Source organism: Hippopotamus amphibius, chromosome 1 (assembly GCF_030028045.1).
Source record: "Hippopotamus amphibius kiboko isolate mHipAmp2 chromosome 1, mHipAmp2.hap2, whole genome shotgun sequence".
Taxonomy (NCBI): domain Eukaryota; kingdom Metazoa; phylum Chordata; class Mammalia; order Artiodactyla; family Hippopotamidae; genus Hippopotamus; species Hippopotamus amphibius.
The window spans coordinates 151540094-151684272 of NC_080186.1; the positions used below are offsets into that span (position 1 = coordinate 151540094).

At 38.2% G+C, this 144179-nt stretch overlaps 2 protein-coding genes across 2 annotated transcripts; one reads left to right on the forward strand and one right to left on the reverse strand.

The window, feature by feature from the left end:
* Positions 1 to 18806: 18806 nt before the first annotated feature.
* On the reverse strand, positions 18807 to 21583 carry LOC130841721 (zinc finger protein 182-like). The gene is made up of 3 exons (XM_057718101.1): positions 21523 to 21583; positions 19111 to 19622; positions 18807 to 19055 (listed from the first exon to the last, which is right to left on the reverse strand). The coding sequence occupies exons 1-3, from the start codon at positions 21581 to 21583 to the stop codon at positions 18807 to 18809; spliced, it is 822 nt and encodes a 273-aa protein (XP_057574084.1).
* A 5500-nt stretch (positions 21584 to 27083) lies between these two features.
* Positions 27084 to 97280, forward strand: ZNF300 (zinc finger protein 300). Its single transcript, XM_057730828.1, has 9 exons — positions 27084 to 27390; positions 35531 to 35656; positions 37080 to 37206; positions 37428 to 37523; positions 78635 to 78762; positions 79413 to 79456; positions 90008 to 90134; positions 90362 to 90488; positions 91628 to 97280. The coding sequence occupies exons 2-9, from the start codon at positions 35623 to 35625 to the stop codon at positions 93171 to 93173; spliced, it is 2229 nt and encodes a 742-aa protein (XP_057586811.1). The 5' UTR covers positions 27084 to 27390; positions 35531 to 35622; the 3' UTR covers positions 93174 to 97280.
* Positions 97281 to 144179: the final 46899 nt, after the last annotated feature.

The window sequence follows — 144179 nt, forward strand, 5'->3', positions numbered from 1 at the left end:
ATTTGAGAGGCTAAGGCTCCAAGAGGCTGAGTGATTTGTCCAGGGTCCCACAGCAAACATAGGCATCTCCAAGTCACACCTAGGCTGGGTACAGTTGCAAGTTTTCAGGTGAAATGTCCCTTCCCTTCTCTTAGAAGTTCTCATATGTTGATGGAACCTAAAACGTGTACCTTCTCCCCCAGTTCTTAGTAGTAGGGAGCCCCACCTATGTCTCTGCTGGCCTCATTCCTCCCACCTTCCATCCTCTCTTATGTTATTGTTTGGCTGGGAGACTACTGTACTAAAATAGCAATAATGACCTTCATAAACAGTCACTAAACAGTGGACAACCCATATCCTACTTCCTCTGGTTAAGTGACGGCGCACAAAACCAATGGGGACTAGTGGGAACCCATAAACTCTAGAGTAGGACAACCAGATGGAGTGGGTAGCCCATCACCTCTCTTCTCCCAACGTGACCACAGCTAACAAATGGCCAGGCTGGGTCCACATCAGTGTCACCCTTTCCCCAGCTCAGAGGTTCACGTCAAGGGTATACTCAATAAAGTTTTGAACTGCGAGTCTGGAGTCCTGATTCTCTCTCCATGGGTGCCATAGACTAGACCCATCTCTCTGAGCCCTGACTCCCCCAACTCTGAAACGAAGACGTTAGAACTCTAAGGTTTTGTCCATCCTAGTCAGTCTCTGCCTATGCAGGGTCTCATGAACCGACCCCAGGGAGGAGCCCCTGAGGACAAATGGAGTGGTGGCCTGAAGAGTCTGCCTAGTCGGGGTTGGGTTACAGGGTGAGGGTGGACTCTGGGTGAATCACGTTGTCTCCTCCTTTGTGGCTGCCATCACAGTCACCCTCAAGCAGTTATTCTGAGTTTTAGATGAGCCAGGACACTTAGTTCAGAGCCTGCCTGTTACCAGCTCCATCCACATTCCCTGCATGACGAAGAGGTTGGGTCTGATGTCTCTGGGGCCCTAACCTTATTCAGATGCACCCTACCTCCACCTGGCTGGGTAACTGCTGCTAAAGTAGATTCACCCTTCTGTGGCACGACCTTCCCTAGCTGTTAAGTGGGGTCAATAAGTTCTGCCCTGCCTACTCTGTAAGCCTCTTTAGGAGGCTCTGGTGGAGTATTAGAGCTGAAAGACACTGGAATATGAACTCCAGAAAGGACTGAAGAATTGTAATTTTTTTCTTCCAATTAATTCTTTGTCTCCAAAGCCATGCCTTTTCCTCATATTACTTGGCTCTTAAACTTACTAAACTGTTAATTAACTCAACAGGTGTTTGTTAAGCATCTACTATGTACTATGCACTGTGCCAACTGTTGAGGATTCTATGATTCAGGGAGAACAAGACATGATTCCTGCCCTCCAGGAGCTCACGGTCTGGTGTGGAGACAACAGCAAACTGGCTACACAGGGTGATGGATGCTCTTGAAGTAGAAAGTGCTGCACAAAGAGAGGCACCTCACCTGGATCTGTGGGAGCGGGGCTGGCTTCCAGGTGGAAGTAATTAGTAAGCTGAGAAGGAGCAGGAGTTAGCTGGGTGAGAGACATGAAAGAGGCAGCAAAAAAGACAGTGTTTGGGGCTAAAAAACCACTAGATCAAGGGACTAGTTGGCCCCTTCCAACTTTGATATGCAGGTTCTTGGTGGCTGAAGCAGATAGTTCATGAAAAGTGACAAGTTGTAAGGCTGGAGAGGTAAATAAGGGCAGCTGGAGATGGGCTTTGGCAGCCTTGGACTTTATTTTGAGGACAGGAGACAGAAGAAAGCTCCCCCTCCATCATCTTATTTTGCTCTTCTTTTATTACTTTTCACAATTTTAAATGCTCTCATTCATGTATTCATCTACCTACTTATGGTCCATCCCATTCTCCTCCCACCTAGAATGTAAACAGCATGATGTCAGAGACTATGTCTTTATTTATTTATTATTTATTTATTGACTGCATTGGGTCTTTGTTGCTGCGCGCAGGCTTTCTCTAGTTGTGGTGAGCGGAGGCTTCTCTTCGTTGTGGTGCATGGGCTGCTCATTGCAGTGGTTTCTCTTGTTGCAGAGCATGGGCTCTAGGCACTCGGGCTTCAGTAGTTGTGACACGCAGGCTCAGTAGTTGTGGTGCATGGGCAGCATGTGGGATCTTCCTGGACCAGGGATCAAACCTGTGTCCCTTGCACTGGCAGGTGGATTCTTAACCAGTGTGCCACCAAGGAAGTCCCAGAGACTATGTCTTCTCTGCTATAACTCCAGCCCTAGAAAAGTACCAGGCACATGCAGAGGGTATTTAATAGTTATTTAAGAATGAATGAATGAATGAATGAATGAGAAATAGGAAAGGGAGACATAGATTTGGGAGTGTACCTTAATCCTTGTACTTTGCTTTTATTTAGGAAGAATCTTGTGTACAAAATTCTGACCTGTTCTTATCCAGAGGTCAACAAAGAGGAGGAATGTGAGATTTCAGGACTTTGGAATACCCTGAGAGGATGTCCTGCTCTCTCCACGTGCACAACCCCCTGTTTTTTTTTTGTTGTTGTTTTTTTTGTTTTGTTTTTAACATACTAAAGCTTTTTTTTAAAAAGTGAAATGTACTTGACATACAACGTTGTACCCACCCTGGTTCCACCTCCGCATTTACATAGAATAGCTAAGATTAACTTGAGTGCCTTCTGTGGGCTAGGCTCTCTTCTAAGTGCTTTAAACAGACTAATTTATTTAATCTTCATAATGACCCTATAAAATACATATAATATAAATTCCATTTTAAAGATGAGGAAACTGGAGGATAGAGAGGTTAATAATCCAAGCTAGTAAGTGGTGGAGATGAGGTTTCAGCTCAGACAATCCGGCTCCAGAGCCTGATCCTCTCCAATTTTATCCCACACTGTGCTGAGTCCAGAGAGTGAAGGGAACTTGCCCAAAGTCACACAGCAACTTTCTCAATGATCTCTGACCATTAAGCCACTGGAAGAGTCATGTTGAGGGCAACAAGAAGCCAAAGAGTAAAATAACTTGGGCTCTCCCTTTCTAAATCCTCCCTCCACCCCCAAATCCTCTTGGCTATTTACTAAAAGCAGAGAGTCTAGGGTGTGGCCTTGTGGGTAAGCGCCAAGGCTGGCCTGGCTGGGCTAGCCCTATAGTGGTCAGCCCTCCCCAGGGCTAAGCCTGGCTGCCTCTCCCATCTGCCCAGGCAGCACACGCACAGTAGGAGGGGGCGGAAGTGCCCGGGGTGGAGGTGGGGGCAGGACAGGAGCAAGAAAATAGAAAGAGAAAGGGCAAGGGCCAGGATTAGGGAGAAGGGATGTGGTGGAGGGGGAAAAGGGAAAGACAAATGTGTTTTAAATACCCACTGTGTGTGCCAAACGCAGTGCTAGGGACCTTCCCGTACCTCCTGCAGGGAGGGCCCTGTCATTACCCCCCATTTTTTTTTAATAAATTTATTTTTTTATTTATTTTATTGGCTGTGTTGGGTCTTCATTGCTGCACACGGGCTTTCTCTAGTTGCGGCAAGCGGGGGCTACTCTTCCTTGTGGTGCGTGGGCTTCTCATTGTGGTGGCCTTTCTTGTTGTGGAGTATGGGCTCTAGGCGCATGGGCTTCAGTAGTTGTGGCACATGGGCTCAGTAGTTGTGGCTCACGGGCTCTAGAGCGCAGGCTCAATAGTTGTGGTGCACGGGCTTAGTTGCTCCGCAGCATGTGGTATCTTCCTGGAGCAGGGCACGAACCCGTATCCCCTGCATTGGCAGGCGGATTCTTACCCACTGCGCCACCTAGGAAGTCCTCATTACCCCCATATTATAAGGGAGGAAACTCGGACTCAGAGGGATGGATTACCTGCTCAAAGTTATGGGGTATGTCTATGGTGAAAATGTATCCTCCTCTTTCCATTATAGAAGAAAGGAAAGGAGTGATAGGAGAAAGGAAAGAGGAGGAGTGTGGGAAGAAAGGAGGGGAAAGTGAGGTGCAGGGGCCTTGACACTCTGCCCCAGCCAGGGCAATGGGCCCAGAGTTGTCCTTGTACTCCGAAGGCTCACTGGGAGAATGTTTATGAGAAACTTCAACATTGAGGAGTGTGACCTCCCAGCCTGTCTGTTCCTGCCCCGTGACGGCTTCTGCCTATAAACAGCCTGTTTATTAACCCCAGGAAACTGGCTCCTTTGCCACTTCGCGTTATCTCCTGGGATGGGCGGGCTTGGAGAGCAGGGGGTGCCTGGCCAAGATTTTCCAGACTGGGAGGAGTGGCTGCTAGGAACTTGATGATCCTTAGGGAGCTGTGCCAAAATAAGCCACAGAGCGCACCCGTTCTGTCTGCATCCACCCCCTCGCAGACTTGCTCAAGGCAGCGTGGTGGGTTAATAGCTCCGAAAAGCCCGGGACCCAGTGGCTGCTACTATAAGGGAATTAAATCTTGACTCACCTCATTATTTTCCCTAATGATCCCCACCATTAGATCAATGCAGTGACACTAAATGAAATCATGGCTATAAAGGCACTTGGCAAATTGAACTCCCCCAACGCCCACTCCAGCACCTGCGAAGTCGTCCCACGCCCAGTCCCTTACTCCTCACCTCCCCTATCTCTGTGCCTCCCATTTAATCGCTTAGGACAAACTCACCCATCACATGCTTACCACCATACACTAAGTCTCAGCTGTGAAATGAGGGATATAATAGTATTGACCTACTAGGTTGTTGGAGGAATTAAATGAGATACTTTCTATGAAGTTCAGCACTGTGCCTGGCACCTCTATGTGCTCAGTGTTAGCTACATCTATTGCCAGATGTTTTTTGAGACATTCCATAAAAGGCCTCCCACAGTGTTCTTGTAAGTAACCCGGAGTGGGAATATTTTTGAATGGGGGACAAGAGATGAGGCAGGAACTGGCTGGATTGCAACAGGAGGAAGTCCTTTACAGGCAGCTCGAAGGACTGGAAAGAGAACACCAAGAACACTGGAATTTCTGGGAAAGGGAGGGCATGGGCAAACACAAGATTGGATGAAAAGTCATAGGATATTTACAACTCCGGAAAGAACAGAACAAACACTGTCTCATTCCAAGGCTAGTGGTGGGACATGGTGACCTTTCAAGGACACAGGAGCTTGTGGCTATAATTGAAAGGTGTTGAAAACTAGCTGAGCTCACAGGGCTCATCCTGCTGGTCACCTCTGCAGAGTCGGTGAGTGCTGTGATGCCCTCTCCACTTTGCACTTCCAGAAATTTCTCCCGGTCTTCCCAGTAATATCACCCTACCCAGAGCCCTGGAATATGTCCCCATATCTTCCGTTCTCTCTTATTCCCATTGAATCGATATATTTTTTAATAGTTTGAGAATTTCTATTCACATAAGTAATTGGGATTGCATTCTTCTTGTATATTTAAAACTTGGCTAATATTTTAGCTAAGGCTAAAATCCCATTTCACCCTCCTTGCTCTTCATTTTTTAAATTTTTATTGGAGTATAGTTGCTTTACAATGTTGGGTTAGTTTCTGCTGTACAGCAAAGTGAATCAGATATACATATACATATATCCCCTCTTTTTTGGATTTCCTTCCCATTTAGGTCCCCTCTTGCTCTTCATTTTTGTCACAACTCTTCTTGTACAGCATAATTAACAGTATGTTCATCCTTCCAGAATTTTCTCTGTGTACACACACACCCACACACACCATTTAAAATATATGTGACAACATTTTTTTTTTTTTTGGTTTGGCTTCTTTTCTTTTTTCATAAATAGCATTACACATTAGTACTGTGCTACAACTTCTTTACTCTCTCACTGTATGTTTTGGAGATCTGGCCATGTTAGCATTTTTTAGCTACTTAATTTTTAACCACTGCACAATGTGGCTCTTTTATATTTATTTACTCCTCCCCTCAGCCCACCTTTCACTGCTACAAACAATGCTGCTGTGAACATTCTTCATACACTTTCTTGTGCATGTGTGATTTTATGTCTCTTTGACAGAAATCTGACAGTGAAATTACAGGCTATCAGGGTACGAATAGCCCCTGCTGAATTGAATTGTTTTTTAAAAGATTTTTTGATGTGGACTATTTTTAAAGTCTTTATTGAATTTGTTACAATATTGCTTCTATTTTATGTTTTGGTTTTTTAGCTGTGTTTTTTTTTTTTTTTGGCCGCAAGGCATGTGCAATCTTAGCTCCCCAATCAGGGATAGAACCCACACCCCCTGGAAGGCGAAGTCTTAACTACTGGACTGCCAGGGAAGTTCCTTCCTCCCTTCCTTCCTTCCTTCCTCCCTTCCTTCCTTCCTTCCTTGCTTTCTTCCTTCCCTCCCCCCACTACCAGTTGAATCTTAAGTATAGATTCTCCCTGGCCAGCTCCCAGTCATTTCTTCTGATTCTTGGGTATCACATCTAAATCACTAACTTCCTGCTCCTAACTCCCCACTGAACATGTCTACCCAGAGGTCCCTCAGGTTCCTCAATCCTATACAGGAAGAGACTTTCTCTCCCCACAGCCCCCTCCTGGTGTACACGCTTACATTCTCCCAGTGGCCCAAACACATAAACCGTAATCATGGCTCTCTCCTCTCTACCCATCATCTAATGAGATGTCAAATCTTGTGGATTTTATCTCAGTAATGTCCTTTGGGTCTCATTTCTTCTCTGGTTACCCTTGGCCAGAATTATTTTAACAATCCCCTGATAGTCTCCTTGTTCCCTTATGCAATGCACCAAATTTATCTTCATAAAGGACAGGTGATGTCATTCTCTTTGGTTGGTTCCCCCCAGTATAAAACACAGTAGGATCTCCTTGGCTTGCTCTTCACAGATTTCTCCAATCTGGCTCAGTTTTATCCCTCTAGTTTTTATCTCTTCAGATCCCTCCCCTTTCACACTCCAAGAACACTGATCCCCTTGCATTCCTAAATGTGCCCCTATTTCTCACCTCCAAGACTTTGTTTCTCTGTTCCCTCTTCTAGAAGTCTCTCTCCTAGCTCTGCCTATTGAGCACCTACATTTCCTTCTAGGAAGGATGTGGGTTCCAGGGCTCTGACACAAGTAGCCACTTTCTTAACCTCTCTAATCCCCTATTTCTTCCCTATAAAAAGGACATTAATACCTTCCAGATCTATGGGGAAGTTTTAGTTAGATTATGCATGTAAAGCACTTAGCCCAGTGCCTCCTACAGAGTAAATGTTAAATAAACCTTAGCTCTTATTGGCATCATGCTTCTTTTATAAAGCCCTGCTCAGTCTCACCAGCAAAGGGCCTTTCCTGCCCTCCCAGGCTCTCTCTATTCTAGTGGGCATTTAGTCATTCTTATGTCTAAGTCTGTCCTCATGTATGATAACGATCCCCTGAGGGTCAGGATCCTCTAATCCATTTCCACATGCCTCAGAGTGTCCCCAGCACAGTGCCTAGAACTGAACTGAATGCAAGGAGAATGCCACACTGCTGTCAATTTGGAAGTGCTGTGAAGGAAAGAGAGCCGGCTGTATGGAACCAGAAGACAGCTTTGAATTCCACCTTGGCACGCACTGGTTGGTGAGAATCCATACACATCACCCAGTTTCCTTATCCGTAAAATGAGGAAAATACTACTACCAGCCTCACAAGGTCAGGGTGAGCTTCTGTGTGCCAAAGAACACAGAAGCTTCCTTCCTTTCTTTCTCTCACTTCTCCCCGCTTCTCTCTTTCTTTCTTCCTTTCTTCCTTCTTCTCTTTCTTTCTTTTTCTCCTTCCTTCCTTCCCTCCTTTCCTCCTTCCTTCCTTCCTTTTTCTTTCTTTCTTTTTCTTTCTTTCCTGAAAGCAAAAGAGTAAGAGCTTTCTAGTTGTTTTTGTTTTTTGCATCTTAGTTTGCCTTCTCACAGTAGCCTGCTTCCCCCTTGTGGAAAACATTCAAATTGCATGTTTAAATCAGTCAATATAGATAATCTGGGAGCCAGGCGTTTACCTCAACATTGTTTATATCACTGAGAAACTGAAAACAAACCAGGCTTTCAAATAGGAGCTTGGTTACATATACGCGCACACACAGGGAAATTATCTAGCCATTTGAATATAATGAAATGGATGTCTAGGGTGTACTTCTGAGTGAAACCCTAATTATAAACATATAAACTTTGCACAGTTTTGTTAAGTGTCCACACACATGTAAAAGGATGATACATTCGATGTTAATAGTGCTTATGTTGGGTAGTGAAATTCCGTTGCTTTTCACCTTCTCTATAGTCGTATGTCTGAGTTGTTAACAATGAGCTTATTGCTATTAGAACATTTTAATTGTGGGGGAAGCTGTCTGTAAAACAAGAAACCCCTTAGTGACCTGTCATGACAGGCCAATCCAAGTCAGGGTGGAGTCTGAGTCATGGATTCTAAAAATACTTCATGCTCCAAATGCAATGCACGCTCAGACACAGCAAACGCATGCTGAAGTCAACCCCAGAAACACGGAGCCGGCTGAGGGGCAGCATCAACAGTCAAATGATAAGAGATGCATATGTGTTCCTTGGGCCTGCTGCATGCAGAGCGCCCCCGCAGGAGAAGGTGGGAACAGCAAGCCAAGCGGAATAAAGGATCTTGGGCAGGAGTTCTGGAAGCCTCGCAGATGTGGGCCGATGGGAGCTGTGTAGCCACTGTTCTCTGCTGGGCTGATCTGAAGTCCTGAATCTGACCCTTTGTTCCCAGCCCCCGCCAGACATGCAGCCTAGACAAAATCCCAGAACCATCCAGGCCTTGCTGGAGACGCTGACCCACGGGGAGCACTAGTGCGTGAAGATGACAAATGCTGTATTAGAGACTAGGAGCACCACTGGAGCTCAGGGGATAGAAAGAACCTCCCGGTGGGTCAGGGAAAAAGTTCCTGGAGGAGGTTGAAAGTAAGTTGGATACACATTTGTTCAGCATTTTATCCAGCATTTTTCAAAGATTCAGCACCAAAGGGCCACCTAATGGATAGCCAGAGCATGTGAAGACTATACATTTTAAGTTTTTTGTTAGTCACTATTTAAAACAAAATTTAAATTATATAAAAGTACTACTCTTATATCAGTGAGGGGGACGATACTACTTTTAGCCTTTAACTGAAGTGTATGTATCTGGCTCCAGGAGGGAAGGTCAAGTTTATTTCTGTTGTTTTCTTTTCTTTTTCTTTCTGCTATATTACAAAAATCTGAACTTAAAACTGTAGGTCATCAGTCACTGTGGAAAACAGTATGATGGTTCCTCAAAAAATTAAACACAGGATTACCATATGATCCAGTAATTCCACTTCTAGGTATATACCTAAAAGAATTGGTTGCAGGGGCTCAAACTTGTGCTGTTAACCACTGAGCCATACTACCTTCCCAGCTGTCCAGGGAGCTTTTAAAACTTGAATGACAAAAGCTGATTCCAATAGTACCAGAGGGCAAGTGAATGAAAATCTTAATTATGAAGAAATTTCAAGGGAAAAGATGAAGGAAGTAGCTGTCTTGATCTCCCCACCCCCACCTCATTCACCTTTAATTCTCTCCTTTCAGCACTTCTAAACCCTGATAGAGTAAATGCTTGTGACTCTCATGATCAAATAATTTTCCTTTTCCCTTGTAAATTCTGGTTTGTCAGGGTTTCAAAGAAGATAAGCATCCAAAGAAGATATTCCCATTCTTTCATCATGCAACCAAAGAAGATATTCCCATTCCAGTCCTGTGTATTCAAGTTCAAACAAACAAACAATCTCTGTGGGTAAAAACTTCTAATCAGTAAATAAGGATTTTTGTTGTTGTTAAGGTGTTAGATTATGTGAGCTTTCTACTGTCCCCCAGATCCAAAATTCTGTGATTCTGTTTCCATGGTGCTATGATTTTTAAAATTCTAATCCATTGGTGGTTTAGTTGTCAAGGCAGTTATAGGCAGTCTCACCCTGTTCTCTCTTATGTCTGGAATTTCAGACGTGTTGGCTGGTATTCCCAAACCAAGTGACATCTTCTTAGAGAAAGTGAACACAGCTCACTTGTAGGTCAATGTGACCTACTGCATAGGGAGAAGACCACAAAAACCACTTTGTGCTCCCCACAAGGCAGGCACATTCCAGTGAGAAGGACGGACATGAAAAAAGTACCCTGGGTAAGATTTTTTTTTGAAAGAGAAATAGTCTACTGGCCACTAGACTCAGATGCCTTTGTGGAGAGAGATGCAAGTATGAATGGAGTGGTCAACATGGTCTTACCCATATTAGAATATATGGGACCCATATTATAATACAAGATGGTGACTCTTTCCAAGGGCCAAGGCTGCATGATGGTATAACTCCCTGGAAGGGGAGAAGACCCAGTAGAATTCTGCCCTGCAGCTGACCAGGGCCAGAAAGAAAACTGGTCACCTAGGAGAGAAAGAGATGGAGGTCTGGGTCTTTCATCAAGGTTTGTCTTACCCCAAGGGGTTTTTCTGTTCTATGAGGTGAACAGAGGGTAAGACCCTGGGCTTCAAATTGTTTCTATTAAAATTAATCCCAGACTCATGCACCCACCCTGCCACATGCTTCCCCTGCCTCTCCCTTCATGTGTGCATTCCACCTGCTAACCTAACAGAAATATATCACAGAAATATAACCTTTCCCACTCATGTGTCTCACCTAGACACATCAACCCACCCTTTGGACATTCCTCCTTCAGGATGTTACCCAGACTTCATGCCATTCTCATACCATCTTCTCCAGGTGTATCAGGCTTTAATCTTCAGACAGTTAGGTCCCCCCAATCCTGCCAACCCTCTTTTTCCATCATGCCCTGTGTATGGGGAGGCATCAGGATGCTTCTCAAGTAACTTCTGTTAAAGGAAAAAGGAAGGGGCCCAGCACCCTCCTACTCTGCCTCTTTTGTTCCACTCTACAGAGCTTTCTTCACAACGTCTAGAGAATGATTCCATTTGTGGGTTCTCTCACATGTAGATAGAAAGTCAAGACTTTATATACCGTTGATTCCATTATTTGAAGTAGTTTCCCTACTATTAACAATATTACATTACTAGGGTATGTTTGCTGCAATAAATGAACCAATGGTGATACATCATTATTAACCAAAGTCCACACTTTATTCATATTTCCTTAGTTTTTATCTGATGTCCTTTTTCCGTTCTGGGATTCCATCTAGGATAGTGCATTATATTCAGCCATCATGTCTCCTTAGGCTCTTCTTGGCTGAAGGTGTTTCTCTGACTTTCCTTGTTTTCATAGTCTTGACAGTTTTGAGAAGTACTGGTTGGGGATTTTGTGGAATGTCCTCCTATTGGGATTTTCTTGATGTTTTTCTCATGCTTAGACTGCAGTTATGTGCTTGGGTAAAGAGGTAAAGCACCATTTCATTATATGAAGAGTTCATGCTATCAACATGACTTCTCAGTATTGATACTGACATTGGTCACCTGTCTGAGGTAGTATCGGTCCATGTTTCTCCACTCTAACGTTACTATTTCCCCATCTCTTTCCATATTATTCACTTTGAAAGTCACTATGCATAGCATATACCCTTAAGGACTAAGAAGTTATGTCCTCCATTTTTGAGGACTCAGTATCTATTGATTTTTAAACTATTTATTATTTGTTACATTGCTGTAGGGTTTAGACAATCTCTAATGTAATTTCCTTCAGATTGATACTAACCTAATTTCAGTGAAATATAGCAAATTTGCTCCACTCCACCCACCTTTGTGCTATTGTTGTCATTATATTATGTCTATGTATGTTAAAACCCAACAATATAGTATTATAATTGTTGCTTTATATAATTTCATTGTCTTTTGAAGAAACTAAGAGAAGAAAGGATACACACAAATTTTTTAAAAAAATTTATTTCTGGCACTCTTCAGTTTTTCCTGGGCTTTTGAGTTACCATCTGATGTCACATCCTCACTCCCCTAGAACTTCTTTCTTTCTCCCCTCCTTTGCACTGTAAAATAATTTATACCTCTATGTGTTATAAGCCCAACACTTCAACAGGTTTATGGAGATATAGCTCACATACCATACAATTCACCCATTTAAAGTATGCAATTCCGTGGTTTTGGTATATTTACAGATGTGCAGTCATCTCCGCAGTCAATATTAGAACATCTTTATCACCTCAGAAGGACATTCGATACCCTTTACCCATCATGCGCTTATCTCCTCATCCCCTCCTCCAGCCGTAAGCAACAGCTAGTCTACTCTTTGTCACTGGAGAATTGAACTGGATCATATGATATGTAGTCTTTTGTGACTGATTTCATTCACTTAGCATAATGTTCAAGCTTCATCTATGTTGTATTGTGTATTTCATTTTCTTTTATAGCCAAATAATATTCCATTATACAGATATACCACATTTTGCTTATTCATTCATCATTTGGTGGACATTTAGGTGGTTTATACCTTTTAGTTATTGTGAATAGTGGTGCTCTGAACATTTGTGTACAAGGTTTTGCATGAACAGATGTTTTCATTCCTCCTGGGTATATACGTAGGAGTAGAGTTGCTGGGTCTTATGGTAACTCTATGGTCATTTGAGGAACTTGCAGAGTGTTTTCCAAAGTGGCTGTATTATTTTACATTCCCACCAGTAGTGCATGTTGTCTACAAGAAACTCACTAAAAGACACAGTTTAAAAGATAATTCCTCTCTCCCATCCCTATGACATTGCTGTCATTCCTTTCACTGACCCATAGGCTATAACCAACCAATATACTGCCATTATTATTTTGAACAAACTTATTAGATCAATTAAGACTAAGGAAAATAAAAGGTTGTATTTGCCTTAATTTATTCCTTCTCCAACATGCTTCCTTCCCTTATGGAGATCTTGAGTTTCTGACCTATATCATTTTCCTTCGTTCTGTGAAGTATTTATTTATTTATTTATTGGCACACGGGCTTAGTTGCTCTGCGGCATGTGGGATCTTCCTGGAGCTGGGATCGAACCCGTGACCTCTGCATTGGCAGGTGAAGTCTTAACCACTGTGCCACCTAGGAAGCCCTGTTCTGTGAAGATATTTTAACCTTTTTTGCAAGGCAGGTCAAGTTTCTGCAAGGCAGGTCAACTTGCAAGGCAACAAATTCCCTAAATTTTTGTTTGAGAGGGCATTTCTCCTTAAACTTTTGAAGGGTCCAGCATCTTTTTTCTGACACTACTCCTGACACCAAATGTGCAGGTTTTTTCTACACCAATTTGCCAACACCCAATTTTATGTTTACCTGGCTAGCAGTTTGGCTTATTTTTTTGTTTGCTGTAGCTGTAGATGTGAGAGGCTAAAATTTTCTCCAGTGTCCTTATTTTTGTCTCCTGTGTTATCTTTAGTTTTCTCTAAAAAATCCTGCTGAAATAGCATCTGAGCTTTGCAGTTATGTTAGCTGTAACCCACTGTTATTACACAGGTTGATTGATTTGATGGTAAGATGTGAAGGGAGGGGAACATTCTATAATACTGTGATTAGGCGCCAGTCTTTTATTGAGGCTGTGATTTTAGGCTGTGACTTTTACAAGTGCTCTTAGCTTCTCCTGCCCCCCACCCCCAGATGAGACATGAGGTTAAAGGGGGCTGGTGTTAGATATTTCTTTTTCTCCATGTCAAAGACTAGAGAGGGGCGAGTTGAATATTTTCCTTCCTTCAAGTTAAAATAGTTTCTTTGGATGCAAGCCCTCTCTTAAAAATAGTTCTTCCCTTAGGCTCTGGTTAAAATAGTTTCTTTGGAGGCAAGCCCTATCTTAAAAAGAACAGAATCCTCTGGGTATATTTCAAAATGGTTACTTTTCTGCTCCCTCTGTCAGAAGCAGGAGGGAACTGTTCTCTGATGGTTACTTTAAGAACTTAGTGGGGTTTCTGGAGATAAGACTCATGAAAGTGTGGGGGTCCCCCTAAAACTGAACCCTTAGAGTTCTTAACTCTCAGGCTAGTTCACACTGAGTGTCCAGCAATTCATCAATTACAAGCTAAGTGTTCCTACCAATACTGGCTCCTCTGATGAGCTTGTTCTGTGTAACCTCTCAGTATCTGCCTTTTTCTCTAGTTTTCAGGGAAGCAGTTTGTCCTGTAACTTAAATTCTCTGCAGGAAACAAGGATTGTTGATTTCTAAGTTGCTCAAATTTTTTTTCTTGTTGTGAAGATAAGAGTGACAAATTCTAAGATTTGTCTGTCAGGTAAGAAAGCAGAAGTCTGCTCAGTTTATTTTACTTCATTCTTTTTTTCTCTCTGTTCTCAGACTGTATCTTCTCTAATGAACTATTTTCAAATTCATTGATTTCTCTGCCAACTTAAATCTACTGTCGGTCCCCTATAGTGAATCTTTATTTCAGGTATTGTACTTTTCTGCTCCAGAATTCATTTGGTTCTTTCAAATAACTTTATCTATTGACATTCTTAATTTGATGAGTTACCTTCATGAACATAGTTTCCTTTAGCTTTTGAACATATTTCTAATAGATTTTTTTGGAGTGTTTGCCTTAAAAGTTCAACATCTGAACCTCCTCAAAGGTAGTTTCCAATGTCACTGTTTTTCCTGTGCAAGGGTTTTACTATTTTGTTTCTTTGCATCTCTCATAATTTTTGAGATACTATATTGTAGTGACTTTGGGTTCTGATACATTCCCTTCAGGGCTTGTGATGTTGCTCTGTTTTATTAATTTTTTTTAGTTTTTAAAGTAGCTTGCCTGATATAATTTTATGAAGTCTATTTTCCCCACAATGCATAGCCTCTGATGTTACTGCTCAGTTCCCTATTCCCCACCCCAAGCCTGACTTCCGAGAAGTCACCCCTGCATCAAAATGATCTTAATGTTCAGCCAGTGATTGGTCAGAGGTGTGCTTAAGTCCCTTGAGCCAGTAACGCTTTCACTCTTTGTTAATGGATCTGTGCGTGACTTGGAAAATTCTTTCAAGTCCTATCTATGTTCAGTTAGTGACTAGCTTTCAAGTGCCTGCTCTGGTTAGTTCTGAACATGAAACCTAGATGTGTGCACAACCTTTCAGACAGGGATAATTGTGATATTCCAGGGCACCTTTTAGCTATTTTCCTGGTTCTCTCTGTTAAATTTTCGGGTGGCCTGCTATTTCGTGTGTTGCTGCTTGTTTTCTGGAACTAATGGCCACTAAGATCTCTGTTTTCAACAATGTCTGAAGTCAAGCATTCCTCCACACTGTGTACTAAATAAAGTCAGGTCCCTCTGTGGAGCTCTGGAGCTTCCAGTCTTGCTTTCTTGCCTTCCTCCAAGATAGATGTCTACACTATTGCATTGGAGCTCAGTAAGCTTCTTGGCTTCTCCTCTTGGCATGGAAACTCATCCCTACAAGTGGGATTTTGGAGGAGAAATGGAAGCCCGAGGTCTTTTTGCTTTACCCCTCCTAGTATGGAACCTCTGCTCTATAGAGTGGGAGCTGGGAAAATGGTAGCCTGCTGTCCTTTCAGCTTTCACTCCCCCCTCCCCTGGTGTGGAATATCTGCCCTACAAACAAAAGCAGAGAGGGAGGTGGATCAGGGCTCCAGTATTCTTGGCCTACTTTGCCTTGGTAGGCCTGACTAAAATTGAACTCCTTTAACATGGAGCTGGGGTGGGCAGATAAGACACTTTGAGGATATCAGGCTTTAACAAGATCTTTCTTCTGAGTCACTTTATTTCACTGAAAAGGTTTATCGGGTTATTGATTCTCAAAGCCTTTTAAGCCATTCTTTTAACTATTTGAAGACTAGAAATAATTTTTAAAAATTCAGTAGGGCCCCACATTTCTGGACTATTTGCTTTTATTTTGGCTTGTCAATCACTAATTTTTCCTAGTTTATCTCTTTCTTATAAAAGCTTGCCAAATGTAGCTAATATCAGTGAGCAAATATTACCAATATTCTGTTCTCTAATATCTTCTAGAGCTGTCAGTGCTGTAGATGTATGTTGAGGAGACACTTTTACCAAATGTTTTGCCAGTTTGTCACCATCTTTTCAGCCTTTGATATATTTTCTCGCTGCCCAAGTGCTAGGCCAGCATTGCCTATTTTATTTTCTGTTACACTTCTAGGAACAGCCCCTAAATCAGTGACTTAATATAGGGGCAATGCAGGGCAGGCTCATACCCTTGTGAGAATGAAACAGAATGATGCATGTGACTGCCCCACCCTCCCCCCCGACCGTACTTTCTTTCTTTCTTTTTTTTTAAAGCTCTTTATTGGAATATAATTGCTTTACATTTTTGTGCCAGTTTTTGCTGTACAACAAAGTGAATCAGCTGTATTTATACATATATTCCCATATCCCCTCCCTCCCGCGACTCCCTCTCACCCTCCCTATCCCAGCCCTCTAAGTCACCACCCATCATCAAGTTGATCTCCCTGTGTTATGCAGAAGCTTCCCACTAGCTATATATTTTACATTTGGTAGTATATATATGTCAATGCCACTCTCACTTCATCCCAGCTTCCCCTTCACCCCCCACCCCCTGTGTCCTCAAGTTCATTCTCCACATGTGCATCTTTATTCTTGCCCTGTCACTGGGTTCATCAGTACCATTTTTTTAGATTCCATATATATGAGTTAGCATACAGTATTTGTTTTTCTCTTTCTGGCTTATTTCACTCTGTATGACAGACTCTAGGTCCATCCATTTCACTACAAATAACTCAATTTCATTCCTTTTTATGGCTGAGTAATATTCCATTGTAATATATGCCACATCTTCTTTATCCATTCATCTGTCAATGGGCATTTAGGTTGCTTACATGTTGGTACAGCCACTATGGAAAACAGTATGGAGGTTCCTTAAAAAACTAAAAATAGAACTACCATATGAGCCAGCAATTCCACTACTGGGCATAAACCCTGAGAAAACCATAATCCGAAAAGAAACATGTACCAAAATGTTCACTGCAGCACTATTTACAACACCCACAATACTTTCTATTTCCCTTGTCACAGCCCTGATTACAGTGAATTGTTTCCTTGTCTATCTTTGTAATTAGAATGCAAGTTCCAATCGTATCCTTGAAAAACATAAAAATAGCTAACATCTTATGAATACCGTATATTTTATTATCTTGTATAATCTTTTCAATAACCCAACAAATTATGGCCCTATTATCTCTAATTCACAGAAGAGGAAAAAAAGGGCTCAAAGTAGATTGAGAATCTGGCTGCCTCCAGAACAAGAGCTCTTATACCACCTCTTGTACATTTTCCCCTGTATGCATAATTCTCTGTTAAAACTCACTTTAGGAAAAAATGAGGTTGCATTTAAAATTAATAAATAAGGGACAAGTTGATTTCTAATGCCATGGATATTTACATGGAAATTTATAGGATATCTACCCTCCACCATTGAATGGATTTTATTTTTTTAAATGAATAATTGTCTCTGGAAAACATCCCTATATTTCTGAACTGTAAAATCCTTATGAAAGTATTTCATACTAATCTATCACAGGTGAATTAGGAAATGCCAAATAGATAGAAATGGTGCATAGTACAACAAGCCCTCAATCATACTGTTAAGATTATGTAGTACTTATAGTTTGTATACTCAAACTTATGAAGTGATCCAGTGAAAAAGAATAGTAGTATGTGTATTAATATGCTAGGGCTGCCATAAAAACATGCCACAGACTTGTTGGCTTAAAAACTAGAAATCTATTTTCTTACAGTTCTGAAGGTTGAAAGTTCAAGATCAAGGGGCAGGCAGGGTTGGTTTCCTGTGAGGCCACCCTCCTGCTGTTTCTTCACATGGCCTTTCCGCATCCCTGGTGTCTTAATCCCTTCTTATAAGGACACCAGTCAGATTGATTAGAGCCCACTTAATGGCTTCATTTTAATCTAATTACTATTTACTCTCCAAATACAGTCACATTATGAGGCACTGGGGGTTAGGGCTTCAACATATGAATTTGGGTGGACAATAACAGTATATAAGAAGGGGGTAATTTAGCTACCAAAAACAACTATTTAAATTGTAGTGAGTGTTGTAAGAGGCCATGGCTATTTTCTTTTGCTTACTCTCATATGATATCTGTCTCATACTTACAAACTTTATGTAAATAACAATACACTTACATACTCTATCACTGATCAAGAAGTAGCAGAAGTCTTTTATATATGCCAACAAACAACAGGAAAAAAAGTTTATTTTATACTTTGGAATTTTTATTTAGGATGCCCCATGTTTTGTTACAATTCATACTTTGTTAAAAGAAGAAAAAATATGGAATTCCCTGGTGGTCCATTGGTTAGGACTCAGCACTTTCACTGCCATGGCCTGTGTTCAACCCCTGGTCAGGGAGCTAAGATCCTGCAAGCCATGCAGCACAGACAAAAAAAAATTTTAAAAATAAATAACTTTTTTAAAAAAGAAGAAAAATAGTATTATTTAATGTGGAAAATATGTGGTAATGGCATTTACATATATAATACTTCTTTTATATTCATAATCATTAGCATCACATATGCAATTCCAATACCTATATGATTTACATTCTGTGGTGCATAACATAAAGTAGTACAGTTTGGAATATAATGCTTTCATATTTTGCAGATTGTCCATATATGATTTTCTAGTTTTGTTTTAACTAGCCCACTTATTAATATTTCAAAAGTCTTTGTAGTCCACAGTAAACATTTATCCTTTAACAAGGAGGTGTACTTTCTGTAATATATTCTAGAAATACTTTGGCATCATGTCTGAAATATGATTTCTACAGAAACATAGCTACATACTTTCCTAAATTTGTTGAATTAATAGGCTCCTTCTTAGTAACACTTCTTAATACATAATAAGGTATGTATTAGGCTTTCTGTCACTAATTTTTAGTTGAAGATATTCCCACATTAATTTATCTTTTAAGAAACTTTGTGAGTCCTCTTAAGACGACAAAGGGCTGAGCTGTCTGAAGGCTCTCCCACATTGACTGCATTCATAGGGTTTTTCTCCTGTGTGAGTTCTGTGATGTATAATGAAGTCAGACTTCTCAGAGAAGGCTTTTTTACATTCATTACATTCATAAGGTTTCTCTCCAGTATGGATTTTCTTATGTCTAATAAGGCAGGTCACTTCACTGAAATCTCTCTCACACTTGGTACACACATAAGGTTTCTCTCCTGTGTGTATTCTCTAATGTACAAAGAGGTGTGATTTCATGCTGAAGGCTCTCCCACATTCATCACACACTGTAGGGTTTCTCCCCAGTATGAGTTCTCTGGTGAATACTGAGGTATGATTTTTGGAAAAAGGCCTTCCCACACTCATTACACTCATAGGGTTTCGCCCCAGTGCGAATTCTCTGATGTTCAGTGAGGTGTGACTTATGGGAGAAAGCTTTTCTACATTCAGTACACTCATAAGGTTTCTCTAGAGTATGGATTCTCAGATGTATAACAAGATTAGATTTCTTGCTGAAGCCTTTTCCACACTCAGTATATACAAAAGGCTTTTCTCCTGTATGAGTTCTCTTATGTATTACGAGGTCTGACTTCTGGAAGAAGGCTTTCCCACATTCACTACATTCATTCTTTCCTGCATATCTTCTATTACCACTATATAAGTCTAAATAGTTAAATCTCCTATCATAATAAGAGTCTTGTCTTTGGAGTCTTTGTTTTGAAGAAACAAAGTCTGTGCTCAGATGACAACTATTTTCAAATGCATTACAATTGTTACCCTCTTCCTCAGTCACAGTTTCTGGTCAATGAATGCAACATGCCTCAAAAGTGTTTCTTGGTTCTCTTGGTGCCTTTCCATGTGGTCATCAACTTGCCAGACTTCTTCTAGAAGGAAGCATAACAAACTATATGTTGGTGAATATTTCTGCTAATGTATTATGGCTTATAACTTTCTGCCCTATTGTGATATTGAATCTTTACTTGCAGGCCCAATATCCATATCTAAAAGAAATACCAAGGCTAAATGAAATCTATACCCCTGAGCTTTGCAGGAAAGCCACAATTAAAAAAAAAAAACTGTAGTAGTAGAAAAAGAGCTAGATAATATGACAATGAACACAAATATATTTGACTATATACAAACAAGACTTTGCAAACTGGGGAGAAAAATGGAAATAATGCCAAGGAGTAGTAAAAAGGAACAAAGAGGAACAGCTGCTACAGGGTCAATGGGAAGAGCCCATCTAGGAGAAATAAAAGTGACTAGGGTAAAATGGTGATTAAAGGAAATAAAGGAAAGACTGGATGAGGAACAGAGAGATTTGAGCTAGTGTCTCATCAACTCATTGTTGGTTTGCTGTAGTTTAATCTTCACTTGTCTCTTTGCTTCCAGTGTCTTTGAGCTCTAGCCTATTCATCCACAGCATGAAACTGATTTTACAAAGCCATCAATTCTGCTTGCAAACAAGAACACTTTTGTAGCCAGTATAATGGTAATTCATTCTTGTACAGGTGTGAGGGCCCAGGGATTCATATGTCCAGTAAGAGGAAAACAGGCCATAGGATAAGCCAAACTTGCCTCAGGGTTAGAGTCATTGCTAAATTCTGATTGCTGAGTGTATCATGTTATCCTATAATAGTTTATAGATACTGAATCAATCCTGACTTTTAAATGCTTTCTCCACCTTGCTCTCTACCTACCACACATGGAAAATGAATTGTAGTCAAGCATGTGGGCTCTGAATCCAGATTACAATCTTAGTCCCACTACTAATTAGATGTGTGGCACAGGTCAAATTAATCTCTTTGGGCCTCAATTTCCCCTCCTGTAAAAACAGATAATAACAGCACCTACCTTGTAGTATTTTGTAAGGATTAAATTAGTCAATTGATATAAAGTACTCAGAATACTGCCTAGCACATAAATTTCATTAGATATTATTATTATATTTATTATTAGTGATCCTCAGACAACTATGTGCTTGCCACTTTCTGCTTTATATCATGTTTTCCAAGTTTCTAGATTCTATAAATGTAATCTTAAGCAGTAGACTTCTCACCCTGTTATCTAAATTCCTATCAATCTTGATTTTCATCTATCGATATATAATAAACCTCTGAGAGCACCTGACTACTGTTACACTTAAGCTACCTATATCCAGAGCAATAAAGTCACTCCTGGGCTCAGAATCTGGCAATCCTACTGAGCTTTCTGACCCAGTTCCCAACATGTAAGTCATCAGTCTTTAAACAAAATGAGTATATTTCTATTCTATATCCAACATTGGAACCCCAGAGGCTTCAACACAACTTTTATCCCAGTGATACTGTGATTTACAATAAGAAGTATATATTTCATCTTTGTCCCTGTTTCTGGCACAGAGCTCCAAAAACCCTTGGAATTTCCTAAGTGACAAGAGTCATAAAGGTGTCTTTCGTTATGTTAATGAAGCAACTTATAGGAAGCATCTAAGGATGGGGGCTGGTTGCCAGTGGATCCAACATGTGATTAGATGGTTGGAACTTTCAGTTCCATGCCTCAACTTCCAGGGAGGGAAGAGGTGCTAGAGGTTGAAGTAATCTCCAGTGACCAATGATTTAATCAATCATGCCTATGTAATGGAACCTCCATAAAATCCCCAAAGGAGGGGGTTCATAAAGTTTCCATGTTGGGGAACCAGAATGCTTTCATGTAGCACCATGCTGAGGCCCAAACTCTATGAGGCCAGAAGCTCCTTGAGTTCGACTTTTGGGCTCCATAACTGTGAGACAATTAATTTCTGTTGTTTTAAGCCCAGTTTGTGGTAATTTTTAAGTTGCAGCCCTAGGAAATTAATACTGCGTTAAAAAAACAAAGTCACTATGACAGTGCAAGGGTAACGGTGGGGAGGCTAGAATGCTAGAGAAATGAAGATCAAAAACTCTAAGTCCAACCCCGGTGACTTGTTTTGCAGAAATAGAAAAATCCATCTTAAAATTCACATGGAATCTCAAGGGACTCCAAGTAGCCAAAGACTCTAGAAAAAGAACAAAGTTGGATAACTAACACTTGCTGATCTGAAAACATGCTACAAAGCTACAGTGATAAAACACTGTTGTACTGACATAAAGACAGACAGATAGACCAATGGAATAGAATAGAGAGCCCAGAAATAAACCCTCATGTATACGGTTAAAAGATTTCCTATAAGAGTACCAAGATCATTCGATGGAGAAAGGACAGTCTTTTCAATAAATGGTGCCAGGAAAACTAGACACCCACATGAAAAGAATGAAACTGGATCCTTATCTTATGTCATATACAAAAATTAATTGAAAATGGATCAAAGACCTAAAGAGCTAAAATGATAAAAAACACTCATTTGGGACTTCGTTGGTAGTCCAGCAGTTAAGACTCTGTGCTTCCACTTCAGGGGGTGGGAGTTTGATCCCTGGTTGGGGAACTAAGATTCCTCACACCCATGGCATGGCCAAAAAAAAAAAAAAAAGATAAAACACTTAGAAGAAAATATAGAAAAAAGCCTCATGGCATTGGATTTGGCAATGATTTCTTGTATATAATACCAAAAGCACAGGCAACAAAAGAAAAAGTAGGTAAACTGGATTTCATCAAAATTAAAACCTTTTGTGTGTCAAAGGACACTATTAAGAAAATGAAAAGGCAACCCACAGAATGGGAGAAAATATTTGCAAATCATATATTCTGAAAGGATTAATATCCAGAATATATAAAGAACTCTTACAACTCAGCAACAAGAAAAGAAACAACCCAATTTTAAAATAGGCAAAGAGGGACTTCTCTGGTAGTCTAATGGTAAAGAATCCATCCTGCAATGCAGGGGACACAGGTTTGATCCCTGGTTGGGGAACTAAGATCCCACATGCTGTGGCGCAACTAAGCCACGTGCCAACTAAGCCTGCGCACCACAACTACAGAGCTCACAGGCCCTGGAGCCCGCATGCCACGATTAGAGAAGAGGAAAAACCTGCACGCCACAACTAGAGAGAAGCCCAAGCTCAGCAACAAAGGATTCCACATACCACAACGAAGATCCCCCGCACTGCAATGAAGACCCCATGCAGCCATAAATAAATAAATATATAAAAAATAAAATAGGCAAAGAACTTGAATAGATACTTCTTCAAAGAAGATATACAAATGGCCAATAAGCACACGAAAAGATGTTCAACATCACTAATCATTAGGGAAATGCAAATCAACACCTTGATGAGATACCACTTCATACCAATTAGTATGACTATTTAAAAAAACTAGAAAATAACAAGTGTTGGGGAGGATGTGGAGAAATTGGAACCCTTGTGCATTGTGGTGCAAATGTAAAATTACATAGAAGCTGTGGAAATTTCATGGCAATTCCTTAAAAATGTAAATATAGAATTATCACATGATCCAGCAATTTCACTTCTGGGTATACACCTGAAAGAATTGAAAGCAGGGACTCAAACAGATATTTGTACACCAATTTCACAGAAGCATTATTCACAATAACCAAAAAGTGGTAACAACTCAAAATGTTCACTGGTAGATGAATGGATAAATAAAATGTGGTATATACTGCAATGAAATATTATTCAGCCATAAAAAGGAATGAAATTCTGACACATGCTACAACACAGATAAACTGAGATATTATGCTAAGTGAAATAAATCAGGCACAAGAGGACAAATATTGTAAGATTCCACTTATATAAGGTATCCAGAGTAGTCAAATTCATAGCTATACAAAGTAAAATAGTGGGTACCAGTGGCTGGGGGAAGTGGAATAGAGAGTTATTGTTTAATGGTTTCAGTTTGTGATGATGAAAGAGTTCTGGAGATGGTGGTGATGGTTGCATAACAATATACTTAATACCACTAAACTGTACACTTAAAAATGGTTTAAATGGTAAATTTTTTGTTTATATTTTTCTACAATTGTGAAAAAATAGAAAACTATCTCCTCAAAGTCCTAACTGAAGCTGATAGAGATCACAGGCAGAATACACCTGAAGGGGAAAATGTAACTCTCTAACAGCCATGAAAAAAAAAAAAAGCATATTATTACGGGAAGGTGGTACATAGAAATGGTGTTCATGTAGATATGAAACTTAAGTTAGTTGTCCCCAGTTATTTCCAAAGGTCCGAGGCCTTTAAGAAGATAACCTGAAGCATATTTCTCAAAGATGCTAGCCCTCGCTGACCAACTGTGAACTTCATTTCATTCACTTCCATCCACACAACTCTTCACCTAACTCCCTTGGGTATCTCCAACTTGAGATTTCTCTCTCTACCACCCATGGTGGTTCTCCTTGTGCCAACTTGTGGGTCACAGCAGGCTTGGTGGTTTGATAACCTGTCAATGAGAAGTGAAAAGGGATTTGGACCTAGCTATTTGGGCTTCAGGGCCTTTGAACTCTCAACTTCATCATGGACTGCCTGACAAAGGTGCCCATTTGTACCTGAAAAAGAGGTTTTTTTTTTAAATAAACATGTAGCCATATCTCCCAAAAGATTGTCAGCTGTCATCTGCTAAGACTCAGAGCCACACTAGTAAAAGCATTTCAGAGGGCCGGCAATTTGGAGCAACTGAGAAAGGAAAAGCAGTCAACCAGGCACGTGCCAATCAACACTGGGAAATGGTCCTCATCCACCAAGATGAGGTTGATATAGCTCTCCAGCATCACGTCCCTGTACAGATCCCTCTGGGGAAGGTCCAGATACTGCCACATCCTTGAATGAAACTGGTGCCTGTAACAACACATTCCTATTCAAACTGAAATGATCTATAATGCATAAAATGGAAAAAAATGCATGGCAACTTGTTCCTAATCATGTTCATTAGTTGACAGTGCTTCCCAAAATTCAGTCCCACTTCATTTTTGGGGATATTATACTAAACTGGTCTCATTCTGTTTCTCCCGCACTGTGCTTGTTTGTCTAGTTTTATGTTCCATCTTGTGCATGAAAGAAAACGCATGTTTGAAACACTTTATACTTGTGAAATAATTACCCATTAGGCCATTCATTTAATAAGTGATTAAACAAATATTTACTAAGTACTCACTACATGTCCAGAACTGTCCTAGATGCAAAGCATCAAATACTGGAAGCTGATTCAATTTGCCAATATGTCAAACCATAGAAAAAATGCTTACTCGGTGTCAAAAGTTATACAATGAGAAGGCACTGTTCAAACTGCTCTTGATAAGCTTTTTAGCAAAGCATAAAACATTTTAATTCTCAATGTTTCAAATTACAGTGTACTAAATATTTGTTTTTATTATTTTTCTTTTCCTTATACTTATATAACCAAGAGAGGATTCAATGTTTTGACAAAAAAGAGTTTAAGGTCACAGAATAATCGTAACCAATGGGAAAAAATCCCATTGATTGTTAAGATTGCTTTGAAGTATTTCAGCTCACGTGGTCATTGTTAAAATCCTGCACTACTGTTCCTGTATAGCAAAACCAATAAACTCACCTAGGACTTGGTCATTTTCTGTAACCCTTGGGTAAAGGCAGAGATCTGTGAAGACAGATGGGTTTAAGAGAATGAGCCATGTGAGACCAGGTATGACTCAAAGATTCCAGGATCACTGGTGTGATAAACCCTGACACAGGTGACCATAACAACCCATACACAGCTGCCTCGATAGTTGGGTTGCAGAAGCCACTGTGGGAGAATGTCCCCTGAGTCCTCCAGAATTCATTGAGAGAAAACCACAGATATGCACTACAATTTAGCTGCAAGGATGTCTGTTGCAGTACTTTTTAACATACTGAAAGTTGGAACAAATTAAAGAACTGGTAAATGAATATTTATATCCCCCCAATAAATTTGTAATTATCAAAAATGATGTTGCCATACATTTATCAAAATGTAAATGGTAGTTGATGTACACCCTTCTCTGACCCTCTAGTCATGCCTTCTGTGGGCTGTAACCAGGGCTGTAGGACTAGAGACAGGCTAGAGTTTGAAAGTAGGATGCACCAGCATTGGGTTCTCAGTGGGACCCAGGAATTAGGCAGAGACATCAGTAGATGGAAATATAGTGTCTGCATGGTGAGATTCAACAGTCTCTCTGAAATCTCCCTCAGGGGAAATGAGGTGCTGGTCCCTGCGATTTAAGCTGAGTAGGAGCAGAGTTCAGTCAAATGCCATGTTTTAGGCTGGGAGACATGTTGTAAAGGAGTAGAAGAGTTGGAAACAAATAGCTGGGCTTGAATCTACCTGCTAGTTATTTGACCTTGGGCAAGTCACTTCACCTTACTGAGCCTCAGTAAAATTGGAAATAATACCTGTGTTGTACCAGTGCCTGTACCCCTTCCCCCTTTTTAGATTAAGGTAACAAATACATTTTACAAAACAACCTAATGTTAATGTAGGGGTGTGTGTGTGTGCGCGCGCACGCATGTGTGCACGCACGCGTGCACAGGCGCATATCCATGCTATTTTTTTTAAGTGTTCACATACAAGAGTACATACTATAGGATTCTATTTATATGACGTTCTAGAAAGGCAAAATTAACCTACAGAGATAGAAACTGGAAAACTGGTTGTTTCTCAGCATGTGGGGGGGAAGGATTGACTGGAAAGGGGCAGAACTTTCTGGGGGATTAAAATGTCTTGTATTTTGATGTGGTAATTAAATGGATGTATACAACAAATTTTACATTTTTACTCTGTAAATTATGTGCAAATAATTCTATGTAAATTATAACCCAACTTTTAAAAAAGCATTGACAAATAAAAATACTAGTCTTGTCTAACTGAACAGACTGCATCACCCATATTCACTACCGTGCTGGGTTTCAGCCTATAGTTTGAAAAACTGACTTACAAGGTTGCTGTGGGGTTAAAGTTAGACACCTTTGGAAAAGCAGGTAGCACTCCACCGGCAATATTTCAGACCTTCAGTAAAGCTTGGTTCTTTCTACACCCCGGAGGGCGCTCCGGGTGCCAACCCTTGTGCACTCCGACCACCGCTGGATGAGCTCCGGGGCGCGCTACATCTGCAGAGCCCCAGCATCGCCCGATCCCCGGATCCGCAAGAACGCAGTCCCGGGAGCCCGCCCATCCAGGGCTCACGGACTCAGGTTGGGAAGGAGTCACTGCAGCTTTTGACACACGCCGGTACACGCCTCTACCCCAAAGTCCCGGCTGAGCTCTGTTTTTCTCCACCCTCCTCCTACCCGAGCCATCTTCCTCCTCACGCTGCACCTCCAGCCTCGACCAAGGCCAGCCAGGTGAAGGACTTAACCCCTCCGGACTCACCCGGGCACAGGTGCACCGCCGTGAGGACTTGGTGGGCACACAGGCGCAGAAGAAGCCGCCGTGAGTGGGGCTAGCCGGAGCGTGTTCCCTCCGACTGCAAACTACATCTCCCAGAATGCCTGCGCTGCGGCGCCGCACATGCGCATTGGGAGGCCAGGCGCCTGTGAGATGCGGTCCAGGAGCATTTCACGTGATTCCTGTGCTGCGTTACTGCCCTGGTCCCCAACCCTCTTCCTGGCAAAAGGCCTGCTGGGAGATGAGGCACAAGCGCACTGCGCCAGCGACCTTGAGGTAGCGTTAGTACCTACTCCGTTTTAAGAATTCTCTGGGCAGGGTCGCATTTCACTAGAAATTTGAGGACTTAACTCTGGAATTTTGAGTTTGAGCCCAAGGCCTTTCGTTGTGGGTCTGTGAGTATGAAGTTCCGACAAAAATGGGAAATACATCTTAGAGACTTCATTAAAATAAAATGCCTGCAGGTCGAAGCTAACTATGGTTGAAGTTAGTACTGACCGAGTGGGGTAATTCCTAAGAACACAGACAAATTTGGGTTGATTACACAAATATAATGACCGATAGCTAACTCATCTGGGTCATATTTAAAGAGAAAAACTTGAAAAAGCTTGGAGACAGTTTTCCTCCTCAGGGAAGTTCAATAGGAAGATGTGTTACCAACCCTTTGGAGTGAGGCCCCCTGAGAAGGGTCCACCTCAGGAGCAAAGGAGAGCTTTATTCTTTGGTAAAAGAATGGAGAGGTGCAACCACGTTCTCCCTGCAGACGTACCATTAGCGGGGCTGCTTTATAGGGTTCTTGTCAGCGGCAGGAGGGGCGGCGTTTTCCTGGGTTAGGTGCAGGCGTGTAGCCCATGCACCCACCTCACACTGAAGTGCGGGGCGCAGCATCTGCACACGACCGGGCCGGCGCCACCATCTTGGATTGAATGTCCTGCACGGGGGTCTGCTCACCTTAGGCCAAGTTGGGGTGTCCAGCACAGCGCTTCTGCTCTGGGAGCTCGAATGCAATGAGCACACTGGGCTCTACAGGCAAGTGAAACTAGACTAAGTGCAAAAGGAGAGGTTAGACCTTATCACTTAGATTCCATCTTACTTTTCCCAGGGACCCCAGGGCCTTTGCGGGTGGCAAATCCCTCCTCTGTCATTTGACCTGCTCCTAATTCTTGAGGGTGTTGAAGGGGTGATGGTCTGTCTTCTGTAAGTGCTTCCTGCTGAGTTTGGGTGGAGGAGCACAACTTCTCCCCGGCTGCCTTGGGATGAGTTTGATTGTTAACAGGCCTCAGCCCTGACTTCGTATTCCTGAGCAACCACCATTTGAAGTTTTATAGAGTCTAATCTTTTGGAGACAAAGGACACCAGATAATTGAAACTACATGGCCCAAATATCAGCAAGAGGACAGGGGCTCTTAAGGGGCCCAGGGAATGTAGAAACCGAGGATGCTGGGGAGGACATGTTCTACCCACTCCAAATTTGTTCAGCCAGATTAGGCTGGCTGGCTTCTGTTAGCCGGGTTGGTTTTTCTAGTAGCCTGTCTGCACTTTCTTCCGTCAGGCCACTTGTACTTTTGCCGCAGTAACAGCTACTCTGTGCATCGAGGCTGAAAAGAAATACAGAGACAGAGATTTTGGAGGAAGAGAGAGATGGCTTTATTTTTCTGCCAGGCAGAAGGGAAGACATAGCAGGCTAGTGCCTCAAGAACTGTGCCGCCCCTCCTTGGGAGTTGGGGAAGATTTTATACGTGGGGCTTATATACCGGGGTATATGATAAGGATCAAACTAGTGAAGGTTTTGCATTCTCTTTTTCCTTTGCATTGGTGCAAAACAGTCATAGCTGGCGTCAGGCCACCCGGTAATTGGGGTTCAGCAGTCTGGCAGTTGAGTCCGTTTGCCTCTGGTTTATCAGGTGGCGACCTTCTTTCTGAAATGCAAAAACTACAGGGGTTAATTTGTTGCAAGGGGCATAATAAGGCTAGGGAGTGAGAAGCAGGATGTAAATCACACAGAGCTAGGAGTGATAGGTGCCTGGAGTGAGGTGAGCTTTGTGAAGGACAAATCTAGTTACTACAGATAAGTGACAGTTAAACAAGGAGTGGTTAACTCTTTCAGGCCAGGTTATGTTTTTCCTTTAGCTTGTTTGCTGCTCCCATTGTTTTCCTTGCTCTCAAGAGAAGAAAAAACCTCCCACTTCTGTTTGCATTGCAACAGTATTAATGTAAAAGCAACATGACCTATGGATGTGCATAGACCCCCCGCCTGGTCAACTAACAGATAATCTAGGGCAATCCAGTTATCCTAAAATCCTTACTGCTTGGCATATACAGTTACTTATCTTTCACCATTTTTCGGCAAAGGAGTTTTAGGTCAGAGAGAGGTTCACAAGAGAAGTGTGGGGAGGTGGAGTGTGTATGTATGTGTGTCTGTTGTCTTGGGTTATTTCTCCAGAGATGGGGGCTTGGGAGCACTCTTAATTTTAGTGTGAGGTACCCACGGAGTGATCTTCTGCACCTTCAGGGCAGAAAATGAGTGGTTAGGAACCCTAAGTGGGGTCCGTTCCACTTGGGAGTGAGCTGATCTTGTGGAATGCCTATTTTCCATGTTTTTAGGTACACCCAGTCTCCTGGCCAGAAGGGGTGTAGGGCCGGGTGAGTGTGTGCGGGCCACTCTTGGTTATCATATTCTGTGAGAACTTTCTTGGTTTCTCCTACCTGGAGAGCTTGAGTTATTTCATTCCAAGGGGGTTAAGGTGTCCTTTCTTGGGCTTGGGGAGTGGGTCTACCATATGTGAATTCAGATGCATTTAAGTTTAACTTATCCCCACCTGGGACTAGCTGCATGTGGAGCAGAGCAATCAGAAGCACCTTAATCCAGTTTTCTTGAGTTTCCTGACATAACATGCTTGGCTAAGGTCCATTTCAAAGTCTGATTGGATCTCTCTGTTTTCCCTGATGACTGGGGACTCCAGGCCAAGTGTAAGTTCCATTTTGTGCCCAGGGCACTCACTATATCCCCTTCGTCACTTGAGACACAAATGCTGGATCATTATTGTTTTGTAGGGCTATTGGGAGCCTAAACCTGGGGACTATTTCTTTTAGTAATGCTTTTGTCACTTCAGCTGCCCTTTCAGTTCTAGAGGGGAATGCTTATATCTGAAATTGTCCAGTACTCTCAGCGTGACAGTGAAGTCAGTCTGCCAGTGTTCTCCAGGGTCTGTCCCTCTGGTTTGAATGGGTCTTATCTTGGGGTCTCTGGGGGCTCTGGTATTGGGGTTATTTATTGCACCAATGGGGCAGGTCTCAACTACCCAACTGATTATGTTTTTCATGCCGGGGGTCACTGTGATCTCAACCAGCTAATTTATATAGGACTTCCATCCCATAGTGAGATCCTTAATGGTCCTCCCTGATGGCTTGGCAAGCTACAGTTTGGGGCATTCATGGCTCCTCAAATCCCTATTGAAGCCTCATTTTGAGGCTTTGTCTAATTCTTGTTTTGTGTTGATTGGGGAATAATTGGATGGATCTGACCTTCAAAGTATGAGGGGTAATGGCCGAGTTACTTGTTCTCGGGCCACCCTTTTGGCAATTGCACTCACCATGTTGTTTGCTATTATTACCTCTGCATCCTCCTTTTGGTGACCCCCAACAATGAATCATTGCTGCCTTCTTTGGAAGCTGTACTGCTTCTAAGAGTTTCAGTATGCTTAAGCCATGTACCACCTGTTTATTCTCTGCAGTAAGCATAACTCTTTCCCTCCAAATAGCCCCGTGTCCGTGTAGGATGGCATATGCATACCAAGAATCTGCGTAAATATTTAAAGCCTTCCCTGTCCTGAGCTCTAAGGCTTGGGTGAAGGCCATCAGCTCCACCTTTTGGGCTGAAGGCCCCTGGGGTAGGCCTCTTGGTTCTATGACTTGGATCTGGGAGGTTATCACACATCCTACCAGCCTTTTTCCCTCCCTCATAAAAGTATTCCCATCCTTTTCAGCATTCCGCAGAGGCCCACTTCCTAGGTCGGGGCAACTGGGATAGACTGTGTTACTGTTTCTATGCATTCATGTTCCAAGAGCCCTGTTTCTGTAGGTAGTAAGATGGCAGGATTTAATGTACGACGGGTTTGACCGGTGTTTTGTTTTGTTTTGTTTTTGGCCGCACTGCACCCCAGTGAAAGCGCTGAGTCCTAACCACTGGACTGCCAGGGAATTCCCAGTGTACAACAGATTTTTATTTTTTGGACACCGAGCTGTCCAAAAGTGTAGCCTGAACTTGAATTGACCTTCTGGGGGATAGCAATTCTGTTCCCTTAGAGCTTACTAATGCTTGAAACTGGTGTGGAGTTCGTATGGTGATCGGCTGTCCAGACGTTAACTTCTCAACCTCCTTTAGCAGGGTTGCAGTAGCTGCTATTGCCTGTAGGCAAGGAGACCATCCCTTAGCAGTTTGATCCAATTGTTTAGATCTGTCCAGGGACGTTTGTCCTCAGCCATTAACATTATCATCCTGTGCCCCCGTCTGGGGGAATGCCAGTCTCCAGTTTGTCTCCCATTAGGTGGATAGTAGCTCCTAATTTATGTAAGAGAGCCCTTCCTATCAGGGATCTAGAACATTTGGGAATGTATAGGAAGGAATGGGTGAGAGTGTGTTTGTCCAATTTGCATTTTAATGGTGCTATGAATGCCCCTTCTTGGGCCTTCCCTGATACTCCCATAATTTTACAACTCTTGTGACTGAGTTTGCCTGATCTGGTGTTCAGAACTGAGAAAGTGGCACCAATGTTGACTAAGAATTCAACAGACTTTCCCCCAATGTGCAGTCTCAGATGGGGCTCCTCAGGGCATCAGTTGGAGTGCTGGCTTAGGAGCCCCTGGCCCCATCATTCTTCATCTATTTGGACCATCTGCCTTCGAGTGTTGTGGCTGGGATCTGCCATTTCCATCACCCTTCAGCAGCACTGAGGGCATTCTCCCTTCCAGTGTCCCTCTTATTTACACATGGCACACTGATTGGGTACTAATTTCCTTGACTTGCTGTCCCTTGGTGGGGGCTGGGGGTCACTCACCGTGCCGAGAGTCTCCGTGGGTGGTTAGTCCAAATTCCTGTGCCATCTGGTTGACACTGAATGGCAAACCAGTAGGTGAGCTTGCCTCTGGGCCTTTTTATCCTCTATATTTTGGTAATTAAACACCCAGTAGGCAACCGCAACCAGGTGAGAGGTACGCCTAAGGTAGGGGGCACTTTGGGCCAGTTGACAGGTTTCTTTTCTGCTGCCTAGACTCCATTTAGGAGTGGTCTGTCCAGTTGAATTCAATGGCCACTATTTTCAACTCAGCATTGGTGTCTTTTTGAGAGACCCCCCCCCCCAACCAAAACCAAAACCAAAAAAACCCAAAACCCTTTTATATACTTAGAAGTATTTGCCTGTCTCATCCTTGACTTTTAAGTTTAATTCTCCATATGTGCTTTCATTCCCCTTCTCCACCATGCCCAATCCCAAATTCTTTTTTTCATCTCATGCAGTTTGCACTGTTTTAGTTGTTTACTTCCCTAATCCAGATGTAGGTATGTCTTCACATCTGTTACTAAAATAAGAGTTTTTTGGTGATGTCTGGGTCATGCTGTCATTGATGTTATAAATGCTCTCATTTTCATGATCTGAATTCTTAGAGAACATGGTTATAATATTCACAGTGTTAGAAATTAAACTAGTACTATATCAGTACAAAGCACAACAGTTAATCCACAGACAAGGCCATAGACTGATTATTAAAGCTTATGATTGCAGTGCACTTAAATTGTACATTTAAATCGTGTCACTCTGGAGTGATGCGACAGTAGATAAACCATTTTTGTAAACTGCAAATCATGGCTGCCAGCATCAACAGCCAAGGGAAAAAAACAGCAATAGTAAAGACCAGGAAAGGCAAATCTCTGCTTATCCACTTGAGAGGAAAACAGTGTTGCTTACAGCTTTACTTTTGGGGCCACCTTATGGGTTTTATACTTGTTCTCCAACTTTCCTCAGCCATCCTCCCAAAGCAGAACTTTTGAAGTTCCTGGGAGGGATTTCCTGGGACAGTTCCAGGCAAACCTTTATGGTTGGTCACTCCACCTCGGTTTCCCCTTTCATTCCTCCTTTTTTCTGTCTGTCAGTACCCCCTTGTCATTCATTCTCCTCTTGCCTCTCTCCTTAGTCTGTCATTCTCAGTTCCTCAGTCTCCCCCCTTTTGTCCTCTAATCTCCATTCTCTGTTCTTATGCCTAACGTCCTCTTGTCCCTTAGTCCTCCTTTCTCTTTTCCTCAGTTTCTCCTTTATCTTGTGTCTGTCTCCTCTTCCTTGTCTCAATTTTCCTTTTTTTTAAAATTAATTTTATTTAAGTATATTTGATTTATAATGTGTTAGTTTGCACTGTACAGCAAAGTGATTCAGTTTTTTATATATATACACACACATATTATTTTTCCTATTCTTTTCCATTATGGCTTATTACAGGATATTGAATATAGTTCCCTGTGCTATACAGTAGAACCTTGTTGTTTAACCATCAATTTTCCCTTTTTTCATCAGTCCGCCCCTGCAATTTATTACCATAGTTGTAATTTCCCCAGGAGGTTTCCTAATAACTGTTATCAGCATAAGTAACTCTTCATGCCCCTCTTCGCTTCCCAACTCTCCCATCACTTTTGCCCCTTTCCCACAGTGCAATCTCCTGGATTGTTTCCGGAACTTTTCAGTAGACTCTCCTACGAAAGGATTGTACCATTCCAAATTACTCTTACACCAGTTACAGTCTTCCAATAAAGTGCAGTACAACTGCAGATTCTTGCCCAATCCTGTAAAGTCTCTCTGCAATAGTTTGTACCTTACTCATTTGTATAGTTCTCCTTTATGTCATCTTATCCCCCTGCCCTCACTGCTACGGTGGTACAGCCCAGCCTCAGGTTCTGAATAAATCGAATTCCTCTGCTTGTACGGAACTGGCCGGCCTCTCAAGATGGCGGCTCCTACTGGGACACAGCACCTGGGAGCGGCCATATTGCCTCCTGAACAAAGCCGCCCAGGTTGCGGAGTGGGCAAAACTACCCGGTATGAAACAGCGCAGGCCTGGGAGTCCTGCGCTTTGCTCACCCAGACAGGGAGCAAGAGAGTTCGCCGCTATGGATGGTGACAGTCGTAGAGGGTTAAGCTGTGGCATGCGTTTTGGGACCTGATAATCGAGCTAGGGATAAGAAGGGGGATTTATGGGTTGAGACCTGAGGAAGACTGAAATTATTATTGGGGTGGGGGTCCGTGAGGGTCAGTAATTAAAAGTCTCTGGGATGAGTGTTGGGTATGTATGGGGATCAGTCCTAGGGAGAGCTGTGTTATTTGTGGGTCTGGGATGGCGGGCCTGTGCGCTGTTGGGGTATCCGGGTGGCCAGTGATTTGTGGACCTGTGTGGCCAGTGCTGTTTGGAGTGGGGGTGGAGGTGCTCTTTGAGATTTCTGAGTGATTTTTAGGGGTTATTAATGGGGCCCAGAGCTGATAAAGGTTAGTCTCAGTTTACAGCGAAATGCCTCACTTTACAGTCTGTGTAGTTCAGGGACTGCTCTCAAGTTGAAGCCCCCTCCTCAGATGTTTTTTCAAACCATCATCTCCTTCCATCATTCACGTCTTCACAGAAGAAAACATCCTTTGAGTGTAAGACCAAACAAATCTAAAGGGATAGGATTATTATTGTCAATTCACTCAAGCCAAAGACTACCAGGAACATCCTGTAGTTGCATAAGTTGGATTTATTGCTCTTGCATCTAGTTAGGAACACCATGGGGAGCCTTAAGGGCGTCTCAGTAAGAGGGTGTTAGAAAGCACTTCTTACAGGATTTGACCTTGTGTTAGGTGATTTTGAGGAGAGTGTAGGGAATGGGCCTTGCTCTGAGTTGGATGTTGTCAGGAAGTGGGGTAATTCAGTGAGTGGGAATTTTAATAAATCTTATCCAGAGAGAGCAAAGATTAGATTGAAGCTAAAGCTGTGATAGGCAGAAAAGTAGCAATCCTTCATGTTAGCTGGGAGAGGGAGATGTTTGGTATTTTGTGAATTGGAGAAGGTTGATATTTTGTCTGTGTTCAGACGTGATTTCAGAGAGGTGTTGTTTTTGTCTTGATCTGTCTTGGTCAGCGAGTGGCCTTGTCTGATGGAGGTGTTGCATTTAATTGTTCGTGTTAAATAGGAGAGTTGTGAGTGCCAGGCTAGTTCTCAGATAGGAAGAACTGCTTTTTGTCTTTCTCATATAAAATTTGATTTCAGCCCCATCTCTTCCTCAGTTTATTGCAATCCTTCTGCATTCTGTTCAGCAAACATTTATTAAATGCCTGCTGTTTACTTGTTGCAGAGCTGGGTGTTCAGAGTTAAGCATGACTATTTGATTATTTTCTTCCAGATTTATTTTGACAAAGCCTGGGATACCCTGTATGCAACAGTCTTCCTATCACAGAGCACTCACTTCCTCTAAATGAGTTCAGCCCTGTCTTCATGACCCATCCTGGGACTGAGAAGAATTTACCAGGTAACTATCTTGCTGCATTATGGTATGTTCCTATTTACTATTCTTTTTAATATAGACAACTGCACTATTAAAATTAGCAATAAAAATTTAAACCAAAAACATCTTAAAATTAACAAAGTCAATAATTTTAATCCATGAATACTGACTTGGCAAGAGAACTTGTAAAGTTAGGGGAAAATATGAAAGAGCTGTTAGGATTTTGCTGACTGTTTCTGTCTAGGGAATATGGGAATGCATTCCTCAGTTTTCTACTTTTTCATTCCCATTCTTATTGCCAGGGATCTGCTCCATCTTCAGTTAATCTTTACGTATACATCCATGATTATTGTCTTATGGTAGTTCTGCATATAGAAAAACAAATAGTATTGCTGGTTCAAAGGGGAACAATAAGGTGTTAGTAAATCAACAGAAAACATGTCTGCATTCACCCAATTTAAGATACACCTCATCCAAGTTCTATGTGATCATATTATGATCACAAGAGGAGTTCCTTCACATGGTACTTCTTTAAGGACTCTTCAGTAAGAACCAAATGACCTTCTTCTACAGGGTGGCCTGTTATCCACCTGACTTCTGGTGGTAGTGTTTCTACTACCAGAGAGGTAGAAACACTGGTGCATGTCAGTTCTGGCTCCAGAAGGCTCCATCCTATCTCCTAGTCCTGATTCCTTAGACCTTTGCCCTTTTGGAAGAGAAGCAGAAAATGACCAAGTCTCAGGTGAGTTGCTTGCTTCCTTTGTACTTGATTTCCATACAGTGAAATGGAAAAGAGCTGAAAGTCAAAAACCAGGATTAGGGAAAATGTAGAGAAAACAAAAGATAAAGACTTGAAAAGAGTTATGTAATATGTAGATTATGTATTTTGAAACCACATGAAACCATTAAACTATAGTTCAAATATATATACATTTGTTATATATAAATTATATGTAAATATAACACAGTATATTTGTATTGTACTTATTTTATATAAGTATATAAATTAAAGTGCAAGTTTGTCCGATCTTTTCTAGCAGACACACTGGAAAGGCAGAGGATATCATATGCATGATTTGCATTCTCTACAGAGGGAAATCCGTTGAATTTTCAATGAAAAGAAAATATTTCCTGGCACTAGGACTAAAATAAACTTTTTTGGCAGGGTCTTCCTAGAGGTGATGTCCTGACCTATACTCCTGTCTAAATGTACCATTTGTTAAATAATCCACTTACTTGAAATGCTGCCTTGATTAAATTTCCATCTGCAATTAGGTCTCTTTTGCTTTCCTCTTCTCCTCATGTGTTTGACTCTTTTTGCTGAAGATAGAATTTTACATCATTTTCCTCAATAGGCATGATGTAGAACTGGACATGTAGTTTTGTGTACTATGGTAAAAATGGTGAGAATGATCAACTCAGACTGAACAGGAGCATGCTGTTATAGGGTCCAGTGTCATTCGAGGATGTGGCTGTAGATTTCACCCAGGAGGAGTGGCAGCAACTGGATCTTGCTCAGAGGACCCTGTACAGGGATGTGATGCTAGAGAACTACAGCCACCTGGTCTCAGTGGGTAAGGATGGCTTCCCAGCATAACTCAGAGTTAGCCAATCCAGTGCCTCTCCCTGGAATTTAATTGAGTCGGGTGGATTCCTGACCTGTATGTGACTTTTTGCTCTCTTTCTTCTCTCTAGTGGAAGGTAATTACACAGGTTCATTGTAGGGCTCCTAAAACTGCACCTTCTCTTCTTTCTTCAGTGTAATTACCCCAGTTCCTCTATTTTTCTATAATAGGGTATGCAGTTTCCAAACCAGATGTCATATCCAAGTTGGAACAAGGAGAAGAGCCATGGATCATAAAGACAGACATATCAAATTGGATCTATCCAGGTGAAAATCTGGCAGATGGGAGACAAAGGAAGTGAAATATCAGTTTGTTTGTTTTAATTGTTTGGCAGCTGAGACTTACATTTCCACCCAGATAACTCCTCTTCCTTCTTGCTCCTGTGCTGTGTGTGTAGCAGGTCTTCAACAACTAGTGAATTCAGTAGCAGTGAGCCATGTATGGAAATTTCTTACTGATCCACTCAACAATCATATCTTTAGTACTTTTCTAAAAGAGATTCAAAGACAAATGCTTTTCAGGAACATAGGTTATACATAGAAAGACAAGACATCAAGATTTACAACTATATAAAATTGCATGTCTAATATAGTTACTGCTTTAGGGGTTCAGTGGAAATTATAGTCTAAAGAGATGTGGCATAATTTAAGAAGGCATTTTTCAAAGCATGAGCCAGCTACTTTGAAGTATATCTGAAATATATCTGCTTAGGCAGAAGGAGGAAGGTGAAGGAAAGCTCTAGGAAAGGACATGTACAAATCCTTGGAGTTAGGAATCAACATGGCTTTTCTAATAGAAATTTGCTAGGCTTACTTGACTTTAATAAAAGATATTTACTGGTGAATATAAAGTTGGATAGATAGTGTGAATACAGTTATGTTTCACTAGCTGTACCCTGAAATTTTCTGTTATTATTTTTTTAAGCAACTTTGAGATATAACCCATATGCCATACAGTTCACCCATTTAAAGTCAGCAGTGGTTTTTACGATATTCACAGATCTGTGCAGCTGTCACCACAGTCAATTTTAAAGCATTTTTGTCACCCCCCAAAGGAAACCCTATACCCTTTAGCTATCACACCCCTGCTTCCCATCTCCCCAGCCCTAAACAATCACTAATCTACTTTCCATCTATATTGATTTGCCTTATTCTTGATATTTCATATAAATGTATTCACATAATATGTGGTCTTTTGTGACTGACTTCTTTCACTTAGCATGATGTTTTCAAGGTTCATCCACATTATAGCGTGTATCAGTACTTCATTCCTTTTTCGGCTGAATAATATTCCATTGTATTGATGTACTACATTTTGTTTATCCTTTCATCAGTTGTTGGATATTTGGCTTGTTTCCACCTTTTGGCTATATGAATAATGCTTCTATTAACATTCATGTACAGGTTTTGGTATAGACATATCTTTTATTTTTTTCTTTGGTGTGTACCTAGGAGTAGAATTGTTGGGTAATATAGCAACTCTATGTTGAACCACAATGGTCCCTGAAGACTAATTAGGTTGAGCATTTTTTCATGTGCTTATTGGTACACAATTTATGTATTTTCTTTGAAGACATGTCTATTCAGATCACCTGTCTTTTTTTTTGAAGTATGGTTAACTTACAATATTATCTTAGTTTCAGGTGTACAGCATAGTGATTCAACATTTTAATAGATTATACTCCATTTAAAGTTATTACAAATAATAACTATATTTTCATGTGGTGTACAGTATATTCTTGTTGTTTATTTATTTTATACATAGTATTTTGTATCTCATAATCCCCATCCCTGTCTTGCCCCCCCACCCATTTTTGAATTGAATTGTCTTTTATTATCAAACTATGAGTTCTTTATATAAAGTTCCTATATAGAACTTTTATATAAAGTTTGTTATATAGATATAATTCTCTGTATACAATTCTTCTTTGATATAAATCTCTTATCAGATAAATGATTTGCAAATACTTCCTCCTATTCTTGTGGGTTTTCTTTTTACTTTCTTGATTGCATCCTTTGAAGCACAAGAGGTTTTAATTTGTTTATTTTTTTAAATATTTATATATTTGGTTGCTTTGGGTCTTAGTTGTGGCAGGTGGGATCCTTAGTTGTGGCATGCTAACTCTTAGTTGTGACACACATGTGGGATCTAGTTCCCTGACCAGGGATCAAACCTGGTCCCCCCCAGGCATTGGGAGCTTGGAGTCTTAGCCACTGCACCACCAGGGAAGTACCAAGAGTTTTTAATTTTGATGAAGTACAGTTTATCTGTTTGTCTTTTGTTGTGTGTGCTTTGGTGTCATATCCAAGAATCCATTGCCAAATCTAAGGTCGTGAAGATTTACCCCTATGTTTTTTTCCTAAGAGTTTTGTACTTTTACCTCTCACATTTAGGTCTTTGATGTTTTGAGTTAATTTTTGCATATGGTGTGAGGTAAGGGTCCAACTTCATTCTTTTGCCTGTGGTAATCCAGTTGTTCCATCGTCATTTATTCAAAAGACTATTCTTTTCCCACTGAATGGTCTTGGTACCCCTGCCAAAAATCAACTGGCCATAAATGAAAGGGTTTGTTTCTGGACTGTCTATACTATTCTATTGATCTATATATCTGTCCTTATGCCAACATCACACTTTCTTGATTATTGTTGTTTGTGGTAAGTTCTGAAATTGGGAAGTATTTTTCCAACATTGTTTTTCTTTTTCAGCATTGTTTTGGCTCTTCTGGGTCCATATGAATTTTAGAATCAGAGAATCAGTTTCTACAAATAAACCTCTTCAGATTCTGATAGGGACTGATTGAATTTGTAGATTGATTTGAGGAGTATTGCCGTGTTAACAGTATTAAGTCTTCTGATCCCTGGAACATGAAATGTTTTTCCATTTATTTAGATCTTCTTTAATTTCTATCAACAGTGTTTTATCATTTTCAGAGTATAAGTTGTGCACATCTTTGTTAAACCTACTTCTTAGTACTTTATTTGATACTATTGTAAATGAAATTGTTTCATTAACTTTATTTTTGGATTGTAAATCTATAGAAATACAAATGATTTTTGTATATTGGTCTGGGATCCTGCAAACTTGCAGAGTTTATTAGTTTTAATAGTTTTTTTTAAGCTAATTCTTTAGGATTTCTATATAAATGAATTTGTCATCTGTAAATAGAGATCATTTTAAATATTCCTTTCCACATTGGATGATTTTTATTTCTTTTCTCGCTTAACTGCCCTGGCTAGAACCTCTAGTACAATGTTGAATAGAGTGGAGAGTGGACATCCTTGTCTTGTTCCTGATCTTATGGGGAAAATCTAGTCTTTTACCATTAAGTATGTTAGCTGTAGGTTGTCATGCCCTTTGCCAGGTTGTGGAAGTTCCTTTCTGTTCCTAGTTTGTTGAGTGTTTTTATCATGAAAATATGTTGGATTTTGACAAATGCTCTTTCTGCATCTGTTGAAATGACCTATTTATGTGATGTGTTAATGAATTTTAATTAATAGATTTTTGGACAGCAAACCAACCTTACATTTCTGGACAAATTCCATGTGGTGGTGATGGTGTATAATTCTTCTTACATGCTTCTGGATTTGATTTGATAGTTATGTTGGGGGTCTGCAAGACCACTTTCAGGTTTGCTGATTTGCTAGAAGGACTCACAGACCGAGAAATGGTGTTATCTTCATGGTTATGGTTTATTACAGTGATAGAATTTACCAGTCTAGGTCTGGACATTTCTTTGTGGGAAGATTTTTATTTACTAAGTTTCTTTCCTTGATGTGGATCTATGTAGATGATTTACTTTTTCTGGAATCAGTTTTGGTAGTTTGTTTTTTTAAAGGAATTTTTCTGGTTCATCTAAATTGTCATATTTATTGGTATAAATTTTTTTCATAATATTCCCTTTCTGTCTTTTATGTGTATAGGATCTCTAGAGATGTTCTGTCTTCCATTCCTGACACTGATACTTTGTGTTTTCTTCTTTCCTCATTGCTAGCTAAAACATAACAATTTCATTAATTTTTTTCAAATCATGTTTTGATTTCATGTATTTTTCTTTATTGTTTGTTTTCTATTGATTTCCACTCTGATTTTTATTGTTTCCTGTCTTCTACCTATTTTAGGTTTAATTTGCTATTTTTCTAGCTTCTTAATGTAGAAGCTTAGATCATTAATTTGAAACCTTTTTTGTTTTCGTAGTATGAGCATTTAAATATAGATAGTCCTTACTTTGTATGGTAGTGAGGGGCCATAAAAGTTACCATGGAAGCCAGAACTTTGCCAAGTACTTTTTATTGTTGATGGAAAAATTGTAATTGTTTTTGGCCTTTAAACATTTTTCATCAAAACATTAAAAACTATCTTGCTGTTGGTTATAACTGTTTATAGAGATGGCAATGTAGTAAAACTAATATTTATTTACCACCTTGCAATTTAAAACATTGGAAGCATTGAAAGTTATTTTATTTCTTTTCAAAAACTCTATGTAGAGTAGTTTGAACAGTGCTTGCCTTCTTATTGCTGTGTAACCTATGATAAGGAGTTAGCATGTTCTCTGTGCCTTAGTGAATTGTCATACTCCTTTCTAAGGTTGGATCAGCTTCCAACATTTTCTCCTTTGTGCTTGTAATGCTGTGAAATATTATCGAAGGTAATGTGAAAATTTTGGTATCACTTTCTTTGAAATATTTTTATCCTTTCCATCACAACCCAAGAATTTATGTTGATAAGTTTGCCTTCACTAAGTTCCTCTGCCTGCATATCTAAAGTCTCATAAATAGTGGCAATGCCAACATGGTCAGCTATCTTCTAATCAAATCCAGTGTTGTTAGTGTGGTTTCTTTGCTGCATTTAGATCTTTGTTGGCCAATTCCCTCTTTCAGTTATGCATTTTTGGATAATTAGGATAATTTGGATAATGTCATATGGCTTTATCAGTGGGATACAAGGAGGAAACAAACTACACACTTTGCTCTCTGTATATATATTAGACAACAGATGTGAAGTTATTAATCACTGACAGACTTTGAAAGAAGTGAAATCATTGAGTACTGATCATGATGCTTATCTGTTATTTATTTAGTGATTCATGGACTGAAGAGCTAGCAGTGAAGTTTGTACTTTATGTTATTAGATAGCATACTGTGGTCATTAAAGTGTGAACTATATTGTTGATAGACTGGTGTTATTTAATTAAACTATGGTAACTAAATTTCATACTTGTTGAAATCATGTAAAATGAGGATCACCTGCTTATAATTTGTCCTCTAAACACTAAGCTGTGTCCCACAAATTTTGATATTTTGTGTTTTAATTTTCATTCTACTCATTATTTTCTAATTTCTCTTTTGACTTTTTGACACATAGCTTATTTGCAAATATGTTATTTAATTCCCAAATATTTGGGGACATTTCTGAGATTTCTTTTTGTCATTTATTTCTAATTTAGTTCCATTGTGGTTGGAAAATATACTCTGTATGATTTCCATTCTTATAAAATTATTGTGGCTTGTTTTGAAGCCCAGTATATGGTCTATTCTGATGTTTGATTCATGTGTCCTTAAAATGAATGTGTATTCTGTTGCTGGATGGGGTTTCTATAGGTGTCAATTAAGTCAAGTTTATTGATACTTATTGATTTTCTTGGTCTACTTGTCTTATTAATCATTGTGAGAGGGGTGTTGAAATCTCTAGTTGTAATTGTTAGTCTATTTTTTTTTCTTTTTTGTCAGTTTTGGTTCATGTTTTGTGGGATTCTGTTGTTAGGTGCATATATATTTATAATTTTTTAAAAAATTAGTTTATTTATTGGCTGCATTAGATCTTCGTTGCTGTGTGCAGGCTTTCTCTAGTTGTGGCGAGTGGAGACTACTCTTCGTTGTGGTGTGCAGGCTTCTCATTGTGGTGGCCTCTCTTGTTATAGAGCCTGGGCTCTAGGTGTGCAGGCTTCAGTAGTTGTGGCACACGGGCTCAATAGTTGAGGCTTGCGGGATCTACAGCACAGGCTCAGTAGTTGTGGTGCATGGGCTTAGTTGCTTTGTGGCATGTGTGATCTTCCCAGACCAGGGATCGAACCTGTGTCCCCTGCATTGGCAGGCAGATTCTTAACCACTGAGCAACCAGGGAAGTCCCTATAATTGTTATATCTTTTTGTTATATCGATCCTTTTGCAATTTTGAAATATACCTAATTTCTAATATATTTGTTATCTTGAAATTTCTATTGTCTGATTTAATATAGCTACTACAACTCTCTTACACTTAAAATTTTTTTCCATCCTTTTATTTCCAACCTATTTATTTATCTTTGAATTGAAATTAAATCTCTTTTAGACAATGTATAATTAGTTTTACCCAGTCTGACAATTTCTGATTGGAAAATTATTCCATTTGTAAATCAGTGTAATTACTGATTTGGTATGATTTATGTTTGCCATTTTGCTATTGGGTTTTCTATTTGTTTAATCTCTTTTTTGGTCCCTGTTATTCTGCTATCTTCTTTTGTATTAAAAGAATATTTTTAATACACCATTTTAATTCCCCTGTTGAATTTTTAGTTGTAGTTCTGTGTGTGTGTGTGTGTGTGTGTGTGTGTGTGTGTGTGTGTGATGTTGCTGTAGGGATTATAATATGATATTTACCTTCTTATAACCCACTTTGTGTTGATACTGCTTTTTTTTCTCTGACAAATTATAGAAACTTTGCACTAGCATAGCTCCATTTTCTGCCCTCCTCAACCACCCTGTGCTGTTTTGTTTAGTCATGTATGCTACATTTGTATATGTCATAAATTTGACAGTATACTGTTATTGTTTTTGCTTTAAAAAGTCTTTTGAAGAAATTACAAGGAAATATTTTAAAACATACATATTTATATACTTTACATTTACCCACATACTTTAAAATTTTTCTGCTGTCCTGTGGATTTGAGTTATCATCTGGTATATTTCTCCAGCAAGAGATATTCTTTAGTATTTCTTATAGATCAGTTCTATTAGTAAATTTTTTTTTTGTTTATCTGGTATCTGAAAATGTCATCATTTTGCCATTATTAAAGTTTCACTGAATGTAGAATTCTTGGTTGACAGGTTGCTTTTTTTTAGTACTTTGAGTATGTGTCATTCCAGTATTTTCTGATCTCAGTTTTTAAGTGTCTGTGGTGGAAATTCAACCAACAATACTGCTGTTCTTTGATACATGATGTGTCATTTTTTTCCTTGCTGCTTTGAAGATTTTTTGCTTTGCCTTTATTTTTTTTAGAAATTTAATTTTGATTTGGCTGGTTGGCTTGTATTCTTCCTATGGTCTATTGAGCTTCTTGTATGTGTAAACTAATGTTTTCCACCAAATTTGGTAATTTTAAAGACATTTCTTCAGATTTCTTTTGGCTTCCCCTGCCCCCAGACTCCAATTACACGTGTACTGGAATGCCTAACTGCTCCACAGATCTTGAGATTCTGTTTTCTTAAATAATTTTCTTTTTGTTCTTTGGGCTGGATAATCTCTAAAGATATATCTTCAAGTTTACTGATTCTGACTTTGCCTTCTGCTGTCTCAGATCCACTAATGAGCCCATCTGGTGAAATTTTCATTTCAACTTTAGAATTTTCATTTGGTTCTTTTATTTTTTAATTTACATAAAATAAATGTTACTCTTTCTTTAAATTTTGGAAAAGGCATAGAGTAAGTTAACTGCCATCACAGGCATGATAGAGAAAAGTTCCATTACTCTGAAAAATCCTTCCTGCCTTTTTATAGTCAAACTAGTTCTTTTATATTCTTCTCTCCTCTTTTGAAATTGTCATTTTATTCACTCATTCCTTAGAATATTTTCCCTTAATTTTTTGAATATATAATGGCTTTTTTAAAGTCTTTACTAAATCCAACATTGGCACCCATTTGGAGTCCGTTTCTGTTGACTGATTTTGTTCCTTAGTGTAGGTCACGTTTTTTTTCCTTATATATCTAGTAATTTTTGGTTGAAAGCTCTACACTATAGACAATAGGTTATAACGTCTTTGGATCCTTTTGTTCCTTCTGAGGGTTTTGGTTTTTGTTTTACAGTCACTTGCTTGGGCTTAAACTGTTATATCTTTCTCTCCTGTAGAGTGTCATCACTAATATCTCTGCTTAGTTTCGTTTTTTTGATTAAGCCTGGCTATAGATGTGAACTAGCGATTTGGACAGAGGATTATTAGACACCTAAAGCCAGTATGGCTTCTTACTCTTTGCCACCTGGATTCTGCATGTCTCAGAACACTTTAAAAGCATAGGAAATTTGCAAGTTTCCTCCGCCTTTCAATCACTGCTGGGCTCACTAGGGTATCTCTTCACAAATATTTTAGCAGTCAGGTGGGAATGTATGGTGAGTTCATTAACTTGACCTGTCTGTGATTCTTTTGTTTGCAAATTATCCTTGTTAAATTCCTAGCTGCTCTACTATCAGCATAAAACTGTATCCTGTGGATTTGTGTTATTTCTCAATGTGCCATAAACTGGGGGGTGTGAGACAGGAAAGCCACAGGAAAGAATGCCACAAACTCCCCGTTCTTACTTAATGAAGTAGAAGTTTTAGACAAGTAAACAATTTTCACCTCATGACCTGCCTTTGGTAGTTTTCCAGTGCCCTGAAATGCTTTTTTTTAAAAAATTATTTTATTCAGCTTTATACTTGTTTTCTGAGGAGGGAAATTCCGTGACTACCTCACACCACCACTATCAGAATTAAAGTCCATCTTTAGTTACTCACCCAATAAATTTACATGTTTTATTGTGTTTTAAATGGCTGTTGCCCTCCCAATTTTCTGTCTTCACGGACCATCCTGGATCATCCATTTGTTTCACCTCTTCTGTCCTCTACTCAACCTTTATATCTGTTTGATTTTATCTCTACACTTTTATTCTTTCAGACAGGGAGACTAGATTTGACACACATCAATTGGATACACTTGGAGATGTTTACTTTCATAAGGAGATACTGGAAAGTGTCACAAGGGATCATTCATGGTACTCTGTTTTAACGGTCTGGCAAGATGACCAGCTGAAGAGAGATCAGGAAAATCAAGACAGACTTCTCAGGCAAATCACAATCATCAACAACAAAACAGTTATTGAAGAGTCAAACTATACATATAATGCATTTGGAAAAATATTTCATGACTGCACAGACCTAGATACTTCAAGACAAAGACTGTGTAAGTGTGATTCATTTGAAAAGAGTTTGGAACCTGCTATAAACCTATTCAGTTGTAATAGGGGTTATGCAAGAAAAAACACAAATGAGAATTTTGGATGTGGGAGAACACCTAGTTCTACCTATTCTAAGCATGAAAAAATTTGTAATGGAGTGAAACACTGTGACGATAATCAGTGTGGAAAAATCATCAGTGATAAACGATCTCTTATTCAATATGTGAATGTTAAAACTGGGGAGAAGAACTGTATATGTATTGAATGTGGAAAATCTTTTCTCAAGAAGTCACAGCTCATTATACATCAAAGAATTCATACTGGAGAGAAACCTTATGGTTGTAGTGCTTGTGGGAAAGCCTTCAGTGAGAAATCACATCTCATTGTACATCAGAGGACTCATACTGGGGAGAAACCGTATGAATGTTCTGAATGTGGAAAAGGCTTCTCTCAAAAATCATCCCTCATTATCCATCAGAGAGTTCATTCTGGTGAAAAACCATATGAATGTAGTGACTGTGGGAAAGCTTTCTCGCAGAAATCACCCCTCATTATACATCAGAGAATACATACTGGTGAAAAGCCATATGAATGTAATCAGTGTGGGAAGGCCTTCTCCCAAAAGTCACAGCTGATTATACATCATAGAGCTCATACTGGAGAGAAACCCTATGAGTGTACTGAATGTGGGAAAGCCTTTTGTGAGAAGTCCCATCTCATTATACATAAAAGGATTCACACTGGGGAGAAACCCTACAAATGTGCTCAGTGTGAGGACAGCTTCAGCAGGAAGTCAGAACTCATTATACATCAGATAATTCATACTGGGGAGAAGCCTTATGAATGCACTGCATGTGGGAAGACCTTCTCCCGGAAGTCACAGCTCATTATACATCAGAGAACGCATACTGGAGAAAAACCCTGTAAATGTAGTAAATGTGGAAAATCCTTCTGTCAGCAGTCACATCTCATTGGACATCAGAGAATTCACACAGGTGAAAAACCTTATGTTTGTACTGAATGTGGGAAAGCCTTCTCTCAAAAGTCTCACCTCCCAGGTCATCAGCGAATTCATACAGGAGAGAAACCTTATATGTGTACTGCATGTGGAAAAGCCTTTTCCCAGAAGTCAGACCTTGTTGTACATCGGAGAATTCATACTGGGGAGAAACCTTATCAGTGTGCTGTATGTGGGAAAGCCTTCATCCAGAAATCACAACTCACTGTACATCAGAGAATTCATGTAGTGGTAAAATCATAAGAATGGACTAAGCATAGAAAACCCTTTAGTATCTCTGCAAGCTTTAATTAATACCACAAAACTCACAGATTTAATGTGTTTCTAGGCATCTTTGTTAGTAATATTTTACAAGTGAAATATTTCTAATGTATTCTAATTTTTATCAAAGATAATACAGGACAATAAAAAAGTTTTATTTATATAAATTTTCACTTTGGTATGTAAAACTTAAGATTTGGAACTGAATGATTAGCATAACAGAACAAGTTACATATAGTTGATTTTGAAGTTACATGTTGCTGATTATACTACATAATAAGAGTTAGGCATGTGATACTATTGTTAATGTTAGCCTCTTGTAATTAAGGCCATGCAGTAATTCCATGAAGAAAGAGTGAGTCAGAAAATGCCGAGACCTAGAAACTGCACTTGGTGCAGGAGACTTGACCATCAGAACCTAAAGGTATATGTAAAATTTTTCTTGTAGAATGATGGAAAAATGGGTTGAAAAGGTTCAATAAATATGGTCTTTTTGTGTTTTTTCATTTTGATAATATAAGTTGATTTGTGTCTGTGGGTGGACCCAGGACCTTGGAATTGACACTGCTTGCTCATTTCTTCCTTTTACCCCACCCTTCTAGGAGCTGGTGTGGTGGAAAGACATTGGTTTTAAAGTCAGATGGCCATGAGTTTTAATCCTTGTTCCCTTATTAATAGATTGTGTGACATCTATGAAGACCTGTTTAACCCTCAGAGTCTGTTTGCTCATCTATATGTGAAATCCGGGCAGAGAGCACATTCTTAGCAAATATTTGTCTCTCTCTATTCTCTTGCAATAGGCTACTAATTCCAATATGTACACATTTCAGTTTGATTTGCATTTAAGACACTCTGCTTTGGATATCAGCTTTCTTGTCCTCTTCTCTGTCCATTTCACTGCCTTTGTGCCTGGTGATCTAAGTCATGCCATGTTAAAGAGACCTCAATTTCTTTTCCTTTATTTTATTTTCCAAACACATACAAATTGCGATATATCTATTTGTGTACCCAGTTGATTTTAATATATATATGTGGAACTACTGAAGGACAAGAATAGGCAAGTCACTCATTAAGAACAAATATTAGAGTTTATCAGACTGTTTCCCACAAAGCTGTAGTAATTTAGGCAATATAGTATTGACACAAGAATGACAAAAATAGATGAATGAAATGAGAGTCTGAGAATTAAAAAAATTGTATATGAGTAACTTTAAGCCAAAAGTGGTATTGTGATCAGTAGAGGAAAAATTGTCTTTTTAATAAATGGTTCTGGGTCAAGTAATCTAGGTAGAAATATGAAATGCAAAATGGCAACATTTCCAGATAATTGTATAGGAGACTCTTCATAGCCTTAGGGTGGGGAAGAATGTTTAACACGGAGCATAAAGAAAAGATTGATAAAATGGCTTATATTAATATTAAAATTTCTTTTGTATTAAAAGAAAAGATTACTTTGAAATAAACTTGAATGTATCTAACAAAAGTATATATGTAATTTCTGAGCATTTTTAGGAATCTAAAGATATGCTGGGGAAGAGATGCATGCTTAGGACTTCCCTGGTGGTCCAGTGGTTAAGACTTTGCCTTCTAATGCAGGGGGTACAGGTTCAACCCATGATCAGGGAGCTAAGATCTCACATATCACAGGGCCAAAAAATCAAAACCTAAAACAGAAGCAATATTGTAATAAATTCAATGAAGACTTTAAAAATGGTCCACATCAAAAAAATCTTTAAAAAAAGAGATTCATGCTTATGTTTATTTATCATAGCACTAGTCACAAAAGAAAAAAAGATAGGAAACAGCCTAAATGATAATTGAGAGAGATTGTTTATCTACACATTGGGGACTGTGCAGCTATAAACAGGAACAAGATACATCTTTCTTTTTTTTTAAGCTTTATTTATTTATTTAATTTTTTAACTTTTTATTTTTTTATTTTTTACAATAAACTGCATATATTTAGAGTGTACAATTTGGTATCCCTATCTCCCAATTCATTCCCCCCCCCAACCCTCCCCGCTTTCCCCACTTGGTGTACATACGTTTCTTCTCTACATCTGTGACTCTATTTCTGCCTTGCAAACCAGTTGATTTGTACCATTTTTCTATAGTCCACATATATGTGTTAATATACAATATTTGTTTTTCTCTTTCTGACTCACTTCACTCTGTATGACAGTCTCTAGGTCCATCCATGTCTCTACAAATGTCCCAGTTTCATTGCTTTTTACAGCTGAGTAATATTCCATTGTATGTATGTACCACATCTTCTTTATCCATTCATCTGTTGATGGACATTTAGGTTGCTTCCATGTCCTGGCTATTGTAAATAGTGCTGCAGTGAACATTGGAGTGCATGTGTCTTTTAGAACTATGGTGTTCTCTGGGTATATGCCCAGTAGTGGGATTGCTGGGTCATATGGTAGTTCTATTTTTAGTTTTGCAAGGAACCTCCATACTGTTTTCCATAGTGGCTGTATCAATTTACATTCCCACCAGCAATGCAAGAGCGTTCCTTTTTCTCCACATCCTCTCCAGCATTTCCTGTTGGTCGATTTTCTGATGATGCCCATTCTAACCAGTGTGAGGTGATACCTCATTATAGTTTTGATTTGCATTTCTCTAATAATTAGTGATGTTGAGCAACTTTTCATGTGCCTCTTGGCGATCCATATGTCTTTTTGGAGAAATGCCTCTTTAGGTCTTCTGCCCATTTTTTGATTGGGTTGTTTGTTTTTTTGATATTGAGCTGGATAAACTGTTTATATATTTTGGAGATTAATCCTTTGTCTGTTGATTCATTTGCAAATATTTTTTCCCATTCTGAGGGTTGTCTTTTCGTCTTGCTTATAGTTTCCTTTGCTGTGCAGAAGCTTTGAAGTTTCATTAGGTCCCACTTATTTATTTTTGTTTTTATTTCCATTATTCTAGGGGGTGGATCAAAAAAAGATCTTGCTGTTATTTACGTTGAAGAGTGTTCTTCCTATGTTTTCCTCTAGAAGTTTTATAGTGTCTGGCCTTACATTCAGGTCTTTTATTCATTTTGAGTTTATTTTTGTGTATGGTGTTACGAAGTGTTCTAATTTCATTCTTTTCCATGTAGCTGTCCAGTTTTCACAGCACCATTTATTGAAGAGGCTGCCTTTTCTCCATTGTATATCCTTGCCTCCTTTGTCATAGATTAGTGGACCGTAGTTTGTCTCTGGGCTTTCTATCCTGTTCCATTGATCTATATTTCTGTTTTTGTGCCAGTACCATACTGCCTTGATCACTGTAGCCTTGTAGTATAGCCTGAAGTCGGGAAGCCTGATTCCACCAACTCTGTCTTTCCTTCTCAAGATTGCTTTGGCTATTCGGGGTCTTTTGCGTTTCCATACAAATTGTAAAATTTCTTATTCTAGTTCTGTGAGAAATGCCATTGGTAATTTGATGGGGATTGCATTGAGTCTGTAAATTGCTTTCGGTAATATAGTCATTTTCACAATGTTGATTCTTCCAGTCCAAGAACATGGTATGTCCCTCCATCTGTTTGTGTCTTCCTTGATTTCTTTCATTAATGTCTTATAGTTTTCTGAGTACAGGTCTTTTACCTCCTTGGTTAGGTTTATTCCTAGGTATTTTATTCTTTTTGTTGCAATGGTGAATGGGATTGTTTCCTTAATTTCTCTTTCTGACTTTTCATTGTTGGTGTATAGAAATGCAAGAGACTTCTGTGTGTTAATTTTGTATCCTGCAACTTTACCAAATTCATTGGTTAGCTCAAGTAGTTTTCTGGTGGCATCTTTAGGATTTTCTATGTATAGTATCATGTCATCTGCAAACAGTGACAGTTTTACTTCTTCTTTTCCTATTTGGATTCCTTTGATTTCTTTTTCTTCTCTGATTGCTGTGGCAAGGACTTCGAAAACTATGTTGAATAGTAGTGGTGAGAGTGGACATCCTTGTCTTGTTCCTGATCTTAGAGGGAATGCTTGCAGTTTTTCACCATTGAGAATGATGTTTGCTGTGGGTTTGTCATATATGGCCTTTATTATGTTGAGGTAGGTTCCCTCTATGCCCACCTTCTGGAGAGTTTTTATCATAAATGGGTGTTGAATGTTGTCAAAAGCTTTTTCTGCATCTATTGAGATGATCATGTGGTTTTTATCCTTCAGTTTGTTAATGTGGTGTATCACATTGATTGATTTGCGTATATTGAAGAATCCTTGCATTCCAGGGAGAAACCCCACTTGATCATGGTGTATGATCCTTTTAATGTGGTGTTGGATTCTGTTGGCTAGTATTTTGTTGAGGATTTTTGCCTCCAAATTCATCAGTGATATTGGTCTGTAATTTTTTTTTTTTTGTAGTATCTTTGTCTGGTTTTGGTATCAGAGTGATAGTGGCATCATAAAATGAGTTTTGGAATGTTCCTTCCTCTGCAATGTTTTGGAAGAGTTTGAAAAGGATGGGTGTTAGCTCTTCTCTAAATGTTTGATAAAATTCACCTGTGAATCCATCTGGTCCTGGACTTTTATTTGTTGGGAACTTTTTAATCACAGTTTCAAATTCATTACTTGTGATTGGTCTGTTCATATTTTCTATGTCTTCCTGATTCAGTCTTGGAAGATTATACCTTTCTAAGAATCTGTCCATTTCATCCAGGTTGTCCATTTTATTGGCATATAGTTGCTTGTAGTAATCTCTTATGGTGCCTTTTATTTCTGTGGTGTCTGTTGTAACTTCTCCTGTTTCATTTCTAATTTTATTGATTTGAATCCTCTCCCTCTTTTTCTTGATGAATCTTGCTAGAGGTTTATCAATTTTATTTATCTTCTCAAAGAACCAGTTTTTATTTTTATTGATTTTTGCTATTGTTTTCTTTGTCTCTATTTCATTTATTTCTGCTCTGATCTTGATGATTTCTCTCCATCTACTAACTTTGGGTTTTGTTTGCTCTTCTTTCTCTAGTTTCTTTAGGTGTAAGGTTAGATTGTTTATTTGGGATGTTTCTTGTTTCTTGAGGTAGGATTGTATTGCTATAAACTTCCCTCTTAGAACTGCCTTTGCTGCAGTTGTGGATCGTTGTGTTTTCATTGTCATTTGTCTCTAGGTATTTTTTGATTTCCTCTTTGATTTCTTCAGTGATCTCTTGGTTATTTAGTAGAGTATTGTTTAGCCTCCGTTTGTTTGTGTTTTTTTCAATTTTTTTCCCCTGTAATTGATTTCTAATCTCATAGCATTGTGGTCAGAAGAGATGCTTGATACGATTTCAATTTTCTTGAATTTACCAAGGCTTGATTTATGACCCAAAATGTGATCTATCCTGGAGAATGTTCCATGTGCACTTGAGAAGAATGTGTAATCTGCTGTTTTTGGATGTAATATCCTATAGATATGTATTAAATCCAGTTGGTTTATTGTGTCATTTACAGCTTTTGTTTCCTTATTAATGTTCTGTGTGGATGATCTGTCCATTGGTGTAAGTGGGGTGTTAAAGTCCCCCACTATGATTGTGTTACTGTCGATTTCCTCTTTCATAGTTGTTAGCATTTGCCTTATGTATTGAAGTGATCCTATATTGGGTGCATATATATTTATAATTGTTATCTCTTCTTCTTGGATTGATCCCTTGATCTTTATGTAGTGTTCTTTCATGTCTCATGTAACATTTTTTATTTTAAAGTCTATTTTCTCTCATATGAGTATCGCTACTCCAGCTTTCTTTTGATTTCCATTTGCATGAAATATCTTTTTCCATCCCCTCACTTTCAGTCTGTATGTGTCCCTGGGTCTGAAGTGGGTCTCTTGTAGGCAGCATATATATGGGTCTTGTTTTTGTATCCATTCAGTCAGTCTGTGTCTTCTGGTTGGTGCATTTAGTCCATTTACATTCAAGGTAATTATCGATATGGATGTTCCTATTACCATTTTCTTAATTGTTTTGTTTTTGTTTCTGTAGGTCCTTTTCTTCTCTTATGCTTCCTGCTTAGAGAAGTTCCTTTAGCATTTGTTATAAGGCTGGTTTGGTGGCACTGAATTCTCTTAGCTGTTGCTTGTCTGTAAAGCTTTTGATTTCTCCATCGAATCTGAATGAGATCCTTGCTGGGTAGAGTATTCTTGGTTGTAGGTTCTTCCCTGTCATCACTTTAATTATATCATGCCACTCCCTTCTGGCTTGCAGTTTCTGCTGAGAAATCAGCTGTTAACCTAATGGGAATTCCCTTGTATGTTATTTGTCATTTTTCCCTTGTTGCTTTTAATAACTTTTCTCTGTCTTTAATTTTTGTCAGTTTGACTACTGTATGTCTTGGTGTGTTTCTCCTTGGATTTATCCTGCCTGCAACTCTCTGCACTTCCTGGACTTGGGTAGCTATTTCCTTTCCCATGTTAGGGAAGTTTTCAACTCTAATCTCTTCCAGTATTTTCTCAGGTCCTCTCTCTCTCGTCTCCTTCTGGGACCCCTATAATGCGAATGTTGGTGTGTTTAACGTTGTCCCAGAGGTCTCTTAGGCTGTCTTCAGTTCTTTTCATTCTTTTTTCTTTATTCTTTTCCACATCAGTGATTACCACCATTCTGTCTTCCAGGTCACTTATTTGCCCTTCTGCCTCAGTTAATCTGCTATTGGTTCCTTCTAGTGTATTTTTCATTTCAGTTATTGTGTTCATATCTCTGTTTTTTCTTTAATTCTTCTAGGTCTTCGGTAAACTTTTCTTGCAACTTTTCAATCTTTGCATCCAGTCTTTTTTCAAAGTCCTGTATCATCTTCACCATTATTATTCTGAATTCTTTTTCTGGAAGAGTGCCTTTCTCCTCTTCATTTAGTTGTTTTTCTGGTGTTTTATCTTGTCCCTTCATCTGGTACAAAGTCTCTTGCCTTTTCCTTTTCTGTGTCTTTCTGTGGCTGTGATTTTCAGTTCCACAAGATGAAATACTGCTGATACTGCTTAATTCTGCTGTCTGCCCTCTTGTGGAGGAAGCTGTCTAGGAGGCTCGTGGTGCTTCCTGATGGGAGGGACTGATTGTAAGTTGCGCTGAGTGGATGGAGCTCAGTGACACTTTAATCTGCTTGTCTGCCAATGGGTGGGGCTGTGTTCCCACCCTGCTGGTCGTTTGCCCTGAGGCGACCCAGCAGTGGAGCTTACAGGCTCTTTGGTGGAGCTAATGGTGGACTCTGGAAGGGCTCACGCCAATGAGCACTTCTCAGAACCCCTGCTGCCAGTGTCCCTGTCTCCTCGGTGATCCACAGCTGCCCCCCACCTCTGCAGGCAACCCTCCAACACCAGCAGATAGGTCTGGTTCAGTCTCCTATGGGGTCACTGCTCCTTCCCCCTGGGTCCTGGTGAGCACACTTTTTTGTGTGCCCTCCAAGAGTGGAGTCTCTGTTTTCCCCAGTCCTGTGGAGGTCCTGCAATCAAATCCCACTGGCTTTCAAAGTCTGATTCTCTGGGGATTCCTCCTCCCGTTGCTGGACCTCCAGGTTAGGAAGCCTGATGTGGGGCTCAGAACCCTCAGGATTTCTGTGGTATAACTGTTCTCCAGCTTGTGAGTCACCCACCCAGCATTTATGGGATTTGATTTTAATGCGATTGTGCCCCTCCTACCGTCTCATTGTGGCTTCTCTTTTGTCTGTGGATGTGGGGTCGTTTTTTTTGGTGAATTCCAGTGTCTTTCTGTCGATGGTTGTTCAGCAGTTAGTTGTAATTCTGGTGCTCTTGCAAGAGGGAGTGAGTGCATGTCCTCCTACTCTGCCATCTTGATTGCCATAAGATACATCTTTTTATACTGCTATTCATTACTCTCCAGTTATGTTTTTAATTAATTAATTTATGGCTGCATTGGGTCTTAGCTGCAGCACATGGGTTCTTCATCGAGGCATGCAGGATTGCCCATTGCAGCATGTGGACTCTTCACTGAAGCACACGGGCTTCTTTCTAGTTGTGATGTGTGGGTTTTCTCTTCTCTAGTTGTAGCGTGTTGTCTCTAGGGTGCGTGGGCTTTTTAGTTTGTGGCATACAGGCTCTCTAGTTGTGGCATTCAGACTTAGTTGCTCAGTAGTTGTGGCATTCAGACTTAGTTGCTCTGTGGCATGCAGGATCTTAGTTCCCTGACCAGGGATCAAACCTGCATCCCCTGCATTGCAAGGAAGATTCTTTACAACTGGACCACCAGGGAAGTCCCCAGTTATGTTCTTAAATAAAACAAGATACAGAAGAATTACAGTACACTGTTTTCTATCTAAGAAAGATGGGTGGTGGTGGGAACACATATACATATTTTCTTATATATAAGTATAAATGATGAAAGGAAAAACTCAAATATTAATTAAAATGTTTTGCTCTAAGGTGACAGAACATGGTGGAGAGGTTAGTGATATATGTTATTCCTTTCATGAATGTGCCTTTGTTTTGTGTTACTGACTTTGGAACCATGTAAATAGTATAAATATTAATAAAACAATTAAAGCCAAAGTGAAGTAACACTTAAAAATTTAGCAAAATGAAGCCAAACATGTATAGCATCGGTAGTTAACCATACAAAGAAATAATTTCAAGTGCCTTTAAAATAAAAGTATTTGTCTGTTTTCCTCTGGTGGGCTATATTACAAGGATAAAGGAACTGCAAAGAAGATTTTTTTTTTCAGTAACCATTCTGTTACTGATAATACTGGTATTGATAATAATATAGGATACATACACATACAGAGAGAAGAGGAAAAAATGAAAGAACGGGTCAAATAAATACAGTAGTCTCCCCTCATCAGCGTTTCGCTTTCTTTGTTTTCAGTTACCTTCTGTCAACCTCCATCCAAAAATGTTAAATGGAAAATTCTATAAATAAATAATTCATGAGTTTTAAATTGCACATCATACTGAGTAGTGTGAAGAAGTCTCTTACTGTCCTACTCCCTGGGACATGAATCATCCTTTAGTCCAGTGCATCTTGCCTGTGAAGTCGCTTAGTAGTTGTTTTGTTTATCAGATGAACTGTCATGGTATCACAGTGCTTGTGTTTAAGTAACCCTTATTTTACTTAGTAATGGCCCTAAAGCACAATAGTAGTGATGCTGGCAATTCAGATGTGCCAAAGAGAAGCTGTGAAGTGTTTTCTTAAAGTGAAAAGGTGAAAGTTTTTGAGTTAGTGAGGGGGGAGAATTGTATGCTGAGATAGCTAAGACCTATGGTAAGAACACATCTGTGAAATTCTGAAGAAGGAAAAATAATTCATGCTGGCTTTGCTGGCACATCTCAGACTGCAAAAGTTATGGCCACAGTGCATGATAAATGCTTAAGCTGGAAAAGGCATTAAATTTGTACAATAATTGAAGTCACATTCACATAACTTTAATTACAGTATATTGTTATAATTGCTTAATTATTAGCTATTGTCTCTTATTGTGCCTAATTTATAAGTTAAACTTTATCATAGATATGTATGTATAGGAAAAACAGAGCTCGGTTTCAGGCATCCACTGGGGTCTTGAAACATATCCCTTGTGGTCAAGGGGGAACTACTATAGTTATGAATGTCTTTAGGAACCAGAAGTTTCAGGTGTAACATAAAAAATTATATCAAAGATGTTAAGTAAAAACCTTATAATCCTAAATTTGTTTTTTCTCCCTAGAGTTATTGAGATATAGTTGACATAGCATTGTGTAAGTTTAAGGTGTACAACGTGATAATTTGATACATGCAATATATATATATATGTATATATATATATGATGCTACATTTACCACAATATGGTTGGTTAGTCAATACCTTCATCACCTCACATAATTATCATTTTATTTTTGTGGTGAAATCATTTCAGATCTATTCTCAGCAACTTTCAGTATATAATACAGTATTGTTAGCTGTTATGTCACCATACTATACATCAGATCCCTGGAACTTATTTACCACATAGCTGGAAATGTGTGCCATTTGACCAATATCTCATTTTCCCTGACCCTCAGCGCCTGTCAGCTACCAAACTACTCTTAGTTTCTATGAGTTTAGTGTATTTAGTTCCATATTTTATATATGTGGGGTCATAGAGTATTTACATTTCTGTATCTGACTTAGCATAATGCCCTTAGGGTCTATCCATGTTGCCACAAGTGGCAGGATTTCCTTTTTTCTCCCCAGTTTTATTGAGATATAACTGACACATAACATTGTATATGTTTAAGGTATACAACATAATGATATGCATACATTGTGAAATGATTGCCACTATAAATTTAGCTAATATCCATCACTGCATAGATTTACAGGTATTTTCTTGTGCTGAGAACTTTCAACATTTACTCTCTTAGCCACTTGCAAACATATGATGCAGTATTGTTGACTATAGTCACCATTCTGTCCAGGAACTCCTTTTTTTAATTAATTAATTTTTTTAATTAATTAATTCAGCTATAAATGTATTATATACATGCATACATATTTACACACACACATATATTTAGTTATATGTTATGTAGTTATATATACATGTAAATATATATACACACACACATATATTTAGTTATATGTTATGTAGTTATAAAAATGGCTGTTGTCATTAATGCTGCAGTGAACGTGGGGGTGTAGATGTCCAGAAGCAGGATTTTTTTAGGCACCTCCATATGTTTTCCATAATAGCTATACTGATTTACATTCATACCAGTAGTGTACAGAGTTCCCCTCTCTACATCCTTGCCAACATGTTATCTGTCTTTTTGATGATAGACAGTCTAACATCTAACAGGTATGACGTTAGAATTTTTTAAATTAATTTATTTGTCTGCGCTGGGTCTTAGTTGCGACATGTGGGAATCTTTTAATTGCGGCATGCAAACTCTTAGTTGCAGCATGTGGGATCTAGTTCCCTGACCAAGGATCATACCTGGGCCCCCTGCATTGGGAGTGCAGAATCTTAGCCACTGGACCATCAGGGGATTCCCTATAATGCTTTTGATTTGCTTTTTCCTGATGATTAGTGATGTTGAGCACCTTTTCATGTATCTGTTGACCATTTGGATATCTTCTTTGGAAAAATGTCTATTCAGTTTCTCTGCCCATTTTATAATCAGATTATTTGTTTCTTTGCTGTTGAGTTGTATGAGTTCCTTATATATTTTGGCTATTAACCTCTTATCAGATCAATGATTTGCAAATATCTCCCCCTCTTCCATAGGTTGTCTTTTCATTTTTGTTGATTATTTCCTTTTCTTTTCAGAAGCTTTTTAGTTTGATGTAGTTCCAATTGTTTATTTTGTTTTTATTTCCTCTGCTTTTGGTGTCATATCAAAAGAAGAAAAATCATTGCCAAGACCAATGTCAAGGAGATTTTCCCTATGTTTTCTTCTAGGATTTTCATGGTTTCAGGTAAATTTAGTCTTTAATTGATTTTGAGTTAAGTTTTGTGAGTGGTGTAGGGTAGGGGTCTAGTTTTATTCTTTTGCATGTGTATACCCAGTTTTCCCAGCATCATTTAATGAAGAGATTATCCTTTCTCCATTATGTATTCTTGACAAAGATCAGTTGACTGTATATGTATGGCTTTATATCTGGGCTCTCTATTCTGATCCATTGGTTTGTGTGTCTATTTTTATGGCAGTACCATTCTGTTGGTTACCATAGATTTGTAATACATTTTGACATCAGGAAATATGTTGTCTCCAGCTTTGTTATTCTTTTTCAATATTGCTTTGGCTATTCAGGGTCATTTGTAGTTCCATATGAATTCTAGGATTGTTTTTTCTATGTCTGTGAAAAATGCCAATGGAATTTTAATAGTGGGCGCATTGAAACTATAGATTATTTTGCTAGTATAGACATTTTAACAATATTAAATCCTCCAAGCTATGAACACGGGTTATCTTTTTATTTATTTGTGTCTTCTTCAATTTTTTAAATTGGTATCTTATAGTTTTCAGTTCAAAGTTTAAGTTTATACCTAAGTATTTTATTGTTTTAATTAATTAATTTTGAGGGCTGTGTTGGGTCTTCATTGCTGCACGCAGGCTTTCTCTAGTTGCAGCAAGTGGGGGCTACCCTTTGTTTCAGTGCGTGGGCTTCTCATTGCAGTGGCTTCTCTTGTTGCAGAGCACGGGTTCTAGGTACGCAGGCTTCAGTAGTTGTGGCACACGGGCTCAGTAGTTGTGGTGCACGGGCTTAGTTGCTCCACGGCATGTGGGATCTTCCTGGACCAGTTATCAAACCTGTGTCCTCTGCATTGGCAGGCAGATTCTTAACCACTGCACCACCAGGAAAGTCCAGTATTTTATTGTTTTTGATGCTATTGTGAATGGAACTTTTTTTTTTTTTTTTGGCTGTGCTGTTCGGCTTGCAGGATCTTAGTTCCCCAACCAGGGATGGAACTCAGGCCCTTGGCAGTGAAAGCTCTGAGTCCTAACCACTGGACTGCCAGTGAATTCCCTGATTGTTTTCTTAATTTCTCTTTCCAGTAGTTCATAGTTTACATATAGATGCATAACTGATTTTTGCAGATTGATTTTGTATCCTTCAGCTTTCCTGAATTCATTTATTATTTTAACAATTTTTTGGTAAAGTCTTTAGAGTTTTCTATACAAGGATACTTTCTTTTATCACGCTTCACTTTAATGTGTTTTGCAGATGTTGTGTTTTTTGCAAACTAAAGGTTTGTGGCAAGACTGTGTTGAGCAAATCTATTGGTGCCATTTTTTTCAACAGCATTTGCTCACTTTGTGTCTCTGTGTCACATTTTGGTAATTCTTGCAGAATTAGAAGTGGAGCCTGAAGATGTGACTGAGTTGCTGCAATCTCATGATGAAACTGTAACAGATGAGGAGATGCTTCTTATGAATGAGCAAAAAAAGTGGTTTCTTGAGATGGAATCTACACCTGGTGAAGATGTTGTGAAGATTGTTGAAATGACAACAAAGGATTTAGAATATTACTTAAACTTAGTTGATAAAGCAGCGGCAGGGTTTGAGAGGATTGACTGCAATTTTGAAAGAAGTTCTACTGTGGGTAAAATGCTATCAAACAGCATTGCATGCTACAGAGAAATCATACGTGAAAGGAAGGGTCAATTAATGTGGCAAACTTCACTGTTGTCTTATTTTAAGAAATTGCCACAGCAATCCCAACCTTCAGCAGCCACCACTGATCAATCAGCAGCCATCAACATTGAGACAAGACCCTCCATTAGCAAAAAGACTAGCTGAAAGCTCAAATGATGGTTAGCATTCTTTTTAGCAATAAATTACTTTTTAATTAAAGTATGTACATTTTTTAGATATAATGCTATTACATACTTAATAGACTACAGTATGGTGTAAACATAGCTTTTATATATACTAGGAAACCAAAATATTTGTGTGACTCACTTTATGGCGCTATTCACTTTATTGTGGTGGCCTGGAACTGAACCCTCAATGTCTCTGAGGTATGCCTGTATGTAAGGTCATGTCATCTGCAAACAGAGACACTTTTACTTTTTACTTTTCAATTTGGATGGCTTTTTTTCTTTTTTTTCTTTTTTTGGACTAATTACTCTGGCTAGGACTTCCAGTACTATGTTCAGTGGAAGTGGCAAGAATTTACACATATTTGTGAGTTTTTCAGTTTTCCTTCTGTTATTGATTTCTTGCTTCATACCACTGTGGTCAGAATAGATACTTGATATGGTTTCAGTCTTCATAAATGTGCTATGACTTGTTTTGTGATCTATTTTATGATTTATCCTGGAGGATGTCCTGTGTGCCATTAGAAGAATGTGTATTCCTTTGCTTTTGATTTAAAATATAGTTCAAGTTTAATGTTCATTTATTGATTTTATATCTGCATGATCTATCCATTTTTGAAAGTAGGGTATTGAAGTCCTCTACTATTACTGTAGTTTTGTTTATTTCTCCCTTCAGACCTATTAGTATTTGCCTAACATTTAGGTATTCCAATGTTGGATGCATATATATTTATAATATTGTATCATCTTGATTAATTGACCCTTTTATGGTTATATAATGACCTTCTTTGTTTCAGTTTTTAACTTATATTTTGTCTAATATAAGTATAGCTATCCTTGATCTCTTTTGGTTTCCATTTTCTTGGAATATCTTTTCCCAACCTATAACTTTGACCCTAGACAGGTTCCTAAAGCTGAAGTGAGTCTTTTTTAGGCAACTTTTGTATATTGTATATCGTTGGCTCTTGTTTTGTTTTTGTTGTTTTTAATCTATTCAGCCACTCTATGACTTTTGATTGGATAATTTAATCAATTTAAAGTAATTGTTGATGCTGGACTTATTGATGCCATATTCTTAATTGTTTCCTGACTGTTTTGTATTTCCACTTTTCTTTTTTTCCTCTCTTGCTGTCTTCTTTTGTTAATTGTTGATTTTCCTTAGTAGTATTCTTTGATTCCCCTCTCTTTATCTTTTGATTATCATGAGGCTTATATAAAATATCGTATTTCATTGTAAGCTGATAATAACCTGATTGAACACAAAACTCTACCCTTTACTCTCCCACCTCATTTTATGCTTTTAATGTAACAATTTATGTCTTTTTATTTGTATATCCATTAAATTATTTTGGCTATAGTTATTTTTAATACTTTTATCCTTTTTAACCTTTCTACTGGAGTTAAGTGGTTAACACACCATTGTATGATAGTATTAGAATATTCTGAATTTGACTATGTACTTACCTTTACAACTGTATTTTATATTTTAATGTTACTGACTAGTGTCCATTCATTTCAGCTTAAAGCTTTTTCTTGTAATGCTGGTATACTGATGATGAACTACCTCAGTTTTTACTGTCTGGAAAAGTGTTTATCTCCCCTTCATTTCTGAAAGTAAGCTTTGACAGGTGTCTCTTGTTTAGGACCTTGATCCATTTTGAGGTAATTTTGTATATGGTGTTAGATAAGGGTCCAAATTCATCCTTTTGCATGTGGCTATCCAGTTTTACCAATGCTATTTGTTGAAAAAGACCATCCTTTCCCCATTTAATGGTCTTGGCATCTTTGTTGAGATCATTTGACCTTATATGCATAGGTTTATTTCTGTCCTCTCTATTCCATTACATTGGTTTATATGTCTGTTCTTATGCCAATACCACACTCTTTTGATTACCATACCTTTGTAATAAGTTTTGGAATCAGGTTGTGTGAGACTTCCAACATTGTTTTTCTTTTTGAAGATTGTTTTGGTTATACAGGGTTTCTTGAGGTTACATATAACTTTTAGGATGAATTTTTCTATTTCTGCAAAAAAACATTATTGGACTTTTGATGGAAATTGTACTGAATCTGTAGACTACTTTGGATGATATTTATGTCTTAACAGTATTAAGTCTTCCAATCCATGAACATAAGATTTCTTTCCATTTGTGTGTTTGTTTAATGTCTTACAGCAGTGTTTTGTAGTTTTCAGTGTACAAGTCTTTTGTCTCCTTGATTAACTTTATTCCCATGTATTTTATTCTTTTTCTTGCTATTATAAATGAAATTTTCTTATTTTTTCCTGTTTTTATGCCTAAATATTGTGCAGTCACTCAAACTGTTCAATTATCTGTATATTTTATGCCCACATAAGATCATGGAAATTCTCTATATTCAGACATTCTGTTCATACATTTCAAATGTAATCAAAATAAAATTCCCATAACTATCCTTGTACCTTTAAAAATCAAGAATCCTGGGGAGTCGAGGGAGGGAGGGAATACAGGGATATGTGTATAAAAACAGATGATTGAACTTGGTGTTCCCCCCCAAAAATAATAAATAAATAAATAAAATTTAAAAAAAAATCAAGAATCCTGAGCTTGGTAGTAAGAAAATAACTTTATATCTTCATAAAACCCATCAAGAGAGAAGACTTAAAATCCTGCTGGGAAAACACTCTTTCCCAACCCCCGAATAATCTAAAATAAGCAGTAGAACACAGTGACCTTCTAAAATGAGGGAACACAAATTCACATTGTACATAATGCACACTACAATCAGTAATACAATTAGTGACCATAAGCTTTCCAAAGTATAATTTATTCAGATGTCTGAAATGTTCAGTGGATAGGAGACAGTTATATGCTAGAAAGGTATAATATTTTTTGCATGGTTTAATTAAAACATAAAGCTATTTGTCCAAATAAGAGCCACTTCATTATGTATTTGGTTTTTGTTTGTTTGTTTGTTTTAAGGTCACTTGTATGTATATAGCAGTCTGGACATGCTGGTGGTATCAAAGTCAATGCCTCTTCGCATGGCAAGAACAATGCATTTAACATTAACTCATGGGTTAGATCTAGAAATGACTTCATAGCATTACTTTGGCTAGCACAACAATTTTGGACAACACTCAGATAAATATAGGTATGTGAAATGTGAAGCATTTATCTTATGCACCTTAAATTGTGGTCGAAAACTATCAAATGAAAACTGAAGATAGGGACTTCCTTTGTGGTGCAGTGGTTGAGAATCTGCCTGCCAATGCAGGGGACATGGGTTCGATCCCTGCTCCAGGAAGATCCCGCATGCTGCAGAGCAAGTAGGCCTGTGTGCCACAGCTACTGAGCCTGTGCTCCATAGCTCGTGAGCCACAACTGTTGAGCCTGTGTGCCACAACTGCTGAAGCCTGAGTGCCTAGAGCCCATGCTCTGCAGCAAGAGAAACCACCACAGTGAGGAGCCAGCGCACTACAATGAGAGTAGCCCCCACTTGCCACAACTAGAGAAGGCCCGTGTGCAGCAATGAAGACCCAACACAGCCATAAATAAATAAATAAGAAAACTGAAGATAAGAACACTTTATGGTAGAAAACTTTGGTAAAGATAGGGTACCTTTTAAAGTCTTTATATCACATTGTTAGCAAATTTTGTTTTTAACACTATTATGGAATAGCCTACTTTGTGTTAACAGATTTTTGAAATAAGAAAATAGTCAAGTGTGCCATGGGGTTGTCTAAAAATCAAACAACACACACTTATATATACAATATTACTCAGTACCTGCAAAATGAATGTGAAGAGTGCAGGATCTGGTCTCTTATTCTACAGTAATAAACAACAGAAACAGTATCCTACCAATGAAGGCAGAAAGTAGGACTTAGAAGAATCTAATCCCAATTAACTTTAAAGCATTCATAGAAGAAATAAATGCGTATTACACAAACAGTGAGAGAAAATGTGCTGCCAGTCAACTCAGTTCCAGCTGGGGGACAACACAGTGTTAGCCTGTACATGATAATGACCTCAGAAGAGCATGTGTTCTTTTCTGTAAATGATAATGATGTGAAAACATAGAAATGTCTGCTACATGAAGAGTTATAAGGAAAAAATACAAATTCAAACTTAGATGTAAAGTGAAAAAACCTAAATATTGAAAAACTGAAATCTTACAGATCAAAAAATGTTGAATAACTGTCTTCTGTGAAAGCTGAAAGTTTTTGTTGACACAAAAGTATTTATGTACAACTAAGCCTTACTGGTTAAATATCTGAGGCATATCTGGCCTTGAACACTTTCTTTATATGCTGGAGTTGTAAACAAGTTTTCTCAGTCATTTAAAAAAATTAAAAACCCCTCTTCTCAGCAGATGCATTAACAGGAAACAATGGCCTTGATACAGGAAAAAGAGAAAAAAGAAAATTAAACAAAATGAAACGGAAATCCTTGATAAGTAGGCAATTGGAAGGATATCCAAAAATAATAGTCTCCAAGGATTCTTCCCAGTTTCCAGTGACTTTCAGTTGTGATCCACTGGGTTACAAATATGTGCAATTCCATTACTTGCTGCTTTTTATTTAATTTGGGAAGTTTGCTTATTATTCTGATCAAGGCCCTATTTTCATCTTTTAGCCTCTGGTTATCTGCTTTTAGGTCTGGTAACATTTTGAACTCCTCTTTCACTTAGGATATTTTTTTAGAGCTCTTTGTCCCTTCCCCCCCCAATTTCCAATAGTGACCTATCTGCAAATCTTTCTTGTCTCTGGGTAGCCTTTTCCAATTGCAACTTAATATCTGTCAGTTCCATGTGTGTATCATGTAGCTATGCTTTCAGCTGTTCATTTGTTCATAAAGCTTTTTAAAATCTGGTGAATCATCCTTTTCTAGCTTGCTACTATAAGTCTTTCTTTTCCTAAATAACCGTACGATCCAGAGCAACCCAACAAGGAATTATACCAATCATTAGATGACATGGAACTTGTTTCATATCTAGAAATGGAATCCATCTGAATTTCTTTCTTATTGGATATTCCATCTGTATCTGATTGTTGTTCTTTTTCATTTTCATCACTATCCTGTGTCAGAATGAAATTCCTCTAGATCTTCTTTTCTCTCTTGGTCACTATTGTTCTCTGATTGATTTAGGCTGTGATTTATTTTCTTCTTTTTCCTCTTCTCTCTTTTCTCCCTCTTTTTCATTTTTTTTCAGGCTCTTTATTGGAAAATAATTGCTTTACACTCTTGTACGAGGTTTGAGGTACACCAAAGTGAACGAGCTGTATTTATACATATATCCCCATATCCCCTCCCTCCTGCGACTACCTCCCGCAACTCCCTCCTGCTCTCCGTGTCCTGGCCCTCTAAGGCATCACCCATCATCAAGTTGCTCTTCCTTTGCTATATAGCAACTTCCCACTAGCTATCTGTTTTACAGTTGGTAGTACATCTTCTTTATCCATTGATCTGTCAGTGGACATTTAGGTTGTTTCCCTGTCTTGGCTATTGTAAAGAGTGTTGCTCTGAACATTGGGGTGCATGTATCTTTTCCAAGTTATAGTTTTGTTTGGGTATATGCCCAGGAGTAGGATTGCTGGATCATATGGCAACTCTATTTTTAGTTTTTTGAGGAACCTCCGTACTGTTTTCCATAGTGGCTGTATCAATTTACATTCCCACCAACAGTGTAAGAGGGTTTCCTTTTCTCCACACACACCCTCTCCAGCATTTATTACTTGTAGACTTTTTAATGATGGCCACTCTGACTGGTGTGAGGTGGTACCTCGCTTTGATTTGCATTTCTCTAATAATTAGTGATGCGGAGCATCTTTTCATGTGTCTGTTGGCCATCTCTATGTCTTCTTTGGAGAAATGTCTATTTAGGTCTTCTACCCATTTTTTTTTTTTTTGGCACACAGGCTTAGTTGCTCCGTGGCATGTGGGATCTTCCTGGAGCTGGGATCAAACCCGTGACCTCTTCATTGGCAGGCGGATTCTTAACCACTGTGCCACCTAGGAAGCCCCTTCTACCCATTTTTTGATTGGCTTGTTTGTTTGTTTTGTTATTGAGTTGTATGAGCTGTTTATATATTTTGGAAATTAAGCCTTTGTCAATCGCATCATTTGCAAATATTTTCTCCCAGTCTGTACGTTGTCTTTCCGTTTTGTTTCTAATTTCCTTTGCTGTACAAAAGCTTGTAAATTTGATTAGGTCGCATTTGTTTATTCTTACTTTTATTTCTATTGCCTTGGGAGACAAGGCTGATAAATCTTATTGTATATTCTGAAGTACTTTAGTTTATATTTACCTTCTCTAGATGTTTCTGCTTTCTTTTTTTCTTCTTCATTCTCTTTATCCTGCCTCCCCCCCCCCCCCCCCCACCTTTTCTTCATTTTCTTGTTCTCTGATTTGGGTATAATGACTTCATATTGTTTTTTCAGCTTCCTAAAGATCAGTCTATGTTGTGTTGATCTTCTAGTCTGTGTTGATCTTTTAGACTGTCTTGCTTGTCTAGATCTTGCTTTTCTCTGGGATTCAGATTCTTCCTCTCTAACAGGGGTGAAGTATAACCTTCATGTCTCCCTGACCTCTAACGGGGAGAAAAGTTCCAACAACAGTTGTAGTCAGAGTTATTTTGTTGTGAGGTTTTTGATTACTTATTCAGTCTCTTTACTGGTTTTAAATCTATTCAGATTTTCTGTTTCTTCATGATTTAGTCTTGGTAACTTTTAAGTTTCTAGGAACTTGTCTATTTCATCTAGATTATTCAATTTGGTGTATAGTTGTTCATAGTACTCTCTTGCAATCTCTTTTAGTTCTATAAAATCAGTTGTAATGTCCCCTCTTTCATTTCTGATTTTAGTTATTTGAATCTTTTCCCTTTTTTCTTAAGTCAGTCTAGTTAAAGGTTTGCCAATTTTGTTGCTCTTTTTGAAGAACCAACTCTTGGTTTCATTAATTTTCTCTATTGGTTTTTATTATCTGTTTTGTTTATCTTTGCTCTAATCTTTATTATTCTCTTCTGGCAGATTTGGGGAGCATACACTCTTGATTATCATTATACAGTATTTTATCACTGTAGAATTACACTGTATTATGACTCTCTGTTCTTAGATGACTGATTAGATTAGAATTCTCTGACTAACAGAACTCCATATGTGACAGACACAACAACACTCCCCTAAGCCTTCCTAATTTTCCTTGTTTTACTTAACTTCTTAAATGGCACTTTTGTCATATTGTAATTTATTTTGTTTATTGTTTATTGTCTCTCCATCTTGTTAGCATTTAAGCATGAATGGGGCAGGAATATTTAGCTGTATTAAAATGATATAGCTCAAGCTCTAGAAGAGTGCATGATACATAGTAGATGTTCACTGAATATTTGCTGAACAACTAAATGGTAGAGTGAATGAATAGTTTTACTGGTTTAATAACCTGTGTGGAATTACATTCCAAAATTTTATACATCAGAAAGCTTTTAAGGTGTGGGTAATCTGGGAGTAAGAAAGATGAGAAGGGAAGGCCAGAAGAACAAGGTAGTTTCATTTTGGGGAGATAATCTAAATATTCCTTATTTGCTATGGTAATTGGTGAGAGTAGTGCTAAATTTGTATACTAGTAAGAGGAGCATTCTCAAAAGCCCTAAGGTGAAAGTGAGTTGAGGAAGAACAAGAATGTCTGAAGTGGAATGAATGAGAGGAAATGGTTTATGATAATGTCAAAAAAATTGAGGAAGATAATGTAGGGCATTTTAAGGCATGCTATAGAGTTGTTTTTTTTTTAAAGCAGGTTTATTGAGGTTTAATAGGCAAGCAATAAATTGCACATATTTGATAACATTGGTCTATGTATACACCAGTGAAACTATCACCACAGTCAAGATAATGAAAATGTCCATGATCCCCCCAAAGTTTCTTCTTATCCCTTGGAAATTCTTGTTCCCCAACTGGTTCTCTGTCTCATCCCCAGGCAACCACTGACCTGTTTTCTGCCACTATATACTCATTTGCTTTTTCTAGAATTTGATATAAGTAGAGTCATAATGTATGCACTCTTGTTTTTTACTGATTTCTTTCACTCAGCATACTTGTTTTGAATTTAATCCAATTTTCTGTGTGTACCAAGAGTTCATTCCTTCCTATTGCTTATTAGTATTCTATTGTATGAATAGTTTATCCTTTTGCCTATGATGGACATTTGAGTTAATTTTAGTTTTTGATTTTACAAAAAAAGTTCCTGTGAGCATTACTGTACACATGTTTGTATGCACGTGTCTTAGATATTGCATGTTGTGTGTGCATATGCCTAATATTCTCTTGGATAAACATTAGGAATGGAATGGCTGGATCATATAGTCAGTGAATATTTAACCTGAGAAATTACCTGTTTTCTAAAGGGATTGCACCCTTTTACATTCCCACTAGCTGTGTGTAAAATTTCATTTCTCTACATCCTTGCCAGTACTTGGTAATATTAGTTTTTTAAATTTTAGTTATTTTAGTAAGTGATTAATGGTATCCCATTGTGATTTAAATTAGCATTTCCCTAAAGACTAATGGTTGTTGGGTATCTTTTCCTGTTCTTATTTGCCATCAGTAAATCTGTGGTGAAGTGCCTGTTTAAATCTTTTGCTCAGTTTTAAATAATTTCATTATTAGAGGTCTTCATATATTCTGGCTGATGGTTCTTTATTAGATATATGATTTGGAAACACTTTCTCCCAGTCTGTGGCTTGTCTTTTTATTCTCGTAAACTGTGTCTTTTGAATACCAGAGGTCCAATTTATTATTTATTATTTTATGGCTCATGCTTTTGGTGTTAACTAAGAAATCTTTGCCTCATCCTTGGTCACAAAGGATTTCTCCTACATTTTATTCCAGGAGTTTTATAGTTTTAGATTTTATATTTAGGGCTATGAGCCATTTTGAGTTAATTTTTTTGTATGTAGCATGAAGAATGCATAGATTCAATTTAAATTATAGATATCCAGTTATTCCAGCACTATTTGTTGAAAAGGCTATCCCCCATCCCCACCCCAACACACAGAATTGCCTTTGTTATATCAGTTGGATCTATTTCTGAACTATCTATTCTGTTTCATTTATATATTTTTCTATCACTGACCAGTACCACACTCTCTTGATTATTGTAGTGTGTGTACAATAAGCTTTGAGATCCGGTAGTGTTAAGCCTCAAACTTATTTTTATTTTTTTGCAAAGTTGTTTTGGCAATTCTTGGTACGTTTGCTTTCCTTATGGATCTCAAATTGTCCTTTTAATATAGGGACAGTTTTATTTCTTTTTTTGTCAGTTTCTTCTCTAAAACTTGCTGCTGTTTTGAATAGATTGCACTGAACCTATAAATCAATCTGCAGAGTTTGACATTATGAAAATACTGAGCTGACACATGAATGTGACATAGCTCCTTTAAGTCTTCTTTCATTTCTATTAGCATTGTTTTATAGTTTTCAGTGTACAGGTGTTTCTCATCTTTTGTCAGATTTGCCCCCAAACCTTTTATATTTAAAAATTCTACTGTAGATGTTTTAAATTTTAATTTCTGATTATTTATTGATTGTACATGGAAGTACAACTAATTATTGTATATCGACCTAGTATACTTCAACCTTCCTAAGCTTACTAATTAGTTCTAGTACCTTTTATTGTAGGATGCATTGGATTTTCTACATAGAAGATCATATTATCTACAAATGAATGTGGTTTTACCCTTTCCTTTCCAAATCAGGTGGTTTTAATGTCTTTTTTGCTTTATTGCACTGACTAGAACCTCCAATACAATGTTTAATAGAAGCTGTGGGAGTAATTCCTTCCACTTTCTTCTTTATTGTCAAGATTGTTTTAGCTATTCTAGGGCCTGTTCCTTTCCATATAAGTTTTTTTTTTTTCAAAACAAGCAACTTTTTATTGAAGTATAGTTGATATACAATGTTGTGTTAGTTTCAGTTGTACAGCAAAGTGATTTATTTATTTATATATATGTGTATATATATACATATATATACACATATATATGTGTATATTCATTTTCATATTCTTTTCCATTATAGGGTATTACAAGATATTGAATCTAGTTCCCTGTGCCATACAATAGGTCTTTGTTGTTTATTTTATATATAGTAGTGTCTATCTGTTAATCCCAAACTCCTAATTTATGCCCCCCTCCCTTTCCCCTTGGTAACCATAATTTGTTTTCTTTGTCTCTGAGTCTGTTTCTGTTTTGTAAATAAGTTCATTTGTATCTGTTTTTAGATTCCACATATAAACAATACCCTATGATATTTGTCCTTCCCTTTCTTACTTACTTCACTTAGTATGATAATCTCTAGGCCAGTCCTTATAGCTGAAAATGGCATTATTTCATTGTTTTTTATGGCTGAGTAAAATTCCACTGTGTATGTATATGCTCCATATATATATGTATATATATGCCACATCTTTTTTATCCACTTATCTTTTGATGGACATTTAGTTTGCTTCCATGTCCTGGCTATTGTAAATAGTGCCGCTATGAACATTGGGGCACATGAATCTTTTCAAATTAGAGTTTTCATCTTTTCTGGATGTATGCTCAGGAGTGGGATTGATGGATCATATAGTAGCTCTATTTTTAGTTTTTTAAGGAACACCATATAAATTTTAAAATGATTTTGTCTAAGTCTACAAAAAAAAAAAACACACACCTTGCTGTCATTTTTTTAAGAGAAATTTCTTTAAGCCTGTAGATCAATTTGCGGATAATTAACATCTTTACTATTTATAGTCTTCAGATCAGTGACCATGGTGCGTCTCTATTTATTTGATTTCTTTTAATGACAGTTTGTAGTTTTCTTCCTAAAGATCCTACATGTTTTGATTAGTGTAAGCTGAAGTGTTTTGATTTCTTTGGAGTGATTAAAAATGGTATTATGTTTTTATTTCTGTTTCCATGTTTTTATTATTAGTATGTAGAAATGTGATTGATATCTGTGTTGATCTTGTGTCCTGTTACTTTGCTGAACTCACTTATTAGTTTTAGGCATATTAGTAAATTCCTTTGGACTGCTTATGTAAATAGTCATTCATGTCATTTGCACATAGGGATAGTTTTATTTCTTTCCTTTCTGATCTGTATATTTCTAATTTTGCTTTCTTGTGTTATTTTAGTGGGTAGAATTTCCAGTACTATGTTGAAGTAGAACAATGAGAGCAAACATCATTTTCTTGTTCCTGATCTAAAAGGGGAATCACTCAGTCTTTCATCATTAAGTATTATATTTTCTGTGGATTTTTTTTTGGTAGATGCTCTTTATTAAGTTAGGGAAATTCTTCTCTATTACTGTTTTGCTGAGAATTTCTTTTATCATGCATGAATATTGGGTTTTTGTCAAATGCCTATTCTGTGTCAATTGATATAATCATTTACCTTTTCTTTGGATCTTGCTGGTTAATTTTCAATTTTGAGCCAGCTTTGAATACTTGGAATACATTTCACTTGGTCATAGTGTATAATTCTTTTGATAGATTGTTGGATTTGGTTTGTTAATATTTTGTTGAGAATTTTTATGTCTAAGTTCATGGGAGACATTGGTCTGTAGTTTTCTTTCATTGTACTGTATTGGTATGGTTTTGGTAATAATTTCCTGATAAAATGATTTGGGGAGTATCCCCTCCTCTTCTATTTTATGGAAGAGATTGTGTAAAATCAATGTTAATTCTTTAAATTTTGGTAGAATTCTCCAGTGAAACCGTTTTTCCTTTTTTGTGAGATCTTTAACTAAGAATCAACTTTTTACATAGTTATAGGACCATGCAGATGATCTCTGTCATCTTAGTTGAGTTTTGGTGTTTGAAGAAATGGTCCATTTCTTCTACCTTGCCACATTTATGAGGCTAAAGTTGTTCATAATATTCTCAAATTATCCATTTTATGACTGCAAGATCTATAGTGACTTGTTAATATCTAGCTCTACAATTTCCAACATCTTTTTCAATCCTGGTCTGTTTTTTTTTTCCCTTTGATTGATTTTTCTCTTCATTATGAGCATCATTTCCCAGTTTCTGTATACGCCTGATAATTCTGGATTTGGTGGTAGACATTGTGAATTTTGCCTTGTTGGATGATAGATACTTTTGTGTTCCAATACATATTTTTGAAGCTTTCTTCTGTAGTTCAGTTAAGTTACTTGGAAACAGTTGTTACGTGGCACCAGAGCAAGATTTAAATGTAGAGTTAATAATTTCCCACTATTGAGGCAAGACCCTTCTGTGTATTCTTCCCAATGAATTGTAAAGTTTTCCAGTCTGGCTGGTGGGAACAGACATTAATCTTGGCTTTTTGTGAGCTCCAATTACCGCTTCCTCCTTCCTTTCTGGTGTCTCTTTTCCCAGACTAATTTTTCTTACATATATGCACTAAGCAGTATTCTCCTGAATACTTGAAGTGGACCCTCTGCAAGTCTCTGGAACTCTCTTTCTGTGCAGCTTTCTCCTCTTTGGCCTCTGCTCTGTGAATATAGCTGCCTTGGTCTCTGTGTACTGTTAGTTCTTTCTCCTCCACTCTGAAAGTCTGTTGGCCCCTGTCTGGACTCCCCTTTTCTGTGTCATACCTAGAAATGTTCTCAAGGCAGTAAACTAGGCAGTCAGAGGGGTCACCTCAATTTGTTTCCCATCTCTCAAGGATAACTGTTCTTCACAGCCTGATGTCTAATACCTTCAAAGCCATTGTTTCATACACTTGTCTGGTTTTTCCATTGGTTCAGGTGAAAGTTCCCATCCATTCCCTGTTACTTCACTTTGGTCAGAAGTGGAATTTTGGAATTGGTTTATAAAATTTAATTTTGTATTATAATTATGTAAAATTTTTTGTGGTTACAAAGTCAAATCAACAGAACATAGTATATTCAAAGAAGATTAGGTACGATCTCGGTCCTTTCTATCTTATTTCCTTCCTAGCTGGGGTAGGAAGTGTCTAAGATAGCCACCAGTGATTCCCACCTCCTGATATTCATGGCCCTCTGTAATACCCTCCACATAAGTAAGCAGTTTCTAACCAATGGCATATGGCAACATTGAGGGGATGTCACATGTGTATTGATAATAAAGTTATAAAAGATTGTGACTTCCCTAGATAAGCAAGCTGCAAGTTGGAGAGTCCTGCATGGCAAGGTACTATGGGTGGCTTCCTTCCAACAACCAGCAAGGACATGAATGCCCTTAGTTCAACAATCCTTGAGGCATTAAATTCTGCCGACAATTGTGATTGAGCTTGGAAATGAACCTCTCCCCATTTGAGTCTTCAGATGACAGAGACCCCAGCCTGGGCCAACTGATTACAGATTTGTAGATGACCCTGAAGCAGACGACCCAGATAATTCATATCCAGATCCCTGACCCATAGAAACTGAGAAAGAATAGATGTGTGTTGTTTTAAGCCACTAAGTTTTGGGGTAAGCTGATACGTTTCAATAGATCACTAATAATACCTTTTGCAGATTATATTTTATTTGATGGCTTATTCTTCCATCATTTGCTTTTTATTTTTAAGATAAACATACACAGTTGATTTTCATTATTCACAGATTCTATAATTGCAAATTTACCTGCTTGCTAAAATGTATTTGTAATCTCAAAATCAATACTCACAGTGCTTTTTCACTCCTTAGCAGACATGCACAGAGTACCAAAAAATTTGAGTTGCCCCATGCACACATTCCTGGCTGAGTTTAAACAAGGGGATGCTCTGCCTTCTTGTTCCAGCTCTCATACAGAAATAAACAGATGATGGGGATGGTAGGGGCAACACAGTGCAGAAACTCCACCTCTGGGGCCAGTTGGACAGGGTTTGAATCTAGCTCTGGCCTTTGTTATTGGATGTCAGGCAAATTACTTAACTCTTCTGAACCTTGTTTTTTTGGTAAAATAAAGAAAACAGAATCTACCAACATGAGTTGTTTTTAAGGTTATAATCTTAATCATAAAAAGTTGTAATTTAAGATTATAATCTATTTTATATTGATTTATTTCCCTTTGGAGAAATGGTTCAGTATTCACTAATTCTGTGTTTGCAGCAACTTAACTGAACATAGCTACCATGAATAAGTAGAATTAACTGCATACATATCACATTTTTAGAAACTAAGTGATAATACAAACTATTCATTTTTTTCTCCTTTTTCCCCTCATATAATATTATATCCTGAGGTTACTGCTGTATTAGTACATAGAGATATTTCTCTCTGTCTCTCTCTTACAGCTGAATAGTACTGCTTTTTGTGTATACTGTAATTTATACTGCAATGAGTAACCCTTTTTTTTTTCTTTTCTTTCTTCCTTTTTTTTTTTTTTTTTTTTTGCCAATGTATATTTGGGATCTATTCCTGGAATAGAGTTTCTGAATTAAAGGGCAAAAGCTTACATGTAGTGTTGTGATAATCCTCCCCTTAAGAGGTAGAGCTCAATTCCCATTGTGGGCACCCTTAGTGATTCACTTTCAGCAAATAGAATATAGAAGAAGTAATGAGATGTCATTTCTAATTTAGGTTATAAGACTATGGCTTCCATCTTGTGTGTGCTCTCTCACTCTCTTTCCCTTGACTCACTTGGTCTAGGTAGAAGCTAGCTTCCATACTATGAGGCAGGCTTGAGAGAGGGAAAACCCCTACCATGCCATGAGGATAATTGAGTAGATGAAGGAAATGCCCCCATGGTGAGCAATTGAGCTTGGAGATTGAAATTCTGAGGCTTGTCATCAGCTACTTGATTGAGTTTAGAAGCATAACCTCCTCCAGTTCAGCCTTGAAATAACTGAGCCCTGGCTCACAGCTTGACTGCAACCTCATGATAGACTAGACCTGAACCACCCAGCTAAGCTATTCCCACATTCTCAACTTACAGAAACTATGAAACAGTTAACTACAACAACGTTTACAGTAACAAACTGCTAAATTTCAGGTAATTTGTTACACAGCAATAGATAACGAATACATATAATTTTGTCAACTACTGTCAAATCTTCTATATAGGGGCTATATCATTTCTCTGTCCCATTAGTAACATATGAGAATTCCAGGTTCCCATGGCTTTATTAACACTGTATATTTCCAAACTTAGAATACTTTTTTAACAAGGTAGTAGATGAGAAATAGTACCTTACTGTGGCTTTAATTTTTATTTCTTTCATTATGAGAGAGGCCTCCTCTCCCTTCAACTTTTTTTTTAATGAAATAATAACATAAGGACAGCTTCCCATCATGCTTAGGATAAAGAGCTAACGTTTTCACAATTTCTACATGGCTCTCTGCGATCTGACCCCTTCCCATATCAGCTCCCACTGGCATTACTGCTTGAAGATTCTGAATTAATCATTACTATACCCTTAGTGCCTAACACAGTGAATGACTACACTGTCTTAAGCACAAGACATGCAATAAAGATTGATGTAACAGGAAAAGTTTAGATTGGAGTGCTCCTGGCTGCCCATTTCTTACCCTCTTCTTTGTCTTGACCATATGTTAGGCCTTTTTCCTCCCCTCATACTCCTAAATTTTGGCTTGCCCCCAAGTTTAAACATACACTTAAGGACTAAGGCAGCTTACTCTCAGAATCTGAAGACCCAAGAAACATTTCCTGTTGAAGTGCCCTAGTTTTGCCACTTGCATACCTCCACCTCTTGAAAGTTCTTGCTAACCCTTCTTATATCTCCTTATTAAAGAAAAGCCTTTTTCTGTTTGATTTTGTGAGATGCTTGCAGATTTCTAAGACTAGTGCATTCTCCCTATTGCAATAATCTTTCTAAAGAAAATCTCTTCATATCTAAATTCAGATATGTTTTCATTTGACACGGGAAACAAAAGTGCTAATGTAAAATTGCTGCGCATTTAGTTACACACAAGCCAGAAATCATGGCTCTTGTGAAATCTATGATGATTCAAAATTGTATCTATTTATGCACATGAAACATCAGTTTGTTAGTATGCATTTTTTAAAAAGTATAAAAGCTTGATGTAAGGTAAAGGTTGTGATTACAAGTGTTTCATTGGTTCACTTTTTTTCCCCCTGAAGTCTAACCTCCTCACTCTCTTCCTCTTCTTTTTTCCATCTTTCCTTCTCTGTCTCAGTCTCCATCTAAGTCTCCCGTGTTGTGTCCCGTTATTTCCCACTTCCGTTCCTGTGCTTCCATTTTTCACCTTTCAGTTTTCCATCTCTCTGCCTCCACAGGCTTCTCCTTTGCCCCCATTATTCCTGTTTTCTCCTAGTCTCTGATTCTCATCTCCTCTCCCCTCTTACTTGTATTTGTTTTCTCCAGTCGGCCTGTGCAACTTGTTACTGCAGTAGTAGTAGTTTCCCTTAGAGAATCCTTTATAATCGTTTTTAGTGTAAAGTTCATTATTACTGTCTATCATTTTCTGCTCCTCAGTGCCTCCATCACTTTGGTCCCTTTTCCCCACAGTGGAATCTCCATTCCATGGTTTCACCCCTCTTAGCAAGTAGAACCTCCTGGTATAGGGCTGTGCCATTTACAAACACTCTGAAGTAAAGTCGCCAGTGGGAATATTTTACTGTTCCAAATACTTCCTCTTTCACCAAATGAAGCCTTCTGATAGAGGACAGTATCACTGAAACTTCTTACCCAATCGTCCTGTAAAATCTCTCTGCAAAATTTTGCACGTTACTGGTTTGTATAATCCTCCTTTTCCCCCTCCTCTCGCTGCCTCTGTGGTACAGCCCAGCCTCAGGTTCTGAAGAAACCGAATTCCACTGCTTGTACGGAACTGGCCGGCTTCTCAAGATGGCGGCTTTCACTGAAACATAGCGCAAGGGAGCGGCCATATTGCCTCCTGAACAAAGCCGCCCAGGGTGCGGAGTGGGCAAAACTGCCCGGTACGGAACAGCGCAGGCCCGGGAGCCTCGCGCTTTGCTCACCCAGACAGGAAGCGGGAGAATTCGCCGCTATGGATGTGACAGCCGTCCCGGGTTAAGCCGTGACGAGCGTTTCTGGGTCTAATAATGGAACTGCAGGTCAGAAGGCGGGCATGTGGGTCATGAGTGAGTCTTTTGGATTGGTAATGGGACGGGAAGGGTCCGTGAGTGTCAGTGATTGGGTACTGATGAAGTCACTGGTGGGAAGGTATGTGTGATTAGGGTTGGATTTATTTGGGAGTCAGGGATGGAGTGAACTATGAGGTTAGTAATTGGATAACGGTGGGCCAGTGATGGGGTTGTTTATGGGATCAGAAATGGTGTGTAGGGGGACTGACTGGTGATGCTGGGTCAGGGATTTAGGGGACTCTGAGGAATTAGTGATTAGTGAGGGAGGCTGTAGACTAAATGACGAGGGCATCCATATGGCAGTCAATGATGTGATGGGCATGGGGGAGTTCTGTGGGATATGTGATTGCTAGACCCGAGGATTCAGAGATTCGCAGGGAGCAGTAGAGGGATCAGGGCGTCTTGATGATCAGCGTTAATTTTTTTTACATACATTAAAATTTCCACAGGTCATAGGCAACCTTAAAGGTCACATCCCTTCTCAACTATTATGCCCTTAGCCTGGTGCTCCTCCCCCAAATGATCATTTTGAAATAAGACCAAGCAAATCAAAAAGGATAAGATTATGAAAAGTGTGATTTTGATACTACTTTCTAAGTTTATTGAAATCATTTTATATTTTATTCAAGAAACATTTATTGAACCCCTGCTGGGTGCCCAGAGATAAGTATGACTATTTCTCCTGGTTATTTCCTTCCAGATCTATTTTGACAAAGCCTGGAATACCCCATATTAAAACAGTCTCTCTGTCATGGGAGCACCCACTTTCTCTGAACCAGTTAAGCCTTGTCCACCTGACTCCTTCTGGGACTGAGAAGGATTTCCAAGGTATGTACCTTCCTGCATTAGGGTATATTCTCTTGTATCAGTGGTTCAGCATACCACCATTTTTAATATGTAGATGACCATACTGCTGAAAATCAGCAATAAAAATTTAAATGGAAAACATCTTGAAATTGACAGTTTGGTCCATGAATATTTATTGGCAGGAAGATCTGCTGAGTTAAAGAAAAACATGAGAGCTGTTGGGAGATTATTAGAATTCAGCTGCTGATTCCTTTCTGGGGAATAAGGGAATACATTCCTCAGTTTTTCATTTGGTCATTAGCCATTCTTATTGCCTGGGAATTTCATCTTTGTGTATGTGTGGGTGTGTGTATTGCCTTATGAAAACATTAGAATGGAATTGCTGGTTCTTAGTGGGTAGAATAAGTTGTTAATAAATCAACAGGAAACATATCTTCACATCTATACAATTAAAAAACCTTGTCCAAGTTCTTTATGCTTATAATATGTAGGACTTCCTTCACATGATACTTGCCGATCCTTCTATAAAGACCAAATAGTCTTCTCTCACAGGTTGGCCTATCATATACCTGACTTCTGTGGTAGCTGTTTCTAGACTGGTGAATGTGGAAGCTGCAGTCTGTGTCTGATCTGTGAAAACGTCCTTCTGATCACCAATTTTGCCTTTTTAGGCGTCCGCCTTTTTAGGACAGAGCAGAAAATGATAAAGTCCCAGGTGAGTTGCTTTTAATTTCCTTTTTTGGTTCTTCATACAATCAGATGGAAAAGTGAAGATAGCTAAAATTTGGATCAGGGAAGGATAGCCAAAATAAAGATCCAGACCTAGAAAGAGTTGCTAGGTAATATGTAGATAACCTGGCCTGGAACTATTTAAAAAAACTAATATACCAATTTTTCTTATCTTTCTTGCTGCCATCGTGTTACATGATTTGCAGTCCTCTGAAGAGAAAGCAGATACATTTCCCGTGGGGAAAAATTATTTCTTGCCATATAAGACTAAAATTTCATTTTTGGGTCTTTCTCTAGGTGATGGAGTATACAATGATCTCACCAACACTCCTGTGGTAAATGCAATAATAAATTTCTTGTAGCTGTATCATAGAGTGATTTCTTTTAAAGGGAAGTTGTCATAATGTCATAGCCAAACTCCTTAACTTTATCCTTTAGAGCTGGAGTCATCAAACTGTTTCTTGTAGGCCAAGTTCAGTTCTCCAACTGTTTTTGTAAATAAAGTTTTATTGGCAGCACAGCCATGCCATTTGTTTACATATTGTCTATGGCTTTTTCTTTTCTAAGCTCTTTATTGGAATATAATTGCTTTACACTCTTGTACCAGCTTTTGAGCTACACCAAAGTGAATCACCTGTATTTATACATATATCCCCATATCCCCTCCCTCCCACGACTCCCTCCCACCCTCCCTGTCCTGGCCCTCTGAGACATCACCCATCATCAAGTTGATCTCCCTTTGTTATACAGCAACTTCCCACTAGCTATCTGTTTTACATTTGGTAGTGTATATATGTCTATGCTACTCTCTCATTTTGTCCCAGCTTCCCCTTCTCCCCCCGCCCCCCCCCACCCCCATGTCCTCCAGTCCATTCTCTTCATCTGCATCCTTATTCTTGTCCTGTCACTGGGTTCATCAGTACCATTTTTTTTTTTTTTTAGATTCCGTATATATGAGTTCATATACAGTATTTGTTTTTCTCTTTCTGGCTTACTTCACTCTGTATGACAGTCTCTAGGTCTATCCACCTCATTACATATAGCTCCATTTCATTCCTTTTTATGGCTGAGTAATATTCCATTGTATATATATGCCACATCTTCATCCATTCTTCTGTTGATGGGCATTTAGGTTGCTCGATGTCCTGGCTATTGTAAATAGTGCTGCAATAAACATTATGGTACATGTTTCTTTTTGGATTGTGGTTTTCTGTGGGTATATGCTCAGTAGTGGGATTGCTGGGTCATATGGTAGTTCTATTTTTAGTTTTTTAAAGAACCTCCAAGCTGTTTTCCATAATGGCTGTACCAACTTACATTCCCACCAACAGGGCAGGAGAGTTCCCTTTTCTCCACACCCTCTCCAACATTTATTGTTTCCAGATTTTGTGATGATGGCCATTCTGACGAGTGTGAGGTGATCCCTCATTGTGGCTTTGACTTGCGTTTTTCTAATGATTAGTGATGTTGAGCACCTTTTCATGTGTTTGTTGGCCATCTGTATGTCTTCTTTGGAGAAATGTCCATATAGGTCTTCTGCCCATTTGTGGATTGGGTTATTTGCTTTTTTGGTATTAAGCTGCATGAGCTGCTTACATATTTTGGAGATTAATCCTTTGTCCGTTGCTTATTGGCAAGTATTTTCTCCCATTCTGAGGGTTGTCTTCTTGTCTTGTTTATGATTTCTTTCACTGTGCAAAAGCTTTTAAGTTTCGTGAGGTCCCATTTGTTTATTCTTGATTTTATTTCCATGATTCTAGGAGGTGGGTCAAAAAGGATCTTACTTTGATGTATGTTATAGAGTGTTCTGCATGTGTTTTCCTCTAGGAGTTTGATAGTGTCTGGCCTTACATGTAGGTCTTTCATCCATTTGGAGTTTCTTTTTGTGTATGGTGTTAGGAAGTGTTCTAATTGAATTCTTTTACATGTTGCTGTCCAATTTTCCCAGCATCACTTATTGAAGAGGCTGTCTTTTTTTTCCATTGTATATTCGTGCCTCCTTTGTCAAAGATAAGGTGCCCATATGTGGTTGGGTTTGCCTTTGGGTTCTCTGTTCTATTCCATTGATCTTCCTTTCTAGTTCTGTTTAGTACCATACTGTCTTGATCACTGTGGCCTTATAGTATAGCTTGAAGTCAGGAAGCCTAATTCCACTAACTCCGTCTTTCCTCCTCAAGATTGCTTTGGCTATTTGGGGCCTTTTGCGTTTCCATACAAATCGTAAGATTTCTTGTTCCAGTTTTGTGAAAAGTGCCATTGGTAATTTGATAGGGATTGTGTTGAATTTGTAGATTGCTTTCAGTAGGATAGTCATTTTCACAATGTTGATTCTTCCAGTCCAAGAACATGGTATGTCCCTCCATCTGTTTGTATCATCTTTGATTTCTTCCATCAGTGTCTTAAAGTTTTCTGCATATAGGTCTTTTGCCTCCTTAGGCAGGTTTATTCCTAGATATTTTATTCTTTTTGTTGCAGTGGTAAATGGGAGAGTTTCCTTAATTTCTCTTTCTGCTCTTCCGTTGTTAGTGTATAGGAATGCAAGAGATTTCTGCTCATTAATTTTGTATCCTGCTACTTTACTAAACTCATCAATGAGTGCTAGCAGTTTTCTGGTAGAGTCTTTAGGGTTTTCTATATATAATATCATGTCATCTGCAAAGAGTGACAATTTTACTTCTTCTTTTCCAATTTGGATTCCTTTAATTTCTTTTTCTTCTCTGATTGCTGTGGCTAACACTTCCAAAACTATGTTGAATAACAGTGGTGAGAGTGGACACCCTTGTCTTGTTCCTGTTCTTAGAGGGAATTCTTCCAGTTTTTCTCCATTGAGAACAATGTTGGCTTTTGGTTTGTCATATATGGCTTTTATTATGTTGAGGTAATTTCCTTCTATGCCCATTTTCTGGAGAGCTTTTATCATAAATGGATGTTGAACTTTGTCAAAAGCTTTTTCTGCATCTATTGAAATGATCATATGGTTTTTATCCTTCAATTTGTTGATATGATGTATCACGTTGATTGATTTGCGTATATTGAAGAATCCTTGCATCCCAGGGATAAACCCCACTTGATCATGGTGTATGATTTTTTTAATGTGCTGTTGCAGTCTGTTAGCTAGTATTTTGTTGAGGATTTTTGCATCTATATTCATCAGTGATATTGGTCTGTAGTTTTCTTTCTTTGTGACATCTTTGCCTGGTTTTGGTATCAGGGTGATGGTAACCTTGTAGAATGAGTTTGGGAGTGCTCCGCCTTCTGCAATATTTTGGAAGAGTTTGAGAAGGATAGGTGTTAACTCTTCTCGAAATGTTTGATAGAATTCGCCTGTAAATCCATCTGGTCCTGGGCTTTTGTGTGTTGGGAGATTTTTAATCACTGCCTCAATTTCTGTACTTGTGATTGGTCTGTTCATGGTTTCTATTTCTTCCTGGTTCAGTCTTGGAAGATTGTATTTTTCTAAGAATGTATCCATTTCTTCCAGGTTATCCAATTGATTGGCATATAGTTGCTTGTAGTAGTGTCTCATGATGTTTTGTATTTCTGAGGTGTCCGTTGTGACTTCTCCTTTTTCATTTCTAATTCTGTTGATTTGCATCTTCTCCCTTTTTTTCTTGATGAGTCTGGCTAATGGTTTATCAATTTTGTTAATCTTCTCAAAGAACCAGCTTTTAGTTTCATTTATTTTTCTTATGGTTTCTTTCCTTTCTTTTTCATTTATTTTTGCTCTGATCTTTATGATTTCTTTCCTTCTGCTCACTTTGGGGTTTCTTTGTTCTTCTTTCTCTAGTTGTTTTAGGTGCAAGGTTAGGTTGTTTATTCGATCATTTTCTTGTTTCTTAAGGTAGGACTGTATTGCTATAAACTTCCCTCTTAGAACTGCTTTTGCTGCGTCCCATAGGTTTTGGGTTGTTGTGTTTTCGTTGTCATTTGTTTCTAGATATTTTTTGATTTCCTCTTTGATTTCTGTAGTGATTCTTTGGTTGTTTAAGAGTGAATTGTTTAGCCTCCATGTGTTTGTATTTTTTGCAGTTTTTTTCCTGTAATTGATATCTAGTCTCATGGCGTTGTGGTCTGAGAAGATGCTTGATATGATTTCAATTTTCTTGAATTTGCCAGTGTTTGATTTGTGACCCAAGATGTGATCTATCCTGGAAAATGTTCCGTGTGCACTTGAGAAGAAAGTGTAGTCTGTCGTTTTTGGATGGAATGTCCTATAAATATCAATTAAGTCGAAATGGTCTAATGTGTCCTTTAAAGCTTATGTTTCCTTATTTATTTTCTCTTTGGATGATCTGTCCATTGATGTAAGTGGGGTGTTCAAGTCTCCTACTATTATTGTGTTACTGTCGATTTCCCCTTTTATGGCTGTTAGCATTTGCCTTATGTATTGAGGTGCTCCTATGTTGGGTGCATAGATATTTACAATTGTGTTATGTTCTTCTTGGATGGATCCCTTGATCATTATGTAGTGTCCTTCCTTGTCTCTTGTAATCGTCTTTAAAGTCTAATTTGTCTGATATGAGTATTGCTGCCCAGCTTTCTTTTGACTTCCATTTGCATGGAATATCTTTTTCCATCCCCTTACTTTCAGTCTATATGTGTCCCTTGGTCTGAAGTGGGTTTCTTGTAGGCAGCATATAGAAGGGTCTTGTTTTTGTATCCATTCAGCCAGTCTGTGTCTTTTGGTTGGAGCATTTAATCCATTTCTGTTTAAGGTGATTATTGACATGTGTATTCCTCTCACCATTTTCTTAATTGTTTTGAGTTTGTTTTTGTGGGTCTTTTCCTTCTCTTGTGTTTACTGCCTGGAGGAGTTCCTTTAGCATTTGTTGTAAGGCTGGTTTGGTGGTGCTGAATTCTCTTACTTTTTGCTTGTCTGGAAAGCTTTTGATTTCTCCATTGAATCTGAGTGAGATTCTTGCTGGGTAGAGTATTCTTGGTTGTTGGTTTTTCTCTTTCAGGACTTTCTGTATATCCTGCCATTCCCTTCTGGCCTGCAGAGTTTCTGCAGAAAGATCAGCTGTGATCCTTATAGGTTTTCCCTTATATGCTATTTGTTGCTTTGCTCTTGCTGCTTTTAGTATTTTTTCTTTGTGTTTAATTGTCGTTAGTTTGATTAATATGTGTCTTGATGTATTTCTCCTTCGGTTTATTCTGTATGGGATCCTCTGCACTTCTCAGACTTGGTTCATTATTTCCTTTCCCATGTTGGGGAAGTTTTCCACTATAACCGTTTCAGATATTTTCTCAGACCCTTTCTTTTTTTCTTTTTCTTCTGGGATGCCTATGATTGAATGTTGGTACACTTAATGTTGCCACCAAGGTCTCTGAGACTGTCTTCCATTCATTTTATTCTTTTTTCTCTTTCCTGCTCTGTGGCAATTGTTTCCCCCATTCTGTCTTCCAACTCACTATTCGTTCTTCTGCCTCAGTTATTCTGCTGTTTGTACCATCTAGAGTATTTTTAATTTCAGTTATTTTGTTGTCCATTACTGTTTGTTTGCTCTTTAGTTCTTCTGAGTCCTTATTAACTGTTTCTTGTATTTTCTGTATTTTGTCATCAAGATTTTGGATCATCTTTACCATCATTACTCTGAACTCTTTTTCAGGCAATTTTTCTATTTCCTCTTCATTTATTTGGTCTTGTGGGTTTTTTTCCTGCTCCTTTGGTGTTTCTTTGTTTTCTCATTCTGTCTAGTTTATAGGATTTGCCGTCTCCTTTCCCTATGCTGTCTAGTAGTAATTCTTCTTGTTTCTGCCCTCTTCCCCCTGTGGTGGGGTTTGTCCAATGTCTTGAGTAGGCTTCCTGGTGGGGGAGTCTGGTGTGTGCTTTCTGGTGTGTGGCTCTGTGTCTTTTCTCTCTGATGAGCAGTGCTGTGTCAGGTGGTGTGTTTTAGTGTATCTATGAGGTTAATATGGCTTTAGGTAGTCTGTGTGCTGATGGGTGGGTTTGAGTTACTGTCTTGTTTGTAGTTTCGTGTGAGGTGTCTAGCACTGGCAGTTGCAGACAGTTGGACAAAGCCGAGTCTTGGACTCTGATACAGGGCTGTTTGAGAGTTCTCTGCAGTTAATCTTCCCTGTGTCTGAGGACTCCCTAGTAGTCTAGCATCCTGGATTCAGTGCTCCCTCCCCAGAGCCTCCTACTTGACATCTGATAGAGTAGTCCATACTTCAGAGGTTGCTTGTCCCGGCAATAAAGGGGTTTAAAGAAGCCTGTCCAAGCCCCTGACTAATGGCAGAGTGTTGAGTCAAACAAATACTAAGTCAAGGAAACACATACATGTATAAGACACACAAATACTGAATCCAATAGAACATAAGGCACTAGAAAGACCTGACCGAAGAACCCCAGTATGCCATCAGACGATCAGAGAGAAAACCAGCAGAAATTCAATGACTTTTTTTGTACTACAACGGCAGAGTTGGGTAAACACCATATGGCCTGCAACGCTGAAAACATATACTTTACTGAAAGTTTCTTGACCTTGGCTTTAAAGGACCAGATTGATTATAGAGGCTCCCTATTGTCCCATTTTATCCATTGATAAAGACCAGATAATATAGGATAGATACATTTTGAATGGTCTTCCAAAATATATATTTCTTTCAAACAACAGTTTTTAAAATATAATTGTCAAAGTTTTGGAGAGCAAGGGTCCCTGATGCTCTGTACTCTTTGCTATAGTTTCAGAGTTTGTAGGATAGCTGTCTAACTTGAGGTTAGTTCCTTCTCTGTGTTTCTAACAGTGTGTTATTTTCCCTCCCTGCTAATATTCACTATATACATGGTATAAAAATCTTTAAGTACATAAAAAGATAAAAATTTAAACACCGAGGAGCCTTTTAACTTAAACTCCCCTTCTCCTGAGATTATCAGTGTTAACCATTTGTTTCTAACCTTCCAAACCTTTTTCAGTGTGAGTATGACTGTGATTAAGTGTTAAATGTGTAATAGTACAAAGTGCCAGGGGTGTCTTTTATTTTCTTGTCCTTTTTGGGGGGGAAAATAGTGTTACAGTAAACATTCTGTTCTGCAACTTGATTTTTAACTTTACTGTCCAGTATAAAGATTTTTGTATGCATTTTGATTATCTTCCTATGCCAGTTTATAGAATTCTCCTTTATTATTTTAGCACATGCATAATACATCCTTGTGGACAGGAATGCTTTCTTCATTTGTAAAATGGAGATTGTAATCCTCATAGGGTTGTTGTGAGAATTGAGTAAAAACCATGCTTAGAACTGTAACTGGGGATGGTTTGTTTTATATTTAAATATTAGCTATTATTTTTATTATATCATCATTATTATTGTCAAATCTTGGAATCAGCTTTTTCATTAGGAGTTCTTATGTATATTTTACAGTGGAGCTTAACAATCGAGTTCTTTTGTGAAAAAACAGGTTTTTTTCCTTCTTGGGTCTCAGTAGCTTTAGAGCTGTGCTGTCCAATACAGAGCGATCAGCCTCATGTGGTTATTGAGCACTTGAAAGTGGCTAGTCTGAGTTAAAGTATGCTTTGAGTATAAAGTACATACTGGATTTTGAAGATATAATTCCAGAAATTCATTAATAATTTTTGGAGGTTGATTACATGTTGAAATGATATTTTGGATATACTCAGATAAATATGTATTACTGAAAATAATTTTTTGAACATTGCTACTAGAAAAAAAAATTTTTTTTAATTTGGTTGCGCCAGCTCCTTGGTTGCGGCACGTGAACGCTTAGTTGAGGCATGCATGTGGGATCTAGTTCCCTGACCAGGGATTGAACCTGGGCCTGCTGCATTGGGAGTGTGGAGTCTTAACTGCTGCACAGTCAGGGAAGTCCTGGTACTAGAAAATTTAAAATTACTTATCTGGTTGGCTTTATATTTCTGTTAGAGCTGCTTTAAAGATGAAAATGGATTTTTTATTGGCCCGATAAATCCCACCACCATGGCTAATTAACTTGCTTGTACCTTCAGGAAGAAAGATTTATAATTTTTCCATATGGTCCAAAGATTTATATTTTCTCCATATGAAGTCATCATTTTCACACATATCTATCCTACTTGTATCCCTCTAACATCCATTCCCCTTCCATCTCCTCCATCTCTTTCATTCTCCCAGTCACTCAAGCTGTAAAAATTGCTTGCAGCTGGTAGAAAAGTACAATTTTCCACTGATTATGTGCTGTATTTTACTCAAAATTAACAAAATTTATACATATTTAGTATATTAAAACATTCTAGTATCATTGATAAAACAAAATTAGATTGTTAGCATTACATTTATTAATTTTCTTATCAGAGTGGATTCCCTCTACATTTATTATCTTTCTCATGTTACTTTTCTTTAGATCACAAGAATATTATTGACAGTACACAAAACTGTTTTTACCTAAGCATGAGCTTCATTTTATTCTCTATAATTTTCATTCATTCCTTTTTAGCAAACATTTCTTGAGTACTCAATATATGTCACAGGTGCTGGCTAGCTGTGGAATATCTCAGGAGTTACACATTGTTCTTTCTTGGGAAGAATGCAAAGAAAAATGGGGTGAACAGATGTGAAAACTAACACAAATGCATAAAAGCTCTATAATAGACATGGGAGCAAGGAACTTTTATAGCTGATAAGGGGAGCAGCCAGCTTTATAAAGAAGTCAAGGATAAGGGGCTTAAAAGATTATTGAACTTTGGATCATGAAGCAAGTAGGATGAAGATGGGAAACAGCATTTGCAAAAGTAGGAAAGGCTGAGAATTTGAGGAAAACTAAAGTGGAGGGTGTTTCATGGAAAATTTGTCTGAAGGCAGCATTAAGGTAATAAAATTTAAAGGTCTTGTTTACAATATCAGGGAAGGCATTGTGGAGTACAGTGGTCAAGAACCCAAGCTGTTGAGTCAGGATACCTGCTTTTAAATCTGACAGTTCATCAGTCATATATTCAGTGTAACTTTTGGCAAGAAGTGACTTAACCACTGTAATCCTCAATTTTCTCATAAGTAAAGTGGGAAAATTAAAGTTGTTACAGGAACAAGCAAAATGCTTGGCAGCTTGATGGTGTGAATATGAGACTTGGTGTGGAGTGAGAGAAACCTTAAGATTGAGGTGACTGAGATGAGACTAATTATACAAGCAAAGATCAAACCACAGGAGTCTTTTAAGCAGTGGAATGTTGATATTTAATTTTTTTCATTGTGAAAGCAATATTTAATAATAAGAGAATAATTAAGGGAAAAAACCCTCAAAAATAGTTTAAAGTAATACACATCATTCAGATTCCACTGTTAGGTGACAATTATTGTGAACATACATAATGTTGGCATAATTAAAATAGTTTACCCTCCAGAAACACCTATGGCTTTACAATTACCCAAGTCCTTTATTTCAGTGTCATGTCAATAATTTGTTGTAGTTTTTTTGTGACTGTTTCCTGCATATTTCTTAAGTGTGTTTTTCAATATTGCTGTTATAATTGATGTATTTCATTATATTCCTAGCTATTGCACATGTATAGGAAAACTATTAGATTTAGAAGAAGCTAAGATTTCTTTCCTATGAAATGAGGTGATTGGATTAGAATCTTCAAGAACTCTGACATTCTCTGATTCTCTAAATGTGGCTTTTCTCTTTTTTTATATGTTATACTTTAAAAACCCTTTTCTATAATTATCAATAAACATCCTCCCAGTCAGGTTTTCTTTTGCTATTTTATAGTTTTGGGTACTTTAGAGTTTAAATTTTTGCTGCATCCAGAATATATTTTTTCTTTTTTCCAAGACATAAAATATCATTGTATTAGTTATAGTTGATGTATTTTATTATGGCATCTAGGGCTGCCATAACAGAGTAACACAAACTGAGTGGATTAAACAACAGAAATTTTTTGTCTCACAGTTCTGGAGGCTAGAAGTTGAAACTGAAGGTATCAGCAAGGTTCGTTCCTTCTGAGGGTTGTGAGGGAAGGATCTGTTCCAAGTCTCTCTCTTTGGGTTGTAGATAACTGTCTTCTTCTCATGTCTTTTCATACTGTCTTCTATCTGTGTGTGTCTTTCTGTTCAAATTTCTCCTTTCGATATGGATATCAGTCATATTGGATTAGGGTCTACCCTAATGACCTCATATAACTAATTACATCTGCAATGACCCTATTCCCAAATAAGGTCACATTCTGGGGAACTAGGGGTTAGGACTTCAGCTTACTAATTTTCCAGGTGTACAATTCAGCCTCTAACATATGGATTCAACATTATTCTTCTCCTGTTAACCATCCAGTTGTTTCAGTATTATTCATTGAATAATACATCTTCCTCTCAGCTGTTTTAATGCTGCCCTTATCACTTACTAAATTAACATTTGTATTAGGTAGGCATTTTGTGATTTACTTCTTCTGTTTTCCTGTACTGTCTGGCTCTTCTTGCAAAAGGCAAGATTTTACATTGGTTCTCCCAAATACTCTGATACAAAACTAGATGTAGGTATAGTTTTGCATACTATAATGGAAATGATAAGAATGATCACTTTAGATTGAACAGGAATATACTGTTGCAGGGGTTAGTATCATTCAAGGATGTGGCTGTGGATTTCACCCAGGAAGAGTGGCAGCAATTGGACCCTGCTCAAAAGACCCTGTACAGAGATGTGATGCTGGAGAACTACAGCCACCTGGTCTCAGTGGGTAAGGATGACTTCCCTGTATAACTCAGACTTGTCCAATCAAGTGCCTTGCCTTATCAGTTGCTGTGGTTAGGTGGTTCCTGACATATGTAATGACTTTTATGGTCTTCATACCTTCCTGGATGGAGGTCATTACTTTGCTGAGGGCCAAAGGGACTACTTCATTGTAGGCCTCCTTAAATTGCACCTTCTCTCTATCCCAGTTCCTCTGTGATTTCCATTTAACAGGGCATCCACTTTCCAAACCAGATGTCATCTCCAAATTGGAACAAGGAGAAGATCCATGGATCATAAAGAGAAACATACCAAATTGGATCTATCCATATGAAGATCAGGCAGATGGGCGTCAAGGGAAGTGAAATATCAATTTGTTTGTTTTGGGTTTTTTTAATTGATTGATGCCTGAGGCTTATGTTTCTCTCCTTAGTGAATTCTCTTATTCTTTGTTCCTATGCTGAGAATTTAGTAGGCAGTCAACAAATACTCAGTTAAATAATTGTGAACCTTTATAGGGGATAGCTATTTCTTATTGATTTTATAAGTATATATTATGTATTAAATATATATTTGTTTAATATATTTAATATATATTTAATGCATTTGATGAAAAGGCTTAATAGGCAATAGAAGGCAAATTCTTTCTAAGAACACAGGTTGCATTACAAAATTAAATGTCAAATACTGCTACTGTTTTTAAAAGTTCAGGGAAAATGAGAGTTTAAAGAAATGCAACAGAATTTGAAAAGGCATTTTTTCAGAGTATGCAGCTGTGGCTGCTTTGAAAGGTAATATTGAGTATTGATGATGCTGAGAGAGGGCGATGAAGACAAATTGTTGATGGGGGGTGGGTGTGAAGAGTATATAAACAAAACCTTGAAGTTAGGGAAATTAGCTTTTCTGGGAGAACTTTGCTACTTTTATTTGGTAATGTATAGAAGGAATTTACAGGGAACTATGGAATTCAAACTTGGATTCTCGGTGTGAATCTAATACTGAATCCACAGCAGGATCTTGGGTTTTTCTGTTGTTTGTATTAGTTGTTAATTAGGAACGTAGACTGAGGAGAGCTAAAGTATTTTGAGTACAGAAGAGAGCTTGTTTCTTCGGCTGATGGTGTCAGAATAATACTAGTCAAGTATATATAGCAAATGGTTTATAAAATATATGAATTTGAAAGGTGAAAAGCATTTCCATTCAGAAAGCAGGAGAAATAGGAAGATTCTAGAAGAGTAATCCAAGATTAGAGTGATAATAACTTAAACAGTTTTCTGTCTCCTTCAAGTCTAGTTTTTTTTCATGGATATTTCTCTATTACATCCTTGTCTATCCATTCCACTGATCATGCTATATGCTGTACTGTCTTATGAAATGGCCTGTCTCTCTCCCTCTTTTGAGTTCATCACCTTCATTGGATCAATCATTTTTTATACTCCTCTGCATTCTCTTAATTATTCTTTATGACTGTTTTATTTTATCTTTCTTTCCTTTAGACAGGAAGAGTAACCTTGACAACCCCCAATCATATATTTTGGGGTCTGTTTCCTTCCATAATAAAATAGTGAAAGGAGTCACAAAGGATGGTTCATTATACTCCATTTTGAAAGCCTGTCAAGGTGATGGCCAGCGGAGATGTCAGAAAAACAGACTTTTCAGGCAAGTAACAGTCATCAACAACAAAACAATGACTGTGGAGTCAGACCACAAATATAATGCATTGGGAAAAATATTTCAAGAGTGCATAGGATCAGATACTTCAAGACAAAGACCCCACAACTGTGATGCATTTAAAAAGAACTTGAAATCTAATATTGAGCTACCTAGTTATAATAAGAGCAATTCAAGAAAAAACCCTGATGAGAGTGTTGAATGTGGAAAATCATCCATCCACGGTGTGTCCAATCCTAATCTTGAGAAAAGTCACAATGGAGCAATTCCTTGTGATGATAACGAGCATGGAAATATTTTCAGCAAGAAACAATCCCTTATTCAATATCAGAATGCTGAAACTAAGGAGAAAACCTGTGTATGTATTACATGTGGAAAAGCCTTTGCTAAGAAGTCGCAACTCATTGTACATCAACGAATTCATACTGGAAAGAAACCATACGATTGTGGTGCATGTGGGAAAGCCTTCAGTGAGAAGTTTCACCTCATTGTACATCAGAGAACTCATACTGGGGAGAAACCTTATGAATGTTCTGAGTGTGGAAAAGCCTTCTCTCAAAAATCATCCCTCATTATACATCAGAGAGTTCATACTGGGGAAAAGCCATATGAATGTAGTGACTGTGGGAAAGCCTTCTCCCAGAAATCACCACTCATTATACATCAGAGAATTCACACTGGAGAGAAACCATATGAATGTAGAGAGTGTGGGAAGGCCTTCTCCCAGAAGTCACAGCTGATTATACATCATAGAGCTCATACTGGAGAGAAGCCCTATGAGTGTACTGAATGTGGGAAAGCCTTCTGTGAGAAGTCTCACCTCATTATACATAAAAGGATTCACACTGGGGAGAAACCCTACAAATGTGCTCAATGTGAGGATGCCTTCAGCAGGAAGACAGAACTTATTACACACCAGTTAATTCATACTGGGGAGAAGCCTTACGAATGTACTGCATGTGGGAAGACCTTCTCCCGGAAGTCACAGCTTATTATACATCAGAGAACACATACTGGAGAAAAACCGTATAAGTGTAGTGAATGTGGAAAATCCTTCTGTCAGAAATCACATCTCATTGGACATCAGAGAATTCACACAGGTGAAAAACCTTATGTTTGTACTGAATGTGGGAAAGCCTTCTCTCAAAAGTCTCACCTCCCAGGTCATCAGCGAATTCATACAGGAGAGAAACCTTACATATGTGCTGAATGTGGAAAGGCGTTTTCTCAGAAATCAGACCTTGTTTTACATCAGAGAATTCATACTGGGGAAAGACCCTATCAGTGTGCTGTATGTGGAAAAGCCTTCATCCAGAAATCACAACTCACTGTACATCAGAGAATTCATAGCAGTGGTAAAATCATAATGAACTAAAAACACAGACAAGTCTTCGTAAATAGCAAGCCTTAATAAATAACAGAAACCTGATTAATTTGATAAACTTGTGGACAACATCTTTATAGAGAAAATTTTATAAGAAAATTCATGTCTGTAGTGTGGTGATACCTAACTCTGCAAAGAAGATGGGAAATAATTACATAAATGAAGGATATTTTCACCATGTCATGTAAAGCTTTTAAAGTTAAGTTAATCATCATTAGAACAAGTTATGTATATAGAATATTGTCAAATTACATATTCCTTATATACTATACCAGTAAACAGATTGCAAAATTCTAATATTAGCCAGGCATTATTTTAGCCATATACAGTGATTCCCTATAAAGGACATGAAGAAAACTTGAGTTAAAAAAATCAGTTCCTAGAAACTGCATTAAAAAGAATGGGCTTGGGAGTTCCCTGGCTGTAGGACTCAGTGCTTTCACTGCTGTGGCCCGGGTTCAATCCCTGGTCAGGGAACTAAGATCTTGCAAGCTGTGTGTCATGGCAAAAAAAAAAAAAAAGAAAAAAGGGGCTTAGCATGATCCCTGTAGATACATGTAAAATTCTTATACAAAGGTGGAGACAGAGATTGATCAGATTCAATAAAAGTGATAATTGTACATTTTCACATGTCAGGATTATAAGTTGATCTGTACCTCTGGAAGGATCCTGGAGCTTGAAATTGATGCTTCTTGACCAAGTCTCCTCTTTACCCTCCCTTACTGGGAATTTGGTATGGTGGAAAGACTTTGCTACTGAACCGGATGGTCTGGGTTTTAATCCTGGCTCAACAACTCAAAAGATTGTGTGACTTCAGGCAAGCCTACTTTACCCATCTGAATATTTTTTCTTATTGGTAAATAAAAGTACAATATAGAGCACATTTTCAGTTAATATTAGTTCTTTTTATCTTTCCTCTCTATCGTCCTGTAAAAGGATGTTAAGACTAATGTGAAACATCTCAACTTGCTTTATAGTCCAGATACTCTGCTTTTATACCTCATTCCTGTGACTGATTCATCTTACTCTTTGACCCTGGTAGCTTTGATTTGTGGTGTGTTAAAGTGAGATTTTTATTATACTTTTATTATTTTTTACATACACTTATATAAGCTGTGGTGTTTGCACATAAAGACCCTGTCTGTTGACTCTTGAGTTCCTTTCTGACCCCTATCCTGCAGCTGCAACTGTTTTCCCTGGAACTGAGGACACTTACAAAGAAAAACTCTTTGGGTAAGAATTCATGCCTGCCATAGATTTGAGAACTTAATACCTCTAAAATATCTCCTGTTCTCCTTCCCTTGATCCCACATATTCCTCCATGAGCAACTTAAAATGAGGACTGCTGCTGCAGATGCTCTGCATGAGAGCATACCTGACAAGGATGAGGGTGTCTGTATGGTTAAACATGGTTTACTCATGTTCACATTGTTCTTCCTTTAGATCCCACTTGATTCCTTCACATTTCATGCCCACCTTATCCCCTTCCTGAATGGCTGAACTATCTATTATGAAACTGCATGAGAATCTCTGCAGGGGAGAGGGCATACCTGATGGAGAGGAATGTGGGAACATGTGTGGGCAAATTTCTGGTCTCATTATGAACACTGAGTTGAGGGCAATGACATCAGATATAACCGGCCATTCAGATCTGGGTAGAAGGCCTAAGGGTATACCTCATGGGTTGAGCTACTTTGAAGATTCCTTATGGAAGATGTCCTAACTGGTTCTTATGGAGGCTTGAGAAGGACAAGGGACCATTTTGGGAATATAGAGAAATTTAGTGAAGAGCAGGTTTATATAAAACTATGTAAGTGACAGCTATAGACCTGATGTAGATTTAACAAAGATTCACAGTTCCCACCTTACAGACTTCCCAATTGATCCTTTTACTGTTACAGCTCCTGGGCAGCCTCATTGATCTGATAATGGGCTCCTATAAAAATCTCATTTCAGATTTAGTGCCTACTGGTTTAACATTTCACCAGTTTTTTGTTCTTTTGGGTTTTTTCCCCAGCATTTTACTAGAGGAGATGCCAATACAGTGAGGCAAGAAAAAGAAATAATAAGTATATTCAGATTCTACAGATAATTAAAATCTATTGAAAAGATTTGAGTACAACTAAATAAAAAAAAAAAAAAGCCAATTCTACAATATCTATTCCAGAAAAGAGAAGAAGAAGGATCCCTGACATACTTTATGAGGCTACCATTATCCTGATGCTAAAGCCAGACAGAGACATTACAAGAATAAACAATTAGTGACAGTATTTCTTCTGAACATAGCCACAACCATCCTTAACAGACTGTTTGCAAATCAAATCGATGAATATTTTGGGAAAAAAAAGTACATCATGGCCAAGTAGAGTTTAATTCAAGAATGCAAGTTTGGTCCAATATACAAAAAACTTTTGATAGAATTCAACTTGCCAGTAGCCTAAAAAGAATAACTGTATGGTCATTTCTATAGATGGGGGAAAATGATATGACAAAAATTCCACATCCGTTTAGAATACAAACTCAGCAACTAGGAATAAAGGGCAGCTTCCTCAAATTGTTGAAGGACATCTATAGAATATCTAAACTTAACATATTTAATGGTAAAAGAATAAATGTTTGCTCCAAGATTGGGAAAATGTTAAAGATGTGTGCTCTGCTCTGCTCTTCCCAGTGAATATTGTACTAGTGATCTAAGCCAGTGCAGTAGAGAAAACAAAAAAAGATGGGGGGGTGGAGTGTGGTGGGGAGGGGAGCATACAGTCAGGAAAGGAAAATAAAATTGTCTTTATTTGCAAACAACATGGTCTTCTACACAGGTGATTTCAAAAGCTACAAAAAAAAAATCTAGTAAACCCATTTCTCACAAAATAGATGGGTTTCACAAAATAACTAAGTAAATGAGGAGATATACTGTATTTAGAGATGGAAAGATTCAATATTGATTGTTAAGATATCAATTTTCCTCAAATTGATCTATATATTTATTGCAATCACCAACAAAAAAATAATCTCAGCAGACATTTGTGTATAATTTGACAATCTGATTCAAAAATTTATGTGGAAATGCAAAAGACTTGGAATACATAAAACATCTTTGAAGAGAAAGAAGAAGGCTCATATTACCTGATTTCAAGGTTTATTTTAAAGCTAAAGTTATTAAGTATATAGTAGTGGCACAAGTGTAGACAGGTCAATGCAACAGTATAGTCTAGAAATCAAATCACATATATGGACAACAGATTTTTAACAAAGTTGACAAGGTAGCTCAAGGGACAGAAGGTAGTCTTCTCTTTCCTTTTTAAAAAATATTTGTTTGTTTATGGCTGCTTTGGGTCTTAGTTGTGGTGTGCAGCCTCTTTAGTTGTGGTGCGCAGGCTTAGTTGCACCACAGTATGTTGGATCCTAGTTCCCACCAGGGGTCCAACCTGTGTCTCCTGCATTAGAAGCCAGACTCTCAGTCTCTGGACCACCAGGGAAGTCCCAGAAGGTAGTCTTTTCAACAGACGATGCTTGAACATTTGGAAATCCATATGAAACAACAAAACAAAACAAAAATTCCTTGATTCCTAGCTCATATTCATACTATATATAAAAGTCAACATGAAAAAGGTAATGAGCATAAATGTAAATGTAGAAACTATGAATTTCTAGAAGAAAACAAAATAATTGTCTTTCACCATGAAAAGATTTTTCAAAGACAAAAAAAACCACAAAAGAAATTAAAAACTGTTGAGTTTGTTATGATGATAACTTCTATTCTTCAAAATACAGTTAAGAAAATGCCTTAGTTACAATACCACAGATTCATCTTGCTTATTTCCTCCACCAGACCTGGAGTCAACCAATTCTCCAAAGAACACTGATTTCTCATAGTGGTGAATGGTTTTGGAAAACCCCAATCTGGCTGCTTCAGGTGCTCATAGCCAATTGGCAGTCGTTGAGTCTAGACCACCTTCAGTGGACTTGGAAAGGGATCACAACATGTTGTTTTAAATTACATGTCTGTACTGTTCTATTCTTACTTTTCACAAAATCCTTGATATTTTACTAGTATTTCTTTCATCTTACACTGAAAATGTTTCCCAACCATGTTAGCAGAATTACTACAATTTAAAAAATTGATTGATTGATTGATTGATTGATTGATTGATTGGCTGCATTGAGTCTTTGTTGCTGTGTGCAGGCTTTCTCTAGGTGCAGCCAGCAGGGGCAACTCTTGGTTGCAGTGCATGGGCTTCTCATTGCAGTGGCTTCTCTTGTTGTGGAGCACAGGCTCTAGATGTGTGGGCTTCAGTAGTTGCAGCACATGGGCACATTAGTTGTGGCTCATGGGCTCTAGAGCGCAGGCTCAATAGTTGTGGCACATGAGCTTAGTTGCTCTGTGGCATGTGGGATCTTCTTGGACCAGGGATTGAACCCCTGTCCCCTGCATTGGCAGGTGGATTCTTAACCACTCTGCTACCAGTGAAGGCCAGCAGACAGATTCTTAACCACTGCATAACCAGGGAAGTCCCTGTGCCAGTAACAGTCTTGATGTTTGAGTCTTTATCTGCACAATAAGCCCCAGAGGAGCTTATTCAGTCATCTTAATGAGGACTTCCTGTGGTACAACCTATTATGATGCAAACTGAAGATTCTACATTCTAATGGCTTGTGCTCTAATTGGGTTATAGAGCTTTTGATACATTCCTGAGATAGGGAAATACTGTATTTCTTACTTGGTGAGGAGAAAATTCATAGACTTCTCTAAGAAATCATTGTTACTGTCCAGCAGCTAGTTTTGCAAATCTGGAGCTATGAGGAATCTCAGGTAATCCTTGAGATGGTTATCTGGGATTATCTCCAGTCTCCTAAAGCACTGAATTTCTTTCTCACCACCAGGAGCTTCATCATCTTGTTGGTAATAGGCAGCACACCCATCATGGCCTATCTCTCTACCTATGCATGCAATACTCACCACACCCTCCTCTCAATCTTTTCAGCAGACTGAAAAAGAGAGAATCTTTATACAAAGGCTGATATCAATATTTTAAGGTGAGAAAGCTGCTTTGAAGGTCAGCACACATTTTCCATTATCAAAAGAAAAACAAACAAAAACTGTTTAACTCTTTTCCTTTATAACTAAAAGAAATCAAGATATCAAAAATAAAACAAAGCAAGACAAAAAGAGTAACTTAGTTTCCATTCATCAGAAATAATTCAAATCCAGATATTCTGATGCCAGCGTCTACACTCTTAACCAATGTATTATGCTGCCCCTCTTGCCTCACTCTCCATTGTAGACTTCTTTGAACTAGTTCATGATTTGTGATACCTGCACAAAGGTGCTCCTATTTAGCCAAGATTTATTATTGAAAAAAAGTCTCCTTCAAAAATCACTATTTTAATTGATTTAAAGATTTAATCTTAATTCTTAAGTTTTGGTGTTCAGAAAGGACCTCTTCTAGGTCCTAGAAATGAGATAGCTTGTTGATAAACATGGAAATCAAGTTGGATTTTTAAGAGTTCAGAGAATCAGAATCTGAAGAAAATTGGGGAAGCCACTGATACTACACATTCAGTGAACCCCCTAAGCTCTTGCCCTGTAAGATTGAAGCATCTAGAAATATAGTCCCTTAGGAGGTGTATCCTGATTGATGATACTCTCTTTGTTGCAGGTGGTACCAACAGACACTGGCTCCAGATTTTGTTGAGATGATCAAGTGGAAATCTAGTCTAATGCTTCATATTGCTCTGTGACTCCTTATCTAAGGAGATCCTTGGAGAGGCCCAGATATGGCTGTCTGAAGAGTGTCACAACATCCTCAATTATACCTGTCAGAGGTAGGCCAAGTCAGTCTTTGGAGGGGCCATGTGGTCACATAAAGGTCATATAATGGTCATATAATGACCATGAACATATTGTAAGGCTCTTATTCTATATGTGAAGTGGTATATTACTTGCAGGTAGGTTGGGATAAGCTAAAGGTATATAGTATAAATGCTAAATAAACTGCTAGAATAACACAACACAGTTATAGTTGATAATCCAAAAGGAGTTAAAAAGGAATCACAACAAACATTCAATTCATCCAACAGAGACAGAAAAAGGAAAAAGAAAAGAACAGATAGGACAAACAGAAAATAAGATGGAGATGATAGCCTTAATCTAACAATGTAAATTATCACATTACATAAAAGTCCAAACACACCAATTAAAGGAGGAGGTTGTCATATTGGCTAAAACAGCACAGCCAACTATATGCTGCCTACAAAAATCATACATTAAATATAAAGACACAAATAGGTTATATTTTTTCCTATACAAATGTTTGTTTTAAATTTTTTATTTTATATTGGACTATAGTTGATTTGCAATGTTGTGTTAGTCTCAGGTGTATAGCAAAGTGATTCTGTTATGCTTATACATGTATCTATTCTTTTTCAAATTGTTTTCCCATTTAGGTTATTACAGAATACTGAGCAGAGTTCCCTGTGCTATACACTAGGTCCTTGTTAGTTATATCTATTTTAAATATAATAGTATGTATATGTCAATCCCCAACCCCCAATTTATCCCTCCCCCCATCTTTCCCCTTTGGTAACCATAGGTTTCTTTTCTAAGTCTGTGAGTCTGTTTTGGTTTTGTAAATAGGTTCATTTGTATCTTTATTTAAGACTCTACATTTAAGTGACAGTATATGTTATTTGTCTTTATCTGACTTATTTAGTGTGAAAATCTCCACATCCATCTGTATTGCTCCAAATGGCTTTATTTCATTCTTTTTAATGGCTAATAGTCCATTGTATATATATACACCATATCTTCTTTATACATTCATCTATTGGTGGATATTTAGGTTGCTTCCATGTCTTGGCTATTGTAAACAGTGCTGCAATGAATACTGGGGTGCATATATCCTTTCAAGCCATGGTTTTCTCTGGATATGTGCCCAGGAATGGGATTGTTGGATCATATGGTAGCTCTATTTTTAGTTTTTTAAGGAACCTCCATATTGTTCTCCATAGTGGCTGTACCAATTTACATTCCCACCAACAATGTAGCAGGGTTCCCTTTTCTCCACACTCTCTCTAGCATTTATTATTTGTATACTTTTTGATGATGACCATTCTGACTGATGTGAGGTAATATCTCATTGTAGTTTTGGTTTGCATTCTTCTAATAATTAGCAGTGTTGAGCATCTTTTCACGTACTTCTTGGTCATCTGTGTTTCTTCTTTGGAGAAATGTCTATTTAGGTCTTCCACCATTTTTGATTGGGTGGTTTGATTTTTTGATATTGAGATGCATGAGCTGTTTATAAATTTTGAAGATTAATCCCTTGTTGGTGCCATCGTTTGCAATATTTTTCTCCCATTTTGTGGGTTGTCTTTTTGTTTTGTTTATGATTTCCTTTGCTATGCAAAAGTTTTTGAGTTTAATTAGGTCCTATTTATTTATTTATTTATTTTTGTGTGTGGGGGGGTACTTCCTAGGTGGTGCAGTGGTTAAGAATCCACTTGCCAATGCAGGGTACATGGGTTCAATCCCTGCTCCAGGAAGATCCCACATGCCGCGGAGCAACTAAACCCACATGCCACAACTACTGAGCCTGTGCTTTAGAGCCTGTGAGCCACAACTCTTGAGACCATGTGCTGCAACTACTGCAGCCCACGCACCTAGAGCCCATGCTCTGCAAAAGCAATAAGGAGCCTGTGCACCTCAATGAAGAGTAACCCCCACTCACAGCAACTAGACAAAGCCTGTGTGCAGCAACAAAGACCCAACACAGTCAATAAATAAATGAACAAATAAATTTATAAAAACAAATATTTTTTTTGTTTTTGTTTTCCATTAGTCTAGGAGACAGATTGAAAAAGATATTCCTGTGATTTATGTCAGTGTTCTGCCTGTGTTTTCCTCTAAGAGTTTTATAGTATTCAGTCTTACATTTAGGTTTTTAATCCATTTTCAGTTTATTTTCCTGTATGGTGTTAGAGAATGTTCTAATTTCATTCTTTTACATGTAGCTGTCTGGTTTTCCCAGCACCATTTTTTGAAGAGACTGTCATTTCTCCATTGTCTATTCTTGCCTCCTTTGTCATAGATTAATTGACAATAGGTGCATGGGTTTATTTCTGGGCTTTCTCTCCTGTTCCATTGATCTACATTTCTGTTTTTGTGCCAGTACCATACTGTTTTGATGACTGTAGCTTTGTAGTATAGTTCAAAGTCAGGGACCCTGATTCCTCCAGCTCCGTTTTTCTTTCTTAAGATTGCTTTGGCTATTTGGGGTCTTTTGTGTCTTCATACAAATTTAAAAAATTTTTTGCTCTAGTTCTGTGGAAAATGCCATTGGTAATTTTATAGGGATTGCATTGAATCTATAGATTGCCTTGGGTAGTATAGTCATTTTCACAATATTGATTCTTCCAATTCAAGAACATAGTATGTCTTTCCATCTGTTTGTGTCACCTTCAATTTTATTTCATCAGCACCTTGTAGTTTATGGAGTACAGGCCTTTTGCCTCCCTAGGTAGGTTTATCCCTGGGTATATTCTTTTTGATGCAATGGTAAATGGAATTGTTTCTTTAGTTTCTCTTTTTGATCTTTCATTGTTAGTATATAGAAATGCAACAGCTATCTGTGTATTAATTTTGTATCCTGCAACTTTACCAAATTCATTGATGAGCTCTAGTAGTTTAGTGGTAGCATCTTTAGGATTTTCTATGTATAGTATCATGTCATCTTCAAACAGTGACAGTTCTACTTCTTCTTTTCCAGTTTAGATTCCTTTTGTTTCTTTTTTGTCTCTGATTGCCATGGCTAGGACTTCCAAAACTGTTGAATAAAAGTGGCAAGAGTTGAAATCCTTGTCTTGTCTCTGATCTTAAAGGAAATGCTGTCAGCTTTTCACCATTGAGCATGATGTTAGCTGTAGGTTTATCATATATGTCCTTTATGATGTTGAGGTAGGTTTCCTCTATGCCCACTTTCTGGAGAGTTTTTAATCATAGATCGGTGTTGAGTTTTGTCAAGAGCTTTTACTGTATCTATTGAGATGATCATATGGTTTTATTCTTCAGTTTGTTGATTTGGTGTATCACTCTGATTTGCAGATATTGAAAAATCCATATATCCCTGGGATAAATCCTACTTGATCGTGGTATATGATCCTTTTAATGTATTGTTGGATTTGGTTTGCTAGTATTTTCATGAGGATTTTTGTGTCTATATTCATTAGTGATACTGGCCTGTAATTTTCTTTTTTGGGGGTATCTTTGTCTGATTTTGGTATCAGGTTGATGATCGCCTCATAGAATGAGCTTGGGAGTAGTTCTTCCTATTTTGGAAGAGTTTCTGAAGGATAGGTGTTAATTCTTCTCTAAATGTTTTATAGAATTTGCCTGTGAAGCCACCTGGTCTTGGACTTTTGTTTGTTGGAAGTTATAAAATCACTGTTTCAGTTTCAGTACTTGTGATTGGTCGGTTCATATTTTCTATGTCTTCCTGGTTCAGTCTTGGGAGATTGTACCTTTCTGAGAATTTGTCCATTTCTTCTTGGTTGTCCATTTTATTGGTGTGTAGTTACTTGTAGTAGTCTCTTATGATCCTTTGTATTTCTATGGTGTCAGTTGTAACTTCTCCTTTTTCATTTCTAATTTTATTGATTTGAGCACTCTTACTTTTTTTCTAGCTGAGTCTGGCTAAAGGTTTATCAAATTTTGTTTATCTTTTCAAAGAACCTGCTTTTAGTTTCCTTTATTTTTTCTATTGTTTTCTTCAACTATTTCATTTATTTCTGCTCTGATCTCTTTGATTTCTTTCCTTCTACTAACTTTGGGTTTTGTTTGTTCTTCTTTCTTTAGTTGCTTTAGGTGTAAGGTTGGGTTGTTTATTTGGAATTTTTCTTGTTTCCTGAGGTAGGATTGTATTGCTATAAACTTCCCTCTTAGAACTGCTTTTGCTACATTCCCTAGGTTTTGGATCATTGTGCTTTTGTTTTCATTTGTCTCTAGGAATTTTTTGATTTCCTTTTTGATTTCTTCACTGATCCATTGGTTGTTTAGTAGCATATTGTTTAGACCAGTGGTCCCCAACCTTTTTGGCACCAGGGACCATTTTCATGGAAGACAGTTTTTCCATGGACCAGGTAGGGGGATGGTTCAGGCAGTAATGTGAGTGATGGGGAGTGATGGGGAGTGACAGATGAAGCTTAACTTGCTAACCCACTACTCACCTCCTGCCGTGTGGTCTGATTTATAACAGGACATTGACCAGTAACGGTCTTTGGCCCAGGGGTTGGGGACCCCTGGTTTAGACTCCAGGTGTTTGTGTTTTTTACAGCTTTTTTTCTTGTAGTTTATTTCTAATCTCATAGTGTTGTGGTCAGAAAAGGTGCTCAATATGATTTCAGTTTTCTTAATTTTACCAAGACTTGCTTTGTGGCCCAGCATGTGAGCAATCCTTGAGAATGTTCCATGTACACTTGAATGTGTATTCTGCTGCTTTCAGGAGGAATGTCCTATAAATATCAGTTAAGTCCATCTGGTCTAATGTGTCATTTAAGGTCTGTGTTTCTGTCTGGATGATCTGTCCATTGATGAAAGTGGGGTGTTAAAGTCCCTACTATCATTGTGTTACTGTCAGTTTCTCCCTTTATGGTTGTTAGTATTTGCCTTATATAGTGAGGTGCTCCTATGTTGGATGCATATATATTTACAATTGCTATATCTTCCTCTTGGATTGAGCCCTTGATCGTTATGTACTGTCCTTCCTTGTCTCTTACAACAGTCTTTATTTTAAAGTTAATATAGTTTAAAATTGAAAGGATGGGAAAAAGATATACCAGGTTAACACAAATCAAAAGAAAGCTGAAGGAACAAAGAATAATTATCAGGGATAAAATAGACCATTTCATAATGATAAAGAGGTCAGTCTGTCAGGAGGATGTAACCCTAAAAGTTTATGCACCTAATAGCTGAGCTTTAAAATACATGAAGCACAAACTCATAGAACAGCAAGAGATAAATTCACAGTTGTAGTTGGAACTTTTAATTCCCTCTCTTTATAATTAATAGAACAAAGAAATAAACAATTAGCAAGGGTATAGTAGACACACTTGAACATCAGCATCAACCAAATTGACTTAACTAACATTTGTAGAACATTCCAGCCAACAATGGCAGAATACACATCTGCATGCAGAACATTTACCAAGGTAAGTCATACAATGAGGTCATAAAACAAGTCTTAATAGATTTAAAAAGGTAAAGTGTGTTCTCTGACAACAGCAGAATTAAGTTAGAAACTATCATAGGAAAGTATCTGAACAATCCCCAAATATTTGGAAACTAAATAAATCCATTGATCAAAGAAAAAATTAAAAAGGAAATGAAGTATTGTGAACTGAATGAAAATGAAAGCACAATATATCTAAATTTTTGAGATGCCTCTGAAGTAATACTTACAAGGAAATATAAAGCACTAAATGCCTACATTGGAAAAGGTGAAAGTCCCCATAAATCTATGACTCAGTTTCCAACTTAAGAAATTTAAAAAAGGAAAAAAGTGAAAGCTATTGTAAAACAGAAGAAAGGAAATAATTCAGAGAAATTTAAATTAAAAAGATGGAAAAAAATAGAAAAAAATAAAAACAAATTTTGGTTTTTGAAAAGATTTATATGTCACACTCATCAGTATAAAAAAGGAAAGACACAGAGTCAGAAATGAGGGAAATAACATCATTACAGATTTTTTAGATATCCAAATGATAATAAGGGACTACTGTGAATATCTTAATGCCAGTAAACCTGATAACTTAGATGAAATGGACAAATCCTTTGGAAGGTATAAACTACCAAAACTTGCTCCAGAAGAAATACAGTTATGGTGAACTGAATGTACTGAACCAAACCAAATTTGGGGAAGAAATAATTCCAATCCCACAAAAACTCCTTCAGAAAATTGAAGGGAGGGAATAGCTTCCAACTCATTCTATTAGGCCAACATTACCCTGATACAAAACCAGAGATAAAACAAAAAATAAAACAGACCAGTATCCCACATTAACATAGATTTTAAAATTCTAAACAAAATTTTAGCAAATTTATTTTTACAGTATATAAAAGAGATAATACATCAAGACCAAGTGGGTTTTTTTCAGAAATGCCAGGTTGGGTTAACATTTGAAATTTAGTCAAGGTAAGTCACCACATTAACAAACTAAAAAAGAAAAACCATGTGTTATCTCAATACATGAAGAAAAAGTACTCGACAAGACTCAGCATCTGTAAAAATGAACTTCTTCATTCAGATAATAACAAGCACAAAACCAAGAGGTAGCATCATACTTAATGGTGACAGACTAAACATTTTCCTTCTAAATCAAGAACGAGGAAAGGAAGGTTCCTTCCATTACTTTTATGCAGCAATGTACTGGAGGCCTTAGCCAGTGCAATAAGTCAAGAAAAAGAAATGACATCCTGTTTGGAAAAGAAGTAAAACTTTCCTTATTCATACATGAGTACTAAGAAAATCCCAAATAATCTACAAAAAGAGCTGCTAGAACTAAAAAGTGAGTTTATCAAAGACATAATATACAAGATCAAAATACACAAATCACATGTATATCCACATACTAACAACAAACAAATTTAAATTTAAATTTAAAAAATAGTACTTACAATAGCATTAGAAATATGAAATATGGATACATCTAATAATATGTGTACAATATTGTACCTATACACTGAAAACTATAAAACATTGCTGAGAGAAATAAAAAGGACAAAAATAAATGGAGGAATATATCCATTGTGGTGGTTGGAAGACTCGGTATAGTTATCTATTCTCTCTAAATTGGTCTGTACCTTCAACACAATCCCTACCAGAATCTCAGCAGGAAACTTTTTTTTGGTAGAATTTGACAGACTGATTCTAAAATTCATATGGAAATGCAAAAGACCTAAAATAGCCAAAAAATTCTTGAAAAGGAAGTATAAATTTGGAGAACTTTGTACATAATTTCAGGTTTTTTTTCTATAAAGTTACAGTATGAAGATAGTGTGGTATTGCCTAAAGTTAGTAAATCTATGTGACCTCATTTATACAATGTTCTGAAATAGGCAAAATTAATCTATGGTATAGGAAATCAGTGGTTGCCTCAGTGAGTGGATTAGCTGGGAAGGAACAGAAAGGAAATTTCTCATTTGATGGAAATGTCCTGTATTCTGATATGGGTATGCATTTCTTAAAACTCATCAAAGAATACACTTTAAAATTCTGCACTTTACTGTGTGTTAATTAAATCACAAGGAGGGAAATTCCCTGGCAGTCCAGTTGTTAGCACCTTGGGCTTCCACTGCAGGGTACACAGGTTCAGTCCCTGGTTGGAGAACTAAGATCCCACATGCCACGTTACACGGCCAAAAAGACAGAAATTATACCACAAGGAAAGAAACAAGACAACAAAAAATCATACTGTAAATTAAAAAATGTATCATTAGAAGTGAAAATTATTTCACTAAAAGAACAGATTATGAAAGGTGCAACCTACTTTATATTTTCAAATAATAGTTCAAAATGTTCTGAGGTTCTTCTGGTCTCTTGGAAAATGATCTTCATATAATTAATTATAGTTATAAAGCATTATATTATTTGGAAAACTTGCTTTAATATCTGTGTTTGTTGGATATGTCCTCCTTTTTAGAACTTCCACTTGACATGGAAACTTACAGTCTCCTTCCCTTGGTTTGTATCAGAGGTTTCTTGTCCAGGTTTCTCGGATCACATGTGAATACTAAAACAAAGCCGATGGCTGCAGGGAGGGTTGGGGGGGAATGAATTCGGAGAATGGGATACCAAATTGTACACTCTAAATATATGCAGTTTATTGTATGTTAACTCTATCTCAATAAAAGTTCTTTTTTTAAAAAAAAAAACAAAAACAAAGCCGATGGCTGTGTCCTGTCTTCAGAATTTCAGACCTACCTGAGTTGACTGGGCCAGCACTCTCTATGGTGCTGCCCGAAAACTTGAAATTAACTGCCAGTGGGCAGAAGTGTGTGTTCAGTGTGGAAGAGGAAGAGAAGGTGACCCACGTCTCTCTTAACACAAGTGGTTTTGTCCTGTAAACTGTCTGTGATCAACTGCCTGACACCCAGGAAGAATGCTCCTGTCCTCAACCAGATTTTTGAGGAAGGGGGATCTAATGATTGATTTGACACAGATGAGAATCTGCCTGCCAAGCTGGTTTCTCTGAATGAATGTGGCTTCTCTGGGTACAACCCACAAATGCCTCCCCCGGAGGAAAAGTCAGGGCCGGGCTTCAACTGCAGTCGCTTGGAAGCCAGAGATACCGCACCTTGAGTAAGATGGGCTGGTTCACCCACTCCAGGCACCACGGGGTGGCAGGAGGGGTCCCCTGGCGGTGAGAGGAAAGGACCAGCATGAGCTGAGCCGCCAAGTGGCAAAGCCAGACCAGTAAGAACAACGCGGCCACAGCAGCCACAACATATGAGAGGACCATGTGCCTATTGGCAACAGGGTAACAGCTCACTGAGAGCTTCAAACTCGGGAGCCTCTGCCTCACCCCCAGCTTCATTAGAGCACCAAGTACGTCATTGATTCACAGAAGGGCCTGCAGTTTTGCAGTGTGTAAGTTCATGAGAAATTCACGCGGGAAATGCACATCAGCTCCACAGGGAAGGCAAGGCATCCACCCGTACTGGCTGCTTAGTTTTTCTCTGACCACCTGGCAGACACCACCACTGAGTTGAAAGGAAAAAAGAGTGAGAACTTGAAAAATAATGTGTGACAGCTATATCTGTGTGCAAAGACCATCTCTGTGGCCACACAATGGAAACCCTAGGAGGAGCTGCTGTGCCTTCAGCCCCACCATCTGCCACATCATTTGACTGTGGCCTAGCCTGGATACTAGCACGCTTGGTCTCAGAGTGGTTAAGACCCATTCACTTCACTGTTACCTTTTCATTTCACTATTTTGAAGTGGACATTATCAACAATTATTACCAGTTTCATTTATGCACCTGTCGATGTGGCAATGTGTAGTCTTTGTGCGTGCTGCTAGACACTACTTTTCCAAGTGAAACTCTATTGTGTAATTTTTATGTTTATAATTTTAGTGTGATGATCACATTAAGGATTATATAAAAATGTAAATTTAGAACCTAATAAAATGAAGCACTTAGCAATTTGAGGTTCTACATTTAACCTAGAGAGAGAAAAATGCTTATTTCCTTGTGAAAAATCTAAATTCCGTCCTAACCTTCCGTGATACATTTACTCCATGCTCTGAGGCATACTCTGTGGTGTCTGAGACACTCATAAACAGGTCATGGGGTGTGTGTGTGTGTGTGTGTGTGTGTGTGTGTGTGTGTGTGTGTGCTGCATGCGCATTGTTTGGTTGGGTAGGGAGTGTCATGATTAGTAATAATGAAAATGTTCCCATTCTTTTCCACTAGCTGGGTTAACTTTCCTCCCTTCCCACTCATTCCCCAACTTTTCCCCACTCTTATCCTCATTTTTTCTGTGTATGCTTATGACTGCCCCTTGAGTCATCCCATCACTGAAGGCTGTATGATCCCTTTGCCCTGCAATGATGTCATCAATTCAAGCGTGGTAGAATGGGGCTTTCTTCCATAAGATATCCACTCAGCAGGGAGAATTCATTGAGTTCAAAGGGTTTTTTTTTTTTTTTTTGAGACCATTGAATCCCATAGACTCAGACAATCCTTAATTTGTTCCTTGGTCTTGCCACACCCATCTGATGATCCACCTCAGCATAACTCCCAAACATCTGACACCTTCAAGCTCATCCAGTTCCGTGTATACTGGATGGGCCTAGTTTCTCTAGCATTCAAAAAACACTCTTTTCTGGAAAACTGTCTCATTTCCAAACACTTTCAGAGTGGGGCTGTCTTATGCAGGATGAGTGAAGGTGAACTCAGGACATACATCAATTTTTATGTCCCTCAATTTGAATTCGGCTCACTTCCACTGGCTAGAGAGTGAGCTGCTTGCTACCTGAAGATATGAGATTGCTTTCCCAAGCCTGGTAAAGCTACATTCTCCTTCAGTCCTCAGATTTGCTAAGACCTTAACCCTCCTCTACTTTCCTCCTGTCTCTCGCTCACTAAAAAACAGCCAGCAGTCCTGTGTTTCCTGCTGCTCCAGAGCCTGTTGCATGGAGAGAGGAAAAGTGAGTTAGTGGTCCACTGTACATTTTAAGGCCAATATAGGAAGTGGAGAGCAATGCTTATTCTCCCAGCCTACATCAGGGGGGTCTAGGGGGGCAGGTGGAAGCTATTATCCACCAAAGCATTTGGGGTCATGGAGAATTCTTCCTTACCATTCTAAACTTAGGACTCTCAAACTCCAGTTCCACTTTGAGGGCATGTGAAGTTTCTTGTTGCTAACTATTCCTGGAGGTTCAGTGGGAACTTTTGGCCCTTTAATGTCTGTGTAACCCCAACCATTCCAACCATGTCAGTATGCAGTTCAAAATAGTGATGGAATGGGGAAGGGCTAAGTTCTGCCCCTGGGCATGGTATTAATGGGTTTTCTCATTTTTTAAAGCTTCTGAATATTTTTTTTGGTTTTATAAGCGCAGTATTATAATAAGTATTAAGCAGGATATCTTCAAAGAGATAAATGGAGCAACTTGAGATGGTAGTGGGTGCCATGCCACCATCTCTGGCCCTCCCTAACCCTTGTCAACTTCAAGAAGTCAAAGCCAGCTTCTTAATAAGAGATAAAACTGGCCTCTTCTTCTCTCTAAGCTCCAGTTCTTGGGATATTCTGAACTTCTCACAAATGCAGCAGAGACAAAGGACACCATTTTCCTCTTAGAAGAAAGAAATATATTTGAGATTATGAGAAACTGAGAACATCCTCTTCAGTAATGAGAGAACCATTTAATTTTCTCTAATTGTATGGAAACATTTGAGAGAAATTTTGCTGGCAACAGGTAGGGAAAAGAGAAGGACGTTATGACTGACCAAAGAAGCATCCACCTCCAGAGACAGATCCTGGGGCAGGTATGAAGATGGTCTGTTGGACCTGGCAGACTTGGTCCAGGCTCCCTGAGCAGCTTTGAACACAAAAGCTTATTCTGGAAGCTCACAATTTTCATGAGTTTTATGATTCTGACTGTGACCTGCCTATTGTTTAGGGCACTTAGCAACTTAAGAGTCTACTTGAAGGTGTCGAGATGTGATCCTCAGCCCTTTCATTTCCACAGGGTTGTAGGGATCTTTGTAATCACAGGAAAATATATCTTTGAACTCAGCCTGGACCTTGAGTTCCTCAGACAGACTCCCTTTCCTTGTATTAATTCTGTACACAATTCCATTTTTTTCTTTAGGATCTGGCCAGTGACTGACTTGTTCTTCTGAGTTTCAGGATCTCCTTTGCCCACAGAGGCAGTTCTGATTTCTAGTGGATCTGAGCTCTGCACAGAAGTTGACAGGGTCTTGGTTTTGTGCCATGAATCTATGTCTCTCCTATCCAGTGGATGAAACCACTCGAGTACATACTTGTTCCTGCTTTTTAAGTATTCTTTGGTGGACCCTGTGGTAAGTAGTAGGATGACTTGTTCCCAGGAGTCTCTGCTATAGGCTATCCTGAGCAGAGGCTCTCCTCCTTAGGGTCTCCTGTTCTACATTCCCTTTTTGCTCTTCTCCAGCTAAGGGTTTCCTAGGGTACTTAGGATCTTTTCTCAAGTTGGTGATAGATTCTTGTCACGTTTGCTCCTCTCCCCAGCCTAAGCCTATGAGCAAAATTTTAGGGGGATGACCTAATGGCCATCTGGCCCTCTTCACCCACAGGTAAGCATGCAGGAAACTGAATTTTTCTTCTCCTTGATCTGCTCGAGGGTTTCCTTCAAGGGACTTTGTAGCTTCAGCTATATAGTCAGCCTTTGAAATATAGGTGGCTGAGGATGGAAAGGTATCTTCAGTCATGTAAGGTGTTAGGATACAGAGGCAAAAGGGATCTAGTTGAGAGATAGGGTCCAGGATCTGAGTGTTCTCTAGGGGTAGAAAGGAAAAGGGAAGAGGTGATGTGAAAGAAGGTCCATGGATATTGTTGGATTCAGTGTAAATGGAGCTGTGATGGAAGCAGGGCACCCAGTGTTGATGGTGAAAACAATGAAACTAAGAGGATGGGATGTTGGAGGCCACAGTGAGTGATGACTCAGTGAATACCAAAGGTGATAATGTCAAAACAGCATTTCCCCAGCTCCTCCCATGACGGAATATCTGCTTCTGTGGTTGCTCCGTTACACTCCTCAGAGCAGGATCTTGCTCTGACTGCTCTAGAAAGCCACATCAAAAGAGAGCTTGTGCAGGTGCCTGTAAGAGACAAGAGGTAAAAATAACATCCAGGAGCAGAATGGGGACAGGCTGGCCTAGCAGTCCTGACAAAGGTCACGTTTCTCCACGTTCCTGATTTCCTGATACCCTTATCTTTCAGCCCAAAGCTTCCTTCCACTTTCCGTTCTCTCTGTGTCCCCTTTTTTGTGCCATCCTCAGACTGCTAGAGGGTCCTGGAATTCCAAGAAACAAGCCAGGAAGAGGGATATGTGGAAAAAATAAGAGATTAATCATTTCCGAAGAGAAAATTGGTGTCTTTAAGGGAAGCTCTCAAGTTAGGAAAATAGCCTATTGGTTGAAAGAAGGAGCAAGGGATCTTATAGGAGGCTTTTTGGAATGTTCAACTGAGAAAAGACTATTTAAAAGTTTGCCCTGAGAGCCCCAGGAATTAAGGCTTAAGGTCAAAAGGTCAATGAGAAAATCATAAAGCTGATATAGATCCAATGCTGTGTCATTTACAAAGTGTTTCCATGCACATTGTTCCCAATTGATTATCACAACATTCCTCTGCGGTTGGCAAGCTAGATGCTCTCTCAGAGGAGGAGTCTGAATATTAGAGAAATTAACAACTTGTACAAAGTCAGGCCCAAAATGTTGCCTCCAAAACAACCTATACTGCTTCTGCTATCTCATACCACCACCCCATGGACATGACCCACTGCCCAGCTCCACCAGTTTTAATTACTGTGGAGGAGAGAGAAGGGATTAGAAGCATCCCTGATTCTGATTTACTTCCTATGAGCTCTCCTCAGAGGGCTATGTTTTTTGAGGACTGGCTTTAGGAACTGATGTCCCAAAAATTGTGGACCTGAGACCTCATGAGCAAAAAGGGTATCCCTGGGAGAAGCCTGAATTGAATAGCAAAACCTTAGCTTTTAAAGTTCCCACTTTCTCTTCCTGCCACTGAGTTGATGCTGAAGGACAAGAAAAAAAATGTGAAGTGGGACCCATTTCTTACACTCCTTATTCTAAGCAAGCAGCAGACATTCATTAATGAGTAAGGTGATATTCTATATTGACAAAATTGAGTTCTGTTTGTTTCCATGTTATTCATTTTTAAAGCAGATGTGTTTTCTACTGATTCTTCTTTGTCAAATTCAAAGAATGGCTTACTGCTTTTGGTCCTCAATTGATATTTCAGATAGTAGTCCTCTACTATAAAGGGGCACCGAAACTCACATTTTCTGGAACATGTGTGCTCCATTCTATAAGATTCTGCTCCATGAGTAGAATCTGTATCAGAGGCTTTCAGAGGCTCAACATTTCTCTCTCAGTCAGCCCAAACACAAGAGAGGCTTGGCTAAGTAACACTTATAATGGGAAGACAGCTGCTGAACAAGCATTGAAGGCCTATTCTCTTCAGGTGCTCTGAACTCTCTTTGTGAACCAATCTATGGCCCTTGAATCACAGTGTTTGGATTTTCCCTGGAACTCTTTACCACATCTAGGTAGATGGTCTGTGAACTTTGGATAGAAACCCTAGTCTCCACTATACCCCTTGTCCAGCCAACCAGTTTTCCTAGTCAAATGATGTGCTGATCTCTCCTGAGAACTCCCATTCTTGTTATCTCTCCATTCCAGTAAATGATTTAGAATAGTTGGAGTAGGAAAAGGAAAAATAAGAATCAAGTCAGTCTCTTGTGGGCTGAGCCTAGAGTTCTCTTACCTGACTAACGTCTCTGTTTTTTCTTTCAAACACTGGTAATTGTGTACACCACTGGATGCAGTAACAGGACAGAAAGGTGACCCCAACTTTGCATAAAAGTAAAAGATAGAACCAATGCCCCAGGACTCACTAAAATGCAGAAACAACCAGCCAAAGTTCTCAATCATCTAAAATGCACTACTACCTCAGGAAGCTGAGTACAGAGAATACCCACTCCAGTCTAGAGTTCCAGACCTGTGTAACAGAGCTATGGAACAGTCACAAAGGTTCTGGAGTGTGGGGGAGGGGAAAATGAGGAAGGTGAACCCAATCCCCATCCTCCACTATCAGCCCAGTAGATCCCATCATGGCCCCTATACCCCTCCTGGTTTTTCCATTTTCTACCAACCACTTTTCAGCATATCACATTTATATATGTAATATAAATGATTACTTTTGCCAGGCACACTTTTATGCCTTTCATGTGTATTTACTCATTTAATCCTCATTATAATCCTATGATTTAAAGACTATTATTGTCCCCATGTTAAGTATAAGGAAACTAGGGAGCATAGAATTTATGCTATTTGCCAAGGTTACACCGATAGCAAATAGCAGAGCCAGCTCCAGTCACATTCTTTACCACCAAACTGTGTTGTGTAAAATGTCATGGCAGTCTGGGTCAACGGTCTAAATCAATACAATTGGGTGTTTGGAGAATTACCACTTGCCTCAACTTAGCACTTTGCACAGGATTTCAAACATACTCTTGACATCCTTTCACTTGTGGCTCAGAACACTGTGGGAAGGTGTGAGACTCTGAGAGGACAGACTTGCCAAGGGTCACAAATGTTAAAGAGCAGAGACAGATTTGAGCCCACAACAGATTAGGGTGCATTATTTCCTTCTGCATTTCTCAGAAGACAGGAGGAAACTGAGGCCAGGAGAGGTTAAATGAGTAAGTGTGCTGTCATCAGCTGGTCCAGCTCGGCACTCAATGTTGCTAAACTTGTGTAAAGTCTTAGTTAGTCCTCGTCTCTGTATTGAATATTTAGGTGAAACTTGACTCTTCAGACTGCTTGGGGGAGTCTGGATTCTTGACAGCACTCATGCAGGTGATAGGAGGTTTTCTCACAGTCCAGGAAGATGCTATAGGAAGATAAGAGAATTAGGGAGATGAATGAGGCAGAGGGTGATCAGGGCAGAGGCTCTCTGTGAATTTGGGGATCTGGTAGGAGTGACTTGTGGACATGTTACCTCTCCTTACAGGCCACACTAACCTTTGGAGGAAAGTGAACAGCATCCACTTAGTGCTCTGGGCTGAAAGGTTTCCATCAACACAACTGGGTTCAAATCCTAGCTCTACAAGTCACTGGATGTGCACCCTGCATAGATCATTCCATTTCTCAGGGTCCTGCTTTCTTTGTAAAATAATGTTGTTGTATGACTGTTTACCAAAAGGACAGTTTTATTAAATAAGGTCATCTATTATTTACCTTATAGGTGGCATAAAAGTTGCCATCAGTACATTTTATTTCTCTTCCCTGTATCCTGCCTTTTTTCTTTTTAATTTTATTTATTTATTTATTATTTTTGGGGGGGTACACCAAGTTCAATCATCTGTTTTTATGCACATATCCCCGTATTCCCTCCCTCCCTCGACTCCCCCCCCACCCTCCCTCGAGTCCCCCCCTCCCTCCCCTTCCCAGTCCTCTAAGGCATCTTCCATCCTCAAGTTGAACTCCCTTTGTTATACAACAACTTCCCACTGGCTATCTATTTTACAGTTGGTAGTATATATATGTCTGTGCTACTCTCTCGCTTCATCTCAGCTTCCCCTTCACCCCCCGCCCCCTCCCAATCCTCGAGTTCTCCAGTCCATTCTCTGCATCTGCGTCCTTGTTCTTGTCACTGAGTTCATCAGTACCATTTTTAGATTCCGTATATGTGAGTTAGCATACAATATTTGTCTTTCTCTTTCTGACTTACTTCACTCTGTATGACAGACTGTAGGTCTATCCACCTCATTACATATAGCTCCATCTCATCCCTTTTTATAGCTGAGTAATATTCCATTGTATATATATGCCACATCTTCTTTATCCATTCGTTTGTTGATGGGCATTTAGGTTGCTTCCATGTCCTGGCTATTGTCCTGTATCCTGTCTTTATTGAACTCTTCCCTTGATACTGATTTAGGGTAAGTATCAATGAGATATTACTTCTTTGCAAAAGAGAAATGAAATGAAAAATAGTGTTGTTTTTTTTTTCCTTAGACCACTTTATTGAGGTATGAATGACTCAAAAAAAAAAAAAAAGCTGTACATACTTAATATATACAACTGGATGAGTTTGGAGATAATAGTAATGCTTTCTTTGAATGCCTTCTTAGGGTTGGGTCGTTTTATCAATCTTGCATGACTGGCAACAAGGCCTAACTTAAATATATTCAAAAGAAAGAAAAGAACACATATATCACGTTGGATATATGTGAAAGAGAATAAAGATGTATTATGTACAGATAAGCAAGGATAAGAATGACAGAATACTCGTCAATGGAAATAATGCAAGCCAGAAGACATGGAGTAACTTCTTTACACTACTTACAAAAAAAGAAGAAGAAAAAAAAAAAGAATAACTGTCCACCTAGAATTCTTGGTTCATCAGAAATATATTTTAAAAAACAAAGGTGAAATGAAGATGTCTTCAGGCCTACAAAAGCTGAAAGAATTTATCACCAACAGACATGCACTACAAGACAATTTGAAGAAAGTCCTGCAGTTGCAAGGAAAATAGAGGAGATAGCAATCTGGATCTGTAGGAGAAAAGAAAAGTGTATAGATAAATATAAGACTTTTCCCCTTCATTTGAAAATGTCTTCAGAAGATAATTGACCTTTTAAGGCAAAAATAACAATGTAGTGAGGGTTTTCTAGCATATGTGTAAGTAATATGCATAGCTTAATGTATATGATAAAAATGGGACAAAGACGGGGGAGATAAATGAAAGTATATTATTGTGTGCTTCTTAAACTGTACCTAAAGTGGTACAATATTACCTGAAAATTATTTGAAATAAGTTAGAGATGTATGCTATAAAAGTTTGGCTAAGAATACATCAAGAGCAAAACAGACTCATAAAAAATACTTAGTTATTCCAAAATGACTGAATAAGAGAAAAAGTAGATTGATCAAAAAGAATGAATAGCAAGTTGATAGATTTAAACACAAACATATCATTAATAGTATTAAATATAAATTGTCCAAATGACCCAATTAAAAGCTAGAGATTTTCAAGTTAGATTAAAAAAAGCAATATCCAACTATATGTTGTCTATGAGAAACTTGTAAAGAACAAATTGATTAAAAATAACAGGATGAAAAAATATACCATGTGAACACTAATCCAAAGAAGGAGCTGGCTGGCCAGGGAAGAAGGTGGATAGTTTGGCAGGACTAGAGTGATCTAAGGCTAAATCCACCAATGAAAAGATTTGTACTGTAGCCCTGTGTGTTTACTTAGGGCCTTGGTAGATCCTAGCCCTGTGTCCAAGATCTAAGGCTGGAAGAGAAATATATGGCAGCATTTGTGTAGGAGGTGGAGCCAGAGACTAAGAAAAACCAGGTTCTGGCTGTTACATGTGGACTCAAGATAAAGGTGAAGAGGCAGCCGGAGTGAGCTGTGCAACCAGAGCACCACAAGGCCTGCCGTAGGCCACCTGGTACTAACACCTTTAAGTCTCTTCCTTAAATCATATTTCTCCAAAAATGAAGAACCTTTCAAAACTAGCCTTCCCAAAGCAGTGTTTTGTTATTCATTACTTGTCAAGAATATTTAGAAAATGATAGACAATTAGACTAAGAGGGAATAGCATTTGCACTTGGGAGCAGAAAATATGGGTTCATGGTATCCTCTGCAATTATGAGCTTTCTGAATCTTATTTCTTGCACTATACATGGGGACCACAATGCAACTCCATACCCTGTTGTAAATAGCAAATAAGAAAATGAATGTGAATACACAAAGTGGCACATTTATATACTATGAGCAGTTACAATTGTTCATTAAAAGTTCTTGATAATACAGATTAAAAAATTAGAATCCTATATATTCAACCTATCAGGAGCCTCAGAATTGGGTTATACTATTCCTTACATGAGAAATATTCTTGTCTCTCCTCTTTCAGTCACTCTCTTAGACCCAGCATTAGAACTTCTAGAAAGGCATGGCTGAAGAGACACAGCCTTCTCTTTATTCTGGGTTATTTTGGGTTCCCTTTCTCAACCTAACATTCACTCTTTTAACAGGTCCTGTCATTCAAATCATTTTGGACTAGGACAAGCAACTGAAGGTATCTGACAAGGTAACATTCTTCTCCTCCAAATACTTTTGCCCAAACCCATACCCTAGAGTGGGTTGGAGAGAGGAGAAGGTACAATGGGATGATACTTTTAAAAACATATTTTTTCACACACTCTTTTTACCTCCGCTTGGTGCCTTCCTGCATGTCTCTTGAAGGCCCAATTGGTTTGTTCCCATGATGTGGGCTGAATTGTGTCTCCCTTAAATTCATATGTTGAAGCCATAACTAATGTGAATTGGAGATAGGGTCTTTAAAACAGGTTGTTAAGGTTAAATGAAGTCACTGAGTGGGCTCTAATTCAATATAACTGGTGTCCTTATAATAAGAGGACATTAGGACACAGAGACATACAGAGGAAAGACCATGTGAAGACAAAGGGAAAAGATGGCCATCTATAAGCCAAGGAGAGAGGCCTTAGGAGGTATCAATCTTGCTGATACCTTGATCTCACACATGTAGCCTCTAGAATTGTGAGATTAATAAATTCCTGTTGTTTAAGCCACCTAATCTGTGGTTCTTTGTTAAGGCAGCCCCAGTAAACACATCCACTGTGACTGGGCCTTGCCCCAGGGATCTTTAGTTGGCTGTTACTCACTGGGTATTGCTGCCTGTGCTCCCAAGCCTCCTGCCCTCTGAGTCCTATGAGACTCGTCTTTGCTCAGCCTATTGAAGTCCTGCAATCTCAGGCACTAAGAATACACTCTTCAGAAAGTCAAAACTTACCATTTCCAGAGAAACATTCACTTTCATTCCCCTCATTTCCTTGATTTGGAACTGACTCTGACCAAGTCTTCTGGATCCCAACACCATGTTCTCCTCTATGAGTTGTAACTCTCTTCCTCCAGCCTCTCATTCTCTTATTTCAATTTTCTTCCTTTTCCAGGATGTGATCACTCTTCTTTTTGCTTTTGTTTTTGTTTTTTTTCTTCCTTCTGTCAGTATTTCCTGTCCATGGTCTTTGCTTATTTTAGGCTGGTCTTCCATCTTCTCAATATGAATGGCTTCATTTCTTCCTAGATCTGTCAGTATTTCACCTCATTCCATCAACCAACTTTCAGTACCTTGGGAGTGAAGAAGTAGAAGTGGGGCTATTGAGTTTTGCCTTTGTTTGGATGTTTATTGTGTGTTGGGGTTAGAAGACTGGTTTTATTTTCTCTTTGTACTATTCTGTATATTATTTTAAAAACTTAAGAACACTAAAAAAGGAGAGCCATAGAAAATTCAAACTTAGCTAAGAGTAGAAAAGATAATTAAGACCATCATTTTTCAAGCAAATAGTCTGGAAACATTAGTCACCTCCAATTCCTTGTCTCTCCCCTTTCCATATGATTGCCCAATCCTATTCTTCTTTTTAATACACTTCAAATGCCTTATTTAATTCCCTTGTTGTGTCATGCCAACCTATGACAAAAATCTCCCCTGTGTTAGCCTTTCTTTCTATCATCTCACCACTACCTGGTTGATTTTATGCATATTGTCAGAATGATCGTTCAAAAACAGAGACCAGACCATTTCACAACCCTATTTAAAAACTTCATTAGCTTCTAATTATCTTCTTAAGTCCATAGTCCCCACTTTGAATTCAATCTGCAGTCTCCATTAACTTGCTTACCATCCTGATATTTAATTCCTTTCTTTCAAAGAACTTACTCACTATTCTTACCAAATAATCTAGAGTTTCCTCCCCTCTATTTTCATATTGTATTTTTTGTATGAATATCTGGTGAACATATCCACCTAATGAAATATTCTGTATTCTTTAGTGCCAGTTTAAACACCTCTTACTTCATGATGCCTTCTCCAAACTTTGCAATTATATATGATCTGACATTCTGCATCTCAGTAGCGCTTAATTTAAAATCCTATGATAATATGCTATTTTGAATTTCCTTATCTCTCTCTTTTCCTCAACCCCAATAAACAAGATACCATTGGAGGGCAGAGTCATTTCATAATATCAATGTATTCTGTAAAGCACTCATCACAACATCTTGCATTTCACAAATGTTTGTGTGGGGTTGAGTCTTGAAGATAATATGGAGTATAGTAATTAGGTGAAGATTTTTTCAGTTTTCGGTCAATAAAATCTTTTAAAGTGCCTCCTATGTTCTAGATATTATGAGGGAGGAGGATACACTTAAAGATGAATAGTAGATATTTGTAAAGATTTTGATTAGTAGATATTTGTAGGTGGTTGTTGGTATAGGGATAATTCATAAGTGAACCAGAGGTGCGTACAATATGCTGGGAAAGGAAGGTGTGTGCACATACACCAAGTGGGAGGGAAGATGGAGATGGAAAATTGTGATGAAACATATATTGCTTAAGTATGATATAAAATGGCATAAAGGTCCCTAGGTTGATATTTGTCTTCAAATTTTGAGGAAGCTCCTGTAAAGTGCAGATATACTGAGGATCAGGGTATGTATAATACATATTTACAAGATCATATTTAGATGCTTTAAGATATTTACCAGCAAAAAATGAATCCATTACAACAGTTATGACATGCTAGTTACCAGTGACTCAGCTGTGACATCACTGCCATTGTCTTTTACATCCCAACTTAGAGAATGTTTTACTTTGCTTTGTGCTCTTGGGTTACCGCTGAGTACTCCCTTAGTACTACCCCCCTCCCCAGATGATCACAGCATCCCCATATGCAGCCCACGATCACAATCTACTCCCAAAAATCACAATGTCATGGTTTTACAAAGAACAATCATCTAAGAATCCATCCAAAACCCATCTTGTTTGCATGGTAACAAAGTTTAGCCTCACAGAGGATAGTCTTCTATTGTGGGAGATAAAGAGATTTAGCTCACATTCCATCAAAACCAAAAGGATTCAGGTTCTGACCAACCTACAGCTATTATCTAGACCTGGATATTGCAGAGAAAGGAAATCAACTTTTCATTAATACTCAACTTGAAACATAGAAGCAAAAAAATCCTCTATATTTAAGTCCCTTGATACCTTGGGTTTCTGCCTGATTTAGGGCAGAAATTCTGAGATCAGAAAATTTCGTCTTCTTACTTTACCTGAAACCTAGGTTTTCCAACAGGAGACATCTTTTCTTGTGGCTTCCCATCTAAAATGGATACTAATATTATGCCATTTTCCATGTACCAGAAAGAATGGAGGAAGATGTCTGCATTTTTCTTTCTTTCCTCAACATTTTCCAGGATATTTGTTTTCCAGCTTCACACAAAAGCTTTCTTCCTGCACCACTTATGAAACCTAGCTCTGTATCCTGTATTCTACTTTGTCAGCCAGCCATAAATCTCCCAATTATGTCACCACATTAAATGGTGACTTTGTCAACTAGCCTAATAGGCCCATATCACCCAAAGTAAATCAAATACCAGTGTTAGAAAGGATAGTTTAACACTTAAAATCTGAGCTTTATAATCAAGACAGACAGGCTTGTCATCAAATCCCAGCTTATCTATTTTCTATCTTTATGACTTTAGGTGAATTATGTCGTGTCTCTGAATTTCAGTGTTTTCATTTGTAAAATGGGGATAATATTAATTTTATGGACATTATCAAGGCTTAATTAAGTAATAAATGTTAATCATTTTGTATAGTGCCTGGCATCAGATCCAGCATTCAACAGTATTTGATATTATTAATAATACTAGCATTACTAATATCAGTGTTGTTGAAAGTGTATCTGAATATTTTCCTCTCAATTTCAATGATCTTTGTGTCAATTCACCTTCAGCTACCCACTCTTATGGCCACCCTCCAAATATTATCTTTTACCCTACTGCTCCACATCTGTCATCTTAAATTCTGGCATCATGTTTCTTGAGCACATCTTCCTAACTTTCCACCTGTCACAAAAACTTACTCTCATCATACTTCCTCTTCAATTTAAGTTCTAAGACATCATTTCTACCTTATCCAACAGATGGCTTAATTTGTTTCTCAAAAGAAGAAAATAGAAGTGCTCAGGAATGGAATTCATCAGACTTTGCATTTTCTAACATGCAAAATTGTCTGCAAACCAATCATTTTATTTTGCTCTCCAGTCTCAAAATTATCCAAAGGTAATCACTGCATCTCTTCCCATACTGTTATGGGCTTAATTATATATACAAATCCACTTCTCTCCTGCATCATCAGCCCCCACTAGAACATTTTCGTTGATCTTATTAAAAAAATGTCAACACTCTTATTGTTAGAACAAGCCACGTTTTGAACCCACCTCTCCCTAAACTATTTTCTTATTATTTATCTCCATCTTAGAGCCAAACATTTTTAAAAGGTGGTCTAGAACTCCTTCCTACAACTTTACTTTCTATTGACTACTCATTTCAGTACATCATATTCCCATGCTCTGTTTTGTGGCAGTTTCACATGTCTCTCTTTCTGTGTCACATATGAGAGTCTGTTTTCCCAATCTGATACACTAACCTTAAATTAGGACAAGCCTAAGAAGACTCTCTCAGTGTGGCTGCTTGTTCGTTCCGCTATCACTCTACTCCATCTCACCACTCTTCTGTTTCCCTTTTTCCTCTCTGGCCATTTCCTCTCAGCTCCCCCTTATACTATTCTTCCTTCCTTCATCTGCCCCAGAAAGGTTAGCATTTTCTGGGCTCTGACTTTCAGTCCTCGTCCCTCTGCTAAGGGACAGCCACAGTCCAAGATCAGAGAGTGGAGAGCGAAGCCAGTGTGTGTTGGTCACTCCCCTACTTCCCACGAACCTCCTGGTCTTGGGAAGTAGTAGCTCTCCACTGTTGCTAGCCTTCGGATGCTTCACCCCAGGATGTCTCTCTTGGATCAGCTGTGTCAGTCAGCTTCAGCTAAGTTATGCTGCAGGTAAACACCTCCCCAAAATCTTAGTGACTTTCAATGAAGAGTTTATTTCTTACTCCTTTTACATACCTAGAGTGCGTCAGCTCCAGGATTCAGGCTGGTGAATGATCTGGGATGTTGCTAGTCTTGGAGATAGGAAAAAAAGAGAAGGTGGCAAAACAGATAATGATTCTTAAACTCTTCTTCAAAGGAGCACATCACTCACATCCACTGGCTGAAATAAGACATGTTCAGGTCTGAAATGTATGGTGCAAAAAGTCTAATTATCCCTCAGTGAGGGGCCTCATGGGGCAGACAGACACAAGATAGTCCCCACTTATACCAACATCTTGATAGTCACCCCTTGTGCACTTCCTTTGAGTGTGGTCACAAGACCTGTGACTTGTCTCTATATAGATATGGCAAAGGTGATGGAATGTCACTTCTTATGTAACAAAGATGAAAATCTCTTACTAGTAGATGTCCTTGCTGATTTTGATGAAGCACTCTGCTTATGTTGAGAGCTGCACTGTGGAGAGAGTGCCACATGACAGGGAACTGAGGGTGGCTCCAGCTGGCAGCCAACAAGGAAAAAAATCCATGAGAAAATGAATTCTGCCAATAACCTGAGTAAGCTTGGAAGTATATCCTTGTCTAGTCAAACATTCGATGAGACCCCAGCCTTGGCCGACAACTTCATTACAGTCTATGAGAGACACTGAAGCCAAGGACCCAGTTAAATTGTTCCTGGACTCCTGGTCCACAGCATCTATGAAGTAACAAACCTGTACTTTTTAAAAAACCATGAGTTTTTGATAATTTTTTATGCAGCAATAGTCATAATATAGCCATGTTCAAAAGTTCTTATAGGAAAGGATAGAAAATATTTTTGAAAAATAATTCAATTTGCCCAGTCCACTTTTATGGCCACAAATATTACCTCCTTTAACTCAGCATGCAGAATATCCTTACCCCCTCTCAAAAGGAGGCAACCAAAATTTCTATCATTTTGGCCTAAGGCTGAAGGTCCAGGATTTCATCATAGTTTCTATGTAAGTTTCAGATGTACTTTCTCTTAATTCAGAGACTAGTGAACTAAAAATCACAAATTATCTGCCCCCCACATCCAGCATTCAATGAAAGAACAGAGACAGAGTAACCACAGTGAACATTCCCCATTTTGAAAGAGAAAGAATGGGTGGCTGTGGTAGTCTCTTACATTGATAGCCACTAATGAATAACTCCTTCTGGTGTATCCCTCATTTAGTCCCTTCCTCTTGAATTTAAGCTGGCCTTGTGACTTGTTTAAATAGTAGAATACTGCAGAAGTAAGTTTGGACTAATTCATGTCCTAAGCCTTAAAAAGTACTGACAGCTTCCAATTTTGTATTGCTAGGATCCAGCTGCTCTAGAGAAGATGTATGATTATCCTGAAACTACAGTACTTTTAAGGAAGCCTAAGTGAACCACCTGGAGAGACCACAGGGGGAGAACCAAAGTGCTTCAAATAACACTCATGTGAGATTATAGCCTACAGCAAAGACCAACTGCCATCATCTTGGACATTCCAAATCAGTTGAACCTCCAGTGAGCCATCTTGGACATTCCAAATCAGTTGAACCTCCAGTGAGCCATCTTGGACATTCCAAACCAGTTGAGCCTTCAGATGACTGCAGCCACAGTTCACATCATATAGAGAACGAATATTCAGGTGAGCCCAGCTAACCCACAGACTCATGAGCAGCAATGAATGGTGGGTACTGATTATAGCCAGTGAGCAAGGCAGGTAGCACAGGCCCTGATCAACTGGCATAGTGGCTGTGTCTGTATGTGCACAGGGGCACTAAAGTAGGGGGCCCCAAGGCAGCAGCAGATGCAACAGTGGTGGCAGCAGTAGGCACAGCTTTCACATAGGACAGTACAGGGAACTGGGTGGTAGGCTAGCTTGCTTGCAGACTTTGTCTCTACAATGTCTACATTTATTAATTCTTTGTGTTGAGCACCGGGACAGGTACTGCAGATGCCCAGGCTGTAAACTTTGTCAGTAAATTATTACAAAATAACATCATACACATGGACATTGTGATAAAGCATATCAGGAAGTTATTAAAATTCTTCAAAGAGTTCATAATCTCTGGTTTTGAAAATTGCTGGGTCTTTGCAAAGCAAATACCCATAGGCTTAAAAATAGAAATTAAATTTAAAGATCACCCAATTTAACAGAAAAAAACCCACTGTTTTTATATGAAACTTTGCATAAACCAATTATACAAGACAACTTGAAAGTTAATGTTTCTTTGTAATTCATTAAATTGCCATTGCATAACCTTTAAAATTAAATTCAGACAGGAAACTCACTTGTATAAAGAGTTAAACCTTTCCAGAAAAAGTGCTTTGTCAGACTCATTAACTTTTCATGAACTATAATTTATACTTCAAAATAATTTATCAGAAATATATTCCAGGGTTGTTACAGCCTATAAAATACTCCTCACAGCTGCAGTAACAGTTGCATCAGAAAGATTCTTCTCAAAATTAAATTTTATCAAAAATTGGTTATAATCTTATATTTGCCAAGAGTAACTCATATTGCTTTCAGTTATATCAATATGAAAGTGAAGTTGCTAAAAGTATAAATTGTGATGACATAATAAATTTGCAGAAAGGCAAGCCAAAAAAATCAATGATTAATCAAGATGTCACAATAATATAGTATCTTATTCATTACTTTACATAAATTATGACCCCTAAATAGTATTTTTTGCATTTAAAAATTTATGTTCTTATATATCACTCTTGTCTTTATTATATTTTATAAGTAATAAAATATTTTAAAGGTAAAATCTTTATTTTTAGTATCTTCAATAGTCCTTTCTTTTTGATTTTTGAACAAGATTTCCCATATTTCCATTTTGCAATGGAACCTAAGATTATACAGTATATTACACACACTCCTATTTTCTCAGTTATTTTTATTTTGTGATAAAATTTTTCATTTGTAGAGCATATGTAGTTTGCTTTAGTATTCTTTCAGTTAGTTTATATGTTGATGCATTTTTAAAAATTGCATACCTTTAAGAAAATCCTAAAATTTAACATTACACCCAGAGTGCACTGCAGTTGTATATCAGCTGTACTTGAAGAAACACTAGCAATGATTTGTATTATTTGAAAGAAAAATAACAAGAACCCCACTACCCTGGTTTTGATCCCAGTACTCTAAGCCACTCTCTCATTGCTGTTCCTGGAAATGTCCCCAAAACTTAGAACAAATCTGTCACAGAGACATCTGCTGAATTACTTGAATAAAATTTTCTTCACTTTGTGCATGGGAAAAAGGAGATTTAGGTAGCTGCAGCTCTTCAGTGTATTAAGTGTTACTTAATATATATTGTGTAGGGGCAGAGAACAGGATGTAGGATTGCCTATAGCTGAAAAGACGGTTGTTGAAGAGAAGGTAGGCCTGGAAGCTTAGAGATAATATTGTTCAGAGTCAGTGAGCATCAGTTGAGATTGGCAGAAATGAGGTGAATTCTATGATAAAATAGCAGCAACTGTGTGAAGACTAAATTACCCAGTAATTATGATAGGTTAATTTATATATATGATGACTTTGTATTCATGGTACCTTCCCCTTTAATGGCCAGAAAACTCTGTGAATCAGACCTGCTGCTGCTAGCCTGAGTATGGTGGCTGTTGTGATATTGGCAATCATATCCCAGGGAGTGAGGTCATGAGAGGATTTGTTTGGCATCTGATTCAAATGATAGAATCTGTAGAGAAAAGTCCAGATAAGTTCTTAAGTTGTCATTGCCATAATTAAGATATCGGGCTTAATTTTTTGGATATGTTTTGCTTCATCTTATTTTAAAAGTATTTATATGTGATAAAAAATTTAAATGCCTTTCTCTAAAATGGTTATTAACTCACTGTAATTATGTATACTATATACAGATATAGACGATTCATCCCAGTTGAATTCACTTTGTCCCAAATATTCTTTCTTATGCTGAATACCCTTAGATTTTAAATTCAAAATCTGAATGGTATCACATGACATTTGACACAAGTTAGATCTCCATGGAAAACTAAATCAAGTATCATGGGCTCCATGGTAAAATATCTAGTTCAAAAACAAGAACCAAATTAATCATAACATGGGGTAATTTTTATTTTCTAGTTATTGTGAAATTGAGATTATTATTTAGACATATAATTCTCAAAGTTTAGTGTTGATTGTAATTACTAGGTTCACTCTAGTCCAACTGAATTTTTTGAGTTGTGAAAACATGGATTCAAAATCCGCAAATGTTTTCTAAGCGCTAGCTAATGGAAAAGATGCTTGAAATATAGTAATGTGGAGAGGTTTTCTGGAAATATCAAGTGATAACTCTTTCTAGTTATACTGGATTCAGCAAGTAACAAGAGTGTGGACTCTATTCGGAGAGGGTGGGGGGGACTCGAGGTGGGAGGAGTCAAGGAAGGGAGGGAATACGGGGATATGTGTATAAAAACAGATGATTGAACTTGGTGTACCCCCAAAAAAATAAAAAAAATAAAAAAAAAAAAAAGAGTGTGGACTCTATTGTTCCCAGGTTCATTTAGAGCACCACACAGACACTGAAATATACACATATACTCTGTGGATTTTCTTGAGTGTTGACTAAATAGGATTTCCTGAAATGAGCATGAGAGAAAGAGAGGCTCATAATTGCTTGATGATTTTTGGCCCAATCTAACAAGAGTGATGAAATTGCTATTCATTGAATCTGGGGCAATTGTTGGTGAAACAGGTTTTGGAGGGAAAATAATAGTTCCATATATAATGTTCACCCTTTTATCAATATGTAAGAGCTCCTTAATGGTAGGGAAATATAGCTTTCACTTTATATTAATTATAATTTTTTATTGTTTTATGGTTTATTTTTTAACATAGCTAATTATAGATATTGTTGAATTTTAAACTTTTAATCATTGATTATATCTTTCTGTGGATTCATTTTTCATGATTTTAAATTCCTTTCTCACACACAGATTTTTAAAAGTTTTTCTCTTAATTTTCTTTAGTATACTTTAATTTAATCTTACTTAAATCTTTTATCTATTTGAAACTATTCTAAAGTATGCAACACAAGTAAAAAAAATTTTTCCCTTAGGGCTTCCCCACTCCATCTTTTTGGGACTGATACCAAGGACCAACTTTATAATATATAAAATTTTTGTGTATGATTGAACTTTTTGTTTTGTTCTTTTGAGAAGATAGTATATATAATGCAAGTTTGAAAATTTGGATATCAAGGGCCATTGGGACATTTGTATATCTCTGAATCCTTCCTTTAATTTGTTTCCATTGTTCATAATTTTCTGCCTCATTGAAGTCTGATGTACTGCATATATTGAAACATGCTTGAATTTCATCAGATACAAATTGATCGATAGTATCATTTCTATTTATAATTTACTCTAAATTAGATCATTCCATCTTTCACACTTGCTGCCTTTACCCTTGTTCCCTGATTGCATTGCATGCCCTTTTGGTCCTCAATGTGGATCAGAGATGGAGAGCTGGGAAATATATAAAAAGAAGTTTTAGACTGTGGAAAATTATGAGCCCAGAGGATAGTTAAGAGAGGTGAGAGTCAGAAACATTCTCATTGGAGCCCAACCTCCATTTTATGCATGTTTAGAAACATATCATTGTCTTTGACCAGGTGACCTAAGAGAAGCCAAGCTCCACAATGCATAGTATGGGGAGTGCATCTGGGAGTGATCTGACATATGCTGATTCAATCCCCTGCTACTCTCAGTACTGGAATTCATGCAGATCCCTGTAAAAGGAACAGAGTTAACCAACAGCTCTGTAATTCTTTCCTCCATGTAAATTCAAATAGGAGGATAACCAAAGAAGTTCTCACGTGAGAATATTTTTACCAGAATTTTTGCATTGCTTATTGTAAACAAATCTGGAATTTATTGATTATGGAGCACAATTTAGAGAACAGAAGTTAGTCTTGTAGATTCCCTCTCCGCATGACTGATGGAATATAAAAACTAAGAAGCTGTAAACTTAAATATCTCCCTAGAGCTGACTTGTACAGCACATGTCCAATGCACACGGTAAACACTCATTTCTACTCTAAAACCAAAATACATCCTAGTACAAAAATCTATTTTTTTGGTGGTGCGTATGATAGTTTGGACCCTTCCAGAGATAGAGGTTATGCTTCCTTTTTGCTTGTATCCTTAATTAATATTAGTAAAATTTGCTATTAAGTAATGTGCATAATTTCTCTGAATCTGCTTTGACAGTTTGACTTCTGTTGTAGTATAATGACTTTTGATTGGAACTGTGCCATTCAACCAGCTTTTAGGGTGCTTCTGAAATTAGCATAAATTCTTAGACTCAGCTTCTCATTATTATCTTCTTTTCTTCCATATTTTCAATTATCTCATTTCTTAAAAATTACTTGTTCTTGTCTTTTTCTGCTATATTTGATTCCTTAGGATAATCACTTACTTTGATGAAAATTTTTCATTGTTTTTACCTAACTTATGCAGGAGATGGACAGTCCTTCCATTTGGTTCATCATATTCAAAATACTGAAACTAGATTCAAATCACTTTTTGATTTCTTAATTGAGCTGGCTTTTCCCTTCTCATTTCACAGGAATAGGAAGTTCCTCACATGTTCTCATCAAGAACAGTGATGCCAGAGCAGTCCATCTGGTATGTAAAGATGCAGGATTGTACCCAGAGCCTAAAGCAAGCTGGAGAGACCTCCAAAGACATAATTTAAAGCCACACTCTGAAAATAACAGAGCAAAAGAGAAAGCCTTGTTCTCCATTGAGTTTTCAGCCCTGGTAACTGAACTCAAAAAGACTGTGCCCTGTTCCAACCTCAACTCCAGGCTCAACCAGAAAAAGGAAACAAATATTTCTTTTTCAGGTTAGTTTGTCTATAATTTTATCTCATTACATGGAGAAGTGTTTTAAGACTGAGTGCATACTGTTGAGTTTCTAATTATCAAAAGGGAAATGATATTGAGTTCCTGTACTGTACTTTTAAGGCAACTTTCCCTAATCTATATTACTTCCTTCTTTCTGCTAGCTTTGGGTTTAGGTTGTTCTTCTATTTCTAGTTCTTTAAGAAATAAAGTTAGGTTGCTGAATTAAAATCTTTCTTCTTGTTAAATGTTAGCATTTACAGCTATGAATTGTCCCTTTAGCAGTGCTTTTACTGTTTCTCATAAGTTTTAGCACATCGTGTTTTGTTTTCATTTGTCAAAATATATTTCCTAATTTCCCTTGCAATTTCTTCTTTGACTCATTGGTTGTTTAAAAGTATGTTAATTTCCACATATTTGTGAATTTTTCAGTTTTTCTTCTGATGTTAATTTTTAGTTTCATTCCATTGTGATTTGAAAGATGATTTGTGTAATTCCAGTCTTTTAAAATTTATTAACTGTTTTATGGTCTAATATATAGGGTCTATCCTGAAGAATGTTCCATGTGCACTTGAAAAAACATGTATATTCTGTTGTTGACAGGAGTGTAGGTGTCTGTTGGTTCCATTTGGTCTATAATGTTGTTCAAGTGCTTTATTTCCATATTAATATTCTGTCTGGTTGTCTTATACATTATTGAAAGTAGATTATTGAAGTCTCCTACTATTATTGTAGATCTGTCTACTTCTCTAATAATGTTTGCTTCATATAGTTTGGAGGTACAATATTTGGTGCATATACTTCTATAGTTGTTATATCTCCTTGGTGAAATAATCCTTTTATCAATATGTGATGTGCTTTTTTGTCTCATGTTAACAGTTTTTTTTTTTTAATTTAAATTTTTGGCTGTACTGCTCAGCTTGCAGGATCTTAGTTCCCCAACCAGAGATTGAATCCGTGACCTCAGCAGTGAAAGTGTGGAGTCCTAATCTCTGGGCCACCAGGGAATTCCCTCATGTGACAGTGTTTGACTTAAAAGTCTATTTTGTCTAATATTACCATAGCCACCTCTACGCTCTTTTAGTTACTGTTTACATGAAATATCTTCTTCCCATAGGTATTTGTGGTTGTTCTTGCCCCTGTGCAAAATGGAAAAATGATGACAATAGATTTTTATTATAAAATATACCATACTTGCAAAACCATATATATAATATACAGTTTAATATGGTTAAAAATTTAGTATCCCACTGAATATAAGATGTCATCAAGTATAATATGTATTGTATTTTTTGTACCACTAAGAAAGAAAAAAATATATTAGTTAAACTGACACAATGATTTCTTGTCACTTTAAATTTTTTATACTTACTAAAAAAATTTTCAGACTTTGGTTTTGACATTTATCACCCTTGTGAATACCTGAAAAGTAAAATGTATTTTGAAAACTGGTTAAGATGTATTCATGATAATGACAGCTACATCTTAAGACCATCCAGATTTCAGAAATGTGAAAATATTAGAAAATAAATATCTGTGTACCCACGACCTTGTTTATGAAATAGAACAATTGCCAACACTATTGAAGCTCTTGTGTATACTTTCCTGATGACATCTCCCTCCTTTACACCCTATAGATACTTGCTTTTTTCTAATTTTTCCAAATATGTACCCTAAATAATTTATCAATAGGTATTATTATTAACTGTTTTATACATTGAACTAAAGCATGTGTGTTCTGTGACTTACTGTTTTTACCCTACTGTAGGTGAGATTCATCCATGCCAATGTGTCCAGCTGCCACTGTTGTATAGTATCCAACAGTATATATATTCCATAATTTATCAGTTCCCTTTTTGATGGACATTTGGGGCTATTTCCAGTGTTTTGCTCTTACATTTTGTTGCATTTTACGGTTGCCTTCTGGTACACATGTGTTAAAGTTTCTCTTGGGTATATACCCAGAGGTGAAATTGTGAGGTCAAAACTGTAGCCTGACAAATACTGCTGTTCACCTCCTCCCTCCCATGAGTATCCTGAGGAAACATGAGTCTTGTTCTTGCTTAATCTACAAAACAGACTTACTATCTATGTTCAGGGGCCTTCAAAGGGAAGACTAACAAGAGAAGGATGTGGTGGTGCTTTCCAGCCCACAGAAGGTGACTTTCAGCCATAACCTTGAGTAACCAAAGGCAGACAGGGATTAATGTGAGGTGGAGCATTTCTATCAGGTCCATTGAACATGGGTATGAGGTAGGGCTCCACTTGACTGGAGACTAGGGTCTGAAGCTGCACCTTGGGTGATGTCACAGAATCCACTGTGAGGTCACTTCTATGCTGTGGAATACATAAATTCAAAAAGAAGACAGTAATTCATTCTGAAAATGTATTTAAAACTAAGGGAAGCTAAACTTAAAACAACTTGGGCTCATGTTCTGGCTCTTCTTCTGATGGGCTTTATAGGTTTCTGTCTCCTTGTCTTAGATATGATGGCACTGGCGACCTCCAGCCCTTCCCCATGCTCTCCTGTCTGTGTGATGGACTCCCTGCTGCTCTCCACAGCTTGAGAACTGATGATGTCCACCTCTGTATCAGGCACAGTACAGTTGAGGTTCCTGCATAAGCTTGGACCACTGTCTGTGCATTAGGGTAGGCTTTGAGCTTTGTCAGCAATGAGCCAATCCTGCTGGATCTCTTATTTTCAGAACCTGGGGCCACTATATAGTAGTGTGGGATTTGAGGTTCTTTAATGATGAACCAAAACTGCTGGATCTCTTACTCAGAACCTGGGACTACTGTTTGTATAATAGGGTAGGCTTTGAAATTTATTTTTTTAAAAAGCCAGTTATACTGGGGCTCTTACTTGAAGCCCCTAGAAAAAAGCCAGAGCTATAAGAAGCAAAGGACCTACAGGGACAATGAGGGAAGGAAGGGATCCTTACTTTGATCCTCAACTGATTCACGATGGATTTTGATTCAAAAGCCATTAATAATGTCTATATTGTTCCTCTGCTTAAAAAAAGGAAGCCACAATGGCTCCCCACTGCCCAGTGAATCAAGTGCAAACTCTTAACATAGTATTTGAGACCTTTGGCAATCTGGATAAAACCAAATTTCAGAGTCTTATGCATGAGTCCGTACTGACATAAATAATTGAATAAATAAATGAGGGAGAAGAGATAGCTCTTTCTTGCTGTAGAATTCCAACTAATGAGTGTGAAAGGAATGAGGAAAATAGAAAATCACCATTAGGTCAGTACCACAGGAATACCTGCAGACAAAATCCACTGATGGACGCTAAAATTAGAAGGCGAAAATTTGGGGAGAAATATACTTACAGAGCTTCGTACCATCTCCTCCAAAATATTTATTAACTGCAAAGGGAAATATATTAACTTGAGAGTGGAGCGGCCTGATGGAAACCCTCTTAACCAAGTGATCAAAGTCAAAGCCACCAGTAATAAGACATATCAACAACCTAAATCCTATGATGTGATGCCCTCAGGAGGACACAAAATCATTTCTGTAGTGTTATTGCCTAAAATGCACAACCTTAGACTAATCATAAAGAAATATCAAACAAACCCAAATCGAAATAGCAGACAAAACAAAATAGGATATCAGTACTCTTAAAACATGTCACGGTCATGAAAGAAGGAAAAACTGAGGAAACTGCTGCAGATTAGAGGAGACTAAGGAGAAATAGCTAATGCAGTGTGAGATCCTGGATTGAACCTTTTCAAAAACAATTTTAGTGGGAAAACTTATGAAATTAAAATACAGTTTTTTACAGTAGTTAATAATGTTGTTCTAATGTTCATTTCCTGCTTGTACTGTGGTTACATAAGATGTTAACATGAGGGGAAGTTGGGTGAGAGATATCAGGACATTATTATATTTGCAACTTTTATATAAGTCTAGAATATGTCTGCTTTTTAAAAAGAATATGCATTTTCACTTATTACATTAGTAATTAAAAGAAATAAGTCCCAGTATATGGCAAAGAGCACAAGTTATATAGTCAGAAAGACACAGCTTGATATTCTAGCTCTACTGCATATTAGCTTGTGTGACCTATGCAGGTCACTTCAGTCCTCTGAGCCTCCATTTTCTTCATATGAGTTTCTTCAAACTAAGATGAAAATGCCTTAGTTATAAAATTGTTACAAGCATGAGTTATGCATATAAAGTGCCAAGTGCAGCACCTGGCACAAGAACAGGTAGCAGCAAGTCTAAGTTTTTCTTCCACTAGGAGACATTCAGTTCACTACACAATCGAATTGACACAGTGCCCTGTAGGAGATCATGGTCCAGAGATCATATGTTGTAGAGATCATAGTACAGGGAGGAGTGCTGTCAGGTCACTTCAGTTTCACTCAGTTTCTTTCCCGTGGTGCTTATCAATCTACTTGCATGATCCATGATTTGGCATTTGTAATCCTCATGAGCAGCTGAAGAAAAAAGAAAGGTTTGCAATCCACTGCAAGCTCCTTCATTTATTCGCCACACAGACCTTAGTATAGGCCTTTCACAGAAGGACGGGCTTTCTGGCCACCTACTTAGACTCCTGTGTGGTAAGTTGAGTCCAGTATTTATGATGAGGAAGAAGCTGCATCCTCTCTACCCTGGGATGCTCTGGCCTTTCCTTTTTTTTTGTTTTTTTTTTTTTAACTCCTAGTGGTTCCCTGGTAGGCTAACCAGCATAAGGATGATATGAGGGTTGTTCTGTACTACCCCAACTTATGGTATTGGAATGACTTCAGTTGGAAGTTATCCTTTCCCTTGCTTTCCATCTGGACTTCCGCCTTGGGTTGGAAGACTCTGGCTTGTGCCCCGTTCACTTGTGTTGCCTTAATCCTGCAAGTTTGGGATGAGGGGTCCCGCTGTTGAATCTTTAGCCGTTTCTGCAACAGGCTTTTGTAATCACCACACTCATGCAGCCCTCTAGGGAGAGATCAGTAGTTCCTGCTGACATACTAGAAGTGCCCTCCGTAACAAGGTCAGGCTTGTAGCCCTTGCTACAGCCATTTTAAATATTCTTCAGTGTATTTCACAAGTGCCTGCCGTGGACATGCTGGCTCCACTTCCTCCTGCATCCATGAAGGCTGCTCTCTAGCACCTGTAGTGGTGCATGGTGCCTTTTGCCATTGCTAATGCCACCCCTGTTGTTGTCAGGCACCATATGTTTCTGGATTGCAAGAAAGAGTGTGCTTCTCTGCAGTGAAGGATAAACTCAGTAGGCCCGGGTTGTCTAAAACCTAACCTGCACATTCCAAAGAAAGGTTTCACCCTTGCCAGGCTCCCAGGAGATAACTCTAAGTTTTTGAAATATCCTGCCTGATAAAGACATCTTTTTTACATGGGGATTTGGGACACTTGATATCACTTTGACATCTGAGAGGCTAGAGACTAAGTAACTAAGGTCAGCCATGTGTAGACTCCTTGTTTACGTCACTGACCCTGAATAAAAACTGGACACCAAGGCTCAAGTGAATTTCATGGGTTGGCAGTACTTTGTGCTTATTGTCTTTCATTGTTGCTAGGAGAATTAAACATTCTCTGTATCTGTCCAGTGGGAGAGGACAAATGGAAGCCTGCATCTGATGGCTCTTCTAGATTCTTCCCTGTGTATCTTTTTTCCCTGGCTAATTTTAATCTGTGTCTTTTCTTTTCTTCTATCCTTGTAGCTTATTTATTTTGTATGTAGTTTGTACCTCTTAATCTCCTACCTCTCCCCATTGATAACTACTACTTTGTTTTCTATACCTGTGAGTCTGTTTCTGTTTTGTTATATTCATTCATTTGTTTTATTTTTAGATTCCATATATAAATGATAACATACAGTATTTGTCTTTCTCTGACTTATTTCACAAAGCATAATACCCACTATATCCATCAATGCTGTGGCAAATGGCAAAACTTCATTCTTTTTATAACTAATATTCCATTGTGTATGTGTGTGGTGTATATATATAAAATATATGAGGGACATATCATCTCTTGTTGACTATGGTAAATAATGCTGCTGTGAACATTAGGGTGCATGTATCTTTTCGAATTAGTGTTGTTTTATTCAGATATATACCATGGAATGGAATTACTGGATCATATGGTAGTTCTATTTTTAGTTTTTTGAGGAAGCGCCATACTGTTTTCCACAATGGCTGCACCTATTTACATGCCTGCCAATAGTGTACAAAGGTTTCCCTTTCTCCATATCCTCACCAACATTTATTATTTGTGGTCTTTTTGACAATAGCCATTCTGACAGGTGTGAGGGGATACTTTATTATGGTTTTGATCTGCGTTTCTCTGATGATTAGTGATGTTGAGCATCTCTTCATGTGCCTGTTGGCCATCTGAAAGTCTTCTTTGGAAAAATGTTTATCAGCTCTTCTGCCAATTTTTTAATAAAATTGTTTGCTTTTTTGTTGTTGAGCTGTATGAGTTCTTTATATATTTTGAATATTAACCCCTTATTAGATATATGATTTGCAAATATTCTCTCCCATTTATTAGGTTGTCTTTGCATTTTGTCGATGCAAAATGCTGTGCAAAAGCTCATAAGTTTAATTAGATCCCATTTGTTTATTTTTGCTTTTGTTTCCTTTGCCTTAGGAGACAGATTAAAAAAAATATTACTACAATTTATGTCAAAGAGTTTTCTGCCTATGTTTTCTTTTGGAGTTTTATGGTTTCCAGTCTTATATTTAGGTCTTTAATCTATTTTGAATTTATTTTTGTATATGGTCTGACAAAGTGTTCTAATTTCATTCTTTTACATGTAACTGTCCAACTTTCCCAGCAGCACTTATTGAACAGTCATCTCCCATTGTCTATTCTTGCCTCCTTTGTCACAGATTAATGTGGGTTTATTTCTGGCTCTCTATTCTGTTTCATTGATCTTTGTGTCTGTTTTTGTGCTAGTGTACCATACTGTTTTGATTACTGTAGATTTGTAGTATAGTCTGAAGTCAGGAAGCATGATTCATCCAGCTCTGTTCTTTCTCAGGATTGTTTTGTGCTCCCATACAAATTTTGAAATGATTTGCTCTAGTTCTGTGAAAAATGCCATTGGTATTTTGATAGGGATTGTGTTGAGTCTGTAGATTGCCTTGGGTAAAAGTTTAGTATCTTTAAAGAACACACATTTATTATCTCACAGTTTCTGTTGGACAGGAATTTGGGCCTGGCTTTGCTGAGTCCTCTGGTTCAGTTTCTTACAGGACTTCAGTCAAGGTTTCAGGTGCTAAGAACTTGTGTGAAGATTTGATTAGGGAAGGATCTGCTCCCACGTGCACTTACGTGATTGTTTCATTTAGTTATTCAAGAGCTGTTGGATTGTAGACCTCAGTCCATGCATGAGTAGTAGGCAGGTGATTTGAGACAATGAACCAGGGAACTAGGAAGTATCCTCTGAGAGTTGAAAGGACTGAGTTGATGCTGAGGAAAAACTTATTATAAACCTGGAAAAAGGCAAAGTGCTCATTGCTTGATTCCTTTATGTCATGCTAAAGCTTTATCAAAGAAATCAGTTAGGCTTTCATCTGACTCTAGAATATAACTAACATTTAACAGTTGGCAAGGGTACAGACAGCTCTGTAGAGTTAGAGGTTAATTTATTTAAAATTATAGGGTTTGATATTTTGCTGTGTTATGGAGAAGATAACCCTAAAGTTCATAGGCTTGTTCTCTTGAATAATATTTATTGATTTTCATCTGACTGAGCAATTTTCTATTCTTTTCCCTTTGAATAGTACAGAACTATGTTCTTCAAATGTTCTTGCAACCAACCCCATTGTCTTCTGCTTGTTTTTTTGCTAATAAGTTAAAATTTGGCATATGCTTATTACCTGTTGTTTTTAACAGTGAGTGCCAATTAGACTGTGGGAAAACAGACTTGACCAAAGATCTTGCTCTGAATATTGAAAGCCATAGAAATGATAAAAGCAGATGACATTCTGCCATCTGCAGAGGTAGAGGAGTGGGGGTGTTTTGTCTCTATACAATCTTAGAGCAACTAAAACAGCTGAGGCTAGGCTTGTACCTACAAGTTAATGTATAAGGTTATGTTATATGATGAATTTCTAGTTTTTCCAGGAAAGGATCAAAGGAATAAGCAATATGTTTTTCCTGAGAAAGCCAATAAGTCATAGGGAACTTTATAAAAGCAAGCTGAAGCTGGCCAGGCAATGTGACTGTCTTTGTAAACTTTTTTTTGGTTTTGTTTTTCAAGGAGAGGTAGTAAGAGAACAGTGTTTACCTCATGATCTCAGTTACTGAGTCGGTGGATAAAAGTCCAGTAAATTCATGCACAACAAACATAGCAGAAAGTATAGTAACTGCTTCAAAGTATTTCCAGAGAAACACCAAAAGACAGAATGATTCAAAAAAAAAAAAATAAATAAGAAAGAAAGAAAGAAAGAAGTGACCAGAAGCATATGGACTAGCTAGTTTAGTGAATCAGATGTAAAATATATAACTCTGTCACTCTGATAGACTTTGGTAAATGCTATTGGTGCCAGGGAGCTTCCTAGCCTAAAGAACAAAATAGATTGAACAGGAAGAGCCAAGGTAGCATGAAGAATTTCAGGAGTATTTTAAGTAATCCTACCTAAAGATCAGGGAACCTAATTTCTATGACTTCTAGAGCTTTCTGCTTAACTCATGATGACTAGGTAATAAACTGAGCTTAGAGAATTGGGATAGTTTTAGATATAGAGAAGGAGTCTGAGGCTTTCATGAAATGGTTTTGATTATTAGTTTTAGATAATGAAGGTAAGTAGCTTCCATTTTAAACTGCATAATTTTCAAGAAAAAAAATTGCAGTAGTGTAATTGTGTTGTACTGAAATGATACAAGTATTTTGTGAAAATTACATATTCCTTCTGCTCTCTTAATAGACCTGTTTGATATAAGAATGTTTCAAACAATAGTTAAAATTTAGGCAGAGTTATAAGTTAATTTACTCCAATGGAAATTTGCTCAAATTAGTTTCTTATATATACTTACCTGTGACCACAGAATTCTGATTTGTCAATGTGTATAAACACAAGGTTTGTCAACATGATCAAACATATCATATTATATTTCTTATAATTTTCTCTCTTCCTCAAGGCCCTTACATCCTGAAAACTCCTCTCCCCACGTTGGCTGGTTCTGGTGGTGCTGACCCTGATGTGAGGCCTCTGGGAGCTGAAGGCATTCCCTCCCTGTGCTGGGTTCTGGTTCACCTGCATGCCTTGCCTTTTTCTGGTGCTGCCCTGGCTCAAGTAAGTGCAATATTGCACAGTGTGGTTCTCTCCCACTCATGAATCATCAATGATCCTAACAAGCCTGGCAGGTGACTTGTTGCTTTGTTTACTTAGACTCAGCTGCACAACCCAGAAAAAATGGCTCAGGTTAAGTTCCAGGATCTAATGTCAATTAGAATTTAATTAATAATGAGTCAGTAAGGAAGATGGAAGTGAATTCAACTAACCACCCAACCTCCACTGACTTCCACAGTGACTTTCATCCAATAATTTGTATTTGTATTATTATAGGAGAATTCATTCTTCCTTGAAAAACTTAAGACTTATGTAGAGTTCCTAATAATCTGTGTGGCTATTTTTTCCTTGAATTTTATTTCTTTATTCTATATGGAATTATTTTACTTAGTACAAATATTTTCACTTCTAAATATAGCTTCAGATTTTAGATTGCAAAAGTGAAATAGAAGATTCTCTAGGATAGATCACATACTAGGATACAAAACAAGCCTCAATAGATTTGAGAGAGTAGAAATTATTTCAAGCATCTTTTCTCACCACAACGGCATGAAACTAGAAATCAACCACAGGAAGAGAAACAAGGAAAAAATGATTACTTGGAGCCTAAACAACATGCTACTAAAAAAAAAACCAAATGGGTTAATGATGAAATCAAAGAGGAAATTAAAAAAATACCTCAAGACAAATGACAATGAAAACACACCATACAAAATCTATGGGATGCAGCAAAAATAGTCCTAAGAGTGAAGTTTGTAGTGATACAGGCCTTCCTCAAAAAAACAAGAAAAATCCCAAATAAACAACATTTCCTACCACCTAAAAGAATTAGAAAAAGAAGAACAAACAAAATGTAAAGCCAGCAGAAGGAAGTAAGTAATAAAGATCAGAGAGGAAATAAATAAACTAGAGATTTTTTTGGAAATAGAAAAAAATCAATAAAACCTGGATCTGTTGTTTTGAAAGGGTACACAAAATCAACAAACCTTTGGCCAGGCTCACCAAGCAGAAAAGAGAGGACCCAAATAAACAAAATAAGATATGAAAGAAGAGAAATAGCAACTGATACCACAGAAATACAAAAAAATCATAAGAAAATATTAAGAACAGTTATATGCCAACAAAATGGATGACCTGAAAGAAATGGACAAGTTTCTAGAAACATACAGCCTGCCAAAGCTGAATCAGAAAGAAACAGATAATTTGAACAGACTGATTACTAGATGTGAAATAGAATCTGTAATTTAAAAAACCCCCTGCAGGGCTTCCTAGGTGGCGCAGTGGTTAAGAATCTGCCTGCCAATGCAGGGGTCACGGGTTCGATCCCAGCTCCAGGAGGATCCCACATGCCGCGGAGCAACTAAGCCTGTGTGCCAAAAAAAAAAAAAAAAAAAAAAAAAAACTCCCTGCAAACAAAAATTCAGGACAGGATGACATCACTGGGGAATTCTACCAAACATACAAAGAATAACTTATAACAACAAGACTCTCCCAAAGACTGAAGAGGAGGGAACACTCTCGAAATCATTCTGTGAAGCCACCATCACCCTGATACCAAAACCAGACAAAGACACTACCAAAAAAGAAAATTACAGGCCAATTAACTTTGATGAATATAGGTGCAAAATGCCTCAACAAAATACAGAGGGCTGAATCCAGCAACACATAAAAAGGATCATATATCGTGATCAAGTTGGATTCATCCCAGAGTCAGAAGGATGGTTCAACACATGGAAATCAATCAATGTGATACACCACATCAAAAAAGAAAAGACAGAACCACACGATCATCTCAATAGATGCAGAAGAAGCATTTGAGAAAATTCAACATACATTCATGATAAAAAAAAACTCTTGCCAAAGTGGATATAGAGGGAACATATCTCAACATAATAAAAACCATTTATGACAAAACCACAACCAACATAACATTCAATGGTGAAAAGCTGAAAGCCTTCCTACTAAAATCTGGAACAAGCCAAGGATGCTAACTCTCACCACTTCAATTCAACATAGTATTGGAAGTCCTGGTCACAGCAATCAGATGAGAAAAAGAAATAAAAGGTATCAAATGGGAAGGGAAGAGGTAAAATTGTCATTATATGCAAATGACATGATACTCTATACAGAAAACCCTAAAGACTCCACACAAAAACTATTAGAACTGATAAATGAATTCAGAAAGGTAACAGGATACAAGATTAATATACAGAAATCTTTGGCATTTCTTTACAATAACAATGAAATGTCAGAAAAATAAAGTTAAAAACAATCCCATTTAAGACTGCATCAAAAAAAATAAAACACCTAGGAATAAACCTAACCAAGGAGGTGAAAGATTTATACACTGAGAACTGTAAAACATTGATAAAGAAAATTGAAGATGATTAGATATCCCACACTTTTGGATTGGAAGAATTAATATTGTTAAAAGGGCCATACTACCCAAAGCAATCTACAGACTTAATGTGATCCCTATCAAATTATCCATGACATTTTTCACAGAACTAGAACAACTAATACTAAAATTTATATGGAACCATAAAAGACCCAGAATTGCCAAAGCAACTCTGAAAATACAACAAAACAACAAAAAAAAAGATAACAAAGCTGGAGGCATAACCCTCCCAGACTTCAGACAATACTACAAAGCTACAGTAATCAAAACAGTATGATATTGGTATAAAAACATACATATAGATCAATGGAACAGAATAGAGAACCTAGAAATAAACCCATATATCTATGGTAAATTAATCTTTGACAAAGGAGGCAAGAATATATGTCATGTTTGGAAAGCTGGATAGCTGCATGTAAATCAATGAACTTAGAACACTCCTTTACACCATACACAAAAATATACTCAAATGGCTTGAAGACAAATGTAAGAGGACTCCAGCTTCCTGATTGCGACAGTGCCCTGGGCCATAGATAAGTGGTCAGTAGCGGTAGCAGCAGCAGCAGCAGCAGCAGCAGAACCTGGGACCTCATCCCTCCAGCTGCAGAGACACCTATGACTCTGATCCTACATTCCCTCATTTACAGTGATGGCTCCAGCAAACCAAACAACCCTATGCACAAGCAGAGATAAGGACGGCATGGGGCAACACTTCTGTCAGAGGCAGTGGAGGGTGAAAATGCGGGCTCTCAAATATAATCAGAGGCAGTTCAGGTAAGAGAAACCAAAAAGTCGTGGTGTAGTGCCACCTACTGTAAATGAAATGAAAGGCCTCTAATTTCTAAATAGTTGAATCATTAGAATCAAGTAGAAAGTTGGCTACATCAACACCATGTCAGAGGAACAAATCATCAAGGAGTATAATGACAACAGTAACAATAACACTATACCACAAAAAGGAAATGACGCTTCTATGGAAACCAAACTTAAAGTTTATGAAATATTATGATCTAACAGGATTCAAAATAGGTGTCATAAAGAAACTCAACAAGCTACAAGAAGGAGGGGCAAAGATATGGTATAGTTAAAACCCATACCCCCAGGTTGGGGGACCCACAAACCGGAGGAGAATCACAATTGCAGATGTTCTCCTCAAGGAGCAAAGGGTCTGAGCCCTACATCAGTTTCCTCAGTACACGGGTCTTCCACTGGGAAGGAGAGCCCCCAGAATATCTGGCTTTGAAAACCAGTGGGGCTTGTGTATGGGAGAGCCAGAGGACTGTAGGAAACAGAGGATCCAATTTTACAGGGCTCACACGAAATCTTACATGCTCCAAGACACAGTGCAGAGGCAGTAATTTGAACAACCTTGGGTGAGACCCACTTGCTGATCTTAGAGAGACTCCCAGAGAGGTAGGAGGTGACTGGAACTCTCTCTGGGACATAGAAAACTGGTGGAGGGCATTTTGGGGAGCTCATTCCACCACGTGGACACTGGTGCTGGCAAGTGCCATTTTGGAGTCCTTCCTCTAGCCTGCCTGCCCATCAGCCTGTTGGCAGCAGCCCCATGATCCCCAACCAAGCAGTCAGCCATCCTGGGACCCAACCCTACCCACAGTGTGCTGGCATCAGCCACAGTACTCCACGGTCTACACAGCCAACCATGCCAGGACCTGGCCCCACTCACCAGTGGGTTGGCAGCCTCTGCACGAGGCAGGGCCTGACAACCAACCAGGCTCAGGGCCAGCCCCACTTACCTGCATGCCCACAGGAGTCCACCCCATCACAACAGAAGGGCCCACACAGCCCACCTAAGAGGCACTCCTAGAGCATGTTGCTCTGGTCTCCAGAGCTTCCACAATCCAAGCAGTCATACCACCTCTGAGCCCTGTCCTCCCTGAGGCAGAACCAAGAGCTCCAAGGAAGCCTTAGGACCAGACTTCTGTGGGTGGACCACATGCAGAGGTGCAGATAAGACCAAAGCTGAATGCCAGGGACAGGGGGACTAAGGAAGAGGATCAAAAACCTTTCCTTCAGCTGTACAAGCTGCAGATTAAATCACTGCAATCAGCTAGATAGAGCCTGCGTCTATGGAATATCTGAGTAGGCAATGAGTGTTCCCACAAATGAAAAAGTTCTAGCTCTGGCAACTGTGGACTTTGGGAGCAAACACATGCAGGAATTGGGCCAGATCAGAGTGTGAGTGGTCCCCGCAGGGCCCACAGCAGGTCCAGAGTCCAACCCAGAGGCAGAGGAGGGTCTCTTGGGGAGGCACAGGTGGTCTGTGGCTCAAGGTGTGTACCAGAACACCTACAGCTGAGACCCCAAGGAACATAATTACTATTATTAATTCTGTTGTTTTGATTCATTCTGTTGTTGAGTCTAGATTTTTGTTTGTTTGTTGTCATTGTTTTAGTGTTTTTTTTAAGCTCTTTATTGGAGTATAATTGCTTTACACTGTTGTGCCACTTTCTGCTGTACAACAAAGTAAATCAGCTGTATTTATACATATATCCCCATATCCCCTCCCTCCCGCGACTACCTCCCACCCTCCCTATCCTGGCCCTCTAAGTCATCACCCATCATCGAGTTTATCTCCCTATGTTATGCAGCAACTTCCCACTAGCTATCTATTTTACATTTGGTAGTATATATATGTCAGCGCTACTCTCTCACTTCATTTCAGCTTCCCCTTTGATGCCCCACTGCCCCATGTCCTCAAGTCTGTTCTCTACATCTGCATCTTTATTCTTGCCCTGTCACTGGGTTCACCAGTACCATTTTTTTAGATTCCATATATATGAGTTAGCATACGGTATTTGTTTTTCTCATTCTGACTTACTTCGCTCTGTATGACAGTCTCTAGGTCTATCCACCTCATTACAAATAATTCAATTTCATTTTTTTATGACTGAGTAATATTCCATTGTAAATATGTGCCACATCTTTATCCATTCACCTGTTGATGGGCATTTAGGTTGCTTCCATGTCCTAGGTATTGTAAATAGTGCTGCAAAGAACATTGGAGTGCATGTGTCTTTTTGAATTATGGTTTTCTCTGGGTATGTGCCCAGCAGTGAGATTGCTGGTCATATGGTAGTTCTATTTTTAGTTTTTTAGGGAACCTCCAAACTGTTTTCCTTAGTGGCTGTACCAACTTAGATTCCCACCAACAGTGCAGGAGAGTTCCCTTTTCTCC

What these genes read in the sequence shown, in the direction of transcription:
- ZNF300 (XM_057730828.1), top strand. Translation starts at nt 35,623, where the DNA reads ATGACCCATCCTGGGACTGAGAAGAATTTACCAG. An exon ending in GACTGAGAAGAATTTACCAG is followed by an intron (nt 35,657 to 37,079) that starts GTAACTATCTTG and finishes ATGCTGTTATAG; the next exon opens with GGTCCAGTGTCATTCGAGGA. An exon ending in GACTGAGAAGGATTTCCAAG is followed by an intron (nt 78,763 to 79,412) that starts GTATGTACCTTC and finishes TTGCCTTTTTAG; the next exon opens with GCGTCCGCCTTTTTAGGACA.
- LOC130841721 (XM_057718101.1), bottom strand. Translation starts at nt 21,583, where the DNA reads ATGGAGCCCAAAAGTCGAACTCAAGGAGCTTCTGGCCTCATAGAGTTT. An exon ending in AGAGTTTGGGCCTCAGCATG is followed by an intron (nt 19,623 to 21,522) that starts GTGCTACATGAA and finishes TTCATTGACCAG; the next exon opens with AAACTGTGACTGAGGAAGAG. An exon ending in CTGGGGAGAAACCCTACAGT is followed by an intron (nt 19,056 to 19,110) that starts GTGTGATGAATG and finishes TTTGTACATTAG; the next exon opens with AGAATACACACAGGAGAGAA.